This window comes from Dama dama, chromosome 30 (assembly GCF_033118175.1).
Source record: "Dama dama isolate Ldn47 chromosome 30, ASM3311817v1, whole genome shotgun sequence".
Classification (NCBI taxonomy): Eukaryota; Metazoa; Chordata; class Mammalia; order Artiodactyla; family Cervidae; genus Dama; species Dama dama.
The window spans coordinates 24,124,991-24,239,777 of NC_083710.1; the positions used below are offsets into that span (position 1 = coordinate 24,124,991).

General features: G+C 41.8%; 1 protein-coding gene across 2 annotated transcripts; it reads left to right on the forward strand.

Annotated features, from left to right (window-relative positions):
• The first annotated feature begins 25,985 nt into the window (after positions 1-25,985).
• RNASEH2B (ribonuclease H2 subunit B) lies at positions 25,986-87,141 on the forward strand. 2 transcript variants are annotated; one of them, XM_061133005.1, is made up of 11 exons: positions 25,986-26,308; positions 48,718-48,789; positions 50,699-50,806; positions 53,647-53,723; positions 57,847-57,970; positions 66,398-66,462; positions 68,262-68,367; positions 70,860-70,941; positions 72,473-72,515; positions 84,219-84,299; positions 86,705-87,141. In XM_061133005.1, the coding sequence occupies exons 1-11, from the start codon at positions 26,245-26,247 to the stop codon at positions 86,822-86,824; spliced, it is 942 nt and encodes a 313-aa protein (XP_060988988.1). In that variant the 5' UTR covers positions 25,986-26,244; the 3' UTR covers positions 86,825-87,141. The 2 variants fall into 2 exon arrangements, with proteins under 2 accessions (XP_060988988.1, XP_060988987.1); XM_061133004.1 differs by having other exon boundaries at positions 26,113-26,308; positions 57,856-57,970.
• The last annotated feature ends 27,646 nt before the right edge of the window (positions 87,142-114,787 follow it).

Sequence of the window (114,787 nt, forward strand, 5' to 3'; positions counted from 1 at the left end):
TCTGTTATTCCCCTCTCTTTTTTTTTTAAATTTAAATTTTAATTTTTTTTTCCATTTATTTTTATTAGTTGGAGGCTAATTACTTTACAATATTGTAGTGGTTTTTGCCATACATTTCTTTAAGAATTTTCCAGTTTGTTGTGATCCAAACAGTCAAAGGCTTTAGTGTAGTCAATGAAGCAGAAGTAGATGTTTTTCTGGAATTCTCTTGCTTTTTCTGTGATCCAACGGCTATTGGCAGTTTGATCTCTGGTTCCTCTGCCTTTTCTAAATCCAGCTTGTACATCTGGAAGTTCTCAGTTCATGTACTGTTGAAGCCTAGCTTGAATTTCAATGATTAGCACAGCCAAAACTGTGATAATAGAAGTCAGAAAATAGTTATTCTGTGTGAAAGGAGAGAATTAATTGAAAGGGGTACAAGGGAAATTTCTGAGAATAGAAATGTTTTATATGTTGTTATACATGGTGATTACATTATTTATAAAATCATCACAATTCATTACACTTTATATCACCATCAACACAAACAAACACAACAAACACAGTGAGACACCCTATACGCCCACTAGTCTGGCAAAAATGAAAAGGACTGACAGTAAGTGTTGCTACAATGTGAAGCAACGAGAACTCTCATGCACTTCTGGTGTGGGTATAAAATGGCATAACCAGCTTGGAGACGTGTTTGGAAACTTCTTATAAAGTTAAACTTATATTTTCACCATAACCCAGCAATTCCACTTGTAGAAAAGTGAAATGCTACAAGTGAAATTCCACTTGTAGAAAAGAAAAATGAAAACTAAGTTTACAAAAAGACTTGTGCAATAATGTTCATAGCAGCCTTATCCATAAGGGCCCCAAGTTGAAAAAATAACCTAATGTCTATCAAGGAGGAGAATGGAAAAACAAGTTGCAGTATATCCCTACAGTAATACAGTGTATTGTTGTTGTTTAGTTGCTAAATTGTGTCTGATTCTTTTTGTGACCCCATGGGCTATAGCCCACTAGGTACCTCTGTCCATGGGATTTCCCAAGCAAGAATACTGGAGTGGGTTGCCATTTCCTTCTTCAGGGAATCTTCCCAAGCCAGGGATCGAATCTGTGTCTCCTGTTTGGCTGACAGATTCTTTGCCACTGAGCCACAGAGATGCCCAATACAATGTATACTCAGCAAAAAAAAAAAAAGGAATGAATGATACTAATAGAAACATGAGTGAATCTTAAAAATATTATATTGAACAAAATAATTTCTGTACAAAAGACTGCACACTGTTGATTCCATTTATATGAAGCTGGTGAACAGTAAATAAATAGATAAATAAGTAACTATGGTGATCAGAACCAGGAATTGGTTGCCTCTGGGATTTGGGATGAATGATTAATTGGAAAGGGTCAGGAAAAAACTCTCTGGGGTGATGGTAGTATTCTATAATTTGTTTCGGATGGTGATGACACAGGAGTAAGTAATTGTCAGAACTTATTCAACTGAATATTGGAATCCTGTGCATTATGTCATATGTAAATCTGTCTCTTTGTAAATGAAAAAGAAATCCTAAGAAAGTGGGAATAGTATTTATTTGGTCAGCATTTACTCTTGAATGTAATGAATTAAGTGTCTTATCTACTGCACGCCTGACCCTGTGCTGAGCCCTCATGCTAGAAGACCATTTTGTTTTGATTTTATCTGTTTATTATCTTGACAGATGTGCCTCAGATGCTTCCTTAATGACAAATTCACAAGTTCAAACAGGTCTTTATTACCTTAACAGTGAAAAGTTACCTGTAGTTGTCCACAGATGCTCCATGTACAGTGGTGTGGTATTTGCATATAACCTACACACACCCTCTCATATATCTTAAATCATCTCTAGATTATGTAAAATACCTACTACCATGTAAATGCTATATAAATAACTGTAAATACAAGGTAGATGCTATGTGAATAGTTGCCAGAGTGTGGCAAATTCAAGTTTTGCTTTTTGGAACTTTCTGGAATTTTTTTTCTAGATATTTTTGACCTAGCGTTGGTTGAATCTGTAGATGAAGAACCCACAGATAAGGAGCATTGACGGTATCATAATTGCACCCCATCCCCAAAACCAGCAGTTTTAAGGGTTCCCTCTTACTCGTCTTGCTGCTGCTGCTACATCACTTCAGTTACGTCTGACTCTGCAACCCCATGGACTGTACCCCACCAGGCTCCTCTGTCCATGGGATTCTCCAGGCATGAATACTGGAGTGTGTTGCCATTTCCTCCTCCAGGGGATCTTCTCAGCCCAGGGTTCAAACCACGACCCCCACTCCTCACCCCAAACCCCGTCTCCTGCATTGACAGGCTGGTTCTTTATCACTAGCACCACCAAGAAAGGAGGACTGACTATATAATAGTTACACTATTAGCCTAAAACATGTGTTTCCAACAACTATAGCATGAAACACAGTGTAGCTTATTTTCATAGGAAATGGAAAATTATGTCTAAGGAATAGTTTGATTTAGAATTCTGAGTCCACCCAAACATGATGGAGTTGAAAGCTTTGAGATTAAACTGAACAAAGATATTGAGATTTACATTTCTTTTTCTCTTATTTCTATTTTGGCAGTATTTGTTTGCTATGGATTATTTAGTCACTGCTTTAATTCTTATTGATACCATACACGATATGTTTTTAATATTATGCTGTGGTGAGTATGAAGATTTGAAGGTTTTATAGAGAGTAGAGGGATTATTATGGAGATATAAAGTTTATTTTAAAATTTCATTTTGCCCTTGCAGAGCATTTTGCTTCAAAATTTAAAGCAGTTCACAAAAGGAGAAATGCAAATGATTAATAAGCATATGACAGAAGTTAAGCCATTCCAATAATAAAAGAAAAATAAATTACAAATTAGATACTACGCTTTTGCCTCTCAAATTACCAAAGATTTTTATAAGTGATGTTATCAAGGTTTGCCTGGGTTGTAACATGGGTTGATGGTAGAAATGTAAACTGGTACAATTTTTGGAAAAGCAATGTGGCTTTGTACATGAGCACCCCTACAAGTATAGGCAGCTCTCTCCTTGTGTGGTGCCATGTTTAGCTGAAACTCATTCATATCAGAACTATGCAAAGTAAGGAGTGTCTTTATTGCTTTAGATATAATAACTCTACCTTCGGGAATCTATTTTGAGACAATAAATAGAGATGCCTAAAAGATTAACATATATTTATGGGGCATAATTTATAATAAAATGGGAAATAATCCACATATCCAACAATAAGGAATTGGTTAAATAAATTATGGTGCTTCCATATAGTGGAACACTCTGCTTCCATAAAGATCATGTTTTCAAACAATAGCTAAAGACATTTGGAAATGCTTATGATATAATATTCAATAAAAAAAGGAGAATGCAAAAATTACATACAGAATGAGCTCAATTTTATGTGCATCTGTGCAGCCATGCTCCCAAGAATATACACATGATTCTAGTTTAAATTGAACCAAAATGTTAAGAAGGCTCTTTCTGAGTGATGAGATTATGGATAATCTGTAATTTTTTTTTAAGTTTTCTGTACTTCCCCCAATTTTTCTTATAAAGCTATTCATTCTTATTTTATATTTTAATACCTACAATAAATGTATTTTATAGTACATTTTTAAAGTCTGAAACTGTATAGAGTAAAAAGGTAAAGTGCCCAGTCTGTTTTCCTGTACAAATGTCCAAACCATTTTCTATGTACTTGCATAATGATAAAGGCATTATCCAAATTAAAAATGACTTCATTGAAAATTAAGTTACTGCCTACAATAAACCACATCCATTTGAAGTGTACAGTTTAATGAATTTGACAGATGTACCTCTCTGTTAAACTGGCACCATAATCAGAACATGAGACATTCCCATCACCCACAAAAGTTTGTTCATGTCACTTTACAGTTCAACACTCCCTCCATTAATCAATTTTTGTTATCTTTTTGAGAACTTTATATAAATGGAATTATATAGTAGTTAGTCTTTAGCTTATTTGGCTCATCATTATGGTTTTGAGATTCATCCATGTGGTGTGTATAGAAAGAGTTCCTTTCTTATTGCTATAGTATTTAATTGTATATATATAAGAAATGCCGTTTATTTATTCACCTGAAAATATTTGACTTATTTCTAGTTTTTTTATTATTACAGATAAATCTGCTTTTATCATTTGTACATAGTATTTGTGTAGACATAACATTTTCATTTTTCTTGGCTAAACACCTAGGAGTGTGTATTAGTCTGGGTTCTCTGGAGAAAAGGAACCAAGAGAATATATGTAATAAATATCAATATAGATGTTACATAGATAGATATATAGAGAGGTAGATAGAAAGACAGAAAGGATTTACTATAAGGAATTGGCTCCCTTGACTGTGGGGGCTGAGAATTCCTGAAATCTGCAGTTAGTCAGCTGGAGACCCAAAAGAACTATTGGTATAGTTCCAATGTGAGTTCAAAAGTCTGAGAACCAGAAGAGCCAATGGTGTAAATTCCAGTCTGAGTCCAAGTCTGAGGGCAGGAGAAGACTAGTGTTCTAGCTCAAAGACAGCCAGACAGAGAGAGTGAATTCATCCTTCCTCAGTCGTTTAGTTCTATTCAGGTCCTCAACAGATTGGGTGAGGCCCACCCTCAATGCAGAGGGCAATCTGCTTTACTCTACTGATTCAAACATTTATCTCATCCAGAAACACCTTCACCGACACACCCAGAATAGTATTTGAGCAAATGTCTGGGCTCCCAGTGACCCTATCAAGTTGATACATAAAATTAACCATCACGGAGTAGAATGAATGAGTCATAAGGTAAATGTATGTTTTACATTTTTAAGAAACCACGAGAAGTTTTCCGAAGTGATTGGGCCATTTTCCTTTCCTACCAGCAATATATGAGTAGTTGCACTTTTTCCACATCCTTTCCAACACTGGTACAATCAGTCTTTTTAATTTTAGTCGTTCTGATAATTGTTACTTCACTATGGTTTTAATTTGTGTTTCCAGAAGATGTAAAAACATCTTTTCATGTGCTTATTTGCCATATGTGTATGTTCCTTGGTAAAGTGTTCAAATTTTTTGCCCAGTTTTTAATTGGATTGTTTCTGCCTTTACCATTGTGTTTTGAAATTTCTTTCTATATTCTGGATACAAGTCCTTTATCAGATACACACTTTATATTTTTTCCTAGTCTGTGGCTTAACAGTGTCTCTCCAGGAGCAGAAGTTTTTTGGTTTGATGTAGTGCAGTTTACAATTTTTTTCTTTTTTGCGTTATGCTTTTGGTATTGCAGCTAAGATCTTTGTAAATGCTAGGTAATAGGTAACAAAGATTTTCTCCTATTTTTTCCCAGAAGATATATAATTTTACATTTATGTATGTGATTCATTTTGAGTTAATTTGTATATATGATGTGAGATGTGAATCAAAGTTCTTTTTTAAAAAATACAGATGTCTGATTGTTCCAGCCCTGTTCCACTACTGCTGCAGATACTATCCTTTCTCCACTGAATTGCTTTTGCACCTCTGCTAAAACTCAGTTGTTCATCTGTGTGAGAATCTATTATTGGAGTATCTAATCTGTGTTATTATCTCTTTGCCTATCTTTATGCCAAAACTGTATCGTCTTGATTAATGGAGCTTTATACTCGGTTTTGAAATTAGGTAGTGTTAATCTTCCCACTTTGTTTGTATATATCACATTTAGTTTGATTATTTTAGATTCTCTGTATTTCCATACACACTTTTAAAATTAACATTTCATTTCCTACAGAAAGTCCTTTTGAGGTTTCTACTGAGTTTGTGATGAATCTATAGATCAGTTTGGAGACAGCTGACATCTTAATATTGAATCTTTCATCTATCAACATGGTTTCAGTATCTATCTATATCTATATTAATCTATCTATCCTAAACATTGCTGAAGCTATCAGACATTATTAATATGTATATCAGCAGTGCACACACTCACACACACAATATTGTTAAAACCATTAAACACTGCTGAGATATATATCAGGGCCTCGTGATACAGGGATGAAAGTCCCAAGACATTTAAGATTCTAGTGGACTTTGGGAACAATAGAAGGATCATAATTTAGATGTGAGCACTCCCATGATATTCAAGTTCACATAGTCTAACATTTGAAACAGCTATTTCAGGAGCCAAATTATTAAGGATAATTTATTCCAGATCTCTGCTGGAATAAACAATGCTTCTGAGTTCTGTACAGATGTGTAGCCAACAGCGAACCGCCTGACTGCATCAGTTTCTAGACATCTTTCAGCAGAGTCAGGGCTGCATGAGGAGAGCCAAGTATTCAGGACCTCTGTGCGTTTTCAGGCTCACCCCGGGGCCTCGGGCTAATAAGGGGTTACACGCTTCTCTGTGTTGATTGTTTCACTGGTGACAGATTTAATGTGGATAATAATGCTCACTTAATATAGCAGTACAGTATAATTTAACTGTTAGTAAAGAAGTTAGTAATTTAAGTTAAAATGAATTTTCATCTACAATTTTCAGAGCATCGTGTGTGTATGATAGAGAAGAGCAGTGAGTGAAGAGCTAACCTAAAAATAGAACCATCCTGAATTGTGTGTTAGTGCATTCATTTCTTTTACTTAAACAGCTGAGACTATGAAACGTGGAAAAATGTATGGCATGGTAGAGACAATTTGCGTAAATAATAAGAGCTTAAGCCAAAAGATTGTACCAGTCACCTAACATAAGACATGAAATCATGTTTACTTACAGTTTTAGCCCATCAACTAAACTAGTGTTGACAAATGTTTTCTGTAAAAGTCCAGATTGTGAATGTTTTAGACTAAGCAGACTATCCAGTTTCTGCTGCAACTACCCAACAACTCTGCCTTTGCAGCCTGAAAATAGCCATAAACAATAGGTAAATAATTGAGCATGGCTGTGTTTTAGTAAAACTTTATTTACAAGAACAGGTAGCAGGCTGGGTTTGGCTTGAATGAAAAGGTGGGAGCAGTGGAGCTGAAATTAGACTCTCTACAAGATAAGTTATGCACAAAATGTGTTGATCTATGGCTGGCTCCGGGCAGAATTAGTTGATCTACAGCTGGCTACAGGCTGTGTGTTATGCATTAATTATGACTATCATGAAAATACAAGATGAAATTTATGAGTGGGTATTATATCAATACATCATGACCATTTTCCTCAGGGTGGTCAGGGAGATAGATTCTCAGTGGCTTTCCACTGAGTGGGAGAACTATTAATTAGATTAAGATCACTTAAGTTATAGATGTTTTCAACACCACTCATTCATTCATCCAGCGCTATGTTGTTCATATCTTGCTAGGATCTGGGAATACAAAGATAAATAGAAAATAATATGTATTCCCAAGGGCTCAGTCTAGTTACAGGAAGTGATGAAAAAATAATTAAAAAGATTTAATAAATCTCATACCCGGTAGCTCAGTGATAAAGAATCTGCCTGCCATGCAAGAGATGCGGGTTTGATCTCTGGGTCGGGAAGATCCCCTGTGAAAGAAAATGGTTACCCTCTCCAGTATTCTTGCCTGGAAATTTTCATAGCCAGAGGAGCCTGGCTAAACCTGTGAGGGTCACAGAGCGCTGGACACGACTGAATGACTAAGCATAGCCCAACACATAGAAAAAGCATGGACAAGGGACTCTGATATGGGGAAGAGAAACTTTCAACTTTTCCTGAAGCTATTAAGGAAGGCTTTGCAGAAAAGATGTCGTTTATTTGGTCTTCAAAGACTGAATGTTTGCCAGGCAGACAGATGAGAGAGAATTCTAGGCAGACAGGCAATTTCATTGTACTTTCTTCATTTTATTCTTAACCTCTGGTCATCAGGCTTCTGTCTCCACAACTTAAACTATTCTCTCCTCTCAGCTCTTTCTCAGGCTGTATATTCTCCTTGATTTTTCTGCCTTATGTCACATTGTTTAACCACTGTCTTCTCCTCATTCATTATTTTTTTTCCCCTCCTTCTTCTTTTTTTAAACAGATACATACTTTTGGAAAATCCCTCAGCTTGAAATGTGGAAAATAGATGGTAACAGGGAGACTGGTTACAATTTTATTGTGTTAATTTAAGTAAGAAATAATAGGTCCTGACCTGAGTCTTGGAGTGCTAATTGAGAAAGGGGGAAAGATTCTAGAGGTGTTAGGAAAATTGATTCCAGTGAGTAGGGACTGATCAGATTCGGCACTGTGAGAGGTAAAGGTATGGCCCATGACCCCACCACACTGAACTTGGTGTCTTAGAACCTTGAAAAAAGCAATTGACTCCTGTCTCAGAAATACTATCACCCCTGAACACATATAAAACAGACATAATTTTACTTGTTTCTTTGAATTATTTTTTAATTGTCTTAAAATACACATATAAATGTTACCATCGTCACCAGTTTTAAGTGTACATTTCAGTGGCATTAAGTACATTCACATTGTTGAGCAATCATCATTACCACCCATTTCCAGAACTATTTCATCTTTTGTGAAACTAGAAGTCTGTATTTATTAAACAAAACTCCCATTTCCTCCCCCTGCATCGCTGACAAGCACCACTTACATTCTGTCTCTGTGGATTTGATTACTCTAGGTACCTTGCACAAGCGGAATTACACAGTATTTTTCTATTAAGGAGTGGTTTATTTTACTTGGCATAATGTCCTCAAAGTTTATCCATGTTGTAACATATGTCAGAATTTCCTTTTTAAAAACTGAAAAATATTCTACTATGTGTATATACCATATTTTGTTTATCCATTCACCCATTGATGGATACTGTGTTTCTCCTAGCTTTTAGATATTTACTTACTTTCTAATGCTTAAAATAACATTGTAAGATGCTTTTCAAACTAAGTACTATTTGAGTACTATTGTAACTACTATTTCAAACTAAAAAATCTACAAATTATCAATATTTTCAAAAATGCATGATTTTTTTCACAAATTAACCTAGTGTAAAAAAGAGAAAGAGGAAAGCACAAAGCTGTTCTTAACCGCACAGATATCTCAAAAATCTTCCATCTTCTATACACTCTTTTTGTGATTTTTCTCTACTTTGTCCTTCCTTCCCTTTTATGACACACTTAAGAAGAAATTGGCTGTTAAATAACCCTTAGAATAGCCAACATGTGTAATTATTACTGTTTGATAGTCAGAGCTTGTTTTGTTTTATTTGCACCTTTGCCAAAGAAAGCAAAGATGTATTGCTTCTTACCTCCCAATTCTCTCATCTGGTTTCAATATTCTTCTTCCTGAAGAACATAATTCAGTAGCTCTTACAACAAGGACCTAGTCGATTTCTCAGGCTTTGTTGCTCTGAAAGTCTATTTTGTCCTCACTCTTGAGTGAAAGTCAGAGGACCATAGTTAGACACATCAGCATGAAACCTCAGGATACCAAGGAAAGAGAAGCCTACTAACTTAACTTAGATGTAGACATTTGGCATATGACAGAAGCAGCACTATAATTAGTAGTCTTGGGAAATTTGGCAGCTCAGATAGATGAAAAAACTAAATAAAAAAAAAATGCAATATTGTAAAAGTTTGGAAAAAAATAGAAAATAATATCTTTATGGTATTGTAGTTATTATTATACAAGATTCAAGAACATAAATGATAAAAAAATAATAAACTTAAATATCTTAAGCTTTAAAAAAAATCCTCACACAATACCTTATACAAAGTAGAAAAGCAACACATGTGGTAGGATATTTGCATAGCACACAGCAGACAACTACTATTATGTAAAGAATTCCAAGAAATCAATAAGAAAAAGTGATAATAGAAAAACTGGGCAAAGAATGTGAATAGGCAATTTATAGAAGAATAAACTTGAATAACCAGTAAGCATTTGAAAAGATAATTAGTCTCACCAGTAATGAGAGAACTTAAAAATAAAGAAACATTGAGACGGTCCCTTACACTCACTGGCTTGGCAAGAAAAATATTTTATTTTTATTTATTTATTTTTTTAAGGAAAATATTTTAATCTGACTACACAGGATGTTGTTAAGGACACAAGAGAAAAAGAACTCTAAAAAGTCACTGATTAGAGAGTGAATTGCTATAATCACTTTGAAAAATTTAGTAGTGCCAGTGGCTCAGTAACTAAACATTGCCCTGCCGTTCCAGGAGACACGGGTTCAATCCCTGGAGGAGGAACTGGCAACCCACTCTATACTCTTGCCTAGAGAATCCCATGGACAGAGGAGCCCCGTAGGCCACAGTCCATGGGGTCACAAAGAGTCAGACATGACTTAGAGACTAAACAACAACTACAATGATAAATTTGAAGGGACACACAACCTACAACCCGGCAGTTCCACATCTGAGTGTCAATTATCCATTTAATAAAATACTGTAAAACAGATATTCCCTTTCTAAAATAAGATGTAGGGATACTCTTAATGTTATGTTCTACCTTATGAATAAATACACTTTATAAAATCATTTTAGGATAAGAGTACTTAGGGTAACCCTACGGCCAAATACTCATCAAGGTAATGCTTTCCACATAAGTTTTAAAGTCCTTAATCATTAGACAGGCAGATACACCTGACTGTAATGTATAAATTGAAATATTATAGCCTATCATCATTAAGCTTAAATCAAAAATAAGTAAAGATTAGCATTTTGGTACAACCGCTCCTCACTCAATGAATGACAGTCATTTTCAAATTATTTTCCTGCAGTCTTTGGCATCTGTGCTGCCCTACACAGCACCTACCCCCGCCAACCATTGGATAAGCCAGGAGTGTCGCTGGACGGTGGAAGAGGTGCTGGGGATGTGCTCACAGTCTCCTGCTCATCCTGATGGTAAGTGGATGCTCAGCTGCAGTTCATGGAATACATATTCCCCTTCTTAGTATCTCTTATTCTATAAAAGGAGAAAAAGTAGAGGAGGGTAGAGGAAGTCTAGGAGATGAAAGAGAAAAGCAAGAACAGAAGGATGAATTAGAAGGGCTGTGGTTTTGAAACACAAAGCCTGAATAACAGAAAATGCAAACAGAAGAAGAGAAGAAAAAACTTAAAGCTATGGAACAAAGGAATATGAGAAATGAAATCTTTAATCTGAAAAAAAAAATGTTTGATGATAACAAGCAACAGGACTCTTAAGAACATCCTGAAATGTCCTTGATTGTACTAAAGTATTTCTCATGGTCATTTTATGTCTGTAAGAATGGTAGGTGTACAAATGTAAATGATGAAAAGCAACCTTGTAGGAGAAATCAAAGCGCTAGTTCGGTTTAATATGGCCCGAACAAGCTAAATACACCCACTTTATTCAAGTGCTTTGCAGCAATCCATGGACTTTTTCGATTCTATGAGACCCTTGGGATTCCAGCCATACTTAGGATTCACTCGCCTTGTAGTTTTGGTACCAAAGCCTTACAAACGCTGTTTGTGTAGAGAAATCAGTGATGTTAAAGAAAGCCATCATTCATAAGGAAAATTCCAAAGGGAGCAGTAACACAAAATGATGAAAATGCCAAAGATATGAAAAATAAAGACAATTGTTACAAGACACAATAGCTCTGAATGTTTGCTTTTATGTGACAGATGTTTTTAACCAAAGCTCAACGTTGGCAGTTTAAGTACACTTATGATTTTAATTTGTATTCTATCCCCTTTTCATATTGATGTCTACTTACAACATCTGTGAAGGCTCTGTAACCTGAATTTGACAGGGGAAAGTGAACAGACTGCCTTTGGAGTGTTTCCATTAAGTCCACGTAATAGACTGTTAACAAAAAATCTTAAATAGCTATTCTAATCATCGACAGCAATCCTACACAAATTAAATTAGACCCAAAGAGCCTGATTAACTTTAAAATGCCTTACAGGCATGTAGCATAAGTTTAACTCTTTTTTCCTTTGGAATAGAATAGGATTGTTCGGTGTGTGTCTGATGTACAGTTTAAAAAAGAAGTTAGCATGCATTTGGATTCGTAAGGACTCAAGACAGAGTTTCGTTTTCTTTATCAGGAAACCACACTTCTGTGCCTAGAAATTCAGTTACACCACAGCCAAGCTCCTTGTTTACATGCAAAGTAGATGCTTTGAAAGAGGTAGGGAACACAGCTCCTCTATTAAGCTCAAGGAGGTCTTGCTGGTAAAGAAAGGAGGCATATAACAATAGGCATTAACATTAAAATGATGCCATCAGCAGAGGTTGAAGCTGAGTTAGAATTTCTGTAATTTAAATCCACCTATCAAGAAATAAGCTTGATTCATGACCTGAAGTATAATTATACTATGAATCAAGGAAGAACCATTGCTATAAATATCTTCCTTTCTTTCCTTTAGCCAGTTCCCCAGAGGCCTGTCCAAATGTACTTCTTGAATTTTCACTCATCTCAAATTCCAGCCATCATTTGTACATTTTGGTATAGTCTCCAGTCTTCATGGATAGTTGATAACTTTGTGTAGGCACCTTCCTTCCAGCTGCATGGAACATGTAATTTCTGCCCAAATCAATAGCAGTGAATGAGAAAGTTGATTCATATAAAAGAATATTAACCACCAAAAATTCCCAAAACTACATATGGACATTTGAGGAAGATTTGGCCTTTCAAATCTTACAAAGCTTTCACAGACACCCATACTTGTCAACACCCCTGTGTTCTGGGACCCTAACAGTAAGTTTTTTCACCCACTTAGGAGTTGTTGTTCTCTGCTCCCCATCTCCCCAGACACTGGATCAGGGTCATGCAAAATGTCCACTGCCTACAGAATATTCAGTAGTACCTTATAGAACCAAAACACTTTTTAGAAACCCACTCTCCCTTTCACACATCTCGGGATTTAACTACCACCTAGATCACCAAGGATAGAACCAGATTCATTCAAGTCAATGGCAGTCCCCCAGCCACTGTCAGTCTAAACCAGGAGGTGTATAGCTCCATTGCCACTGGCAGCCAAATTGTGAGCACGAAGAGAACCAGTCCTAGGATTAAAGTGATGCTGCCTGCTTTACCTTTGTGAAAGTGAAAGTGTTGGTCGCTCAGTCATATTGACTCTTTTGTGACCCCATGGACTGTAACCTGCCTCTGTCCATGGAATTCTCCAAGCAAGAATACTGGAAGTGGGTTGCCATTCCCTTCTCCAGGGGATCTTCCTGACCCAGGGATAGAACCTGGGTCTCCTGCATTGCAGGCAGATTCTTTACTGTCTGAGCCACCAGGGAAGTCCTGCCTTTGGGATCTAGTTGTATAATAAAATTTTCTTAGTGTTTATGCCAACCTGAGTCAGGGATTTTAATTCCCTGTAGTTGAAAATACTTAACTGATTTAAGGGGTCTTCTGAGCAATTTGTACTCCAGTGTCTCTGAATTTTTCCTAGAATTCAACCAGCAGTTCATGAAGGCTAGGCCAAGATGCTCTGAACGGTAGAGTGTACTCAATGCTGTCTGTATTCTCCAGGGCTAGAGATCTGGTTGTGAACCAAGCATGTGCTTGGCTTTCTAAAAATGGGTTTATCTCCCAAGAGAGTTCTATCCTCATCCAACTAGACTCTTCCTACCCACCCGCCAAGTATGTTCAAGTATGCCATAAAATATATCAGGCCAGACTCAAACTAGAACCTTAGTTACATAAATACATGTATTTTTTATTCAGTTCAGTTCAGTCGCTCAGTCGTGTCTGACTCTTTGCGACTCGTGAACTACAGCACGCCAGGCTTCCCTGTCCATCACCAACTCCCAGAGTTTACTTAAACTCATGTCCATTGAGTCAGTGATGCCATCCAACCATCTCATCCTCTGTCGTCCCCTTTTCCTCACGCCTTCAATCTTTCCCAGCCTCAGGGTCTTTTCAAATGAGTCAGTTCTTTATATCAGGTGGCCAGAGTATTGGAGTTTCAGCTTCAACATCCGTCCTTCCAATGAATGTTCAGGACTGATTTCCTTTAGGATGGACTGATTTGATCTCCTTGCTAAAACCCACTTTCTTAGTTTATCTTCACACCTCTCAATTTTAGATGAAACCTGGAGTGAGGAAGGGGTGGCTCAGACAGTAAAGAATCCTCCTGCAATGCCATAAACTTGGGTTCAATCCTTAGGTCGAGAAGATCCCCTGGAAGAGGGCATGGCAACCCACTCCAGTGTTCTTGCCTAGAGAATTCCCTGGACAGAGGAGCCTGGAGGGCGACAGTCCATAAGATTGCAAAGAGTCGGACACGACTGAGCGGCTAAGCACAGCACACAGGCTCAAACTAGGACACTTGTTACATAAATAAATGTATTTTTTATTCATTTGTGCTAAAGCGCACTTTCTCAGTTTGTCTATCTCCACATCCCTCAATTTTAGAAGAAACCTGGACTGAGGAAGGGGCCAGACTCAGGAGAACAACTGAGGAAAACCTGAGCTGGGACTGACCTCACATCCCTGCCCTCAGTTCAGGGCTCTGCCTGAGGCAGACACGCAGCCTTGCAGGGTAACCCCAGGGCCCTTCCCCAGTGGCCTGGGAGTGTAACGCATGCATTATGCTGGGGATTGAGAATAAAACTGTCGAAATTCTGTATTTAAAAAGTCCAAATTTTTCGTATCGGCCAAATTAGCTGTTTACATGATTTTTGCTATTTTTCTTGAAATAGGGCTCAGGTGCAGTGAAAATCTAAAGAAGAACCAACCACTCAGAACGGCTCTAAGTCCCAGGTCAAAGCTCCGCAGATGTCGTCTGACTGATGATAAGTTTCGTCCAATTACGCTTGCCCTTCTTTCCATAGGTGTGTTTTAAATTAATTGAGTGGTCATTTAACAACAAAATTTTATATTTTAACAGAAAAAAAGAAGTAGACTTTTGATTTCATGCATGTGGACCTTTCATCTTATACCTTGCATTCACGCTCAGTTTGCTTCTGTCGGGTCCGACTCTTTGCGACCCTTTGGGCTCGCCAGGCTCTGTCCATGGGATTCTCCAGGCAAGAATGCTGGAGCAGGTTCCCATGCCCTCCTCCAGGGGATCTTCCTGATCCAGGAATCGAACCAGTGTCCCCTGTGTCTCCTGCACTGCAGGCAAATTCTTTACTGCTGAGCCACCCGGGAATCCCATTTTATACCTAATCCATATGAAATACTTGATTGTAAAAAATTGCTACCAAATAAATCTGGAAACGTGGTTTACAATATATCTCTGACCTACTCAAGAACACACACTGCTTCTTTCCTTCTTTCCCTCCCTCCTCAAGTCTAGAATTCTCTGGCTGATTTTCAAAGCATTCTGTGACCACACACCACTAATCAATTATTCCACTTCACCACCTCCCTTACTCTCCAAAATATCTGCACTATAGACAGATTCAGCAACATTCTCTGATACTCAGGAACAGTTCTCAATCCAGTTTTAGCCCCCATTTAGCAAACATCTGAAATGCCCTCCACCCTTCTACAACAGTTCAAGTTCCATCCATCCCCCAAGAATCCTTATAACCCCCTCTTCATTGCTGGTGAGCCCACACGCTTTGCTGTGGCTCAGCCTCATCCATTGCTGTGTTCAGTTCAGTTCAGTCGCTCAGTCGTGTCCGGCTCTTTGCGACCCCATGAATCGCAGCACACCAGACCTCCCTGTCCATTACAAACTCCTGGAGTTTACTCAAACTGTTATTTGAGACTGGTTTCCTTTAGGATGGACTGGTTGGATCTCCTTGCAGTCCAAGGGACTCTCAAGAGTCTTCTCCAACACCACAGTTCAAAAGCATCAATTTTTCGATGCTCAGCTTTCTTCACAGTCCAACTCTCGCATCCATACATGACCACTGGAAAAACCATAGCCTTGACTAGATGGACCTTTGTTGGCAATGTAATGTCTCTGCTTTTTAATATGCTATCTAGGTTGGTGTGTTATGCTTTTCTAATTATTTCTTATGTGTGGGACTTTTCAAATTTGATTGTACACATTTTAAGAATAAGCAATGATGGTATTCTTTCCTATATTCATTCTGCAGAGCACCTTACACGGTGTGGAATGTGAGTGATCCTCTATAAATGCTTATTGATGATGGAAAGAAATAATCTGGAAACAGGTGAAGAAGCACCTTCCCCTGCATCATTGGCCCCGAGAGCCTTGGCCGCCTTGGTCCTGCTCAGGTACCACTAGCATCTCTTATGTTATAAGCTCTTATGAGGACTGATGGCCAAGCTTTCTTGTTCTCTTCCTCAGTGTCCTTTCCTTGTTGCAGATTCTGAGTAGATCAGTGAAGATCAGTAAAGAATAGATCATAAAGATCAGGTCTATAGAGTTGGCAGACAGAATCTCAAATTTCCAAGGACATCTGTGACATTGCTAATCCCTTCTAGTTCCAAGTAGGCTAGGATCTAAGCTGTTTCAGCAAAGCTCTTATTCTCAAAATCCCCAGGCAGTCCTGAAAGTCTTACAGAGATCTGAAATTATTTCTTATGTCTAATCTAAATCTCTCTGACTGCAACTTAGTCTGTTTCCTTTATCACAACCCTAAGGATTGATAGAAATAGAGACTAGGGCTTTCTTTGCTGAAAACCATGTCCACACCTTAAAACTGATTTTTTTTAAAATGTATTTATCAGGCTATCTTCTTTACAACATGAGCTGTTACCTTTTCAGTCTTTACATCATCTCTATAAATGCTATCTGTTTGGAATAGTGTAGGTGGAGACTTGAAGTGTGAACCCAGCGTGCAGTGTGCCCTGACTCGCTCCTTGTTGGAATAGCCAAGAGGGGATCTGGAGGACGAATGAGAGGCATGGCCTCAGTGAGGCTTAATTTAGTAAATAATTTAATAACTAGCAGGAATTTGGGCACAGAAGATGAAAATCAATGAGTGGTCACTTCACCAAGACATTCTAAGAATTCATGGAGTATCAACGAATTCTTGATTCTTGAGGAATTATTATTTGGACTCAATAAGTTGTCCTTGAAAGGTGTAAAACCTTTAGATAAAACTATCTTAATAAGCCAAGGGAAATCATAAGTAATATTCACTGATGAATTTTCCTTTCATAATTATTCTATAGCAATTATTCTAATTTTTAGACTTCAAAAAATTTGCTTATTCATCTGCTAACGAGAACTTACTGGGCATTGATTATGCCCCAGACTCTGTGCTGTGAGGAAATGGGACAAGATAGATGGGTCCCTGCCCTCATGGACCTCACACACCTCAAGGAAATATGCCATCACAGGAACAAGTTAATTCGTGCTGTTACAAGGGCTCTCCAGCACCCTCTGCCTCGTCTTCACACGTGTGGCTCCTTTCTTCCTTCAGGGTCTCAGTGAAACTCGCTTTCTCCAAGAATCCTCTCCCCACCAGCGATTATTCTCTGGTCCAGCTCAGACCCCTGACTTAAGATGCTATCACAACTTACTCTCACTGGGGTGTTTTTAGACAGTCTGTCATCCTAACTAGACTAAGAGCTCCACAAGGACACAGAGCCTGTCTCTTGTCCTGTCATCTTTGCTGACCCTCGCCAGCATCTAGCACAATGCCTGGCTCATCGATGGAACTCAACAAACTTGCTAAGTGAGTGAATGAACATGTGAGCCAAGAAGAGGAGGAGACCTAAGAAATGAGTTGGCTTTGTTCAGGAAAGGAGGACATGAGAGGAGTATTGGATGGGGAGTGGAAACAATTTCCTGGCAGAGGAAACACCCTGTGTCTGATTTTTGAGGCTGGAAGGAGCATGGCATGCTGCAGAGGCAGAAAGAAGACCAGGAGACTGGAGTTGCAGGGACCTAGTGGTGGGCAGTGGCTTCCCTCGTGGCTCAGATGGTAAAGAGTCTGCCTGCAGTGCAGGAGACCTGGGTTCAGTCTCTGGGCTGGGAAGATCCCCTGGAGAGGGCATGGCGACTCTCTCCAGTATTCTTGCCTGGAGAAGTCCATGGACAGAGGAGTCTGGCGGGCTACAGTCCATGGGGTTGCAAAGAGTCATACATGACTGAGCTACTAACACACACACACACACACACACACACACACACACATGCACGCACGCACATGCACACGCACACACACATACACACAGTGGTGGGCTGGGGTCGGTTCATCTTGGTTTTGAATGCCAAGCTGAGGATTTTAAATTTTGAAACGTTGTTAGAAACCACTGAAGGGATTTAGGCAAGACAGTGATTTGTTCAGGTTTTCACACCATCCACATCAGTGCTCAAAAGCACAAGTGGCTCGTGGCTACCCTAACATAGAAGAACAGCTATAGAGCATTCCCATCATTGCAGAAAAATCCACTGGGTAACACTGTGGAAAAAATTGGCCACTCTTGCTGTGTGGTCAGTGGATTGGAGGGGACATTTCCAGTGTATGATAAAACTTGAACCTATCCAATGGCAAATTTAAGAACTTTTTGCACTGGCAAATATATCTATATCTATATCTATATATCTATATCTATATATATTTAAAAGTACAACATTGTTGAAAATGAATTCTAAGTTTTGAAAGGGCAATTTAACAGTTCAGAAAAGTACCAGTGCTTATATATTCATAAAACCAAGCTGTTCTCAAACATTTTGAAAAACTTTAAAAAGATTTTTGAGATCCAGTTCTAAAATTTGCACTGGTTTCTAAAACAACTATATCTAAACATTGGTCTGGAGATAACGAACAGAAATCTATTAGCAAATTTATTAATTAGGGTCATGTCTACACTTTTTTTTTTAATTTATTTTTATTAGTTGGAGGCTAATTACTTTACAATATTGTAGTGGTTTTTGCCATACATTGACATGAATCAGCCATGGATTTACATGTGTTCCCCATCCCAATCCCCCGTCCCGCTTCCCTCCCCATCCCATCCCTCTGGGTCATCCCAGTGTACCAGGCCTGAGCACTTGTCTCATGTCTACACTTTTATGGAAACATTAAACATTTGTTTATTTGAAGTAAAGTCTCTTTAGTCAGCTACCATAAATATTGGCTGCCCGTCAGAAATGATGTACCTGAATTTCACATGTTTTACATTTCCTAATAGTGACCCAGTCCACACAACATTTGTATATGACTACAACTGTCATGAAAGCAGAATATCTTATATATACATTGGCTTTTCATTAATGAGCTAATGGTGGTTCCCTGTTGAAAGTCATTAGGCCTTATATGTGTTTAGCCAAAGCTCACTCAGAGTTGACAAAGATGTTGATTATGTCATCCACATGTTAGGGTGTAGCCAGAATAATCACATTACCGATTAGCCATGCTCTCTTAACTGTACATCACAACTAGGTTGTAAAATCAACTTAGTCGATGTTATCAGCATTGAATAAGGAAAAGAAACCTAATAGCCTAGATTTAGAGTCCACTGAACATTGATGTGTGTAAATTTTGGTTTGTGTAACTTTTATTTGTATGTGAGCCTTTTGTGTGATGGTTGGGTCATGCTTTAAAATATATTTCTTATTTAAAATATATTTCTTATTGTGGAATGACAGTGGAAATATTTTGAGCAACACTGGGCTTTTCTGTCATGTTTTTAGTTGCAACTATTCTTGATTGTTCTCCCTTTTTCCCTTTTCTTATCCTTTATCACACTCTTAGCTTTCCTTGGTCAGCCCTCTGGAGAATCCCATTTTACCTCTTCCCATGGCATATAAGGGCTTCCCTGGTGGCTCAGATGGTAAAGCGTCTCCCTGACCCAGATTCGATCCCTGGGTCGGGAAGATCCCCTGGAGGAGGAAATGGCAACCCACTCCAGTACTCTTGCCTGGAAAATCCCATGGATGGAGGAGCCTGGTAGGCTACAGTCCATGGGCATGCAAAGAGTTAGACATGACTAAAGCGACTTCACTTTCTTTCTTTCTTTATGGCATATAAGGTCCTCACTTCTCCATACTTGTCTCCTGCTTCTCTTCCCCTTGCTCATTTCAGTCAAGCCACACGGGCTTCTTTGCTATCCTTTAATGTGCCGTAAAAGCTGTAGTCTGGAGGTTTTGCACTGGTTGTTCCCTGTGCCTCCCCTTCCCTCAGATACATACACTTCCTTTTCTCCTCAGGTCTTTACTCAAAGGTTACCTTCTTAATGAGGCTGACACTGACTGCTTTATTTAAAACTGCAACCCTCCTCGTCCTCATGAGCCCTTTGCACTGCTGTACTTCTTTCCTACAGAGGACTAGCCCCCTTCTATTGCACTACAGAATCTATTTATTATGTGCGTTCACATTACTAAGAAAAATGTTAATCTTTTGCAACAGATCAGCCATATTTAGCAATTGCATTTCCTATTTTTTGCTAGTTTGACAGAATGAATTAATAAAATATCACATTACTATTTGAAGAGTATTTTATTTGTAGGCAGAGAACAGCAGAAATGTACAGCTTAGATGTTATAAATGAATGTGTATCTTTTTGTTGTTCAGTCGCTCAGTCATGTCTGACTCTTTGTGACCCCATGGACTGCAGCATGCCAGGCTTCCCTGTTCTTCACCATCTCCCAGAGCTTAAACTCATGTGCATTGAGTCTGTGATGCCATCCACCCATCTCATTCTCTTTCGTCCCCTTCTCCTCCTCCTGCCTTCATTTTTCCCAACACCAGGGTTTTTTTCTATTGAGTAAGTAAGCTCTTCACATCCTGGGGCCAAAGTATTGGAGCTTCAGCTTCAGCATCAGTCCTTCTAATGAATATTCAGGATTGACTTCCATTAAGCCTCTTAATTATGAGATCTTCAGTAAAAGTTATCAGAACTAACCACATGAGAACCAGAATGTTACTGTTTTAGTAGCTAGGAGGAAGCACGGAGTTTAAAAAAAAAAAAACAACTAGAAATGAATAATATTGCTATTATCAAATTAAAAATATTAACTGAACAATTTTAAAAAATATATCAAAGTAGAAAAAATTGATTAAAGGACAACTATGGTTAGATGTTAGTCACCAATCTTTCATTTTTATCATTCTTCTCAGTTGTAATCATGCCCTCTATACAAGTTTGTATCCTGCTTTTGAAAATTAGTATTTAACTGAAAAATAGCCAACATTTGGCATTTATCCATTTCTCCTTGTCAGATAACTCAAAAGATACATCTCAAAAACTCTGCACTATATGAAATAGTAAAAGCACATGTAAAAGCATAGTGGGAGTAAATTGAACATCAAGTTACTGAAATTTTCTGAATGATTGCTTATGCTGTGAGGAAGCAAAATATGTAATTATTCGACTGTCTGCTTCACTTGAGGAGTAGGAAATGGCAACCCACTCCGGTGTTCTTGCCTGGAGAATCCCATAGATGGAAGAGCCTGGCGGACTACAGTCCAAGGGGTCACAACGAGTCAGACACGACTGTGCAACTGACCTACTGCTTTATTTGAGCATGGCAGCCTAGCTCTATAGTTTGCAAAAGTACATTTTGGAGCTTAAATTGCCTGAATTTTCATACTACCTTAATTTTACATAAATATACGTAAGGTTTATGACTGTACGCACACACGGAGAGGAAATGTGTAAACACGGTGTCAAGCCCAAGTTTAGCTCAAGAACAACTTGCGGTTGATCAAGCAGATCCAATACTCAATTGCCGGAGGCAGAGCACAGGCCGTGGGAAGTCAGGGGTGTTGAGCAGGAGGGGGCTGGGAGGAAGCGGGGGAGGGTTGGGCTCTGGTTGGGTGACCTGGGGAGGGTCTAAGGACCCAGGGATCCACCCTGGCTCTGGTGCTATGAGAAAGCCGGGCAGTTCTACCATTGGTGTCTCCTCTACAAGGAGGGGAAGCCGGGGGAGGATGAAGCTGTAATTGCGAAGAAGTAGCAGTCACTCATTTCAGCTAGGAGAGGAGGTGTTCCGTATTTTGCAGGTCACCCAGTGACCTGTTTTTGTCTTTGCTTCACCCAGATCGTGAAGCAGCCTTACTCTCATTTTATTGTGGTCTCAGGGCAGCCTTGTCTGAGGCTGGTATGGTCCTGGGAGAGTCACGGGATCCAGGGGGGCCAGCTTCTGAATGTCTGAGGCTGCTATTCTTTCTCTCTCAATAGCTTCAGTCATTCTTGTTCTATAACTGGCAGATCTCAGTTTTATATGTGGGTATTTGCATATAAGATATGCAGCCTTTTGCAACAAGTACGATCCTATTGGGTTGGATAAGAGAGTGAATATAAGAGGATATATTATCCCCAGAAAGAACAGCTCAGTACTACTCCTTGGTCTCCCATCTAAACAGCTGGCCCTTTCGAGAACTGGTGCTCTTCTCCTCCCCATCTTTTGCTTGGGTACCATGTTGCCTTCCTTGTTATCCCTAGATGAGTGCTTGGCACCAGGACAAAAACACAGCAGCAACCCTTTCTCAGGATAAAGTGATGATAAACTAGGATTTTCATTCTCATTTTGTTTTGAAAGAAGAATTCTCATAAGTGTTTAATAATTTATAAGAGGAAAAGAATTTTATTTCATTATCAGTGCAGACTCTCTGTTCTGATCACCACTAACCATTGCTAGAGGTCACTGGGCTCTGAACTGTCTTTAAAATTTTTTTCCCCAGTTCTTTTTTTTCTTCCACTAGAAAACAAACATGTCTTATTTCTGGTATTTAGAAGAGTCTTTTTTTGTTTCCTTACTCAGAGGTATTAATGTTGCTGTTCCCTTCTTACTCCTTGGAGAATGACTGTTGGTCCCTTTGTATGTCAGTATAACTAGTACAAAAACTAATTTATGGAATATTTTATGATACACTAAATATAATCACTTTGTTCTTGCTTATAAAACTTAGGAATGCCACACTGACTTTTACCATAACTGCCTATCTATCCACATGCATGTTTACTCAAAAAATATTTGTGGGGCATCTGCCATGTGCCTCAGCTTTGCTCCAGGCATCAGGACACTAAGGAAGGAGGGAAGGGAGGCCAAGAGTCCAATGTCTGGGTTGGAATTCCTGCTCTGCCACTGCTGGGTAATTCGTTGATCTCGTTAAAGTTTACATTCTTTCTCTGTAAAATGTGGGGATCACACTGCTACTTCCCCTTAAGACTGCTGGGAGGACTAAAAGAATCAGTTACATGTTCACTGCCATGCTTGTCACAGTTAGTAAGCAGTGAAAGTCATCTCTCTCTCTTTTTTTTTTTTTTTTGAGGATAAATTGTTGAATTATTAGATGCTGTCCTTCCTCAAGGAACTGACTGAAAATTAGGCTCACTCCCTAGTAAGGAGGCATTCTGCTCATTCATGGGGAGGGTGTTGGAAAGAGGAAGAGGAGTCCTAATGAGAAGTGAGCCTGATGGGTGAGGGTCCAGGCTAAGTGGAGAGTGAGAGAAAAGGCAGAGGGGAGCTTAGTCCATAGTCGTGTGTGCGTGTGTGTGTGTGTGTGTGTGTGTTAGTCACTCAGTCGTGTCTGACTCTTTGTGACCCCATGGACTGTAGCCTGCTAGGCTCCCCTGTCCATGGGATTCTCCAGGCAAGAATACTGGAGTGGGTTGCCATGCCCTCCTCCAGGGAATCTTCCCAACCCAGGGATCGAACCTGGGTCTCCCGCATTGCAGACAGACTCTTTGCCATCTGAGCCACCAGGGAAGATTTAGTCCATAGCTGAGAGCAGTGCAGTTCCAACATTAGGGACATAGTGTCAAGTGCTAACAGAGAGCAGTTTCTTAGGACCTGCCAGACTGTGGTCAAGGTGGGGAGGGAGGGAGGCAGTGGAAACTGACGGGAGGGGCACGTGAGGACCAGATCTCATGGGCCATGTGTTCCAAGCTTAGGACCTTAGACTTTACCCTGAGGACAGTAGGAATCTGGAGCCTGTTTGGAACATCACCACTGGTCCCCCTTCCAAGAAGGTTATTCACCCAGTTGTGTCAGACTCTTCAACACCCCATGGATTGCAGCACACCAGGCCTCCCTGGTGTCCCTCACCATCTCCCGAGTTTGCCAAGTTCACGTCCTTTGCATCCAACCATCTCATCTTCTGACGCCCTCTTCTTCTCCTGCCCTCAGTCTTTCCCAGCATCAGGGTCTTCACATCAGGTGGCCAAAGGAGTGGAGCTTCAGCTTCAGCATCAGTCCTTCCAATGATTATTCAGGGTTTATTTCCTTTAGGATTGACTGGTTTGATCTCCTTGCTGTCCAAGACAGCAAGGGTTCCAAGAAAGTACTTAACTAATTTTTTAATGAATAAATGAAATTGCATAGAGATGTTTGTTTCAGCACATTAAAAAAAGAAAGTTTTCATACTTGGACCTACAATGAATTATATTCTCATTCACAGGACATAGTGACAGTCATCCACGTGCCCCTCCAATCTCTCTTTTATTTGATATTTCTTGCCTTCTCATTCCTTATCCCATTCTTTTCCCGTTTAAAGGCACCCATTTCTTATGTGTTTGATATATAGCCTTAAATGTGCATGTATCCTTCTAAAAGATATGTTGTTTTATGTGTTTTTAATTTACCAATTTTTTTTCTGCTCTAAATCTTTCCCTCCTTTTTTTCCCCTCTTGATATAAAGCATCCACGTTGCCATGTGTACATTAGTTCACTATGTATACCTCTAGTTCATTGCTTGGCTCAGTGGGTAAAGAATCCGCTTGCAGTGCAGGAGACTCAGGTTTTGTCCCTGGGTCAGGAAGATCTCCTGGAGGAGGGCATAGCAACCCACTCCAGTATCCTTGCCTGGAGAATCCCATGGATAGAGGAGCCTGGGGGACTATAGTCTATGGGGTCGCACGACTGAAGTGACTGAGCACACACTCCCACTGCATAGTCCATATATAGTATACATTATAGCATTGTTTAGAGTAACAGTTTGAAATAACCTAAATATTGCAGGTTAAGAAATGGGTGAGTAACCATGGTACGTTAGCAGTGTGAAATAGCCTGTCTCCAATGACGGTTCTGGATGCCATGGGAAAAGTGTTTATGGCAATGTTAAGGGAGAAAAGCAGACAAAATAGTCTTTGCACTGTGAAAACAACCACATAAAAACACATATTCAAACAGTCAACGGCTGGAAGGGATCAGAGAAAGATGAAAATAGCTCTAGAGCAATACCCCTCTGCTGCCTGCCCCAGAGCTGGCCTCTGGGTACCCCTCCTCTACCAGAAAGGCTTCCTCTCTGACAGGTGTGTCCTGCAAGTCACCTTCAGTTGCATTTGTCTGCCCTGATGGGAAATAGGATTGAAACAGAGAATCTTTTCGGAAGGCTACATGATCTAGTGCTGCAGCATTTAACTATCTTCAAGATTAAACAAGAAACGTTAAGTGCCTTAAGAGTTATGCATATTACACTTTCATTTGTGCAAAATAAGAGTAAGACACAGGAACTTGTTTGTGAATGGGAAAATTCTGGAAGAACAGATACGAGACGGTTAACACTAATTAGCCCTGGGGAGGGGGGTTGGGGATCTAGGGTAGCAGGGTGTCAAACTTATTCTTAAGTATGAGACACACACTTGGTGCCTTTTCTAAAACCGTGTACGATTAAAATTTTATTTTTGAGAAGTTTAAATACGTAAACATCATGACTCTGACTTTGTAAACATCGCTTTTTAAAAGTCTTGACTTTTAACTCGTTACAGATCAACGTCTTCCAAAACAACAAATGTACATTTGGGGCCTCAAACTGTGCCCCTCTTTGGAGTAATGAGGACTAAATCCAACTTGAGGTCTGCTTTGCATGCATTTTGTCATGAATCACAGAGCACACCAGATTCTGGCATTAATTCCAACGCAGAATGCAAGCGCTATCCAGAAACGTTGACGAGGAACAGCGGCGTGAGGATTCGGGTGTGACGGTTCTTGTCCTCAGGATGGATTTGCACCAGGCTTTGCCTCCTGCCAGGTGTGCGCGCGTCCGCCAGCCTTCTGGGGCGGCGAGCGTCAAGCCTCCGGGCGCCCCACGGCCCAGGGACCCGGCCTCGCTGCGATTTCCCCGAGGCCGCGCCCCCGCCGCGCGCGCGGAAGACCGCAGGGAGCGCGGACCCGGAGCCCCGGGGCCCAGGCGACCCCGCCCCCGGGCCGCGTCACGGGGCGCCGCGGGTGAGCAACTACCATTGGCCGAGCCGCGGAGGGGGGAGAGGCCGCGACCCTTCCCCGCCGGCGGGCGACGAGCCAGGGGGCCGGCAGCCTGGGCCCGGCGCTCAATTTAAACTCTGAAATTCGGGCCGCTGGCGGACTCCGGAAACGAAACGACGTTCGCCCGGCAGACCGCGCGCCCCGGTCCCCGCCGCATCCCCGGAATCGACGCTTCTCCCGCCATTTGCCACCCGCCTCTCGCCGAGCCCGCGCTCCGAGGGCTGAGGCCCGCGGCCGCCGGGAGCGGACGAGCGGCATGGCGCGCGGCGCGGACGGCGGGGACGGCGCTCGCGTCTGGCAGCACGTGTTCCTGCTCCCAGGTAACCACGCCGGCCCCGGGGAGGCGGCGCGCGCGCGCGCGGCCCGACCTCCTGCCCTGGGCGGCCCGGCCCGAGAGCGCGCTGGGCGGGTTCTCGGCGACGGGGCGCGCCCCCTCTGGCCCGCGGTCCCCCGCGCGCGCACCCTGACTGTTCCGACTCAACGCCGAGCCTAGGGGCCGCCGACCCCGGCCCTGCGCGCCCCGCGGCCGCGCGTGGGAGACCCGAGTGTGACCCGGAACACGTGGCTCCTCATCTTGGTCACAGTGCCCTCGGTTGCGCTTTTTTTTTTTTTTTAAACCTGAGCCGGAAGCGCAGAAGCAGACCGAGTGGATTTTCCTGGTTCGGGTTCTTTGTGGATCGGGTGGCCTGGCGGCGCAGGCTTGAGGAGGGCGGCGCGGTTTCAGGACCTGGGGGCCAGCGGCGAGGCCTGGGGCTGTCTGCTCTTGGGGTGTAATTTGGTATCTTCTAGTCGACAGTTGGCTTAGCGTATGAGCCCTACTGGATCGGAACCTAGAATCTAGTAGGTCCGCATTGACCTGAAGGCTCTGCTGCCTTAACACTTTCCCTGCGCTGGGACATGCCTTAATTTGTGAGGCTGCATGGTGGCGGGGGTTAGGACAAGGGTGAGTCGAAGAGATTCAGGCAGGTAGCTAAGGGCTGCAGCCAGCCTTGTCAGCTTCCCCAGGATGGTGACCACATCCAGGCCTGCAGGGGCTAGGGATGATGGACATCAATTGCCACCTATGATGGCATGAAGGGGCAGAATAAATGGAGTTTGGGACCAGGGAGTGCAAGCTAGAAAGTTTTGGCCTTTTGATAGGAGGATACATTGATTTGATGGCATAATTGAATATAGGAAAATCCATTGTTCTCTGTATCTAATTTTGGGATGTAGCTCAGCAAATGCAGTATTTTTTGCAGTAAATGATACTCTGATGTCAGATGTAGTTGCCCAGTAGTTTAGATTTTTATGTGTGCTTAGTTGCTCAGTCGTGTCTGACTCACTGATCCCTTGGACTATAGCCGGCTGGGCTCCTCTGTCCATGGGGTTTTTCAGGCAAGAATACTAGAGTGGTAGTCATTTCCTTCTCCAGGGGATCTTCCTGACCCAGGGATGAAACGTGACTCTCTTGTGTCTCCTACATTGGAGGCTGATTCTTTACCCTCTGAGCCATCAGGGAAGATTTTTATGATTGATATTGAAAATTATTACAGGATAGTCTGTCAAGGATATTTTGTATGTGTTTAACTTTTCTTCTCTTTGTAAAGAAGTATAACATACATATTGTTGTCCCTTTATAAAGAAATATAAATATTGTTGTTATTTAATCACTTAGTCATGGCTGGTCCGACTATTTGTGACCCCATGAACTGTAGCCAGGCTCCTCTGTCCATGGGATTTCCCAGGCGAGAATGCTGGAGTGGGTTGCCATTTCTTCCTCCAGGGGATCTTCTGGATCCAGACCCAGATCATACCTGCCTCTCCTGCACTGGCAGGCAGATTCTTCACTGCTGAGCCACCTGGGAAGCCCATATACATACAGTAAAGTGTAGAAGTTTTAAGTGTGCAAGTCAATGAACTTTTCACATGTATACACCACTGTCACCATTCCACACGTCAAGACCTTGAACTTATCCTGTGAGCTCCTCTTGCCTGTTCTAGATGGCCTCAGTAACCTCTATGCTGAACTCTGTCACCAGATATTTGTTCTGACTGTTTGGTCAAGCATGTGATTCTTTATCCCTTGCATCTTTCACTCAGCGTTACATCTGGGAGGCTCATCTGTAGTCTGTAACTGTGGTCAGGTTTGTTGGTTCATTTGCATTTTCCTTGCTGTGTCTTATTTTATTGTGTGCGTAGTCATACTATTTTTTTCCACTACTGAAGATGGATATTTGGATTATTTTTTCCTGGTTGTAACTATTACGAGTTACACTTCTAAAAACACTTTTATGAGGCTTTAAGTAGCTGGACGTGGTCATTTCTCTGTGGTGCAAACCCAGGAGTGGAATTGCTGGCCCTGGATATTGTGTTTAGCTTTGGTAGACACTGCTCAACAGTTTTCCAAAGTGGTTGTACCGATTTATTCCCCCAGCTGTGTGAGAGTTCCCGTTGCTCCACATCCTCACTGGAGATGTTTGTAGTTTGTGTAAGGCAAATTAATGAAGGGCTACCTGATACATGCTTTACAGTAGAAAATTTCTCTTCTCACTGTTACTATGTTATCTCAATGAGATTTTAATGGTGGGAACGCTAATCATTAAGAGTGCATAAAAATAATTCAGATACACATAATGGCTGAGAATAATTTGAGTTTCTTGTTCTATTTAATCAGTATTGAAATTTTCATTCTTAAAGTATGTTTGTATCCTCATAGTATTAAACACAAAATCTTTAAGGTAATTATATATCGATTGCATCCCTGAAATTCGTAGGTTCAATATGTCTTCTTTTGGACCACAAGAAGAATTTCAGTCCAGTTCCTGTTCAAAGCTGGGATGTACTGTGACCTTCGAACTCATTGGAGGAGGCTGAGCCAGCTGTTAAGAAACTGTTGAACAGTGTGGTCAGGCAGGCTGGCTCTGTAACACTTGGAACTTGAGCTTCTAGTGCCTGTAATTCTTCTAACTGGCCTTTACTGCCACCTGCAGGCTCTGGGAGTTACAGGTGCCGGTGGTTTGATAGTTATGTCTGTGCAACTGTACTTCTCAAACTTGGGGGCCTCAGTCACCTGGGGAACTGAGCCCCGGAGAGTCTGTAACTCAGTAGGTCTGGGGACAGAACACGCATTTCTAACAAGTTACCCAGTGATGCCGATGCTGCTGGTCAGAGGTTCCACTAAGAACCACTGCCGCAGGCCAGCCCTAGGGAGCTGGATTGGGAGATAGAAACAGCCAGCCTCAGGTTTAGCTGTCTTTATCTTTATGGTGGGTCAGAATTTCCACAGTCATGGGAGTATGTGTAAGTACAGCGTATGAGGCCCATCTTCACAGACTTGTTTTTTTTCCCAGTAGATGGAAAGTCCGCCCCAGTAAGTTATGCATTTGAGCGGAGGAGAACCATACCCTACCACTGTCGGTTTTTGGTCGCTAAGTCATGTTCGACTCTTTGTGACCCCACGGACTGTAGCCTGCCAGGCTCCTCTGTCCATAGGGTTTTCCAGGCAAGAATACTGGAGCGGGTTGCCTTTCCCTTCTCCAGGGGATTTTCCTGACCCAGGGATCAAACCCATGGCTCCTACCGCATCTCCTGCATTGCAGGTGGATTCTTTACCACCGAGTCAGCAGGGAAGCCCATACCCTGCCATCCGGCTGTATTATATCTTAAAGGATACAGTAAGAGACATATTAAAAAGTACTAGTTAGGTCTCTCTGCTGCTAGTATTCAGTTTGTCTGAGAAGTCCAATATCCCAGAAAAACAAGAGCTGAAACTTGGAAGGGATACTTGCGAGGTAGTCAGACGTGGGGCCTTGATTTTTTATAGGCCAGTGGAGACAGAACGGCCTCCTGTTTCAGCAAGGTAAGCATTTCTTGCAGTTTGGGTTGGTCTTCAACATTTCTCCCACACTGCCTGGAACACTGGCTGGTTTGCACTTTTAGTTGCTATAAGAGACTGTGAATATCTCTAATTTTTGGAATAAGGTAGTAGTTTCCATCTCTCTTTGCTGCCCTAAAAGTAAATGTTTTAAGTTATATTTTTAATATTTTTCTCTACTCCAAGTTTTGTATGCTTGTCGGTCCTAATAAGTTGGAGTGGATGCCAGCAGGACGGATTCACGGAATGCAGGAGGGAGGACTGGGTGGACTGCTCCTATGGCTGAACTCTGTTATTTAGCCATCCCCAAGGAAACATGAAAGGGTTGGGAAAACCTAATGTTACATGAGGGAAAAAGAAAGGACAAAAAATGATCTCAGGGTCCACTTACGCTGAAATCATGCCTTAGTCAGCCACTGCCTGATTGGAGAGTCTCTAGGTCAAACTAGGGCTTCCCTGGTAGTTCAGATGGTGAAGAATCTGCCTATAATGCTGGAGACCTGGGTTTGATCTTTGGGCCAGGAAAATCCCCTGGAGAAGGGAATGGCAACCCACTCCAGTATTCTTACCTGGAAAATCCTATGGACAGAGGAGCCTAGCAGGCTACAGTCCATGAGGTTATAAAGAGTCAGACATGACTGAGCGACTAACACTTTCACTTTCAGGTCAGACTGGACTTTAGATCACATCTTCAGTTGGAGACAAATTTTGCAATAAAGTTATTTCCCTTTACTTTATGAAAGTACACATTTTAAAGTATTTTAGGTATTTGGTATTTCCCCCCCACAGATCGCATTAGCAATGCCAGCTTTTGGAGGGTAGAGGACAGAGTGCTGTCTGGGAGATTATTCCAGGCCTGCCTTAGACATTCCAAGTACAGAAACAACCCTTATGTGTGAGGTGCCATGTTAATCACACATAGTAATATCAGATTTGTCTCTCCAGAAGAAACACAAAAATAGATTTGTATGACTGCAAGCTTTAGAGCTATATTCTAATTAATGGATTAAAAAAATTAAAAGGAAAAATGAATTTCCTATTTAATAATGGAGAAAATTTATATTAATATTACGTTTGATTGGGACTCATAGCTTTTTTTAAATAGGCCCACAAGAAACACCTCTTGTTTGAAAAGTAGAAGTTTAATGTGGCAAAGAAAGAATTACTATAGACCCAAATGACTTTTCAATGACCCTAAAAAAAATAAAACTTTTTTCCTCTTTTTACCTAAAGGCATATGGTTAGCCTCAGAAGAATGTAAGCAGGTTATTTTGTTCTTTGTCAACACAGTTTGCTTGTATGTATGTCTGTGCTTAGAATTACACCTTGTGGGCTGAGAGTTTCTCTACTTCCAGAAGAGCTTGATCACCTGGGGGAAACCTGCGTTAAGTTGGCCAGAGACAACTGGTTCATGTGCTGACTTTCGACAACTCCGAATCATTCAGCTCAGCTTCCTGGAAGATGTGTCATTTACTGAATAGTAAGGCCGATGGCCATGAGGAAGTCTCTGAGTTTTCCAGCAGAGTGTGTTTAACATTTTCCACACAAATCCTCAATCTGGCTTTGTCTTTATGAAACGTTTTTGGAGGGAACCCGGCTGACCTTTCTCAGATGACCGCTCACTGGACACGCTCCCCTTGCACTCTGAGCACGTTCTGGAGTGAATGGACTCAATCAGTTGCCAGTCAGTATAATCCGGCGGTTTCCAGAGCTTGATCCGGTCCTGCTAGCAATTGTTCCAAAAGGCCTGGGATGTTTGTAAGTCAGGACTCAAGACTCCCACATATTTATCCTCCAGGGTAGAAAAGAATTCATAAAAGGAAAGTAAGACATGCTCATGATTTTTTTTTTTTTTTCACTTGAATAGCAGAATAGGGACTGCTTGGTTTCCCCCCATGCTCTGAGTGTTAACCATGATGTTTTAAGAAACAAACAGCTCATCAACGTTCTTGAAAGCCTGGCTATAATAAATACACACCTAAAAGTAGACATATACTATTTATGAGCTCTGTGTCCTTGGAAAAACTGCTCGTTGTAAAGCCTCCATTTCCTGATCTCTGCAGTGGGGAGAATAGTACTGGTCTCACGGGGTGGTTGTCTGTTGGTTTGAATTAAATGTCAGCTCCCTCTTGCACCCCAAGCTTTTAATCCCCAGACCGAGGATAGAGGAGGCATGCAGTCAGTGAACGTTCTTGGAAAGAACAAATGTCTTTCATTCTGTTTCTCCCCACGGCCTTTGTCTTTGCTCATACTGTCCTTTTTCTTCCCTTTCCACTTTCATCCAAATTCTACCCTTTCTTCAAGGCTTGGTTCACCTGTGTTTTCCCTGAAGCTAAGCTATCTGTATGTATCACAAAATGAATTCCAGTATTCTTTTTTCTATCTCTGTCTTGATTTCACTGTTTACTCTTACTATCTCTTTACTGGATTCCTCTGTGAAATACTTAGCACTGTTTTGGAGTTACACAGCTTCTGTTTCTTTGAGTGCCCGGGATTTGTGCCTGCCTGGACCCCTGCGCACTCTTTTTCACATTCGTTGCTTGGCAAAGAAATGTTTAAGAAATCTCTCTTTAACCCAGTGCAAGTGTCACCTCCTCCAGGAAGCCTTCCTGGGCCTCTCCCACTATTAGTGTGCAACTTAATAGTACTTCTCCCACCACCTACACATTTCATCGTGGTTATGCAGTTCATTATCATTTATATATGAGTGTGTGTTGGATGCCCAGTGCGTGCCTGTAGCTGGGGAGGATCCAGGCACTTTCTCCCCAGTGGCCCCGTTAGTTCCTCAGCTGTAGGCTCGCCTCTGAAGGCACACAGGCCACCAGACCCTTCCAGCCTTTTTGTTCTGAGGTCCTTTATATGTACTTTTAAAATACCTTTAAAGGAAGGGCCTTTCTGTTCTAGGTGTGACTGTTTGCTGAAGTGGAGTGAGCCCTCTGGTGACAGGATCTGACCCGCTCTGAGCCCATTTTCTACCTCCTGAGCCTGTGAGGATCCGGCCCCTGAGGCTCTCCAGCCAGAGTGATCCCCCTGTGAGGGCTGAGGTCCTCGCAGATTTTGACAGGGCTCTCTGCCGTCTCCAGCTGCTCACTTAACCTTGGTTTTGACCATTTAACTCTTCAGTTAACACATTGTTCTCCAGTGTTTTTTTTCAATAACATTTTTTAAGTTAGGACGGTACATAGCCAGTGTAGAAATTTTAGTAATGTATAAAAATATACAGAAAAAAAGGGATGTGTCCATCATCCAGCCACTCAAAAATAACAATTTTAAGAATATTTTTTCAAACCTTTTTGTGTTGTTGGTGTCATAGAATAAATCCCAGTAGTAGTAATTTTTTTTCCCTCATTTTTCTATTCCTGCTTTTATTTCTCTGTTAACTCTTATTTGCTAGAACAGTGACTGATACACTCAGGGACATTGAGGTTACACAAGAGTACTGTGTGGCTCTGTGTACTATACTTCTACATAGAATTAGAGAAAGCTGGTTAGACTGATTTAATGCAGAGCTGTGTGTGTGTGTTCTGCGTCACTTCAGTCGTGTCCGACTCTGCGACCCTGTGGACTGTAGCCCCCCAGGCTCCTCTATCCATGGGATTCTCCAGGAAAGAATACTGGAGTGGGTTGCCATTCTCTTCTCCACAGCATCTTCTAGGGGGCCAAAATTTTTTTCTCCTTGTTTTGAGAAAGGTGGAGACTCAGTGACATGAATAAACTGAGAAAGAGAATCTGTAGGTCCTACTTTGAGCATTGAAGAGGCTTATGATGAGTTTATTTATACTGTAAGAAATCAACCAAAGAAGAAATGTCGCTTCGCTGGGTAGGCAATACATATTAGGGATGGATTATCTTTATGAGTGGACAAAGACAGAAAATTCAGTCAGATGCCAGAAAGGTGAAGATAAATTCATAGTCCCATAGTGAACATACAGCCAGGCTAGGATGTTTTGGAAGCCGTTTGAGCTTGAATTTTTGAAGACAAGTGTGGTTTCCTGCAAATGACCCTGGTGTGTTTGCCATAGTAGGATGCTTGTTTGAATGGACCATGGGTCTACCTTAGTCTGGAAATTACTCTTTGTTTAGTGTGGGACCAATGCAGCCTGATGGTGTGTTAGAAAACCTGACTTGCGCGTCTTCAGGACTTCCTTAGTAGGGCCACATGTGCTTGGCAAGGGCCGGCTGTGTGGGGCAGGGTGGTGGGGTGGTGGAGAGCTCCAAGACCTCGGGAATAGGGCGTCCCAGCACCAGGAGGTCCAGGGTGTCTGCCTCTCTCAGCATTCACTTCGTCTTTTTAAACCAACTTCCTCCAGTCCGTATAAAACAGGCTGTACACACCCTGCACCCAAACCTCAAACCTCCCAGTGTCTACTGGGAGAAGCTGCCCCCTTCTCTTAGTTGTCTGTCTTCAAGACGACCTCCTGACCCTGTGACTGCTTGTAACCCAGCCTCCACCCCCCATGAGTTGTAATTGAGGAGCTGTGAGCTCCACAAGCAGCGCAGATGGGAGAGGAGGACCACAGGGGGTGCTGAGGGTGTTCCCCTTTGTCCGGAAGAAGGAAAAAGTGCAGGGCGGATGGCCCAAGGGCCAGCCCCTGCCTTCACTCAGCAGTGAGACCCAGCTCCAGCCAGGAGCCTCAGCCGCATGTGCCCGGCCTGCCCTGGTCATCGACGGTCTTTGAATGGCGTAGAGACGCGGCAGTACCCGCATGCCCGGTCACTTTCGTCGTGTCCGACTCTCCTTGCTTTCCCAAGGTTTATATCATTTTTAGGAAACCCATCTCCTAGGCCTGTATCTTCCATCTCTTACACCATTGTAATGCACACTGGTATATGTTATTGTATTTGACCCTCACAGCAACCATGGGAAGTAGTCCACAGAGGTTTTCCCTATTTTAAAAACTTCAAGAAGTCAAATAATCCACCCAGCACTCAACAGGAGTTAAGGGGCAGAGACCGCCAGCTCTCCCAAGTCCTCCAGGCCCCCCGCCCTGTGTGCAAGGCCGCTCTGCCTGCCGCTGATGGGCCTCGCCTCTATGGGGGCGGTGGGAGGGCCAGGCCGAGTGCCCTCCGTTGTCAGTGTGATGGCCGGGAGCCAGACTCAGCTCCTCTCCATGAGCCAGCGCTGTGGCTGGACATCCCAGTCAGGTCTGTCCTTTCTACCTCTCCAGGATTCTCCTGCGTCCCACGTGATTCAAGGCCTCGGTTCCATCTCTTCGTGGTGCTGACCTCTGTGGCTTTGAGTGGCTCCAAACCTGGAGTTCTGCATCGGTGTCTTGAGTGCACAAGCCATTCCTGGAAATATGGCCACTGATAGGTCAGCCTTAAAAGAAAGGAGATTTTATCCCCTATGGTCTTGGCACAGGAGGTCTTGGCACTTTTCTATTTTCTTCAAAACTTCAAAATGAAAAGATATTCTTAGAGGAACCCATTACTGGGAAATTGTTTCCCTAGTCCATGCCGCTCCAACTTTTCTTGGTTTGCCTCCTGTAGTGTTTGAGCAAGCTGAGCGCTTCAAAGCCAGGAAAATGACCCAGATCTCTTTCATAGTAGTGCTGACATCTTGGGAAGGGAAGGCGTATAGTTGTTACTGAAATTAGCATTCCTGGAAGCGGGCAAGTAGCTTGAAAATTGTACTGATTTGTCTTGCATGCCTTGTACTGGTGTCCTAGCAAAGCCTTCCCGAGGAGATATCGCTGGCTATCAGGCAGAAGGAACCAGCGGCTCTGAGTGTATTCTGATGGCTGGAGTCTAAAGAAAATGAACTGGGACCTGTTCTAGAGTGCAGCATTACATGAGCATGAGAGTGATTATCTTTTTTTTTTTTTTTCCCCTGCTGGATCTTCTTAAGAAACCTGAATAGCCTTGATATGGTATCTAAAAATAAAATGAGTGGTGCTTTGATGTCTGTTCCTCCTTCTCCGTGTAACAGTGGGAGTGTGTTTCTCAGCGCTTATCTGCTATGTGCCAAAAATCAGACAGGGTCAGGAACAAATGCCTATGGCTTCCAAGTCCTGAAAACACTTGGCAAAAAGGGGGCCCTTCTCTTTTCCCCTGTTTCGTGTCTTTGAACGGTATGAAGAAACTTGTCTTAACCAAGAGAGGGATAAGAAAAAGCTGCCAGGTTTAAAAGCTAGTTGATAAATATCTGCAGATGAAAAATAATGTTCCATTTTGGCCTGTGTAATACTTTACAAGTAACCTTTCAAAATTACTGAATGGTTTTATTATAGATTAAATATTTAGAGAGGAACATAGTAATGTAACTGAAAAATACCTTGATTTAATACATTGAATTATTTAATATTTTGTATTTACTGTTATCTACTGAATTTGCTTTCAAATGTCAGTTACCTCTTATAAATATTGAACTTTGTTTTCTTGCTAATGAACATGTTTTGTCATGTACTGTTCTTTTCTTACCCTCTAAAATCACTATTTACACATATTCATTAAAAATTACTGAATGATTAAATCTGTGCATTGATTATGGGCTGTACACTAATATTTAAAATGTCATAGATGATTGGGGGCAGGGCTGTATACAGCTGTGCATAGGATATTGTAATAGGAAGATCAGTTTCTTTTTTTTGGTTGAACTTCACTTAACTGTTTTTATCACCAGGTGTTTCTTGCATCCCACAACAGATTTCTCTCATCCTTCTTTTATATATTTTTTGATCCTGTCTTTTTCTCTTTCTCCTTTTCCTTAGCTCCCCCTCCTTCCTCTTCCTTTTGCTTCACCCCTGGCATTATGGGGTACAGGCTGGCTTGGAGTGAGGGCAGCTGATTCAGCAAGAATACTCTGAGGAGGATAGGATAGGGATTTGAGGTGTTAGTGTCACAGGAGAGCAGTTATACCAAGATAATTATTGTCCTTCAGAGCTGCCATCTCTTTTCCTGTGTTAAGAAGGATGGGTCTTCAGATTAAGAGTTTCTCTAAAGCATCGTAGTTTAAAAATTTTGTTGCCTGATTTAAATATTGGATCTCTGTATAGCTGAATCGCTCTGTGACCTTGGACAGGTTGCTTAAGTTCAGTCAAATTTTTCATCTAAAAAATTGGAAGTTAAAATGGTACCTACCTCATGGAGGTATTATGTATATGTATATGTGCGTGCTTAGTCACTTCAGTCGTGTCTGAGTCTTTGTGACCCTATGGATTGTAGTTCTCCAGGCAAGAATACTGGAGTGGGTTGCCATGCCCTCCTCCAGGGGATCTTCCCGACCCAGGGATTGAACCCGCATCTCCTGCAGCTCCTGCATTGCGGGCAGATTCTTTACTGCTGAGCCGCCAGGAAAGCCCATGTTTATGTGTGTATATATATATAAAGGATGTTGTTTGGTATGAATTCTGCATACAAATGAGCTATGATTTGTTATTTTACATTCACTGTACACAGTTGTCTCTGTGTCACTGTATGTTTTCTTTAAAGTTCACATGTCAGGAAAGTAGCAATCAGAGTTCCATTTTTGTTGAGGTGTTTAGATCTGGATGGTAAACAGATGGAAGGTTTGCTGGTTGAGTTAATGGTGACCAGTGAGACATAAAATTGGATCTTTACAGAGAAGGCAGAGACCATAAAGAAACTATATGGAATTGGTTAGACATAAGAAACTCAAGTGGCAGGGCTTGAGATAATGGAGAGGTTTAAGATATTATTGAATCTGAAGTGGCACAAAAGACTCAGTACCTGCTTCTGATTTGTCTGAAGTTTTTCTGTTTTTGTGAGAACAGTTTCAGCCAGCATGGCTTATTATGTCATCTCTTATGTAAGAGAAAACAGTCAAAAAAAGAGTAAAGCTTACTCTTTAAAAAATATAATGTGAAGTCTTATTTTACTCAGCATAGTTTTAGAAGGTGTTTCACGTGAGTAAATATTCCATATAATTGAAGTTTGGCTCATTAAGTATAAAAAGCTTCTTTTATCATTTCTTACTGAGGAATTTTTCTAAAAATCAAACAACACATTCAAATAACATTTATCAAGCACATTGCATGTGCCAGAAACTGCTGGGTATTTAATATATGTTATCCTAGTTTTTGCACATAAAATGCTTTGCATTCTGGTTTCTTAAAAAGAATATGTTTTTGTTGTTTAGTTGCTAAGTTGTGTCCAACTCTCTTGCGACCCCGTGTACTGTAGTCCGCCAGGCTCCTCCGTCCGTGGAATTCTCCAGGCAAGAATACTGGAGTGGGTTGCCATTTCCTTCTCTAGGGGATCATCCCCACCCAGGGATTGAACCCGCATCTCCTGTGTCTCCTGCATTTGCAGGCAGATTCTTTACCACTGAGCCAGCAGCGAAGAATATACAGGTGTAATTTTATTGCGCTTTCTTTCTGTGCTTTGCACTTTTTTTTTTTAATTAACAGTTTGTGGCAGCTCTGCTTTGGGTAAGTCTGTTGGCACCATTTTTCCAACAGCATTTGTTCAGTTCATGTCTCTGTGTCACATTTGGTAATTCTTAGAGTATTTCAAATTTTTTCATTATTGTTGTATTTGTTAATGTTGATCAGTGATCTTTGATGTTACTATTGCAAAAAGATTATGACTGAAAGAGCAAACGATAGCTCTTTTAGCAATAAAATATTTTTAAATTATACTTTTTTTAGTCATAATGCTATTATGCACTTAATAGACATAACTTCTATGTGCACTGGGAAACCAAAAAATTTGTGTGACTCACTTAATTTCAATATTCACTTTATTACAGTGGTCTAGAACTGAACCCACAATATCTAAGATATGTCTGTACTGGTACTAATTTAGCCTCCTCTTGGAAAGCTCATTGTTAAGCCTCTTGGTCAGTTCTGTGCTTGGCTTCTTGACTTTTATATTTTGACCTGAATATTTCTAGCACACTCTTAATGTTTCCACAGAGTTAAGAGCAAGGAAACTGATTCTTAATTGAGTGCTGATTGCATGTTCTAGGCACTTTCATGTTTAGTTAAGCCTAACAAAAACCTATAAAATAATTATTGTGCCCATTTTGTAAATGAAATAAGTGAGGTACAAGAGATTGAATATCTTGCCCAAGGCTGCACTGCTGAGTAAGAAGAGGAGCTGGGAATGGATTATGGATCTGTCTGACTTAAGACCTTGTGTTTTTTCTGTGCTGACATGATTAAAGAAATAGATGTCAATTAAAAATAGTTTATAGAGGAATACCCTTCTTTTCACTCCTACTACTTTTCTGATTCTTTCCGACTATTCTAAAAGCAGATTTTTTTCTTCCTTAATTAATTTATCTGTCTTTCAGCTGTGCTGAAGGTAGACACAAAAGTTAAAGAAAAAAACGGAGATTTCAAGCTTGATAGGTGAGGGACTAGCCCATGGGATGACCCAGGATTTTCCTAATTTAAATGAAAAATTTTAAACTCTATCTTTGACAGAGCCTTTAGCTTATAGTCAGAAGTAACTTTGTGTGCTTAAGGCACACACACAAAATTATCAACTAAGCATTATCGCAATATGAGTTGTTTTTTCATACCAAGCCTTCACAATCTGATGGTGGTAGATCCACCCCTCCTTAAAAGCAGTGAAAACATTGGCAGAGATGGCCAAAATCAGCTATTTCAGAACTCTTGAAATTAGCCAAAGGCTTCCAACAATCTGAGGAGTGTTTATTCAAGAAAAACTGCTGAGTCTCACTGAGCAAGGTTTGTGGCATTGCAGCTTGAACTGCTCCCATCTCTCTTTGCTCAGGTCTGCAGCAACCTTGAAAAGCAGCAGGCTTGCAACCACCGGGTGGGCAGGGCTTGTGGGGCACCTAAAAAAAGGGCCATTCCCAAAACATTGTCCCTATTTGGCCTGTTGTCCAGCTCCCTGGAAGAGCCCTGTTCATTGTTATCATTTGACCTAAGTGGAGCTCAGAACTTGATCTCCTGGAAAACCCTGGCCTCAGGGCCTTTTGAGGGGTCAGTAGCCGTTGTGGAAATAAGAACCTGACCAAAAAACTTAAAAGGAAGATATGAGAATAAAATCTCCATAAAAGGCTTTGAAAAGCTGTTAGCATAGCCACTTCAACTGTCCTTGCCCATCAGCAGAGACTCTTGAGGGTGGTAAATGTATTAAACATGGTGGAGACTATTAAATATAGGTGGAGACCACCTATTAAAAAGGTGGAGACTAACGGAATGGAGAGGGGAGGAACATGATCCAACTGTGTGCTATCTACAGGTCACACACTTGAGAGTCAAAGACACAAACAGGGTGAAAGTAAATGGATAAAAAAGATATACCATGTAAATGGTAACCAACGGAGAGCTGAACGGCTGTACTAATGTCAGATGATATAGATTTTAAAGCGTTGTTATTGGACAGAAAGAGGGATGCATTACAATGATAATTAGGAAACTATAACAGTTATAAATGTATGACCTAATGACAGAGCCCCAAAATGCATGAACCAAAAACTGACAGAATTGAAGGGGAAATTTGAACAGTAATAGTGGGAGATTGCAATCACCCATTTCAATATAGGCAAAACAACTAGGAGGAAGATCATTGAGGAAATAGAAGACTTGGGCAGCTCTATAAACCAGTAAGACCTAAGAGACATCTATAGAATGCTCATTCAGCAACATTCTCCGAAACAGACCATATCGGAGACCATAAAACAAACCTCAATAAATTTCAAAGGACTGAAATTGTACAACATGTGCTCTCTAAAGATAGTGAAGTGACAAAGGCAATTAATAGACGAAGATTTGGGGAATTCACAAATATGTGGAAATTTTAAGTCTCAGTTCAGTTCAGTCACTCAGTCGTGTCCGACTCTTTGCGACCCCATGAATCGCAGCACGCCAGACCTCCCTGTCCATCACCAACTCCCGGAGTTTACCCAAACTCATGTCCATCGAGTCGGTGATGCCATCCAGCCATCTCATCCTCTGTCATTCCTTTCTCCTCCTGCCCCCAATCCCTCCCAGCATCAGGGTCTTTTCCAACGAGTCAGCTCTTCGCATGAGGTGGCCAAAGTATTGGAATTTCAGCTTCAGCATCAATCCTTCCAATGAACACCCAGGACTGATCTTTAGGATGGACTGGTTGGATCTCCTTGCAGTCCAAGGATCTCTCAAGAGTCTTCTCCAACACCACTGCTTCTAAATAATCAGTGAATCAAGGGAGAAATTACAAAGGAAACTAGAAAGTACTTGAAATGAAAGGAAATGAAGCACAGTGACATAGGAATGCAAGTAAAGCAGTGTTCAGAGCAAAATACTTAGCTGTACATGCCTATAGTAAAAAAGAAGAAAGATCTCAAGTCAGTAACCTAATCTTTCATCCCAAGAAACTAGAAAAAGAAGAACAAACTGACACCCAAGCAATAGAGAAGAAATAAGGATTAGAGAAAAGCAACACAGAAAAAAAAAAAAAATCAATGAAAACAAAAGTGGCCCTTTTGAAAAGACCGGCAAAATTTTGCAAATCTTTAGCTAGGCTGACCAAGAAAAAGAAAATTAAAATTACTGTGTATCAGTAAAATCAGGAATGAAAGACAGTGCAACATTACTGATCTTATAGAAATAAAAAAAAAGAACATAAGGGAATATTGTGAACACCCAACAAAGTAGATAATTTAGATGAAGTAGATAAATTCCTAGAAAAGCATAAACTACAAAAATGGACTCAAGAAGAAATAGACAATTTGAACAGACCTATAGCAGATAAAGGGCTTCCCAGGCAGCACTAGTGATAAAGGATCACTGGCCAATGCAGAAGATGCAAGTGACGTGGGCTCGATCCATGGGTCGGGAACATCCCCTGGAATAAGAAATGGCAACCCACTCCACTGTTCTTGCCTGGAGAATCCCACAGACAGAGAAGCCTGGCAGGCTACAGTACATGGGGTCACAAAGAGTCGGACACGACTGCGCGGCTGAACACACAGCAGGTAAACGGGCTTCCCAGGTGGCGCTAATGGTAGAGAACCCACCCTCCAGTGCAGACCTGGCAAAGAGACGCGGACCTAATCCCTGGGTCGGGAAGAGCCGCCAGAGGAGGGCATGGCAGCCCACTCCTGTGTTCTTGCCTGGAGAATCCCACAGACAGAGGAGCCTCGTGGGCTGTGGTCCATAAGGTCGCCAAAAGTTGGTCATGACTGAAGTGATACTACACACACACACAGAGCAGGTAAAGAGATTAGATTAGTAAATTAAAACCACTCCATCAAAAAAAACCCAGCCCCAGAGTGTTTCACTGGTAAAACCTAAACACTGAACAAATGAGTACCAACTCTTTACAAGCTTTTCTCCAAAAACGGATAGAGACTACTTCTCAATTCACTCTGTGAGGCCAATATTACCCTCATACCAAAACCAGACAAGGACATCATAAGGAAACTACAGACCATCCCTTATGAACATAGATGCAAAAATTCTCAAAAAGTAACAAATCAAATCCAGGAGTGTGTAAAAAGGATTATACGTCATGACCAAGTAGGATTTGTCCTAGGAATATAAGGTTGGTTAACATACCAAAATCACTTAATGTAATATGCTATTACAGAAAAAAAAAAAGGCCCCAAACCACATAATCATCTCAGTAGCCATAGGAAAAATATTCAAGGAAATACTCTTTTCATGATTATAAACACTCATGATTATATAACACTCAAAAAATTAGAAATAGGAAACTTTCTTGGTTTGTTAAAGGGCATCCATAAAAAAATCCCCACAGCTAACATAGTTCATATTTTTTATGTATTGAAATAAAGATATTTTAGATACATTGGGTTAAATATATCACTGAAAATTTATTTTACGTATTTTTAATGTGGCTCCTAGAGAATTTTTAATTGCATTTGTGGCTCATGTTTATGGGATGCATTTTATTTGTGTTTGACAGTGCAGTTCTGGACACGGGGCCTCTCAGACCTGAGTCCTACTCCCTGCCCTGTAGGACTGGATTATGAGACCCAGGGCAGAGGATCGAGGGGCTGGGGTGAAGAAGCAGCAGACGGGAAGATGAAGACGTGTCTTAGATGCTGTTTTTCTCTGAGCACAGGGGTTTGTTTTGTTCACGGCTCTATCCTCAGTGCCTTGGATAGTCAAATGGGTAATAGAATTGGTTTCAGTAAGAGGATAGTATTTATTACTGAATGGTTATTTATTCAGCATCTGATCTTTGCTCTGCTGCTGCTGCTAAGTCGCTTCAGTTGTGTCCGACTCTGGGTGACCCCATAGACGGCAGCCCACCAGGCTCCCCCGTCCCTGGGATTCTCCAGGCAAGAACACTGGAGTGGGTTGCCGTTTCCTTCTCCGATCTTTGCTCTAGGTACCTAAAATCTAGAAAATGAGAATAGTGCAGTTCAGTGAGCACAGACGTGGCGTTTGGTAAGCATCCAGCCATGAGATGAGCGTATAGATGCCTGGAGGACTAAAGGGGGCTGGACAGTGGTGGCTGCCGTTTAACAGAACGTTTGTTGCTGCCAGGTGTTTTGACAGTACAAGTAAAACCTTTGCCTAGTAATTTTTTTTTCATATTTAGGCAGACTATATCTGATGTAAAATTAACTGATTTCCAAATATTGGCACCTAATTCAAATTTTTTTTTAAAATGTGTATATCAAACAAAACCTGCCTATACACTGGATTTGGCCTAGAAGCCAACGGAATATCTGACTGGTAAAGCGAATATATACTTCCTTTGAACTCTTAGGCATCAGAGCAAAGGACTCAACCAGTGCTACACACAGGAAGCCTTCCTTCCCAGACCTCCTTATCTGTGTTATATCCTGTCATAAGATCTCATAGTCCATGTATTTCTTCTTCTCAGCAGTTGTTAGGTTTGCAGTCTACATTTGTGTGATTATTTGATTCAAGATATGTCTCTTCCATAGGACATCCAAACACTCCCCATGGGTAGGACCTGGGTCTGTTTTTACTAACCAATAATTAACAAATGAATAAATTGAGCAGGAGAGGTGAATTTTGAAATGCATTCTGTATTTTAGTTAAAGAGTATAGCATCTTACTTGGAATTCTGGGCTGAAAGATTATGTCCAATAACAAGTTGGTTTGTTGGCTCTGTATGAGAAAAGATGACTTTTTTCCCCATTACATAGACATTTCACTATTATCTACACTAATATATCTTAAAGGATATTTCAGAGAACTCTGGCATTTGCAGCAGAGCACATTAATGTCAGTATTTATTTGTACTTAGTAATTCCAGAGTTCTTATAGTCTGACATGTTAGACTATTGCTAATCCTCTGGATTTACTGCTCTTCCTGGGAAAGATAGAAACACTGCTTCCCTTGAATGGTTATTAAAAATATCTTTTTTAGATTTGGGATATTTGTAAAGTTTGATTATTTTAGGCTCTGGGAGGGAAAGGTGGAGAACTGGCAGGCATCACTAGAAGCAAAGTTTTCAGTTGAAAAACAGAAAGAAACACGAATCAATAATAATCTGCCAAGTTAAAGTTGAAATATTTACTGTCATACCAAAATAAAATAAAGTCTGTCTTGCTGAAAAAAGAGAGGTCACCTTTTCTCTGCCTTAAGACAGAATGAAGAAACGCGACGCTGGGGAAGTGAGAAACAGCAGGCAGGAGGGGGACGGAGAGAAGATCGGGACCTGCTGTGGTCTCCTGGAAACGTCGTTAGCAGTGCTAACCCTTGTCCTTCACGTTTTTGTAGCTGCAGAAAAGAAAGCCTGGAAAGATTTCCTAAAATTGAATCTGTATGGTTCCGTTTACATAGCATTCTCAAAATGACAGCATTTTCGAGATGGAGAATGGATTAGCGGTTGCCCAGGATTAGAGGTAGGGCAAACGGTTCTATCAGTTTTTGCTCTGTGTATCTTAAAGCTCTCTGTGTGTGTAACTGTAAACATTTAGGGTATCCTCCTGATCCTTCTATCATTATGAAATGGCCTTCTTTATCCCAGGCCATATCTTTTGTCTGTTATTAACAGAGCCATTGTATCTCTTCTTTAATTAGTTTAGCATGATAACCACACTCATTCTTCCTTTTAATCAACATGTGTCTTTATATATAAAATGTGTTTCTTATAGGGAGCATATAATTTTATCTTACTTGTTTATCTAGTCAGACAATTTCTGCCTTTTCAATGGAATGTTCACTCCATTTACCTTGAATGTGATTATCGATGTGGTTAGATTTGAGTCTGTCATTTTGCTATTTGTTTTCATTTGTTTCATCTGTTCTTTGTACTGCTTTAACTCCCTTTCTGCCTTCTTTTGAATTCAGTGCTTTTTATGATTCTGTTTCATCTCCATTGTTGTCTTTTTAGTGATAGCATTTTTTTGTTTTATAATTTTTACTGGCGCTCTTGGGTTTACTGTCCACATATTAAATGATTACATCTACCTTCAAGTGATGTAGCACCACCCAACATATTGTACAAGAAACATACAATGGTGTGTTTTTATTTCTCCCTTCCTGGTCTTTATACTATTATTGTCATTTATTTAATTTATGCATAGATTATAAACCCTGCTGCACTAAATTGTTACTTTTGTTTAGCCAGTGATCTTTAAAGAGATTTAAATAATAAAAAAAGTTTTTTACCCCTGCAGTCACCATTACCAGTGTTCCTCATTCCTTTGTTTAGATTCATATTTTCCTGGGGTTTCCTATTCCTTCTTGCAGAACTTCCCTTAGCATTCCTTGTTGTGTGGGTCCGTTGATTATTTTTTCCAGCCTTTGTATGTCTGAAAGAATCTATTGACCACCTCCACTTTTCTAGGGTATTTCCTGTGGTTTCATCTTGAGTTCTCTTAGTATTTTAAAGACTTGTTTCTCCATTATCTTCTGCCTTACAGTGTTTCCAATAAGAAATTTGCTCATTTTGAACCTTGTGCTTCAGTACATAGTGTCATTGTTTTCTCTCTGCTTTTAAGATGTTTTCTTTATTACTGGTTTTGAACTGTTGATTCTGATGCATAGTTTTGTTCCCGTTTCTTGTGCTTTGGGTTTATTGAACTTCTTGAATGTTTAGGTTTATAGTTTTCATCAAATTCAAAAATATTCTGCCGTACTTTCTCCAGGTTTCTTCTGTTTCTCCCCTCTTCTCTTTCAGGAGCTCCAATCACATATATATTATTAGGATGCTTGAACTTGTCCCACAGTTTGCTAATATTTTATTTTTAGTTCTTTAGTGTGTGTGTGTGTGTGTTTTCATTTTAGATAGTTTCTATTGCTGTGTCTTCAAGTTCATTAACCTTTTCTTCTGCCATTAATTGCATCTAGTATATTTTTCATCTCAACTTGGGTCTCAAAAAAAATCTTCTATGTCTGTACTTTTTTAGTACATGAGGAATACTATTTTTAATTCTTTTATCTCTACATTTTAACATCTATATCTAACATCAGTACCCTCTCTCAGTAATTGATTTCTTTATTTTTTTTCACATTGTGGGTCATATTTTTTGCTTCTTTGAATGCCTAGTAATACTTGATTAGACACCAGACATTGTGAATTTTACCTTTTTTCCAGAAGAATGTATTTGTATTCCTATAAATAACCTAGAGCTTCATTCTGGGACGTAGTGGAGATACTTGAAACAGTTGATTCTCTTAGGTCCTGCTTTCAGAATTTGTTCAGTGGGACTGGCAGCATTTCGTCAAGGGCTGTTGGTCCCTTACCACTGAGGCAAGACCCTTTGGAGCGCTGTACCCAGTGTCTTCTGAACTGGAAGGTTCTCTAGTCTGCCTGGGAGTAGGCCCACGGCAGGGCCCCGTGTGGACCTGGGGCGCTGTTCCCTCTGATCTGCCCGGCCTGTTTTTCTCCTGCCCTCGGCAGATCCGTGCGTGCCCCGAGCAATGCTCTGTTGAATGTTCGAGCTGTGTCCCCTTTGCAGGTCTCCGGGGTTTTCTCTGCTTGTAGCCCGCTCCTCTCCTGACTTGGGAACTCGGGCCGTGGTGTCCTGAGAACTCCCCACTCCGTCTCTTCAGCTCAGGGAGTCCGCCAGGCTTCAGCCGGGAGCTCACATCCTGCACCGTGGCCTGGAAGCTCTCTCATGGCAGTAAGCTGGGGCGACAGGGCTCCCCGCATTTGTTTCTCATCTCTCAGAGATCACTCTCCTGTATTGCCTCACCCTCAGTGTATTGGAAATAGTTGTTTTGCCTATTTTTGTCCTTTTCATTTTTGTTTTTGGTTGTTAAATTGGGTTTCTTTAATTCCTTTTGATTGCAAGTGAAAATCTCAAAATTAGGAGTTTTTTGTTGTTGTTTGTATATTTAATGTCACTATTGAGAAAAATGTTGTACTTAGACCATTTATGCGTAAGCCAGTTTCTAAACATGTTTGCTGTGTTTAAGTTTATGAAGATCTGAAGTGGAATAGAGAGGGGCTGTAGAAAGTCAACGTGACCGCGAGTCCCTCTCCTCACAGCTCTCTGATTTACTCTTTGGCAGGTTATTGCTCCCTTGTTAATCAGGGTCCCTTGGTTCCTTCTGGAGGGAAATTCTTTCAATGGATTTAAATACACCGCTGAAAATATGTGAGGATGCTATAAATAAAATTATCATGGTTTTTATGTTTTAATCTACGTGATTTAAACTTTGACATTAAAATATTGTAGAGAAAGCAATGAGAGGATTTAGCTCAGCAGATGTTAAAATGTCTTTTAAAGCTACAGTAATTAAGATATTGAAATCCTAATGCTAACACAGCCACAGACTTGTGGGTCAAAGTACAGTGTCCACAAACAGACTTATAAATGTATCTTAAACATTTAGCTTAGGTTATTGAGTGGATTTGGAGGAGGGCATGGCAACCCGCCCCGGCATTCTCGCCTGGAAAATCGCATGGAAGAGGACCCCTGGTGGGCTACAGTCCATGAGGGTCCCAAAGAGTCGGACACAACGGAAGCAATTGAGCATGTACGCACTCAGTAGATGATGTGGAAACAACCGGACAACTCACTGCAAAAATTAAAATTGGATATCTCCTCTTATTTTATAGGGGATGTATTCCAAATAGGTTAAATATAATTTAAAAGTGTTAGAAGAAAATAAGGGCAATTCAGATAGTCTTGAGGAAGAGAAGGACTTTCTAAGTATGACACAAAAGGTGTAACCATGAAGGAGAATATTGATGAGATTACACAAAGATTTTTTTATCTCCTCAGTGGCAAAATAATCATTAAAAACAGGGAGCTCCCTGGTGGCCTACTGGTTAGGATTGGAGGCTTTCGCTGCTCTGGTCCGGGTCAAATCCCTGGTCAGGAAGAGATCCTGCAAGCCGCACCACGCAGCCCCTTCCCCTGCCCCCCAAAAAAGTCACTAAAAACTGAGTTTATATCCTTACTGTATAAAGACTCCTAATAAGATAGTAAAAGAAATATAAATGTCCTACTCAAAAAATGGGCAGAGAACGTGAGTTAGGTAATCATAATTAGGGGCAAAAAACATAAATGTCTAGGAAATATTTATCTTTTAAATGTTCTATTTCGTAATAGTAACAATAAAGTAATAAAAGCTATCATTTATTATGGGTTTCTGTTTGTCTGAATATGTTAAGAACTTTCAACAAATTAGCTTATTTAAGGCTTTGCAAGGCAGGTATGTGTCCATCATCATCATTTTATAAATGTGGCCCCTGAGATAGGACCTGAGGAGCCATGCCTGAGGTGACAGAGCTGTCAGATGGTTGAGCCAAGGTTTTCGCCGGCCATCTGAGTCCTGCTCCTCGTCACTTCTCCAAGAAACAAATTAAAACTACCTTAGATTCCACTGCACTTCACAGAGAAACTGGTAATTTGCACAAGATCACACAGTTTATAAGCAATAGAACAGAGCTAAGATTTTTAGAAAGAAAAATCATATAAAGAGAAGAAGGGAAAAGAGCAAAGTGAGCAACAAAGCAGCTGTCTTCTAATCTTACAATGTGTTTCTTTCCAGAATATTTAAAGGATGCTTCAAAGAAGACGAAAAGCGGGCTTGTGTTTGTAAAACTGGCTAACCCATGTTCAGGCAAGTGCCCCTCTCCTCCGTTCTCCTCTGATAACTTGAACATTTTAAAACGTTGTGGCTGAAAAGTATGTACATTTATTTGTCTTCTCATATTTTTTCTTCCTGTCTAGCCATTAAAGGTAAAACAATATTACATGATGACAAAAGCAAGCTAATGACATAACCAGTCTTCTAAGATAATTCACTTGACCTAAACATTTTTTAAAACTTCTTCGTAATTTTAATCCATAGAACTGTTTATTCATCAGAAATGCTGGCAAAACAAAAAACATAGAATGTTTGATTTCTCTCTGAAAACAGATGAGTTTTCCTTGGCCTTTTAAAGCCAGCTTTTCTTTAAGTAGTTATCCAATATAAGATTCCATTTATACTCATGTTATAAAGTAAAATAAATAACCCGAGTTTAAAAAAGAGGCAGGGGGAGGCTTTTACTGGACATGCCAAGGTTTTGAATACTTTCATTTTTAGCTGTACGTCCCTTATTTTGTTCAGACCAAAAAGTAGTATATATATATTTTCCTGTCAGGGGGTGATTTTTTTGGCATTAAAAAGCATTGTATTTTGAGGAAATACACATTTTATCAGGAATAATGTTAACTCTACACTCAGTGTATTTTCCTTTGTCTTATCATTTTTAGGCAAAAAGTATTAAAATACACTAATTATATACTGATATTGAGGACATTATTTATCTTTGTGAAATTGTTTTTCCATCAGTTTATTTTACAAGATTTATAAGGTTAGTCTTAATTTTACAAGGTTTTAAATAGCTGTCTGATATTTAGCAGATGAGATCGTCCTCTTGGGGACTGTCATACTGAATAGTGAAAGCAAGAGACCTCAGCGGGTGGTGCCGTGTTGCTGTTGTTGGAAGGACATGTAAATAGAAGTGGCAAGAGAGGCAGATATCCCAGTTTCCTTTTCCTCAAAACGAAATTGGATGTAGTCAGTCAGCTGTATTATCTGGAATTCCTTAGTATGCATAAATGTAAAATGAGGTGTGAAGTGTTTTTGCAAGAGAAGTCTTAGCCAGTAAAGCATTTAACAAAGGTAAAATACAAATAAAAGCCAGGCTTCCTGAAAAATTCTGAATGTCCATGGACAACACTTTACTGACTATGGAAAGATAAAGGCTAACCTTTGACTAATGTGCTGTGCTAGGAGCTTTACTTGTCCATATTCTCTTTTTAATCCTTAAAAAAGCCCTGGTGAGGCCGTTCAGTATTGCTCCCACGTTACAGGTGTGGAAACAGGTACAGAAGGGGTGGTGCCCTTCCCCAAGGGCACACGCCCAGATGTAGTTGAGATAGTTTCGAATTCAGGGCCCTGACTGTGCTGTGTTTGGAAGGAAAATCCTGCATTGAAGGGATTCATTCGGATGCATGCAAATGTGTGCAGTCCTCACCCCTTCTAATGGTCCTTTTCTTGGGGAATCTGAGGAAAGGGAGATTTGCATCTAGTCGGGCCTGGCCCTCCTCACTCCTCACGGCTGAAAGTGTGCGGCTGTCGTGGGCCCTGGCCTTCCTCCGGGGGGCCTCCCCTCTAGGGTGTGTGGACCCCGTCTCGTCCCTCCGTGTGGGAGGCTGCAACCCCCCCACAGGCCAACTCAGTTCATCTGGCTGGGTTTGGGTGGCTTAGGAGTGATGGAGGACTCAACGAGAGGCTTTGGAGCAGTTAAGATAAATGATTTGCCCTTTTGTATTTATTGGTCTAAGTTCAGTGAGGATTACAGAGTTGGGAAGCAAGCATTTGTGTGTAATAGCTACAAGCTTTCCTTGGAGTAACTTTGTATAGACTGTATATGTATGTTTATGTTCATATTAGGAACATTCCTCAGAACTATTGGTCTTCTGTGTGTGTGTGTGTGTGTGTGAAAACTTACAAATAAAAAGCAGATTTGTCTTAACAGGGGAAGGAGCCATTTACTTGTTCAACATGTGTCTACCACAGCTGTTTGAAATAAAAGTTTTCAAGGAAAAAAACCGTTCTTGGTTTATAAATGAATCAGTTCAATCAGGTAAGTGACTAGTGTATATATTTTCATTAACTAAACACATACACTGACTTTGTCATCCTTCACGCATGGAAGTCTGAGTCAGTCTGCCTGGTTTGGAGTCTAGTCCATAGTTGTTTTTTTGTTGCTGGCATCAGAGCAGGGTTTAATCAAGGAGAAAGGAAAGATGGTTGGAAGAAGTCTAGATCAACAACTTTGTGTCTTAGGTGGCAGGAAATTTTTAGCTATTAATAACAACTCTGATTTTTTTCTCCTAAAACACTGTCGCACTCTGAGTCAGAAGTAAGATGAATTTTGTACTATGGAGTACACGCTGTGTTGACTGAAACTCTTTGCTCTTCTTTTAGCCACTTTTGAGATTCTTCAAGTTTTTTTAACATCTTATTTCCATCGCAAATGGATACTGGTAGAATAGAATAGAACAAAGATATTTTTGAATGCTTTGTCATATAAATTACCATTGCAACCCCCCCACCCTCCCTATCCCCTGAGCTTCCCGTGTGGCTCAGCTGATAAAGAATCCGCCTGCAATGCAGGAGACCTGGGTTCGATCCCTGGTTTGGGAAGATCCCTGGAGAAAGGAAAGGCTACCCACTTCAGTATTCTGGCCTGGAGAATTCCATGGACTGTATAGTCCGTGGGGTCACGAAGAGTCGGACAAGACTGAGTGACTCTCACTTTCACCCTACCGCCCAACACACACACTCAACTCCCAGTTTCTCTCAGTTTTCCTTTGTTTTGGGTCATTGTGGGCTCTGAAGGAGACAGGATACCAAATGTAGCCCCGACAGTTCTGGGGTGCCGGGGTGGGGGGGGTCCTGGGGTGGTTGAGGCCATCTCAGTTCCCGCTATCTCATTTTTTCTGATGCTTGGGCTGGGGGCGGGCAGTGCATCCCGGAGTGGTTGAGGCCATCTCAGTTCCCGCTGTCTCATTTTTTCTGTTGCTTGGGCTGGGGGCGGGCGGTGCATCCTGGGGTGGTTGAGGCCATCTCAGTCCCCACTATCTCATTTTTTCTGATGCTTGGGCTGGGGGCGGGCGGTGCATCCCGGGGTGGTTGAGGCCATCTCAGTCCCCGCTGTCTCATTTTTTCTGTTGCTTGGGCTGGGGGCGGGCGGTGCATCCCGGGGTGGTTGAGGCCATCTCAGTCCCCGCTGTCTCATTTTTTCTGTTGCTTGGGCTGGGGGCGGGCGGTGCATCCCGGGGTGGTTGAGACCATCTCAGTTCCCTGGGTTCCTCTGTCTTGTGTCTGTTGCTTCCTAAGCCTCTGCTTTCTGTCAAGTGTCTAAGCCGCCACCTAGCGCTAAGGTTGAAAGGCCTCTTGACCTTTCTTGTAAGGTATCCAGAAGAAGGGTTTATTGCTGGCGGTGAATTTCATATACCTGTGTGCATGAGAACATCTGAAGTGGTTTTCAGTTGCAAAAAGGCAATGGTAGACTGTGGTAGGTGCCAAGTATACATTCCTTTTTATTGTTCCCTTTTATTATTTTTCATTTGATAATATATGAGAGTTCCAACTTCTAGTGTAATATAGTTGCCTTTGGGTTTTGCTGCATAGACACAGTAATATCCAGATGAAACTGGAAAATATTCAGAGGCAGTGACTGATCAGCTCTTCTGAACTGTCTGAGTTGGTGCCTGCTTTTTTTTTTAATAGAGTTTTTTTTTTTTTTTTCCGTTTTTGGTTCTCAGTAAAGGTACCTGTTTTTTTTCATAGTCTTCTTTTTAAATGTAACCTTGAAGAAGGAGCTCTTTTTAAGAATGGCCACTAGGATATTGTTTTCAGATTGAGAAACCTGTTTCTAATTTCTGAATATAATAGATGTCTCATATAAACTGGGCTTAGAGCTTCTGATGGATTGTTTTCATGAACTTCCTTCTACTTTAAAAAAAATCATTAAGGTCATCATAAAAAATTATGTCCTTAATTTTTTTTTTTAAAACATACTATGAAATGTATTCATGTATATAACTTAGGGTTAGAATTTCTTGGCTGTATAGTTGGGTTGCAGTGTTAGAGAATAAAAATCAGTAGATGTTTCCTGAAACCAAATTGGTAAGTATGGAGATAAATGAACTGTTTATTGCTGTTCTCTGTCACTTCCATGGAAGGGTTCTGGGATGTTTGGAGGGGGTGTGACGGGCTAAAGAAAAGTAAGGTTCAGGAGGCCTAGTTGGTTTGATTTGTCTTTTTTCCTTTCAGCCTGGTGAGCATCACTCATCTAACTGCAGAGATCCCAGTTTCCTATACTCAATCTTGTTAAGATACCTACCCGCCTGCATTTTTTTCTTTGGGGGATGGTCAGGATCTGGGGTGGGTAACAACCTCTGAGCTTTGAGTCATTGACCGTGAGCCCAGAGCACATAGAAGGAGCCATGTACAGAGGGAATAATATCGCTTTCCCATGGCTTCGTCCTCAAAAGCACAGGAAATTACATCTTACTGCAGCTCTGTAGATGAACTTACACTGGTTTCCTAATATTTGCCTGGTTCACATTCTGTCTCTACCCCCAACCCTGCTATTTTGGGCTGGGCGGCGGGGGGGAAGGAATGGGAGGTGGGGAGAGGAGGGGCTCTGTTAAAAATGATTTCTGAAGAAGAAATGGAAAGTTGAAGGTCCAGTTCAGTGTCTTGGCTCCCCTCTCTATATCAGGGTTTGAAGCTCTTTGGAGTAGAACCTCAGGGACCACATTCTGCCTTTGAGAAATTCTTGGGCCAAAATAGGGGGAGCTTCTGAATATGGAATTTCACATCTATTTTTCAGTGGATGGTTTCCACATTAGGATTAAGATGAAATGACTCAGTTGTCTTTCCAGAGCATTCAATTCTCTTTTTAATCTATAGGAGGTCTTCTTCACTTTGCCACACCTATGGACCCTCTGTTTCTGCTTCTCCACTACCTTATAAAGGCTGATAAAGAGGTGAGTTTCCCAGGTTGAGATATTGACAGTGGGAAAATAGAACAGATTGGGTTTTTTGTTTAACTTCCTCCCTCTCCTTACAATGGTCCAAATGTAGATTCCCCACAGTTGAGATATAGCTTGGTTGGCGTGGTACGCCTGCATCTTGTGTGCCAGACAGATTGGAGCACTGGTCGGCAGACCTGAGACCCTGCACCTTGACCTTGGACTGGTTCACCAGAGACTTCTGAGAATCACCTAACCCTCTGTGTTACCTCCCTTCCTTCTTTGACAAAGCCTAACAACAAAAAGCTCATTCGTTTTGAAATACAGTACAGATGTTAAGACCTCAATCTTTAAGAGCAGAAAGTAGATTTATTGTCTTTCATTTTCTTCTTTGTGAGAGACTGAAATAGGTACACTGGAGTGTGTGTCCAGCGAAAAGCTCATTAACTGGGAAGCTGTAGCTGAGACTTAAGGAATCCCAGACAGTAAAATTTACCTTTGTAATATAAAGACAGAGTTTGTTAATAATAATAGTTCCAAACAGAGATTCTGAAATACTTTGGTCCCAGGATACCTTTACACTTGATAATTATTAAGGATCTCAAAGAGCTTTTTGTTCCTGTGTGTTTTACCTGTGAATATTGACTACATTGGGCTTCCCAGGGGGCTCAGATGGTAAAGAATCTGCCTGCAGTGCCAGAGACCCAGGTTCAATCCCTGGGTCAGGAAGACCCCCTGGAGAAGGATTAGCAACCCACTACAGTATTCTTGCCTGGAGAATTCCATGGACAGAGGAGACTGGTGGGCTATAGTTCATGGGGTCGCAAAGAGTCAGACACAACTGAGTGACTAACAGTACAGTTTCATTGACTATATCAGAAATTAAAACTGAGAAATTTAAAAATTTCTTATTTATTTATTTTGAAAATAAAAATCATAAGCCCATTTGGAAAATATGCCTCACTGAATTTTCCAGGTCTTCCAAATGTCAACAGAATACATGCATGCATGCACACGCACACACCTTTGTTAATTTAATATTACTGGAGGAACTGAAGAGCCTCTTCATGAAAGTGAAAAAGGAAAGTGAAAAAACTGACTTAAAACTCAACATTCAGAAAACTAAGATCATGGCAACTGTTCCCATTGCTTCTTGGCAAATAAATGGGGAAATAATGGAAACAGTGACAGACTTTTATTTTCTTGGGATCCAAAATCACTGCAGATGGTGATTGCAGCCATGAAGTTAAAAGACATTTGCTCCTTGGAAGAAAAGCTATGACTAACCTAGACAGCGTATTAAAAAGCAGAGACATTACTTTAGTCAAAGCTATGGTTTTTCTAGTAGTCATGTATGGATGTGAGAGTTCGACTATAAAGAAAGCAGAGCACCGAAGAATTGATGCTTTTGAAACGTGGTGTTGGAGAAGACTCTTGAGAGTCCCTTGGATAGCAAGGAGATCCAACCAGTCAATCCTAAATTAAATCAATCCTGAATATTGATTGGAAGGACTGATGTTGAAGCTGAAGCTCCAATCCTTTGGTCACCTGATACAAAGAACTGACTTATTAGAAAAGACCCTGATGCTGGAAAGATTGAAGGCAGGAAGACAAGGGGATGACAGAGGATGAGATGGTTGGATGGCATCACTGACTTGATGGACATGAGTTTGAGTAAGCTCCGGGAGTTGGTGATGGACAGGGAAGCCTGGCGTCCTCCAGTCCACGGGGCCACAAAGAGTTGGGCACGACTGAGAGACTGAACTGAACTGAACTGAGTGATCTCTTTAGAAAACTCTTTGAATGCTGGGAAGCATGTCATAGTGACAGATACAAATTTTGTGCAATTCTAATTTTTGTTTTAAAGTTCAAATTTTTTCATTTGCTACAATACTGTCAGTCTTTCTCTTTAAGTGACAGATTCACTGCATTTACGTTCTGCCAAATATTCAAGTCTGAATAACCATAGTCCATGGTGATGTTTTCAGGTGAAAACCTGAGTGAAGGGCAGCAGGCTGTGCTGACAACTCAGACAGTTACACAGTGCGTTTCCTGGAGCCTCAGCAACAGCAGAAGTGCTTTAGCCACGCTTCACTTTCATCACACAGAACACTGAACCGACTTGCACTCAGGGTCAAGATTTAAATAAAAGTAATTGTTTTGCTCCTTGGTCCAGGAAATCCTTAAGTAAACTGACATTTTTATAACTGCTTGTCCGTGGCAGTGGAGGACGCAGTGACTGCTGGACAGGTCGCCGGCACCACCTTGACTGATGCTGAAAAACCAGCAGTTGTGCCCACCTTTGCGCTGGAGTCCTCAGTGCAGATGTCAACACAGTGAAAATGCAGACAGCGTCATAGCATTGTTATGAAAGTAGCTCGAAGTTTGTGGACCCCCTGCAAGGGTCCTGGGGACTCCCAGGGGCCACCAGCCACAGCTTGAAAACCTTCGAAATAACAACATCAAGGAATAGTGTTATTTAAACACTTAGACGCATCTTATTTTTGCACTCAACATGTTTGCCAGTAGTTTAAGAGCTGATGGGTTCTCATTGAGTACTTAGACCCATTTTTCAAAACTCCTATTTTGGATTTATATCAATTTAACTTGTGATAAATACTGAGTAATAAAACTGACTTAAAATGTGAACTTGTGCTTTCTCCTGATGTACTTTGCTTCCTCTTACTCTCCTCCTCTCCTGAATCCTTACTCTTTTCTTTAGTGTGGTTTAGTGAAGTTTTCTTCCTTAGTTTAATCATGTTTCCCCTTATCTGGAAGCTGCTGTGATACCCAGTATATGGGGGCATGAGAGCAGTGAGGCTCGTAAGCCATGTATATCTGAGGAGCAGAAATGGTTCTAGTCACCACCAGGAAGGCCCTGGAAGTGCTGCGGGAAGAAGATGGCAACTCCCGTGGCGTCCACTCCTGGTGCTTCCTGGGGCATACTAGCAGGGAGGAGGCACCAGCCAGCCTTGTGCCTGTGCTGATGCACCTTTAGAGGCCTTCCCTCCATCTAGGGGGCCCGTTCCCCTGTTTCCCATTAAGAACCTGGCTTGGCTCTGGTGAATTAATCCTCACCCTGGCCCTCTGGGAGGCTCTGGGGGTGCTGTGACTGGCTCAGGTTGGCAGATACAGAATGAAGCTCATGGTGGTGGTTGGCTTTCATTCATTGTAAACTATTTTGCTGTCTCTCTCAAATACTTTAAAAGCCCCTTAAAATAGCCCATGAGGCACTCAGATATTCCTCCCCTACATTTTAGATGTGATCTTTCTCTATTTAATTAAGAAAAATACTACTGAGCAACACTTTCACTTGGGACTTGCCTGGTGGCTTAGATGGTAAAGATACTGCCTGCAGTGCAAGAGACCCAGGTTCAATCCCTGGGGCAGGAAGATCCACTGGAGAAGGAAATGGCAACCCACTCCAGTATTCTTGCCTGGAGAATTCTGTGGACAGAGAAGCCCAGTGGGTGGCAGTCATGTGGTCACAATGAGTCAGACACAACTGAGTGACTAGCACTTTCACTTTCATTCACTTTTGAAATGGTTACCTATTTTTTTTAATATACAATTTATTTTAAGATAAGTAAAAAATAATTCTTCTGTCTAGCTCTCCCAGCTGTTACTGACTTTATGTTCAAACAAACTTCTTATTTCAGAACCTTTTTGTGTATACATGGTAAAGAAAAGGAGAACGAAACGTTAGTTTATTATGAAATGATTATGTCATGACTGCATAGTTCATTATGTATAAGTAAAACATTGTTTTAAAGTAGTTAAATATTTAACACATCGGTGATCGCAGAAAAAAATAGACTAAGCTAGAAATCTAAAGACAGTGAGACTTGGAAAGCCTGTGGATTATTCTTACTATCTAGGAAAAAGAGAATATTTAAATTGAACCCTTTCTTGCCACTTGTCAATAGATCCCCAGTGCTTTCAAGACCTTTCTAAAGGGAACTGAGAGTCAGTTCTGGAGCTTGTCCCCATAGAGGGAGTTCTTACATGGAACAAATGGCTTGGAATTTAGTTTAAAGTTCCAGCTATGAAATTATGTATCTTTTTCTCTTTTATTTATTTATTTTTTTTAATGTATGAGTCTGTTGACTGTAGTGCTTGCCTCCTGACTGATTTACAGTCTTTTCAGGGGAAGTTTCAACCTCTGGATCAAGTTGTGATGGATGACATGTTCCCGGATTGCATCTTGTTGCTGAAACTTCCTGAACTTGAGAAGTTACTTCGACACGTGACAGAGGAGAAAGGTATAGCATGTGGCCTTTGAAGTCAGGCTTATGGCTGCTGGGAAAGCTGGCCGGTCTGTCTGAGAACACAGCAGCTGGAAGTCCTGCGGAATGTGATGCTTATTTGTGTGGGTTATAGGAAAAGTTCTGGTTCAGATTTCCTTTCATTTGTCAGTATTCTTCCTCTAACTGCACTGCTTGTTCAGTCTGCGAAATTTGGACCAGTGAAATATGATGGCCTGTCTCCTGCAGGACCAGGGTTCATGAGGCTTGGGCTTTAGTTCAGTTCTTTGAATGAGGCTGTGACTTTGGCTAAGTCCCTCAACTGCTTTTTGCCTTGGACTTCCATTTGTAAAACTTGCATAAAATCTATGCCTTTATTGACTCAGGAAACATTTATTGAGTATCTACTAAGAAGCATATATTAAGCACTAGATCCAGGCTCTAGGGATAGTCATAAGTAAAATACTGGCCTTTATCTCATTTTGCTTTGACTCTGATGGAGACAAATGACAAGTTAGGGCAACAGCAGTAGAGAGTAAGGGAAGTGAAAACTGGGTTTTGTGGGGATGCACAGTATAAAGGTTGTTGATATATCTGCTTTGAAAATGAAAATACATGGTCAGGTGAAGCAGTTTTTTTAATCGAAAATTTTAAAAATACTGGAAAACTCAGAGGAAAAAACTACAAATATTGTTTGTCCCTAACCCCAATAATCAACCACTCTTAATATTTTGATATATTTGCTTTAAATCTCAGGGAAAGAATTTCTTTAGGAATAACTTGGTAATCTGTAGGATCTGATGTCCTACAAGAAAAATTAAAAATGTATTTGCTACATAGTTTTGAGCAAATCATTCAAACTTTTCAGCGTCTGTGATGTGCCAGATGAAGGGTTTGAAGGGTTAAGAGTACTTTTCATATTCTGCTATACGTTATAATTAGTACCCTGAAAACTTGTTCTAAGTCATAAAATAAAGCTTTCCTTCTTTTAGCTTTAGAGTGTTGAGATCTCTAAATGACCAGCATATGAACATTATTTAAGTATTGCAATTAATAGTGTCTACCACAAAGAGATGCTTCAGGAATTTAATGAAATAATACAAGTAAATCAGTGCCCGGAGAGTGCTGGGTGCATGGTAAATGTTAATATCTTAAGGCTTCTAACTAGAGATTTTTAATTCTTTCCTAATGTTTAAGTACTAGATATACAGTAAGTGGGGCTTCCCAGGTGGTTCAGATGGTAAAGAATCTGTCTGCAATGCAGGAGACCTGGGTTCAATCCCTGGGTTGGGCAGATCTGTTAGAGAAGGACATGGCAACCCATTCCAGTATTCTTGCCTGGAGAATTCTGTGTACAGAGGAGCTTGGCAGGCTACTGTCCATGGGATGACAAAGAGTCTGACACAACTGAGCAACTGAGCATGCACGCACACTTATAGTAAGTGACCAGTACACACTTGTTTGATGGTCCATTGATTAATATATAGTCAAGTGGTTTAAGTAGGAGAATGGGGATAATCAGACAATAATAAAAATATCTGAAAATGAAGGTGTTAGTGGCTCAGTTGTGTCTGACTTGCCTGGTGGCTCAGACAGTAAAAAATCTGCCTGCAATGCAGGAAGCCTGGGTTCAGTCCCTGAGTTGGGAAGATTCCCCTGGAGGAGAGAATGGCAATCCACTCCAGCATTCTTGCCTGGAGAGTTCTGCGGACAGAGGAGCCTGGTGAGCAGCAGTTGTGAATTGCAAAAAGTCAGACATGAACTGAGCAGCTAACACTTAAGCCTGCTAGGTTTACGAGAACCTTCACCCCTTGTCTTTTCCCCACTAGATAAACCCAGCCACAGTTGCTTGTATCCTGAATGGTAATGGTGGTGGCTTTAGTTAGCACTGTTCGCTTTATTAGTGAAGGAAACGATGTGTCTCTGCTAGCTCTGGGGCTCAACATGTTTCTTGCCAAAACTCCCATTCAGTGGAGAGTTGACAGGGGAAAGGACTAATAAAGGGTTATGAACTTCGTCTTGAGTGTAATGCTCTGTTTCATATTGCAAGCAAAAGCTGCTCTGCATTGTCAGATATGATTAACAGGAAGAGCCAGGAAAACTTACCTGATTAAAATACCCCAAGCATTGTTGCCAAGTTTCTATCCCCAGGAGGCAAGAGAGTAAAAAAGAGACCATATGAGTTTCTCAGTTGTGGAAAACATTCAGAAAGTAGATGTGAAAATGTGCTCCAGGCAGTTTGTTCAACAATACATCAGGGAAATTCAAGTTTGCGAACAGATTACCCAATTGCTGAACATGTTATTTGATTGTGGACTCCTTTTTATTCCATCTTTATTTTGTAAACCCAGTCTTTCCAGATGTTCAAGACCAGTTTTACAGGCACCAGACACATTAGGGAAAGAAACCTTTCCAGCATATGTACATGTTATCTAACTCACAAACTCTTCCAAGTATTAAGTTTAGGACACAATAGAAAAGAAGCAAAGATAATAAGAAGAGGTGACAAGAATACACAGAAGAACTATACAAAAAACATCTTCATGACCCAGATAACCATGATGGTGTGATCACTCACCTAGAGCCAGACATCCTGGAATGCGAAGTCAAGTGGGCCTTAGAAGCATCACTGCGAACAAAGCTAGTAGAGGTGATAAAATTCCAGTTGAGCTATTTCAAATCCTGAAAGATGATGCTGTCAAAGTGCTGCACTCAATATGTCAGCAAATTTGGAAAACTCAGCAGTGGCCACAGGACTGGAAAAGATCAGTTTTCATTCCAATCCCAAAGAAAGGCAATGCCAAAGAATGCTCAAACTACCGCACAATTGCACTCATCTCACACGCTAGCAAAGTAATGCTCAAAATTCTCCAAGCCAGGCTTCAACAGTACATGAATCGTGAACTTCCAGATGTTCAAGCTTGCTTTAGAAAAGGCAGAGGCACCAGAGATCAAATTGCCAACATCCGTTGGATCATCAAAAAAGCAAGGGAATTCAAGAAAAACATCTACTTCTGCTATATTGACTACACCAAAGCCTTTGACTGTGTGGATCACAATAAACTGTGGAAAATCCTGAAAGAGATGGGAATACCAGACCACTTGACCTGCCTCCTGAGAAATCTGTATGCAGCTCAGGAAGCAACAGTTAGAACTGGACACGGAACAACAAATTGGTTCCATATTGGGAAAGGAATACCTCAAGGCTGCATATTGTCACCCTGCTTATTTAACTTATATGCAGAGTAGATCATGCGAAATGCCAGGCTGGATGAAGTACAAGCTGGAATCAAGATTGCCGGGAGAAATATCCATAATCTCAGATAGGCAGAAGACACCACCCTTATGGCAGAAAGGAAAGTGAAGAGCCTCTTGATGAAGGTGTAAGAGGAGAGTGAAAAAGTTGGCTTAAAACTCAACATTGAGAAAACTAAGATCATGGCATCCAGTCCCATCACTTCATGATAAATAGATGGGGAAACAATGGAAACAGTGGCAGACTTTATTTTTTTGGTCTCCAAAATCACTGCTGATGTTGACTGAAGCCATGAAATTAAAAGACCCTTGCTCCTTGGAAGGCAAGCTATGATGAACCTAGAGAGCATATTAAAAAGCAGAGACATTACTTTGCCAACAAATGTCCATCTAGTCAAAGCTATGGTTTTTCCAGTAGTTAATGTATGGATGTGGGAGTTGGACTATAAAGAAATCTGGAAGAGTTGAGGCTTTTGAACTGTGGTGTTGGAGAAGACTCTCGAGAGTCGCTTGGACTGCAAGGAGATCCAACCAGTCCATCCTAAAGGAGATCAGTCCTGAATATTCATTGGAAGGACTGATGCTGAAGCTGAAGCTCCAATACTTTGGTCACCTGATGTGAAGAACTGACTCACTAGAAAAGACGCTGATGCTGGGAAGGATTAAAGGCAGGAGGAGAAGGGGATGACAGAGGATGAGATGGTTGGATGACATCACTGACTTGATGGACATGAGTTTGAGTAAGCTCCAGGTGTTGGTGATGGACAGGGAGGCCTGGTGTGCTGCAGTCCACAGGGTCCCAAAGAGTCGGACATGACTGAATGACTGAACTGAAGTGATAGAACATGTTGTGGTATTTTTCATAATCATGGGTAATCTGTGGCCTTCATGAATATTTTAAGCCACTTTGCTTATCAAAATAGGTAAATTTTAAAATTAAGTGGTAGTTTATGCACTTGGTCCTTGTATAGCATTTTGGGATATTCAAGTTGGATATTTCTTGTGATCATCTTGTCCAGGGAATGTTTAATTCAAAATCAATTTGCAGTTTAAAAACTTTGTAGGAAAAAACTCTAGGCCCAGCAGGCTTCATTAGTTGAATTCTATGATACTTGAAGGAAAAAATAACACTCAAAGAAATAATGATACTTAGATTATTTTAGAAATTAAATGAGAAAGACATATTTCCCAACTAATTTTATGAAACCAGAGTAGCAAAAAGAAAACTGTAATTTAATATTCTTTATGATCATAGACTGAAAAATACTTTAAAAATATAGCAGATTAACCATGTAAAAAGGACAGTATGTTATAACCAAGTGAGTTTATCATAGGAATGGAGTTGGTTGAACGTTAGAAAATCAATCAGTATGATTCACCGTATTTATGCATAACAAAAGAAAAACTGTATGACCATCTCAATAGATGTAGAAAAACCCTTGACAAAATTTAGTCATTATATAAGTTCTCAGCATATTAGAGATAGAAGGGAACCTCCTCATGCTTTTAAAGGACATCCATGACAAACCTAAGCTAATATCATACTTTACTGTGAAGGACTGAATGCACTTTTTCTCTAAGATTAGTACAAGATAAGGATGTCAATCTTCTCCACGTCTACTCACAGTGTAGTGGTTGTCCTAGCAGTTTCGATAAGATAAGAACAAAATCAAAGGTATACAGCTTAGAAAGTAAATAGTGAATTGTCTTTTTACATCAACAATATGGTCACATATATAAAAAGCTCAAAAGAATTTACCAAAAAAAAAAAATCACTAGAACTAATAAACAAGTTCTCAGGATATAGGGTCAATATACAAAAATCAATTCTGTTTCTGTATATTAGCAGTGAACAATTGAACAGTGGAATAAAAACATGCGATTTGTAATATTAAAAAATCATGAGGTTGTAGCGATAGAGGTAGTGTAATATATGCAAGACCAGTACTCTGAACATTGTAGAACATTTCAGAGAGAAATTAAAGAATTAAATAAACAGATATACCATGTTCATGAGTTGGACGACTCAATATTGTTAAGATGTCCATCTCCTCCAAAGTCATCTATAGATTTAATGCAATGCCTCTCAGGCCTTTTTTTTTTTTTTAATCAATAAGCTGATTCTAGAATTTAGAAAACTATGCAGAGTATCTAGAAGTCAAAACAATTTTGAAAAAGAAGAACAGGTTGGAAAGCTTATACAACCTGATTTCAAGACTTACTGTAAAACTACAACGGATGAGAAAGTATGGCATTGGTACAAAGATAAAGAGATAGTTAAATGGAACCAAATAGAACCGAAGTGGACCAACATTTATGTAGCCAATTGTTTTTTCAGTGGTGTCAAGACAATTCAATGGGAGAAAGGATTATCTTTTCAACATATGACCTGGAAAAATTGGATATCCATGCGAAAAACAACATTGACTGTTACTCAGAATCATACAGAAAAATTAACTTGAAATGGATTAATAACTTAAATGCAAAAAATGAAAACTACTGAATTTCTAGGAAAAGCCACAGAAGAAAACCTTTGTGACCTTGAGGATAGGCAAAGATTTCATAGAACACGAAAGCCACTAGCCATTAAAAAAATTATAGATTACACTTTATTAAAATTAATATCTTCTGTTTTCTGAAGAAAAAAAAGACAAACCACAGTTGAAATAAAATATTTACATGACATATATCTGATTGTGTGTGTGTGTGTATCCCAAATGTATAAAGAACTCTTAGCACGCTAATTAAATGATATCCACTCTTCCCACATGGTGCTAGAGGTAAAGAACCTGCCTGCCAACGCAGGAGATGTAAGAGACATGGGTTCGATCCCTGGGTCGGGAATATCCCCTGGAGGAGAGCATGGCACCCTACTCCAGTACTTACCTGGAGAATCCCATGGACGGAAGAGCCTGGCGGGCTACAGTCCGTAGGGTCACAGTGAACACCAAATCTGTGACTTTGAAGTCAGGTTGAGAAGGAATCCAGTGCTCCTGTTTACCAGCTCAGTGGCTTTGGACAATTTATTTTAACTTCACTCAAACCTAGTTTTTCAAGATGGAGACGAATAGTTTTCACCTGAGATTCGTTCTGAGCATTTGGAGAGAAAACATGTATGAAGAACTTAGCCCAGGCCTGAATATACACTAGATGTCATGTTGTTATCATTAATGAGTTATTTCATTTTTTCGTAAATACTATGAAGTACTTGCTGTGTGCCAGATGTTGTGGGATAGGTGACTTCCCAAGGTGACATCACGCGCAGGGGGTGTAGGAGCCGAGCAGTACAGCTCCGAGCCTGGTCTCTCCTGAACCAGCATTTCCAGAGGGACGGGGCCTGCAAGGGGCTCAGACAGTGAGCAGGAGGGAGGAACGCTGTGGCAGGCTGTAGAGCATCCTTTCACGAAATTTGGAGGCAGAGGCAAGAGACAAGTGAGCGGCAGAGTCAAGGTGGGGTTCTTGGATGGGAGCCTCTAGGGAGACTGTCTCCGGCAACGGTCGGAAGGTCTGAGGCTCGGTCAGCAGCACGCGTGTTCAGAGTGGTGGCCGTGTGCTCTTAGAAGCAGCCCTCCTTTTGTACAAAGAAATACTGCATCAGCTCCAGGGAGGCTGAGTCTAGTCTTACCTGCCTTTGTTCCCCAGCAGGCCGTTTGCAGCCCCTCCTTTTCATTATTCCAGTGACACGTCCTGAGGACATGGGTGCAGAGGGCTAGCCCCGATCTGTCCGCCCCCTAGTTAGTGCCCGCAGTGTTGACGACCACAGGCTGAGATGGGGAGGACACAGCGGGAGCTGGCTGCGGCCAGCCCCTCCCGTGCAAGCCGTCTTACTGAAACTCAAGCAGTTTAACCGTCTGCAGAAAACCACCCCTGAGTAAGCAGTTTCCGTTACCCACCATGATTACGGAGGAAAGAGAAAGTGTCATTACAGAGGAAAGGAAAAGGCGAGTTTGCATCTGGCCTTAGGAGTCCCAGGAGGGAGGGAAGAGCTGCCCCTGCTGATTGCACAGAAAGCAAGAAACCCCGTGAATGAGGTGTTACCGAGGAAATAACGGCTTAATGTCATATACCATATATATGCTATATGTGACATTAAGCCGTTAGATTACATAAAGCTAGCTGGATTGTGAGAAGAGGAAGTATAATTTATAGGAGATGAAACTTTTATCCCCATAAAGGGCCAAATTGAGCCTATCATAAATCTAAATTCCCCTGAAATAGCTATGGCTATATTGTTAATACATTAAAAGATAAATCTTTTCTTCTTTCTCCACCAGTCCTACCAGAACAGTTCTAAGTAGTTAACACAATTCTTTTCCTGAATGTATGCAATGAACTTCTTGGGCACCTGCATTTAGCTTCAATTTTCTTTCTTGGGATTTCCATTTTTATTTCAGAAAAGAAGTCTTTCATTGAAAACATTGGGGTGATCTTAAAATTATTCAGAAAAATGAAGATGGCTTGGTGTGTTAATTTGCTGAATTTTAAAAATGACCTTTTCAGACATTAGATTTACTAGATTTACTGTGGTGACCATTTCAGAGTGTGTGTAAATATCAAATCACTATACCTGAAACAAATATGATATTGTATGTCAATTATATTCAGTTAAAAAATTACCTTTCCTCCAGATTTATCTGTACAGTTGTTTTCTGTTTTATTGAGAAATAATTGACATACATCACTGTGTAGGTTTATATTGTACAGAATGATAGTTCAATTTACATATATTTTGAAATGTTATCACAGTAGCTTTAGTTAACATCCACCATCTCATATAGATACAATGAAGAGAAAAAAATTTCTCCTTCTGATGAGAACTATTTGTATAAATTTGATCATTTTCCTAATTCTCATTCATTTAATATTTGGTGAAGCCTGAGGTGTCCCAGTTCTGTTGGGGAATTTTTTTTTTCAGTGTCTCAAGAATGCTCTCAGGGTTATTAATTGAGTTTTTCAAGAATATAAAATATTATTTATTTTTTTGGCTGCACCTTGCAACTTGTGGAATCTTACTTCGCCAACCGGGGATTGAACCAGGGCCCTCACAATGAAAGCATGGAGTCCTCACCACTGGACCATCAGGGAACTCCTTGAAATTTTTAAACTGTTATCTTGTATATGAAATAGCCTTATGAGTTTATTTTTTGCTTAACCTACTGCACTCTTTTTTTTTCTTTTAATTTAATACAGAAATAGACAAGAAGAAATATTACAAGTACAGCAAAGAGAAGACATTAAAATGGCTAGAAAAAAAGGTACAGTACCTCTCAGTGCCTTGTGGCAGAAAGAACTTAATGTTCCTTTTTAAAAATGTTTAGAGAGAAGGTAGTAAGCCTGACCCCAAAAACCATCTTGAAAGTCCAGCTACAAGAGAGAAGCTATACAAAAATCTCCCAAGTGCGAGAAGTCTTTGACTTTCCACTTTTCCTAACTCATGTAGCTCTGGACTTAGCTTGATGTGCTTGTTCCTTTGACCTGCATTCCCATTTCCCCGTGATCCTCACCACTGAATAAAGAAGTTCTTGCTAGTTGCCAGTATAGACTTGAGTCTTGCAAGCCAGGTAATAGCAGGGCCACGTGCACTGTCTGTCCGTCCTGCAGGCATCTCAGAAGTTGACATTGCTCACACACGACCTGCAGGGGACCAGGCAGACGGGATTTCGGTTTAGTGTCTAGATGCTGAAGACGGGTCTTATTCTAGGCAAGCCCTTTATCTTGGTGATCCTAACAATTAAACTTAATATATTAAGATCTCTTGCAATGCTTTTCCAATCAATTTAGTGGATCACACCCAGTATTTCTCTTGGAATGGAATGAATAGAATGGGCTAGGATAGACCAGGATGAATTAAAAGGAAAGTTGGATTGAGAGTTTGGGATTACCAGATGCAAAGTGGTATATATAGAATGGATAAGCAATAAGGTCCCACTGTATAGTGCAGGAAACTATTCAATATCCTGTGATAAACTATAATGGAAAAGAATTTGCAAAAGAAAAAACTGAAATTGTTCTGTATAATCAAATATATATCCTTATATTGTTTAAAGAAAAAAAGCACAAGGTAAGGGCAAGTGTTAAGTATGACACTATAACATATTTATATATGTTTTCGGGTATTTGGTTGCTGAGTATTTCTTACTGTGCATACAGTGAAGAAACAAAAAAGCCACTGGTCTAAGGATATCTCTTACTTTCACAGTGATAAAGAATCTCACCAGACCAGATCTGTGGATGACAAAGTTTTTGCAAGTTTTGTGGATATCAGTTCTAGCACTGATTCCTAAGATTCTCTTCTGTCTTGTATATGAAAACACATGTTTGTCACATCATGTTAATGGGCACATTGGGAGCCTGGGAACATGGAAATGAACCTTGCAGTATTAATCAGGCTCCTTTGTGCGAAGTAGGAGAAAGGTTTAAATTTGCATTACCAGTAGTCTTTGCATTTGTGGGATTCTGTGTAGATGAAGAATGAGAAGTGCTGAGCAGAAACTGGGCATTTAGTTTTTGCTCTTAGCAAATGATAATGACATGAAATAGCAAAGTGAAGTTTATATTTATTGTGTTTCCTTTCTTAAATTCCTAGAAAGTGAGAAATTTATATTATTTATTCTCCCTAGAAAATCATAAAATACAAGTTTTGTGCCATGTTCTGTCCTAAGGACTTAACATACATTAACTCATTTAGTCCTCACAGTAGTACTGTGCGATCGGCACATCTTTATTTCCCTTTCACAGTAGAGGCCCAGAGAGGTTAAGTAAGCAGTCCATGGTCACAGAGCAAACCCAAGCAGCCTGCCTCCAGAGTCAGTGCTCTCACATGGTGTAGGCCTTAGGAAGTCCAGGTACCGAGCTCATCCCGCAGTGTAGTCACTACCCCTCACCTTTCTCCAAATATGCAGCCATCTCTCATCTTTTGAAGGTATATCTATCCTGTACTACTTCTTCCTGGACCTTCAATGGATTGAAATCATGGGTTTAGAAAGTCTGGAAAGTCAGGGCTTCTAGAGTTAGTTGAAAATATCCTGATATTCCCCCTTTGGTTATTTCATAGGTTAATCAGACTATGGCAGCATTAAAAACCAATAAGGTAAATGTCAGTGCCCGGGTACAGTCTACTGCATTTTTCTCTGGTGGCCAGGTTTCCAGTGACAAGGACGGTAAGTGAATCATTTTTTGTTTTGTTTTGTTTGTTTTGCCTGGAGTAAGTCGCCAATGTGTAAATGCCCATTTTAGGATTTAAAAACCTTAATGTCTCAGAAACTTCACATTCTTGCCAATGTGATCTCATGGCAGGTGTGCATTTTATTTCAAAACCAAGTAGTACTTCTGCTGTAGATCACTTCTATCACTAATTGATACTTAAGTCATTTAAGTGAACTACTAATGGAGCTCGCCTGGCACTTAAGCCCACACTGGTGGTAACCTTTTTGTTGTACTGTTCTTGGGGGCAAGGATTTCCAGAGCTGTATCTGTTTGCATCTTATTCTCCAGAAACGTAAGTCCTACTGTAGGTCTCAATATTTTGATTTTAGATGAAAATTTATTCACTGGACAGTTTATTCTTTAAGATACACTCTTTTGCTTTTCTCATTGTAGTGTCCTCTTACCTTTATATGTATCATTGAATAACAGCAACTATCTGATACAATTTACTTTCTGAAATGGTAGGACAGTAATTATCCTGACTTTAAACTCTAATTCAGTGTTCCCCTGTTCTAAATATACAATTCCAAAACATTGGAGTTTCGTCATTTAAAAAACAGAACAGCCAAGCAGCCTGTTGGTGATTGGCAGTCTTTGATGTGCAGATCTCCACCTCACAGTACCTTGCACAGACAGATGATGGCTGGCTCCTGCCGTTCTGGGAGTGGTGGACTGCCCTTGACGTCTGAATTAACTAGCTGTCAGTGTCTCTGATAGGCTTTAACAGAAGGAGAGAGAGACTGAATCAAATGGCTGGCTGGCTGGATAGATGGATAGATCCATGGATGATGGATGGATAAAACCATAGATTTTCAGTAAAGCAGTAGAAGAGGCGTTAGTGGTTATTTAGACAGATGTTCTCATCTTAAAAATGAAAAACTGGTCTCCAAGAAGTAGATGACTTACTCAGGGTCACCAATCCTAGCTAGCAGACCAGGTCGTCTACTCTGAGTCTGGTGTTTTTACCAAACCAATATCTAAATCTAAGTCTGGGCTTCGCTATATTGCCATTTAGTGTTGCAGTCATAAAGTAAGGTTTATACTCGTTACATTCTTGCCTTTTTTAGACCTTTAGCTTGATATGTGCCAAAGGAAGCAAACAGATATGTTGGCTTTCTTATTTGCTGTTTGACTCAGGAAACTCAAACAGGGGCTCTGTAGCAACCTGGAGGGGTGGGATGGGGAGGGAGATGGGAGGGAGGGTCAACAGGGAGGGAATATGTGTATACCTATGGCTGATTCATGTTGAGGTTTGACAGAAAACAGCAAAAGTCTGTAAAGCAATTATCCTTCAATAAAAAAAAAATAATTAAAAAAAAAAAAGAAGGGTCCAGTGATAACTTTCAGTTCGCAGTGTTGGCAGTGAAAGTCTTTTACTAAAGACTTAGAGATCAGGTCATCCAGGCAGCAGTCCCTTTCTGCCTGTTGGTAATACTGAGGCAGACTGTTATTCTGATGTCAAATGTAGCAAAGGGAAGAAAGATGGAAATGAATATCCCAGCAGCAAGCCTGGGATAGTGCTTTTGGTAGTTTATATCCCCTTGTGATTATCCCATCTATTGAGTTTGGTTATCCCCTAGTATTCTACAAAAAAAAAGACTGAATTGAGGAAGAGGGCTTTAAAACAGATTTTCTCTTTTGTAACTGTATTTAATTGATACCAGAGCCTCATTTTAGTATGGAAAATCCAGGTACTGTAGAAGTCATGATTATACACTCTGCTGAGTTTTGTTTTTTACATTTTTAAGGCGTTTTATTAGTTTGGAATTCCCTGGTGGCTCAGACGGTAAAGCGTCTTCCTGCAATGTGGGAAACCTGGGTTCGATCCCTGGGTCTGGAAGATCCCCTGGAGAAGGAAATGGCAACCCACTCCAGTACTCTTGCCTGGAAAATCCCATGGACAGAAGAGCCTGGTAGGCTACAGTCCATGTAGTTTCAAAGAGACGGACACGACTGAGCAACTTCATCCCATTAGTTTGGGGTTATATGTAATTTTCAGCAAGTGCTTAATAGAGACACATTGTATATTATTTCTCTTAAATGAGCAACTCATTACTGTTCAGTAATTAGATTTATTTTATGTTGAAACCAACCTAGAAAAGATGACTATTTTATATTGTTACATCTGATGTTTGAACTTTATTTGTATTCAAGGGCCTCAACTAAGAGAAGAACCCTGAATTTTTATCTGTTATTTAGTGGGCATCTATTGTATTATACTTTATTATCTCATCATATCTTCAGTGTCATCCTTATGCTATCTCATACATCATATCCCCCCACCACTCTGACAGATAGATATGAGCATCCCCATTTCACACACACACACAAAATGCTTAAGTGACTCTCCAAAGCTAAATAGTGCCAGAATTTGAACTCCAGTCAATTTGACTATAAAGCAGTCATAATTATTACTAAATTTTTTTCTCCATTCTGTTTCTTTCAGAGGATTATGTTCGTTACGCCCATGGTCTGATATCTGATTACATCCCTAAACAATTAAGTGATGACTTATCTAAATATTTAAAGTAAGTATGGCCCATCTTTAGTTGTAATTAAGCATAATTGTGCTTGGTTTCCTAGAAATAGGGTTTCATTATGGCTTATATAAGGTTTTCCAGACAACTCGAGTGGTAAAGACTCTGCCTGCCAATGCAGGAGCCACAGGAGACATGGGTTCGATCCGAGGGAAGATCCCCTGAGGAGGAAATAGCAGCCCCCCCCAGTACTGTTGCCTGGAGAGTCCCGCGGACAGAGGGGCCTGGCGGGCTCCAGTCCATGGGGTCACAAGGGTCGGACACGACTGGGCTCACAAGCAAGTATGGCTTGTCATATCCCTTTTTCTGATAAGAGGTTATTCTTGAGTTGCGTCACAGACTCTATGGTTTGGAGGTGATTTTTAATGGACAGTTTTTTGATTGGAACAAATTAATTTAATGGATACTGGTTGCAAGAACCCCAGAGTGTTACGATTAGAATTATGAGTTGTTATAATGTTAGAGGATAAATTGTGTTAAAATTTTATCCCCAGCCAGACTTAACTAATTTGGTTCATGGGATGGAAAGAGTAGATGACAGAGTAAAATATTTTTGAAAGTTACATTTAAAGGTTGTGTACCATTTTTATTATTTTATTATTATAATCATTAGCTGTTCACTAGGTATTTTTATTATGCCCAGCACTTGAAACTCTATCTTAGGCTGAAAAAGATGTGTTTCTTTTCTGTATTTTAGCAACTACTATTAAAATTTCATATATGTGATGATCTAATAGCTTTTCCTGATTCTTAGAATAATTTTCTCCTCTGATACATGGAAATAAAATGACTTTTTAATAGCTATAGTTGCATTTTTAGCAAATTATATTTTTGGTCCTACTTAAAGAACAATTAGTAGAAACTGGTTTCTGTAGCATAATATAGTATCTTGAGAGCTTGCTCTGAATTAAAGGTACCCTTCTGTTTATTATTTTCCTGAGTTTCTTTGTACCTGCTTATCTTGTTAGAGACTTTATATCTTTGTATTCCATTATTTTTTTGGATTCTTTTCTGCTGAAATTTTTTTTTTTCTGCTGAAATTTTAAAGTTTCAGTTAAAGACTTGAGAGAAGGATGTGTCAGTTAAACTTTTCTTTAATAGAAAAGTAAAGTTCCTGTGACTTTTTTGTCAACAGAATGATTTTCACTTTTAAATATATGCTCGATTCATCATTTATGGTGAAAAAATACATACCAAAATACATATTTATAGAGACTAAAGGAAAGCAATTCCATTGCAACCAGTGACTTCTAATTTTGTTTTTTAGCTCAGAATTCCAGTACAGAGAATTAAGTAGCTAAATGAACATTTTTTCACTTAGAAAAATTTCACTCTTTATACTGAGGTGATTGAACAGTAAGATATATGGAGGTGAAACTATTAGATGAAATAGGACTTACTGTTATTATTAGATGAAATAGGAATTACAACTCAGGACTTACTAAGTCTTAAGTTGGCCGAGTCATTCTGTTTGCTTGTCTATGAAAGACCATGACTCTGATTTTTATTTTTCACTCCTCAGGCTTCCAGAACCTCCAGCTTCAGTGCAAAACCCTCCATCAAAGGTAAGAAACTATGTCTAAGATATCTTTGGAGCACCTGGAAAAATAGTATACTCTTGCCGTATACATTTAGTTGACTCTAGTATATGTTAATGGAGAAGGAAATTGCAACCCACTCCAGTACTCTTGCCTGGAAAATCCCATGGATGGAGGAGCCTGGTAGGCTATAGTCATGGGGTCGCAAAGAGTCGGACACGACTGAGCGAGTTCACTTCACTTCAATATATGTTAAAGCATCTTAATCTACCTTATGTGGAATAAAGATTATACTGCTCTCCATCATTATTTTTATTTTGGTTGATTTTAGGTGAATCATAAATAAGGTGCTATGAAAATAAAGGAAGAGTTGGTTCTAGCTCAATATCTGCATTGACGTATTAGAGAATCATAATTAAAATTAAGTCTTCTTGTGTGAGCTAGATCCTATAATTAACTTTATTAATCATTAGGAAAACTCTATAACTAAAACTCACTTTGCCAAATATAATTGTCGTGGGCACAGAGGTGCATAGAGCATGATTTTTGCAACACGGAATTCTTTGAGCAAGGATGACCACACTTTACTGTCTATACTCGAAATGATCAACGCAGTTTGTGTGTAATCATTGTGAATCAGTGAAAAACCTTTCCTCTGCCAGATGTTCTCAAATTCCACCCACAGCTCCTCCGCGCTGTGGACTCAGATACAGGGAGTAGAGAAGCCATTCACACACGACACCCGAGAGCTAAGAGTAGCATCCCTAAGTCCGGCCTGATTGCAGACTAGTAAGTGCTGCTCAGACACAGGGAAATAAACATGCACCAGCTTGTCCGTGAGGCCATCATTCTCCAGCGGCAAGATAATGAGTACCTTGTGAATGAATGTAACATGGATGCTAAAGAAATTTCCTTCTTCCCTGCCTTCTAGGTGGCCAACATTCTCAGGATTTTTTTTTTTTTTTTTCATTTGTATCCTGTTTGAAGGTGGTGATGGTTCTAAAAACATTCAGCACTTTGACTTTTAGGAAAGGGCATAAAATTTAAAGTGCATCATTGTTAGTTGGGGACCTTTTTTAGCAAATTGTCCAAGGAGGTTCATCTTTTCCTCACTGGAGGAAGCAGTTGGTGTAAGATCTAAAGTTATCTTTAGATCTGGGACAGACCCACAGCAGCACCAGGGGACATAAATATAGCTGTCGTGCTCTAACTAAAGTAATAGGCATATTTCTTTCTTTCTTATTTTTCTCCTTCCAAAAGCGAGGCATATTTCTTTCTCTCAAATATCTGTCTTCCTTAGTAACATAGAGATCTAAACCTGCCCTTGAAGGATTTAGCCTTTGATGTGGTTGCTGGAGGGTAGGTTCTTTTTTTGTTGCACAAAGAATTCACAGATGAGATTCGGAGGCGAAGTGAAGCAGAGGGTTTATTGAGTGACAGTATAGTCTCAGGAGGGCTTGTGGGCAGGCTCAGAGGAGGAGCAATCAGGTCCTTTTGGCAAGCTGGTTATATGGGCTGTGAAGGATTAGGTGGAATAATTCATCCAGGGGGGAGGGGTTGAGGGGGTGATTTCCTGGTTTTCGTCCCAGCTCCACCTTCCAGAGATGAGGAGGAGTTTCTGTCCTTATGTGGTCTTGCTCAGATCTGTCGTGGCACAGGGGCATGGTGGGTAGCGCTCTGGTGCAGTGCTAGTTCTGTTGTAATGTGGGCATAGTGAGCAAAAGGTAACATTCGGACCAGAGGTTCTCACATTTCTTTGTTTGCTGCTAGATCCCTTGTCATCACAAGACTTATGATCTCCTGCCAGCCCAGAGGTTCCCACTTCTCTGTTTGGCCCTTGGACCCCTGTCATTGTAAGATGTATGTCGTCACCTGACCCATGCCTGCTCCTTTGCTCATGTCCGGCTAACGGCCTGCTCTGACATTCTTCTCAAGGAGTCTGCACCCTTCAAATCTTTTAAGGGTCAGAGGGTCCATGATCTGTCTTCTGGAGCTGCCTCAAGCTGAGCGGGGGCCTTGTGCCTGCCTGTGAGGCCCAGATCACCTTGCCCTCTGTCAGAGATGAGGTCTCGGGTCCTCAACAGTGGCAGAGATAGAGAGCGGGGAGTAGACGGAGGCTGCAGACCTGTCCCACAGATGGTGGTGGTTCCCATTGTCCTGAAAAGAAAAGAAAGTGAAGTCGCTCAGTCATGTCCAACTCTTTGTGACCCCATGGACTCTAGCCTCCCAGGTTCCTCCATCCATGGGGTTTTCTAGGCAAGAATACTGGAGTGGGTTGCCATGGGTTGAAATTCCTGGTGTATCATCATCTGTAGGTGACACTGTTGTAACCTGAAGAAACAAACTTAATAAGCAGGTTAAAAGGGACAGGGCCAAAAGTCAGTAAAGGTATGATTGTGATCAGAGGTCCAAGCAGGGGCAGGAACCAGGTTATGTTTGATAACACCCCTCTGACTGCAGGCCAGAAGCGGGTGGCACTGGGGTTACCCTTCCTGAAAGTGTGTAGCTTTGGGGCCTATTTGTATGTGCTTTGGGTACCTTCTTCCACTTGGCCAGTGGTGTTGAGGTAGGTGCAGCACAATTTATTGATAACTGCACAGACCGTCCCTGTTCAGCTGGGAGATAGTCCAGGTCCATTCTGTTCTCCATCACTACGTCTGCTAGGAAATAAAGGGATCCCCTGTAATCCTGGTCAGAGTAGATAGAACATCTGACAGGTTGCAGAGCATTGCCTCAAGGGAGGCAAAGGCCGCCCCCCACCCCCGCCCCCTGCCATGGGGACACACCAAACCAATAGCGGCTCCAGGGCCTTCCAGCATGTGGCCCGTATGGATGGTTATACCTGGGTTCCTTTGATTATTTGGTTGGCCGAGTGTGCCATGAGCAAGGCAATATCTATACAAGGAAAGTGAAAGTTGCTCAGTCGTGTCTGACTCTTTGCAACCCCATGGACTGTGGAATTCTCCAGGCCAGAATACTGGAGTGGGTGGCCTGTTCCTTCTCCAGGGGATCTTCCCAACCCAGGGATCAAACCCAGGTCTCCCGCATTACGGGTGGATTCTTTACCAGCTGAGCCCCCAGGGAAGCCCCATACAAGGAAAAGTCACAGCTGCTCCCAGGGAGAGGCAGAGGTGTCGGGGTTGTTCTGAGGAGGGAAGTGGCTTATGTTTCAGCCACAAAGGGACCAATATCTGGAGGAAGCGCATGCCTGGCGCACTTCAGAGGAGGTGAGAAACTCCTTAAGTGGTTTGTCCGAGAGGGGTGCCTGTGAAGCTTGGAGAGAGAGGCCCACCATTATGAGAGCGGTTATGAGGTGGGAGGACACGGCAGGACACAGGTCCCGGGACTCTGAGACTGGCAGGGTTGCTGTGTGGCTTGCTACCCCCACATGGGCCAGAGTTGGCAGGATTAGGCGCCTGTAGCCAGTCCTGACAGAGGGAACCCCTCCAGGGTCCCCTCATGGTAGTGCTCCTCTCTTTCACAGGAGCCCTCTCCCTGAAGGTTCACGGGAAGCCTCCTCTCCATCCCCAAGGACTCACCCCTGGGGTGCATTCTCAAGTCACGGGACAAGTTTAAAACAGGAAAAGCTCGTCTCCTTTTGTAATACAGCCGGGCCCCGGTGTAAACTTGAGGACAAGGAAGCCTGACCGAAAAATGGAAGCCTCAACTATAATACCATCCTACAATTAGGTTTTGCGAAAGGCAGGGAAATTAGTTTCCTTACATTCAGGCCTTTATGACCCTAAGAGAGAATCCAGAGCCATGCACGTCCTGTGTTGGGGAAGCTTGTCAGTTGGGACCGGTTCAGACTATACAAAACCCTCTTGGTAGTGTCTCTGGAGGAAAATAAGTCTTAGACAGAAGACCCAAGTCCTGATACTCCTTCGCCATCTTTAGCCCCTCCAGCTCCGTGTAATCCTCTTTACTCTTCTATGCCAGAAGTGCAGCAGAGTGCCCTCGCCCCCTCACCCCCCACCCCCTGAAGCAGTAGGCAGACCTCAGGGAAATACCAGAGTCCGTGCCCCCTTGCCTTTGTCTGACCTCAGCCAGCACCACCCTCACTTAGGCTGCTTCTCAGGGGCCCCCTGGCCAGTTCACTGGATTCTGGGGGCTAACTCTTTCCTTGGACCTTACCTGAAAGGACCCTGAATGTTGTCATTTCCCACTGTTGGCACCCCTGAGGAAAAGACCCGTATCTGGGCACAGCCTCAAGCATTTGCTGATGAATTATACATCGTCCAACCCAGTTACTACCCTGAGGGCATGACGGCAGGGCCACTGATTGATCCCAAGTGGGACTATGAGCCAGGGCAACCCGGTGACCCTAGAAGAACTCGCACGACCCTTTGCCTCATTGAAGGGACAAGATGGTGCACAGTTAAACCTGTCAGCTGTGACAGGGTTAAAGAGGTCACCCAAGGTCAGAACAAACCCTGCCCCCGCCCGGTCGGTAGATGCCTCAGAAAGTATACGAACGTGGACCCAACACTTTCGAGGGATGTGTTGTGCTTGCAACCTACTTCATTTACCAGTTGGTCCCCGACATCCATTGGAAACTTCAAAAGCTCGTCCTGGGGTCCCAAACCCCTCTCAACCTTTTTGTTGATGCGGCCTCCAGAGTCTTTAACAGTAGAGTCCAGGCTGAGGAAGAAAGGAAGAAGCAGCATGACTTAAGAAGGGCCCATTGGCAGGCCAGACTTCCAGCAGCTGTCATGGCGGGACTTAACTCTCCTCCTGATTACCACAGAGGTGCTCCCAGAGGACCCCCACCAGATAAAGGAGCCTGTTTTAGCAGTGGGAACCCAGACACTGGAGCACGGAATTCCTAGGAAATAGGTCCCGGCCTCTACCCAACGCTCACCCTGTAGGAAGGTGGGCCATCGGACAAGAGAATGGCTCATGAGAACGGCTCCCTCAGCTCTGAAGGGAGCGCGGAACTCCCCCACGCCAGTCAGGGCTGTGGTTGACTGATGAGATCCAGGACTTCCCAGGGCCCCTCAGATACAGCCGCCATCACACGGGAGGGGCGTGGTGGACCATTGGTGGGGCAGGTAGTCTTGTCCAGTTTCCAGTGGACACAGAAGCCACTTACTCCGTCCTCACTTCTCAAGCTGGGCATCTTGTCCCTGAAACCTGCTCTATTGTTGGGGTAGAAGGAAGGCCAAAACACAAACGTTTGACCACCCCTCTAACTTGTACCTGGGGAAAGACCCTCATAACTCACAAGTCTTTTGTCATGCCTGAGTGCCCTAGCCCATTATTGGGAAAAGATTTTCTGTCAGCCTTGGGGGCAACTTTTGCTCTCCCTGAAAATGAAAACAAGGCCTATTTTTGGCTGAACTATGTGTTATACAAGACTCAAACAGTCCAGCCCATATTTTCCCCAGTAATTGGAAAACTTACAGATCCATAGATCTCAGATCAAAGACCCAGGATGGGCAAAATTTGCCACTCCATTAAAAATCACCATTAAGGAAGCTAGTATCTTCTTGCCATCTATGTGTCAGTTCCCCATAAAACCAGAGGCTCAACAGGGCCTTAAACCCTGATCTCAAAATTCATCAAATGTGGGCATTTGGTATTATGCCAGTCTTCTTGTAATACTCCAGCCCTGCCTGTCCTCAAACGAAATGGGGCATATAGAATGGTGTAAGGTCTTCAGCTCATCAGTGGAGTTGTGATTCCTCTCCATCTAATCATCCCAATCTATACTCCATCTTTTCTCAGATCCCAGGGGATATGACCTGGTTTATAGTCCTTGATTTTAAAGATACCTCCTTCTCTATACCTGTTCAGTCTGATTCCCAGTACCTCTCTCCCTTTGAATGGACCAATCCATTCACCAATGACCAATCCAGACACCAATGTGACCTGACAGTATACCTGAACTGTCCTTCCCCAGGGATTCCAGGATAGCTGACACCTACTTGGCAGTGCCCTAGCAAAGAAACTGAAGGCATTTAATTTAGAGATGGGGGCATTATTACAATACATAGATGGCCTCCTTATTTGCAGTCCCTTGAAGGAAGCCTCAGACCAAACCACTGCACAGATCCTCAGTTTCCTGGCTCCAGAGGATATCCCCATAGAAGGCCCAGATTTCCTCCCAGAGAGTCACCTTCCTGGGACATGTTCTAAGCACAGGAGAGCGCAGCTTTAACAGCAGTCCTCCACCTACAACCACCATATTCAAAGAGACAGCTCAGAACCTTTTTAGAAGTGGCTGGATTTTGAAGGATTTGGGTCCCTGGGTTTTGTCTCACACCATGCAGTGCTGGAGACCCCGATTCGATTCCTGGGTCAGGAAGATCTGCTGGAGAAGGGGTTAAAATACTGGAGAAGCTCCAGTATTCTTGGGCTTCCCTGGGGGCTCAGCTGGTAAAGAATCCGCCTGCAATGTGGGAGATCCCTAGGTTCGATCCCTGTGTTGGGAAGATCCCCTGGAGAAGGGAAAAACGACCCACTCCAGTATTCTGGCCTGGAGATTTCCATGGACTGTACAGTCCATATGGTCGCAAAGAGTCAGACGTGACTGAGCAATTTTCACTTTCTTTAGGGGCTTCCCTAGTGGCCCTGGTAAAGTGTCTGCCTGCAATGCGGGAGACCTGGGTTCAATTCCTGGGTCGGGAAGATCCCCTGGATAAGGAAATGGCAACCCACTCCAGTACTCTTGCCTGGAAAATTCCATGGACAGAGGAGCCTGGTAGGCTACAGTCCATGGGATCTCACAGACTTGCACACAACTGAGCGACTTCACTTAAGCCATTATATGAAGACCTGAAGGGACTAGACACAGAACCTGTAGACTGGATGGTCAGTTTACAGGAGCATTTGATCAGATTAGTTAACCTTAAAAATGCCTGCCAATATACTCTCAGTTCAATCACTCAGTCGTGTCCGACACTGTGACCCCATGGACTGCAGCATGCCAGGCCTCCCTGTCCATCACCAACTCCCAGAGCTTACTCAAACTCATCTCCATTGAGTCGGTAATGTCATCCAACCATCTTATCCTCTGTCATCCCCTTCTCCTCCTGCCATCAATCTTTGCCAGCATCAGGGTCTTTTCCAATGAGTCAGTTCTTTGTATCAGGTGACCAAAGTATTAGAGCTTCAGCTTTAGCATCAATCCTTCCAATGAACATTCAGGACTGATTTCCTTTAGGATTGACTAGTTGGATCTCCTTGCAATTCAAGGGACTCTCAGGAGTCTTCTCCAACACCACAGTTCAAAAGCATCAGTTCTTCAGCACTCAGCTTTCTTTATAGTCCAACTTTCACATCCATACATGACTACTGAAAAACCATTGCTTTGACTAGATGGACCTTTGTTGGCAAAGTAATGTCTCTGCTTTTTAATATGCACCAATATACTTTAGGTGCAGACAAATGCTGTTGATTCCATTTACATGAGGTACCTAGAATAGTCGAATTCATAAAGTCAGAAAGTACACTGGTAGATGCCGGGGGGGTGGGGTAGGGAAGGGGAATGGTGAGTTGGTGTTTAATGGAGACCGAGTTTTCCTTTAGAGAGATAAGTTTGGGAGTTGGATAATGGAGATAATGTGAATGTACTTAGTGTCACTGAGCTGTACAGAGATAAAATATGGTTAAAATAGTATGTTCTGTATTATGTGACTTGTACCACAAAAAAAAAAAAATTTTTTTTAATGTTTTTAATGGCCCTGACTAGTGCCCCAGCCCTAGAGATTCCAGATCTAAACAAGCTCTTTACTGTTTTCCCCGGAAAAACAGGGATTAGCCCTGGGAATTCTTGCCCCAAAGGTGGGACCAGTCCCATGGCTGATGGCATATCTCTCCAAGCAGTTGGACCCAGTGGCCTCCAGCTGCCTCACATTTTGTGAGGGGGGCCTCCAGTCAGCTGTTGGTGTCCCCTAATTTCCCCCGGTTGGGTAGAAGCCTTTCCAATTAAGACCGAGGGAGCCCCAGAAGTAATAAAGGCATCATTTAAGGAAATAATTCCTCAGCTGAGACTTCCATGGTCTTTACAGAGTAGCCACAGTCCCTTTTTTGTGGCTCGGGTCACCCAACTAGTCTCTCCAGCCCTGGGCATTTGCCCCCACCTCCACACTGCCTGGAGACCTCAGTCGTCAGGGAAAGTGGAAAAGGCAAATCAAGCTTTGAAAAGAACCCTGGCTAAACTTTGTCAAGAGACACCAGAACCGTGGACATAGCTTTTACCCACAGCCCTCCTGAGAATCAGGGCAGCACCCAAAACAGGGCTAAGGCTCAGCCCCTTTGAAATGACTGGTGGTAGGTAGGCCCTTTGTTCCTTCAGATACTTTGGTGGACACTAGAACTGGTGAGCTCACTAAGTAACTAAGTAAGTGAAGTTGCTCAGTTGAGTCCAACTCTTTGTGACCCTGTGGACTATAGCCCACCAGGCTCCTCTGTCCATGGGATTCTCCAGGCAAGAATACTGGAGTGGGTTGCCATTTCCTTCTCCAGGGATCAAACACAGGTCTCCCACATTGCAGGCAGACGCTTTAACCTCTGAGGCACCAGGGAAGCCCATAGTTACTGAGTAACCAATCAGGGACAAATCCAACAGGTGATTTCATGGGGGGGGAGGGGGGGGGTGGTTCCCTACCTTGAGGCAGCACTTTGTAACTTGTCAGATATTCTGTCCCCTCTGGCCAGGATCACAGGGGATCCCTTAATTCCATAGCAGATGTAGTGATGGGGAACTGATAGCCCTGGACTGTCTCCCAGCTGAACAGAGAGGGTCTGTGCAGTTATCAATAAATTGTGCTGCACCTGCCTCAACACCACTGGCCAGGTGGACGAAGGTACCCAAAAGGCATATGAACAGGCCCAAAGGCTACACACTTTCAGGAAGGGTAACCCCAGTGCCAACCCCATGTGGCCTGTAGTCAGAGGGGTGTTATCAAATACAACCTGGTTCCTGCCCCTGCTTGGATCTCTGATCACAATAATGGGTTTGCTGATTTTTGGCCCCATCCCTTTTTAACCTGCTTGTTAAGTTCGTTTCTTCAGGTTACAACAGTGTCACCTACAGATGATGATACACCAGGGATTTCAACCCATCCTTCACGACAGTGGGCACCACCAACATCCACAGGCCGGGCCTGCAGCCTCCATCTACTCCCCGCTCTCTATCTCTGCCACTGTCGAGGACCCGAGACCTCATCTCTGACAGAGGGCAAGGTGATCTGGGCCCCACAGGCAGGCACAAGGCCCCCGCTCAGCTTGAGGCAGCTCCAGAAGACAGATCATGGACCCTCTGACCCTTAAAAATATCTGAAGGGCGCAGACTCCTTGAGAAGGGAAATGTTAGAGCAGACCATTAGCCAGACATGAGCAGAGAAGGAGGCATGGGTCAGGTGACCATAATACGTCTTGCAATGACAGGGGTCCTGGAGCAAACACAGAAAAGTGGGAACCTCCGGGCCAACAGGAGACCATACATCTTGTGAGAACAAGGACCCAGAGGCAGAGAAAGAAATGCGGGAACCTCTGATCCGAATGTAACCTTTTTCTCACTATGCCCACATTACAACAGAATTAGCATTGCACAGAGCACTACCCACCATGCACCTGTGCCATGACAGATCCGAGCAAGACCACATAAGGACAGAAACTCGCCGTCCTTTTGGGAAGGTGGAGCTGGGACAATAACCCAGAAATTACTCCCCAAGCCCCTTCCTCCTGGATAAATATTCCACCCAGTCCTTCACACCCCATATAACCAGCTTGCCAGAAGGACCTCACTGTGTCCCTTGAGCCTGCCCACACTCCCTCCTGAGAGTGTACTGTCACTCAATACATCTTGGCTTACTTGGCCTCCGAGTCTCATCTCCCAAATGCTTTCTGCAAGAAAACAAGGACCTACCGTCTGGCCACACAAAGACGGCCACAAACAATTCATAACTGAATCAGTACAGCTGTATTCCAGTAAATCTTCATTTGTAAAAACAGACGGATGGCCTGTGGGCAGTACTTTGCTAAGCCAGGATTTCTCCTACATCTCAGCTTCATCTTCTGGATTATTTTAGTGGCTTTCTAAGGTTTCCTGCTCTATTGTGTCTTCCTGGGGCTCTAGCGTGTACATCGCAAACCGCACTGGATGATGTACCGTAGTTTAAACAAGAGCAGGATAATGTCTATTAACTTTCCCATCTGTGTCCAGGACTTGCTCAATTCTTACAGAAATATAGTTGATCATTTGCAGAAAATAACATTCCAGTGGCCTTTAGGTATCTTTGCATCTCTTTTGCCTTAATATGTTTCACATTATTTTATAACTCTTAAGTTTGCCTATGTTGAGGCCAGCTTCCAAACCTCACCCCCTTCTGTCTTTTGACTTTGCCAGTGTCAGCTCACAGAGCTGAATACAATCAGTGGATGTGGGGATGTGGCTGAGTTTTCTTTGCAAATTACTTGTAGGAATGATAAGACCAATCTTAGCATTAATTCCTGTATTGTCTATTGTCTGCCCTTCTCTTTCCAGAGCTGTACCCATTTAGTCAGATGCGTTGTTACTGTCTTTCTGAACCACTTTTCTATTTCTTCTGAAGCATTCCCCTAAATCTGCAGTGATCCAGTCTTTTAAATAACAGAAATTTAAGTAGATGTTACAGTTAATATGTTTTCCCAGCACATTCAATGGTATGCTGGTGGTGAATTTCAAGATGTGTCATTTTACCCACTTGTGTTATACATGTGCTGTGGCATCTTTTAGCTCCAACTTTACAGTTCTTTGTTTAGTGAAAGCTTGGTGAGAAGAGTGAAGCTGGGAACGAACCTGCATTTCCTAGTGTGGGTCCATGTTGGGTCATGTCAGCGTCTCCACAGAGAGCTTGAAAATCTGTAAAGAGTCCAAGTTGTGATCCCAGCGCAGTCAGTTCCCCATGTGAAACATCAAGACTCACCTGCCTGCCATGTGCCTTCTATGAAATAAGCATGTCACGATTCCTAGTATACCATGAACATAAAGGCCACAGTCTAGCTCTTGACCTGATTCTCACATTTGTTGATTGCAAACTGCTCATGTAAAAGGTGAAAGCAGGAGGTAACAGCTGACTTAGTTGCGTTGGGTCCCATGCAAAGAGCCCCTGTACAAAAGGTGAGATCTCCCCTCGTCCTCTGCTGGGCGACCTTAAGCCTGTTCACGTAACCTCTGTGCTTCCCTCCACTGCCTGCTTGCTTTGCAAGGTTGTTCTTGTGTGGATAAAATGAGATAAACTGAAAGGGCACGAAGATGGTAATAATAAGAACACTGTTCCCATACTCCTAGATGGACATCACACTGGTCCTCCAGGTGAATAAAGGGGGTTCTGGCTGGACCCCTGGCCACCATAAAGGAAGTTCTCTTCTTTATGTGTCTGCATGCACCCCCTTACACTGTCCTGGAAGTCAGCGTTCATCTAGATGCCCCCCGTCCGTGTTACATGTAGTATGTGATCATACTGCTAGACAACGTCAGGACTGGGTCATGGGCTTGCCTGCTCACACCCTCTCACCACCAAAGCTGCTTCTCAGAAGGGATGTCTGGCTTAGAACGTTCCTAGAGAAGTGGCAAAAAGTGAAGGGACTTGTAAAGAATAAGCCCTCTGCAGAGTCTGCAGCTCCATTCAGCTGCCACAGGGGTCCAAACTGTTCATGTTTGGTGTTTTTTTTTTTTTTTTTTTTTTTAATGGATTGATGTGTCAAGGTGACATTTGACAGTTCACTGCTCTAACATTACAGAAAGCAAAGTTATCAGATGAGCCCGTAAAGGCAAAAGAAGATTATACTAAGTTTAACTCCAAAGATTTCAAGACTGTGAAGGTACGTGTCCGGGTGTTAGCGGCATACTCCTGAATCCCATGGCTGATGCTGCTGCGTGGGGACTTCGAGGAACGATTGCATGCTTGACTGTGATTTTATTGTTTTAACCATTAAGAATTATTAACTTGAGTTTTAGTGACTTTAGAACTATTTCAAAATTGTGAGTGACAATGAAAGTATCAAGCAAGGAAGACCTTTTTACAGATAAAGAAAGGCAGAGTTATTAGCAAGAGTGTGCCTAAGCTTCGTAGTATAGTATATCCAGAGTGGTAGGGTGGGGCAGAGGAAGGGGCTTCAAAGATAATGTTTTGTCAACTCAACTGCCTAGTAGCGTCCCAGATATTATGATGATAACAATTATTAACAACCCCATAATTCAGCAGTCACCTCAGCAGATAATTTCATAACATTCCTTACTAAGCTTTATCCTTCACATCATTATAAATACATATGTAGCTTTCAGAATTGGCATACATATGTATTGGAGTTGTGCCCTTTTCATTTAGCTCTGTATTGTAAAAATATTGATGTCATTAAGCTTTCTTTGAAAAACTATAAATGGTCTCATGGTATTCAGTCACTGTTATTTTGTTTCACCATGTAGAATATAATCTATGTAATTCCCCTATTTTTGGACACATGTTATTCTGCTTCTTTTGTCTTAATGGAGTGATAAAACATTCTTACTTACAGTCTGCATCTCTGTTTCATTAGACACAATTTAAAACTAAGAGCAAAGGCTTAGAAAACATGAGCTGTCTCCATCATTACTGAGACACATACATAGCTAAGAAGCTTTCCAAAAAGGTAGCAGAAAGTTATCCCCCCAGCCAATACTGCTGCTGAGTGTTCATCTCACAGTCTTGACAGCATTGAGTATTGGTTTTATTCTTGAGAATTTTGCCTCTCTAATTAGGTTACATTTCTTTGGGTAGAAAGGTTGTTTTTCCAAATGCTTATTACTGCAGTTTTACTGGTTGTCAGTTTATGTCTCTTGCCTGATTTTACATTAGGATAGTGATGTTTTTCTTGTTGATTTGTAAGCGCTCAATCTAAATTAAGGCTATTAACACTTTTCATGACATATAAAGTACAAATCATTTTCCAATTGTGTTAGCCTTTTCATTCAACTTTTGAACTGTTTTTTAAGCTTTTCTGAAGATTAAATATGGAATTTTTTAATATGATTTTCTCATTATTTTTAGGCTTAGGCCTTGCCTGCCCCAAGATAAATTAATTCCACTTAGATTTTAGCAACACTTACTCTCCCTTAGGTTTCATGGTTTCTAGAAATTGTATTCTTTACACGTAATTCATCTAGGCATGGCATATCAGGGAATAATCCAACTTGAGATCTGGCTCAATAGCTGGTTATGTCAGGGCCTTCTGTGAGCAGGGATGTTCTTGAGTTTCTCCGTGAGGAATATTTCCACCCCACCCTTCTAAGTGCTGCTTGCCAGCGTGTCGCCTTGGGCACAGCACCAGTGAGCTGCGAGGTTGAACCAGGATGTGAGTTAAGTGCAGGGGACAGAGGATCACTTGTCTCAGACTGTCCCTCTTCCCCATCCAGCCAAAACATAAGTCTAGTAAATTATAAGTGACAGAATGTAAGAAGCATGTTTCCAGGGATCGTATACTGACTGTGCCCTTAAAAGATACTTTGGCAGTGACTTTGTCTCACAGCTCGCCGGGAGACAGACGATTTCTTCTTTGCTGAATCCCATCACTTATGCTTCTGCTGAACACTGAAGTACAATCAGCTGCTGTTTCCCTTCTGCCATTGCTTTGTTATAGGACATGCATGGCAAAACAAAAACAAACAAAAACAGTGACCAGGAAGAGGTAGAGTTTTAAAAGACAGAGTTATTTGGAGTCAGCTTTTTGGAAGGTGTTTTTCGTGGTTGGAGGAAAGGGGACAGCCATCCTGCCGGTCCTGGGCGCCGTGCGGCACAGGTTATCCTGTGAATGTGACCGCCCTGCCCTCGGTATCCCAGAGAGCCTCCGAATAGAGTCAGATGGTAGCAGGCTGTGAATTATTCATCACGTAATACAAGGCTCTGATTCCTCCCTCTGACAGTTTGCTACCTGTGTCAGTTCCATTGTTTATGTTATTGCACTTAATACACCCTCCAGAATTTTCTCCCCACAAGTAAACCATCAGTTGTAACATTCCACACCTTAGAAGGCAGCAGTTTTATCTCCTGCCTGTTGACATACTTTGTCTCAGGTATGAATTCTGAGCAGAAATCAGAACTTTTATAAAGAATCACTCATGAGGCATGTTTTTAGCAGCATGCTTACCTCCCTGAATGAACCTTGAGACATGCATGGTCTTGTCTGATTTGCATGTGCGATTTATAAGTGTTACATTTGTAATGATTTTTCTCTCTTATTTTCATTAACAGAAAAATAGCAAAATGACCGCAGCTCAGAAGGCTTTGGCTAAAGTTGACAAGAGTGGAATGAAAAGTATTGATTCCTTTTTTGGTGCAAAACATGTTAAAAAAAAAATAGGAAAGATTTGAACCTTTGAAAGTGAAATTGAGCAAAAACACCTGCCTTCTTCATGTCCCACTTTCCTCCTTCTTCCTTGCTGCTATGCTTCCAAACCCTTAATTACCACCTTCTGAAAAAAGGTAGGATGAGGGCAATTTTCAGATTCACTCAAACATTTCTTTGTATTTGAATTTTGTGTTTCCTGAACAAAATATGGGAAAGTAATTGTGAAACATTATGGCTTATATAGCCTTTGGAGTTTTATTTGACATCATGAAAAGTAATCAAGTGAGTAGAATTAACCTTTAGCATCACAAATTCCTTAATAAACTGACATGTGACAATGTTTGAGTGTGTGCTTGTTATTTTATGCCACTTTGCACATGGTAGCTTTGGCAATATGGTTTTCAGTATACAGACAAATCAGATTACACAACTATCAGATTAACTACTAATTTTTAAAAGTCTTTAATTTTTGGTAAGTCTTTTGTTTAATATATTTTTCTGTTTTATGAATATATGTTCTTTGTAGAAAACAGATAAAAGTATACAATAGAAATTATAATCTCCTGACTATTACCTGAAGATAATATGATGCATTTTCTTCTATAATAATTTTTAAATGAATTATAGTAGTAATTTTATAATCTTTTTTCTTGATTGTCATTTGATGAGCATTTTCCTAGGCTACTATTCTTCATAAATATACTTTTTAATGACATTAATTTTTAATTATTTGAATGTTTCATTATTTAATAATCATGGCCCTATTTTTTTTAGAAGTGGGCTTACTGATTCATAACTAGGTTTTTCAAGTATATACTTGTGGGAATATATTTCACAGCAAGGTTACAGGATCTTGCACTCTGACAAATGATGGTATGTATCTTTGAGCAGTATCTTTGAAGTTAGTGGGGAAAAAAGGCAGATTAGTGTGACTTTAACTTATATTTTCCTGATTAGTAATGTTAATTGAAGAAAAACCCCCACAACCTACAAGTTGAGAGTTATGTTTTATTCGAAGCCCTCCATACAGTTTACCTTGAATATCCTTGATTAGATTACCTTTTGAGCACCCACAGAAGTAATGCTGTGTGTTTCTTAATGCACTGTGTCAAGTCAAGAGTCACATGACCCAATACTAGAGATGTTAACTTTAGTCACTTAATTAAGGTGATGTCCACCAGGTTCATTCACCATAATGTTATTTTTCTCTTTGCAGTTAATAAGTAATTTGTGGGCAAATACTCTGGGACTTAGAAGTACTCTATTCCTCATCCAGCACTCACCTACGTGTTTTAAAATAAACCTACTAACAGTTTTTCCAACTCCATCATTACTTCTGTATTCCATATTTATTCCTTTTACATTTGGTTGACACTCCATTTATTTATTCATTTATGACTTTATATCAATATGGACTTGCAGGTTATTTTATCCAGTGAGTTAAATTACAATATTCTGTTCCTCATATTGTCCCAGAAGGGTCAGCAAGAGTCCCTTCAAGCTGGCCACTGTATCTTTTTGCTGCGTTTCCCTCATTTTTAAATACTTCCATTATTTCTTTTGCAAGAGGGTATCCCAGGCTGTTGATGTATTTTCCCTATCCAAGCCCTGGAATCAGCCTTTTTCCTAAGGAGTCAGGGTTCCTTTTAGAAAAGAATGGTATTTAGAAACCAAGATCTAGGCAAGAGGTGTGCTCGTTGCTACTCTTGATCTGTGTGTGTGATTTTTTTGTAGATTTCCTTTATCATGCTAAAGAAGCTCTCTTCTGTTCACTGAGAACAGAATCATGAACGGGTATTGAATTTTGTCAGATAATTTTTCATCATCTATTGATGATCACACAGTGTTCCTTTAGTAAAGGAATATCTTTCAGTAGGGCTTCCCAGGTGGAAAAGAACCCGTGTGCCGATGCAGGAGACACAGGAGAACGTGGGTTCCATACCTGAGTCAAGGAAGACCTCCTGGAGGAAGAAATGGCAATCCATTCCAGTATTCTTGCCTGGGAAATCCCAAGAACAGAGGAGCTTGCCCATGGTGAAGAGGAACTAAAGAGCCTCTTGATGAGGGTAAAAGAGGAGAGTGAAAAAGCTGGCTTAAAACTCAACATTCAAAAAACTAAGATCCCATTACTTCATGGCAAACAGAAGGGGGGAAAGTGGAAACAGTGACAGACTTTATTTTCTTGTGCTCCAAAATCACTGTGTGTAGTGACTGCAGCCAAGAAATTAAAAGACGCTTGCTCCTTGGAAGAAAAGCTATGACAAACCTAGACAGCCTATTAAAAAGCAGAGACATCACTTTGCCAACAAAGGTCCACTTAGTCAAAGCTATAGTTTTCCCAGTGGTCATTTATAGATGCGAGAGTTGGATCATGAAGACTGTGTGCTATAGAATTGACGCTTTCAAATTGTGCTGGAGAAAACTCTTGAGAGTCCCTTGGACAGCAAGGAGATCAAACCAGTCAATCCTAAAGGAAATCAACCCCGGATATTCATTGGGTGGACTGATGCTAAAAGCTGAAGCTCCAATACTTTGGCCCCCTGATGAGAAGGGCCAACTCATTGGAAAAGACCCGGATACTGGGAAAGATTGAAGGCAGGAGAAGGGGGCCAAAGGATGAGATGGTTGGATGCCATCACCAACTCAGTGGACATGTATTTGAGCAAAATCCAGGAGATAGTGAAGGACAGGGAAGTCTGGTGTGCTGTAGTCCATGGGATCACAAAGAGTCAGACACGACTGAACAACTGAACAACATCTTTCAATATGTGAAATATAATGATTGATTTTTGAATGTTGAACTTCACGTTCCTGGGATAAACTCTACTTGGTCTTTTCATATTTAGTATTGTGTTTTACTGCCTAATATTTTGTTAAGGGTTTTTGTATCTCTGTTCATCAGGGATATTGATCTAGTTTTCCTTATTTGTAATGATTTTGTCTAGTTTTGGTATCAGAGTAACACTGGCTTTATTAAATGAGTTGGGGAATATTATCTCATCACCTGTTTTCTGAAAACGTTGTGAGATTAGTATTGTTTTTATGTTGGACGTAATTCACCAGCAAAGCCATTTGGCCTGTGATTTTTATATTTTCTGAGAAATTTTTTAACTACTAGTTCAATTTCTATACTAGACGTAGAACTGTTCTGATTTTCTCGTTTTTCACGTGCCAGTTTTAGTTTTTAAAGCAAGGTATCTATTTCATCTAGTGTCAGATTCATTGGCAGAAGTTGCTTCTTATATTTTTATGTCTGTGAACCTATAGTGATAGTCCTTCTTTCGTACCTGCTTTGGTTATTTGTGTCTCTGTTTTCTTGATTATTCTCATCACATTGGGAACATTTCTGGCCAGTATTTCTTCAAATACTATTCTTTTCTTCACCTGTCCCCCTTTTTCTCTTCACCCCCTTGGTTTTTGAGACTCCAGTCACAGGTATGCTAAACCACTTGATGTCCCATAGATCCTTTCATTGATTTCTGTTCTTCTTCATGTTCAGTTTTACCTTGTCTTTAGCGTTTCATTTTCTATTAACCTCAGTTAGTGAATTTTTATTTCATATATTGGAGTTTCTTCTCTAGATGTTCCATTATTTTTTTTTTTTTTGTATCTTCCCATTTCTCTCCTCATTGTGTTTTCCTGCAGATAGTTTGTTATAGTTACAATGCATGTGTGCTAAGTCACTTCAGTCATGTCCAACTATTTGTGACCCCTGTGGACTGTAACCCGCCAGGATCCTCTGTCCATGGAATTCTCTAGGCAAAAATGCTGGAGTGGGTTGCCATGCCCTCCTCCAGGGGATCTTCGCCACCCAGGGATCAAACCCCTGTCTCTTATATCTCCTACATTGGCAATAGCTGCTTAAATCGATGACATTCCTGTGCTTATTTATTTCTTCTCTTTTGTCTTTATATTCTGAAATAATTCTAGACTTACAGAAAAGTTGCAAAAAAGTAGAGTTTACATATACCCTTTATCCAGCTTCCTCTAACCATAACATCCTATGTAACCAGTACAGTTAAAACCAGGATCCTTACAGTAATACAGTTCAATTCAGTTCATTTCGGTCACTTAGTCGTGTCCGACTCTTTGTGACCCCATGGACCGCAGCACGCCAGGCCTCCCTGTCCATCACCAACTCCTGGACTTTATCCAAAATCATGTCCATTGAGTCAGTGATGCCATCCAACCATCTCATCCTCTGTCATCCCCTTCTCCTCCTGCCTTCAATCTTTCCCAGCATCAGGGTCTTTTCAAATGAGTCAGCTCTTCACATCAGGTGGCCAAAGTATTGGAGTTTCAGCTTCAACATCAGTCCTTCCAATGAACACTCAGGACTGATCTCCTTTAGGATGGACTGGTTAGATCTCCTTGCAGTCCAAGGGATTCTCAAGAGTCTTCTTCAACACCACAGTTCAAAAGCATCAGTTCTTCAACACTCAACTTTCTTTATAGTCCAACTCTCACATCCATACATGACCACTGGAAAAACCATAGCTTTGATTAGAAGGACCGTTGTTGCAAAGTAATGTCTCTGCTTTTTAATATGTTGTCTAAGTTGGTCATAACTTTCCTTCCAAGGAGTTTTGTTTTAATTTCATGACTGCAATCACAATCTGCAGTGATTTTGGAGCCCAAAAAAATAAAGTCTCTCACTATTTCCACTGTTTCTCCATCTATTTGCCATGAAGTAATGGGACCAGATGCCATGATCTTAGTTTTCTGAATGTTGAGCTTTAAGCCAACATTTTCACTCTCCTCTTTGACTTTCATCAAGAGGCTCTTTAGTTCTTCACTTTCTGCCATAAGGGTGGTGTCATCTGCGTATCTGAGGGTATTGATATTTCTCCCGGCAGTCTTGATTCCGGCTTGTGCTTTATCCAGCCCAGCATTTCACATGCTCTACTCTGCATATAAGTTAAATAAGCAGGGTGACAATATGCAGCCTTGACGTACTCCTTTTCCTATTTGGAACCAGTCTGTTGTTCCATGTCCTGTTGTAACTGTTGCTTCCTGAGCTGCATACATATTTCTCAAGAGGTAAGTCAGGTGGTCTGATATTCTCATCTCTTGAAGAATTTTCCACAGTTTATTGTGATCCACACAGTCAAAGGCTTTGGTGTAGTCAATGAAGCAGAAATAGATGTTCTTCTGGAACTCTCTTGCTTTTTCAGTGATCCATCAGATGTTGGCAATTTGATCTCTGGTTCCTCTGCCTTTTCAAATCCAGCTTGAACATCTGGAAGTTCACAGTTCACGTATTGCTGAAGCCTGGCTTGCAGAATTTTGAGCATTATTCTACTAGCATGTGAGATGAGTGCAGTTGTGCGGTAGTTTGAGCATTCTTTGGCATTGCCTTTCTTTGGGATTGGAATGAAAACTGACCTTTTTCAGTCCTGTGGCCACTACTGACTTTTCCAAATTTGCTGGCATATTGAGTGCAGCACCTTCACAGCATCATCTTTTAGGATTTGAAATAGCTCAACTGGAATTTTATCACCTCCACTAGCTTTGTTCATAGTGATGCTTCCTAAGGCCCACTGACTTCACATTCCAGGATGTCTGGGTCTAGGTGAGTGATCACACCATCCTGATTATCTGGGTTGTGAAGATATTTTTTGTATAGTTCTTCTGTGTATTCTTGCCACCTCTTCTTAATATCTTCTACTTCTGTTAGGTCCCTACCATTTCTATCCTTTATTGAGCCCATCTTTGCATGAAATGTTCCCTTGGTATCTCTAATTTTCTTGAAGAGATCTCTAGTCTTTCCCATAGTATTGCTTTCCTCTATTTCTTTGCACTGATCACTGAGGAAGGCTTTCTTATCTCTCCTTACTGTTCTTTGGAACTCTGCATTCAAATGGAATATCTTTCCTTTTCTCCTTTGCTTTTTGCTTCTCTTTTCACAGCTATTTGTAAGGCCTCCTCAGACAGCCATTTTGCTTTTTTGCATTTCTTTTTCTTGGGGATGGTCTTGATCCCTGCCTCCTGTACAATGTCATGAACCTCCGTCCATAGTTTATCAGGCACTCTATCAGATCTAGTCCCTTAAATCTATTTGTCACTTCCACTGTATAAGCATACGGGATTTGATTTAGATCGTACCTGAATGGTCTAGTGGTTTTCCCTACTTTCTTCAATTTAAGTCTGAATTTGGCAATAAGGAGTTCATGATCTAAGCCACAGTCAGTTCCTGGTCTTGTTTTTGCTGACTGTATAGAGCTTCTCCATCTTTGGCTGCAAAGAATATAATCAGTCTGATTTCGGTGTTGGCCATCTGGTGATGTCCATGTGTAGAGTCTTCTCTTACGTTGTTGGAAGAGGGTGTTTGCTATGGTGAGTCCGTTCTCTTGGCAAAACTCTATTAGTAATACAGTATTATTAACTAATCTCCTACCTTATTTGAGTTTCACCTGTTTTTACACTAATCTTGTTTTTCTATTCCAGAATCCAATCCATCCTTCCACATTGCATTTAGTGAGCATATCCCCTCTTTTTTTGGTAATGTGTCTCTCAGTCTTTGTCTTTCAGTGACCTTAACACTTTGATAGTACTAGTCTGTTGTTTTCTGACATGCCTCTTAATTTTTGAGATACCTTGAAATTGTCCTATTTCTCATGTGATCATTTGATAATACTAGTAATTAATGATACTAGTAACAACAAATACTTTGTAGCTTTTATGTGTTTGCTACTATTCTGAGCACTTTTCAAATAACATTTAATCCCCACAGCGGCACTTTACAAATAATAACATTTAATCCCCACAGCAGCTGTAGTTGTAAGGCAGGGTGCCATAGGAGCCAAACGGCAAAGGTTAAGGGAAAGGCTACTTAAACTCCTGGATTATCAGCCCTGCTGTAGGTAAGCTCCTTAAGAGCAGGAACTCTGCATTATTCACATTTGGGTTTTTCCATAACATTTTATGGAAAAATCCAAACTTTTGGGCCAACCCAGTACATGATAGGTGGACAGGTTGACTAATCTACCAGTGTCCTCCCTAATTGACAGTTAACTTTTTTCCCCAAAGGGTCAAAGTCATGATCTTGGTCTGTCTTGGTCTTTTAAAATGTCTAAGCTATTATATGACCTTCTTTTCAGTCCTTGAACATGCCACACTGTTCCCACATCAGTGCCTTTGTGTGACCAGTTTATCTTGTATACCCTTCCTCCAGATCTTCACATGATTGCTTCCATCATGTCATTACTTCTTATCTCAAACATCATTTCTTCAGAGACCCAGTTTCTGACCTTCCTCCCTTGCTGCCAACCTTCCTACTTGTCACTCTCCATCCCATCTTCCTCCTCACCCTCCACAGAGCCTTGCCTGACTAGGTCGCAGTTAATGACCAAAGCACCTCACGTGGGGCAGCAGAGAGCAGGCCTTCTATAAAGGCGTGAGGTAGCCAGTTGATCAATTAATCAGTGTGAACTGAACACCTCCGAAAATGATCTACAGTACAACATTGGGTTCCTTGACATGTTATGGCTGAACTTTGAAATTTAAGTTTGATTCTGATTCATTTTCAGTGGCGTGCTTAAATTTGAAGTCTAAGGACATATTCATAAACTCCTTGTGTAGGCTTAATAGAAATGTGCGTGCTTGCTCAGTTGTGTCTGCCTCCTTGTGACCCCAAGGACTGTAGCCCTCCAGGCTCCCCTGTCCATGGAATTCTTCAGGCAAGAATACTGGAGTGGGTAGCCAATCCCTTCTCCAGGGTGTAATAAAAATAAATAGGTATAATCTTTATCTCTGGATAAAGGGCTGTGAATTTTCTTCTGTCAGTTGATTAAACTGCTCTTACTGTAATAATTTTATCTGTGTCAGAACAGCCACAGTTAGAATACACTGTTTATATCTGTGCTAGTGTTAATAAATTTGCCTTTACATGACATTTAGAGATTATTCATATAAAGCCCATAACCCAAGTTATTGAAGTTTGAAAATTTATGTGGTCTGTATACTCCTGTCTCAGAAGTTTTTATTTTTTTTCAGCTTTATTGAGGTATAATTGACAGATTTATGTTATATATTTAAAGTGTACAATGTGATACTCTAATACACATGTACATTGTGAAATGATAACCACAACCAAGCTAAGTAACGTATTTATTACATCACATTTATTGCATCATACAGTTACCTGTGTGATGAGAACCCTAAAGGTCTGTTTTCTCAGCAGATTTCAAGTATATAATACAGTGTTATTAACTGTAGTCACTAAGCTGTGCATTAGATTCCAGGAGCTTTAAATAAACACTCACATCATGACTTAGCTATAGATTAAATGGGAATTTGTGAAATCATCAATTTTGTCTTCCATATTTGAATTTACCTTTCATGTCAGGATGAAGATTCTTACTTGCAGTGTTGACTAGGAGTTGACTAGTAATTGAAAAGTGAAATACTAAAGGTGTTACCCATGCCAGATGCTCTTTGGGGGAATAATATGAGGAACAAATCAATGTGGGCTTATGTATGCATGCCAATATACACAAATAGACACACTTATGCACACACCAGACTTACATAAAAAAAGACACATGCACATACACATATATATCCTATATTTCTTTTGAGTGTAAAGAATTTCAAACTAGAGACTTTTTAGACTTTATTACTCAAACATTGAGGTTCCATACCTTCCTCAAGTCCTTTGGCACTTTACTTCTCTTACCTACCTCATTTATCTTTTTTATGAATGTGCCGAGTTTGGAGAAGGCTTCAAAAAATTTCTGCCAACTGTAAAACCGCTTGTGTACACACACAAGAGCCTCCATCATTTTCATCTACCATATGCATTTCTGAAACTGATCTCAGATTAGCAACACTCTCTCCTTTTTTGTGCCTGATTTATCTTCAGTTTAAATTTTCCTTGTGCTCTGGCTCTCAGGCTCTCTCATCTTCCAGGTTTGTGCTTCTCTGGTTCTGACTCCCAAGGAGATTCCCCTCCATCAGGTTTAACGTAGATGTCAAGTGGGACTCTCTTTCATCAGTTCCGGTCTGTTTTTACTCTGCCACTGTCCATTCCCAGGATCCTATTTCTCTTTTCGGGGGCCTTAGCTAGACACCAAGGCAATTTGGAAATGAGAAACTAAAATGTACCCATTTACTTACTAAATGCACAGTGTCTATACTGCATGCAAACTTACAACAATAACAGTGAACAGATGGAAGTGAGTGAAGTGAAAAATGACCAGCCATGTTTCAAATTAAGAAGTTTACTTTTAAAAAAGTAAAATAATTGGTCTGAAAAGACCAGTTAATATAAAAGAACTGGATTTATATTCCTCATCCTGCCTTAACTCTGACCTGTGGACAAGCTACTAGCAGGCCTGGCCCTCTGTGGTGTCTTCCATGTGAGATGAGACTAGGTCACTTGGGTGGTTTGATGTTCTGCCTTGCGGTCGCCAGCTGCTTCGGAAGCCTCTTCTCCACACTGTGAGGAGGATGCTCTTAGATGAGCATCCCTCTCAGGCTCCCCGAGCATCAGGCCCTCCTCCGAGCTCCTTAGCTGGATTATCTCACCTGTTTTGTTGGAAGGAAATACACCAGCATGCTTGTCTGGCTGTTGTGTTCCTGGTATAGATTTGTTTCTTGTCTTCATTTTCCATAGATTACATTACTTTGCGGTGGAAAGAAATAAAGCAAATTCTTGGCAAGTAATAATAAAGATCGACAATGTGTTTTGCCCTTTTTAAGCACTTTTCACATGCATTTATTTGTTTAAAATCCTTCTAGAAACCATGTGGCACAATTGGTATTATTTCCCCTGTTTTGCAGTTGAGAAAGTAAGGTCATCTTATTTGGCCAAAGTCGCGTGGCTAATAAATGAGCCAGAAGCTAAACTTAGGACCTCTGGCTCCCAAACTCTCCACACCAAATTAATTCCCTTTCCCCTAACTTCGACTTTTGTTATATCCTGAGAAGTCACCCCTTCACCAGATTTGAAAGACAACCTCTTCACACAGGTTAAGGTTGACTTTCTTGGTTCTTGCAGCTGGTTGAACATAACTGACTGCCTTGTTTCACGTTTTTTTGTTTTTTGGTGTTTTGTTTCTTTTTCCCCAAACAATCCTTTCTCCAGGACTAACCCAAAATTTGGAGCTCTCCAGATATCGCATTATACAGTTGAACCTCTTGGTGAAAAACAAGCAGCTCTGAGTCTAGGAAGGCAGGTGAAAGGCTATTTTCTAGTATCCTTGGAAGATGTCCACAGGCTTTGACATCATCTTAATAAGGAAGAAGCAATTAGATTCATACACCTTTTTATACACAGATTTATATACTCCTTGGGGTCATTAGACTGATGAAAAGTATCTTATGTTTAATAGTTTTACATGTTTTACAGCAATCCTGCATCAGTAGTTAAATTAATCTTTACCACAACCTTCTAAGGCAGACCAGAGAGGTGGTGCATCCCTGTTTTATAGATGGTCAAAATGAAGTCACCCAGACTGAGTGGCCTCGCCAGACACTGTTCTTTTACCCTCAAGCCCAGCCCTCTCTCTTTTTGGCCTCCCCAAGGTTCTTACATTGTGTGTACAGCTTTATGGCCGTTTATCCTTCAGTACCTGAAGTAGGAAATGGCAACCCACTCCAGTATTCTTGCCTGGAGAATCCCATGGACAGAGGAGCCTGGTGGGCTGTAATCTTTGGGGTCACAAAGAGTCGGACATGACTGAGCACAGATCCCTCAGGAGTGTGTTTTAATTGTGAATTTTACCCTAAGGAAGGAAAATCAGATTTAATCCTGCTTCTGTTCATAATGAATTCAGCAGGTCACTCATCCTCAGCAGTGCTGAGCCAGAATGCAAGTAAAGCTTCCACTTATCCCATGCATTTGCATGTCAAGTCTCTTAATTCAGCTGTCAGCTTTTTAGCAGTTACTGTACTTTGGTTAATAAATGTTTTTGATGGTCTCACACTAATCAAGGCTATTGGAGGCAAGGAGGGGGCGGAGGGAAGCACCAAATTTACAGATAATCGGAGCCTCTTCACGATGTGAAGAGAACTGTTGCCTTACACATGTGTTTTGATCAGAATGTGTAGAATTAAAGTTAGTCAAGTTCTTGGTTCTTTCAAAAGAAAAAAGGAGCCAAGGAATAGGGCTTAGATTCATGTCTTCTTTTAAGAGCACCCGCTTTGTGCCAGTGTTGTCTGGGCACTAGGAATGCAGCTGTCCACGTGGGAGACAAAAACACCTGCCTTCAAGAAGTTTCTGCTCACGGGAGGTGGAGGGAGGGGCCGTCAGATGGTGCCGGGGGCTGTGGAAGAAGCCGGACGGGGAGGTGGCCAGAGTCCTGGTGAGGTCGGTGGTCAGGAAAGGTCTCACCTCTGCCCCATCTTATCCACATTATGGCATAGAAACCTGGCTTCCATCAACATCTTTTTTGATAACATAGCTCCACAATAATTATGTTTGACTTTTAGTCCTCAGAAACCAACTTTCAATAGTCACGCTTGTTTCGTGGCATTCTTCAGGGGGATATTAAGGACTACTACTTCCACCAGCAAGTCTGTATTCATTCTTTTATACATTGGATCTGCATGAGGAAAAGAGAAAAAATATTTAAGAATTATCCGTCTTAGAACCTTTTTGCATGTGTTTCTTGCATTTTTTTTCCCTAAAATGAGGGTGTCCATTCCCTGACTATGGGCAACCTGAACGTTATTTTGTATTTCTTTCCCTTTGAACACTAGAAGGAAACTGGGTCTAACCCACCTCCTGCAGTCTAACATCGACCCTAGAATGAGGTTGCTAAATGGAACCCCCTTCCTTTGTCTGAAGTCTTCTGTCTCTTTATTTACTGTCTGAGCCACCAGGGCAGCCCATTTATATGCATATATATATATACACGTGTGTGTGTGTGTGTGTGTGTGTGTGTGTGTGTGGACAGAGGAGCCTGGTGGGCCGTGTGTGTGTGTGTGTGTGTGTGTGTGTGTGTGTGTGTGTGTGAGAGAGAGAGAGAGAGGAGGAAATGGCAACACTCCTGTACTCTTGCCTGGAGAACCCCATGGACAGAGGAGCCTGGTGGGCCACAGTCCGTGAGGCCGCGAAGGGTCGGACACGACTGAGCAGCTGTCACTCCCTCATATTTCACTTGTTTTTGGCTGTGCTGGGTCTTAGTTGCCGCGCGGCTCTCTCTAGTTGCAGCGAGTGGCGGCTACTCTTCATTGCAGTGCGCTGGCTTCTCACTGCGGTGGCATCTCTTGCGAGGCACACAGGCTCAGTAGCTGGGGCTCCCGGGCTCTAGAGCACAGGCCCAGTAGTTGGGGCGCACAGGCTTAGTTGCCCCGCAGCATGTGGGATCTTCCCAGATCGGAGGACGAGCCCACCTCTCCTTCATTGGCAGACAGATTCTTTACCATTGAGCCACCGGGAAGCCCTGAGGGCTTCTCTGGGAAGCCCAAGCGCACAGCTGCTGGTCTCAGGACTAAACCCACCAGCCTTGCTTTCCTGTTGTGAAGGTGCGGACGGGCCTCGGGGTTGCAGGTGGCTGCGTCTCCTTACCAGGATGCAACGTCTGCTTTCCTTTTCTCCCTAGGTGGCAGCACGAAGACAGAAAAGGGACAAGTGACAGCAGATCCACGCAAGGCTCTTCTGCTTCTCCTGTGATTTAAGACACTCCCAAAGGGCTACATACAACTTCTTCCGCACTTGCTAGAAAATCACCAAATGCCAAAAGCAGCGTTTTCAAGGACTAACCAGGAAGGCTTTATTTCTGTGAGCAATACCACTAGTCCCTTCGAGCAGTGGCAACTCCCCGTGGAGGCAACTGTCATGGAACTAGAAAGCCCCCTGATTGTGAACCTGCCCTGAGAAATTCAGGCCACATCAGCGCTCTGCTAATCTACCCGCCATAAAGCTGTGGATTTTTACAGCCTAGTGCTTCAGATTGCAATACATCTGGAGGAGACGGCTCATTGTGAGTTTCGGGTCGTTTCTTATGCCCGACCCCATTGACCTGCTCTGCTTTCCTGGGGTTAAGAGAGCACTTTTAGGTCGGCATGTGGTGACTGTAAGTACTAGGTTCCACACCAGAAGCTTTAACAAACCAAGTTTCTAGACTTATTTACGAAAAGAAAAAAAAGGGATTTTCCTGGCAGTCCAGGGGTTAAAACGTGGAGTTTTCATTGCTATTCCCTGGGCTCAATCACTGGTCAGGAAACTAGGATCCTACAAGCCCCTCAGTGTGGTTAAAAAAAAAAGCCTGACCTTTCTTTACTCCTTATCAATTTTGGCAGCTTCTAGTTCATAACAATACCTGAAAATGTGCATTTTATGATCTGCTGGGGTTGTAAACTTTGCTTCATTTTTAAAAGACTTGTCCAATATGTGCATTATTATTATTATTTACAATGAGGGCATAAGATATGGGGGAAAGTTAAAGTAGATGCCAAAAAGTAATTTGGCGGAGAATTCTGTGCATAGTGAGTATGGTTAGGGGGCGGTGGGAGGTTTTGTGCAAACAGGTCAGGGAGTTCATGAACCTGTGAGCTTGCTCTGCAAGAGGTGGAAGCCACGTGGGTGATCTTCGTGCCTCAGACAGGACCCCAAACTACTTCTTCAAGAAATAATTTTGCTTCTGATTGTCTTCCTCCATCAGGTAAGTAGGTTCTGGAAAGGACGCTGTAATTTTTTATATACTTCTTTCACACAGGGACCTTCAACACTCCCAGGCTTCTGGAGCTGATGCTGTGTTGTATTTGTAGGGAATCCTCACCTGTAAGAGCTTCCCTCGTAGCTCAGTCGGTAAGGCGTCTGCCTGCAATGTAGGAGACCTAGGTCCGATTCCTGGGTCAGGAAGATCCCCTGGAGAAGGAAATGGCAACCCACTCCAATATTTTTGCCTGGGGAATCCCGTGGACAGAGGAGCCTGGCAGGCTACAGCCTACGGGGTCGCAAGGCTCGGACATGACCGAGCGACTAAGCACCCAACACACACTCGTCTCTAAAAACACAGTTCTAGAAGTCCGTTGTGGAATTCAGGATGTGCGTACCACAGGCTTCCAAGAGGGGGTGCTCCATAGAACTCGTCTATTTGATAAGCCAGACCAAGTGGATAAGTCAAGAGCCTAACATATATAGTTTAATACACTGTTGTGGAGTTAAAATCCAGCTTTTCTGCCCTCCTTGCACAATCCGGAACTCTGTGCTTGGAGGTCAGTGGCCATATATTTTGGCCCCAAGTTTCCTCCTCTAGCAGACGGTAACCAAATGACTCAACTCTCTGGTGGGAACGGAAGTCCCCCGCCCCGGCTCCCCCACACCCACACCCTGGCCTCACTTCCGGTCTCTCAGCCATTCCTCGCTTGCGGCGAAGCGCCCTGTCCTCCCGGGGCCTCAAGGCCTTGCCTGCCGGACCTCCAGCTCTGTGGTGTGTGCAAAGCACCTGCTTTCCTTCCGGGGCTCGGAACTTGGGAACGTGCTGGCCAGGGGGTGCCCACGTGCCCAGCCCCCCAATAAAGACCTGAGCCCAGAGTCTCCGGTGGGCTCCCAAGTGGTCACCGCGCGCCTGTGGCCGCACTTGGCTGTGGGGTGCACTCTCAGGGGAGAGAGTGACCCCGCTCCGTGGGGGTCAGGCCTGAGGAAGCCTGCACCCGATTCCTCCCACTCCGCCTGTTCTTTCCGCTTGTGACTGGGCTCGGTGTCCTCACACCACTGCAGTACATCTCGTCTGTGAGGACAATTGTTCAACTCCTCTGAGTCCCCACAGCAAATATGCGAATGTCAGAGTGGTCTTGCTCAACACACCATGGTAACCCAGAACCCTGTACAGTATCTGACACCTGATAAATGATGTACTGGGCTTTCCCGGTGGCTCAGACAGTAAAGAATCTGCCTGCAATGCCGGAGACCCAGGTTCAATCCCTGAGTCGGGAAGAGCCCCTGGAGAAGGAAATGGCAACCCACTGCAGTATTCTTGCCTGGAGAATCCCATGGACAGAGCAGCCTGACGGGCTCTGGGGGGAAAGCTAAGTCCATGGGGTCTCAAAGAGTCGGACACGACTGAGCAACTAAATACTTTAACTTTTTCAAATGATTTACTACCTATTTTTTGAAACAGAAATGACCTCAGAAGCCAAGTGCTAAGTCTGTCCTAAGAAAATTCTCAAAAGAACTAAGAAATATAGGTTATCGACTACATTCTAATGACCCAAATAAAAAATGTACATACTTCTGAAAAAGGAAGAATAAAAAATGGTTCAGGAAATTTAGCAGCGTCAAAGTCTCTCAGAATGTCTTTCTCATGAAGATGAATATTCTTTATTTGTGATGGGGGTGGAGGAGCCCAAGGCCAGGACCTGCGCCCCCAGCCCCCCAGGCAGTTTGCAGCTTCCCTGTCCCCTCCCTCACTCACCACGTCTGTACATTGTTAGCCAACTGGATCAGGCGGAGTGAAACTCGGTATTGGGCGCAGTACAACTCTGGAATCATCTGGAAGCTTTAAAAAAGACTGATGCTGGGCCGCAGCCCTAGAGATTTGGGTATAATTAGTGGGCAGCCCCTCCTTATACCTCCATTCCCCTTCCTTTCCTCTCTGCCCCCATCTCCACCTTGACAATCGTATTTCCCAAGGTCCAGGCTCACACTCAGGGCCAACCGATTCTTATTTTTGGAAGGTTTCTTATAATTTCTGTTTTGTGGTCTTCTAGCTCACAGCCAACAGACAGGCACAGTGATCAGAGGGAGAAATAAGTCCTTTTCTCTCAATAGCACCTGGGGGGAGCCACTAGGGCAAGCAGGCGAACTCAAAACTGTAAAAATCAGTGCCACTTCAGAGTGTGTCACAACTAAGAACATCTTGACAGTGCAGAACAAAGTCATTCCTGAGAGTGTTGTTTCTAACAGTTCATGGCTGTCCCCTCTCCCCCATGCATGCTTCACTGAGCTATGAAGTTAATTAATTTTATTTTGAATTTTTGATAAGAGCTTATTGTCCATGATGAGGATGTACATGTCATTTACTGTCTCAGGAAAGTGCTGTCGTCCAGTGAATGTAAACCCATCCCTTGCCAGTCCTCCACTCTTCTCTGTGAAAGACAGCCAACCCTGAGATGCATCAGTGCTAATCGGCAAAGCTGTGACTTCTCTCTTCTTTGTAACATCCAGCAGGGCTGCCTAGGGAGCCCAGTGGGGAATAAACTGGGTGAGGAAGGTTGTCCAGGTCTTGAAAGTCAGCCAAAGAGTTTGGCTTGTCGGTGGATGGAAATGTAGGTTCTTGAACAGAAGAGAGGAGCTATGAAAAGATGGAGGGCTCCATGGAGAAGCTGGACCTGGGCCGGAATGATTGGATTTAGGCAGGCATGGCATAAGGCCAGGCTCACAGGAGCAGTGAGAATTAACAGTGAATGCACCTACTGTGTGGGCTTCCAGTAGGTGGCGCTATATGGTAAAGAACCTGCCTGCCAATGCAGGAAACCTGAGACAGGTTCGATCCCTGGGTTGGGAAGATCCCCTGAAAAAGGAATGGCAACCCACTCTGGTATTCTTGCCTGGAGAATCCCCATGGACAGAGGAGCCTGGCGGGCTACAGTCCATAGGGTTGCACAGAGTTGGACATGACTGAAGCGACTTAGCACACACACACCCGTACTGTGCGCCCACCTGCCCTTTGCTCAGACGGAAAAGTGGAAATCCCTTCAGAATATGATTTCACTTTTCTTCTGCTGGATTCTGTGGCCTAAAGGTGGAAATGCCAAGGTAGGTTGTGGTCATAACCTCTGCCCTGGAAGAGTCCCCAAAGTCTACTGAGGAGGCCTGGGAGGACATGGCCTGTCCAGGGGCCCTGGGGTCTGGCAGCCCAGGTGGGCCAGAAGCAAAGTCAGGAGACCTCATTTACTCAAGTGCTAAGAAAGGCTCACCTTTCAAAGCCCTCCAGTCGCTTTTACATTTTAACAAGGAGGGCAGAGGTGACGAATCATTGAACAGGCACTAATCATTTTGTGGCTCATTTATCTCCCCAGCGAATACTTTTCAACACAAGCATTTACATTTCCAGAGAATAAAGACTTGTAAAAAGACTGTTGGAGTTTATGGCAGCAGGAAACTGGCTCCTAGTTTGCTCTGCTGACAAGTTTATAAGGCCAAGGAAGTTCATAAGGTAAAATGAATTTCTAAGTAAATGTGTTTTTAGGAAATGAATTTTTTACCTTTAAAAAAAATACCAAAGTTATTTGCATTGATTTCATCAGTGAACAAATGAAAAGTGGTCACAATGCAGTGTCTTATTTCTTTTAACAAGTACAAAAGCACCAGTGGGTTTTTGTCTTCTTTTTAAGAAATGATCTGGGTAAAATATACCTTGGGTCTTTAAAGGTATCTATTTGACCTGTTTTTTAAACAGAGATGATTTGTCTAAATAATTTGGTAAAGTGTTTGTATATGAATACTCTGTTTCTTATCTTTTTAACTTTTTATTTGGTGTTGGGACATAGCCAGTTAACAGCACTGTGATGGTCTCAGGTAGACAGCGAAGGGACTCAGCCATACACATACATGTGTCCATTCTTCCCCAAACTGCCCTCCATCCAAGCTGCCACATAACACCGAGCAGAGTTCCATGTGTCCTACAGTAGGTCCTTGTTTTTTATCCATTTCAAATACAGCCGTGTGTACATGTCCCTCCCAAACTCCCTAACCATCCCTTCCCTCCGTCCTTCCCCTCTGGCAACCATAAGTTGGTTCTCTAAGCCTATGAGTCTGTATCTATTTTGTAAATAAGTTCATTTCTACCACTTCCTTTTAGAGTCCACATATTAAGGGATGTCATACGATATTTCTCCTTCTCTGCCTGACTTCACTCGATTACCCTGTTGTTTAGAGCATAGTTTCCAGAGCACCAGCCTAAACAAGCAGAACCCATTCACCTTAACACAGTCTGGATCTATTCATCAGGGAACCAAGAGCAGAGGGGATCCTGTTATTTTGGTTGCATTCGGGATTAGAAGCTAAGTCAATACATATTAAAAGTATGAAAAGGCGTGGTTTTTAAATAACTGCCATGGAAATGGGAAGGAAGGCAAGAAGCAAGGGTCCTGGAGGCTGGGAATGTCCCCACAGCCCATGCGTGTCTTTACAGGACATGTTTACACACCTGTGAGAGTAGCTCTGGGAAGAACATTTGGCCCCCAAACCAGGAAAGCCAGGATTTCAATCCTGGCTCTGCCATTCTGAATAAGTTCTCTAACCCCTTGAGCCCCTCTTACCATGCCTCTAAAATGGAGCTGGAAAGACTATGTACTCCCAGGAACATATGTAAAACTCCTAGCCCAGAGCTAGGTCCTAGTAAATTCTCTCCACAAGTTAAGTTCTCTGCTTTCCACTTCAGAGCCCCAAACTGCTCCCCCATCTAAGTAGTCTGGAGCCTAGATTCCATCACTCAAAGATTCATGTCTTGCTATTAAACCTTAGGTTGTCCATCCTGTCTGAAGGCTTTAGAGAGCCCTTCCCCTCATTGGAAAAATGATGTCCAAAGAGATGAGATGGCTTGCTCAAAGGATAAGTTAAGAAAATACCCTGAATATTTTAACTCTGAAACCATGTAATCATCAGTTAATCCATTTCACCTATAACCCATCTCCACGCATCAAGGTGGTTTTAATTGTTGCTACAAGACCTGCATGTCCTCCAAGAAGTGTGGAGCCTAAACAAGGTTTGCCCAAGAGTTGTCTCCCAGAAACTTGGCATCACCTGTGTCTAGTTGGAGCCAAGCCAGCTGGGACCACCAACCCTCCAAAGGGTATATGCGAGTGTCCTCTAGGTGACCCTTTGGACGTCAGAGGGCCAAGAACCCCACGCTCAGATCAGTCTAAGTGCCTACATTTTTGAACTTGTGGAATGTGTAGCTTAGTTGCAGTTGCCCACCTTTTCCCAATCACCTTGTGGTGAGCTCCCCACGCCCCAGACCGCCCAGCTTCTTTAAGATTTATCCCGTAAGTCTCTGCGCCCCGAGCCTCTGACAGCCAAATTGGAGACCTCTTTGCTTGGCTGCCTCTCTGCTACAGGCCTCGGCATCTCGGCGTTTTGGTTTGCTGGGCGACAGGGAAATGAACCTGGCTCAGCAACAAATCTACCTAAGGCTTCAAGATGTGTATATACTCTGGACAAATGAATCCTCTGTCCTTTTCTTTTTCTTTAAAAGATGTTGAGAATTAGCTGCTTCAAACCTTTAGGCTTTTCATGCCAGAGTTTGCAAGATTAAGGTCTATGTAGTTTTCTGGCTTAAGATAAAGGTGGGTAGGGGGACTGTCTTTCTTCTTTGAAGTTGTAAAAAGCAAAAGGAAAACAAAAAATGAAGATTATTTCCATTTTCAGGAAAAAGTAGGAGGGAGTTAAAAACAACAAAGCAGGTGGTTGGGCTAGAAAAAGCGGGAGCAGTTAGGAGGGAGAGGAGAGGCGAGTGCCTGATTGCTGGTGTCAGAAGAAGTCAGCAAAACGCCTTTGTGAAAGGGGTGAGGAGCAGAAGCTAAGCCTCCTGTTTACAGCGGAGGGACGATGTAAAGCAGGGCAGCAAAAACTCCCCTAGACTCAGTTTAGTTGTGTAAAGTGTAGAGGTGATGGGGTTTTAAAAATCACACATTTGCAGGGAACGCCCTACTTACATGCAGCAGGGGAAAAGATGGATGCTTTCTGACATAGGGAACAGACTTGCGGGCACAGCAGGTGAAGAAGAGAGTGGGACTAACAGTAGCATTGCCGTATATACACTGCCACGTGAGAGACGGCAGTGAGAAGCTGCTACATAGAACAGGGAGCTCAGCCTGGTGCTCTGTGACCGAGGGGTGGGGGGAGGCAGGTGGAGGAAAATTGGGGTGTGGGGGCATTGGAAGGGAAGGGGGATGTGGGTGGGAGGTTCAAGAGGGAGGGAATATATGTGAACTTATAGCTGGTTCATGTTGCTATAAACCAACATAACATTGCAAAGCAATTATCCTCCAATTTGAAATACATTTTTTTTTAAAAGAAACCAAAAAAGATGCTTTTTGAAAAACCCCATAGCTGCTTATCTTCACTGGCTGGGGAGAAGACATTAGTATCTATAGCCAGCATAAAACCTTTGTTCATAACGACAATTCCTACTAGGCTAGGATGTGGTCTGCAAATTTCTGGTCCAAGAAAAACTCACCTGCCTCAAAGGTGAGACACCAAAAAGAAGAAACCCAGCTTTTTCAAAGACATCAAACCAGAAAAGGTCAGGGAGTCAACGGCAGATGAGACACTGCCAGAGAGCAGGTGAGAAACAGTAAGATATTTTACTACAAATGTGAAACGTTTAATGAGGCAGTTACAACTACAAAGGCCGGGCACAGCACAGAGACACAAATCTATTAGCAGTGATAACAAGAAGAGATGGTGTGTGAACTGGCCGGGTCCAGGGTAGAAATGGGAGGAAAAGAAAGAAACAAGGGTGAATGGGAAGGAAAGAGACAAAAATAAAAATAAGGAACTTAGAGAATCAAAATGAGAAAAACCAAGCAAAATGAAATGGATATGAGTATAGAAAAGTTATTAAACAGGACACAAAAGGTGGGCATAATAGTGATATAAACACCTGGTAATGTGTACAATTGAAGAAAAAAACTTACGCAAAAATATGATCAAAACATTACCAAATGTGAGAATTCCCTGGCGGTCCAATGGTTAAGATTCCATGCTCCTAATGCAGGGGCCTAAGTTCAATCTCTGGTTGGGGAACTAGGATCCCACATGCCTTGGGTGCCCTGCCTGCCAAACGATAAAAAAAAATTTTTTTTAAGTTACCAAATAGACTCCAGCAACTCAAAAGAATTAACTCAATGTGACAAAGTGGGGCTTTTTTCGGTGCAAAGGTAGCTCTGTTACCAAAAGTGGGGTCAGGCTGCTCGCCACTCAAAAGCTAAAAAACAGGCAAGTTTAGTGGAAAGGAAAGTTTGCTTTATTTCAGAGGCTGGTGACCAGCCTCCTGGTCTGGCCAAAGGCCGACTCCCCAACTCCCCACCCCGCCCTGACAACCAGCGGGCAAGAGCTTTCATAGACAGAACAAAGGGAGGGGGCTCCATGCAGAAGCAGCAGTCAGCTCTGACAGTCATCTTGAAATTGGTCATCAGTGGTCTGACCAGCATCGCCTTGATTGTTTTAAGTACAGTTAGTCCTCAGTTGCAGGGTTGGTTGGTTCCCATTTCCTTGAGGCCAGTTCTTAGAATTGTGAAGCTTGCGTCTTGGCTCCAGCCTGGTCATCCGTGTCGTTAACTTCTTCCACCTGGTGGGGGTTTCAGTCTCCACGAGACAGCTCACAGGATGTGGCTCAGAATATTCTCTCTAGCCCTTGAGAAGGAAGGCCCTTGACTTCTCTTACTGACTAAACTATTATTTTTTTGTCCTCTTTGGCCGCTTCTCCTTATTTCTGCATTTTCTTCTCTGATTAAACTTTATTCTTTGGCTAAAGTTTTTCCACAGACAAAAGGTAGGCTGAGGACATAACGGAGGTAGCGGGGAGGGCCACAGGGCCCTGCTCTGTCTCAGTTCAGTATTAGGAAGTCTAGTTATATGAATTCACCATATTAATGATCAAAGAAAAATATGTACTAATCTCTCTAGATGCCTAAAAGTAAAATTCAGTGTCCATTATTGATGTAAATTCAGCAATTAGGAGCAGATGTGTTCTTCCTTAACACAAACCAAATTGAAAGTCTGCGTGTTTAAAGGAGAAATGCCAATAGCATTCCTATTAAAGTCAGGAATAAGATGTAAATGTTATAAACAGCAAAGAGAAATTAGACATATAAAAATTGAAAAGTAATCATAATTTTTGTACTTGGATAACACAAAGGGATCATCTGAAGAAAATTCTAAAAAGATTTCAGCAGGGTGGCTTAATAGAAAATCAATATACAATTTTCAAAAGCTTTCATGCATTTAAACAACTTGTTAGAAGATGTAACCCAAGAAAAGACTTTTTTATACTTACTTTAACTTTTTTTTGGTACTTACGGTAACTGAGAATAAACCTAAGAAATGTTCCAGTGTGTGTGCTGTTGTGTCCAACTCTGCGACCCCATGGACTGTAGCCCACCAGGCTCCTCTGTCCATGGAATTTTCCAGGCAAGAATACTGGCATAGATTGCCAAAACATTCCAGATCTATATGAAAAAAGCTTTTTAAATTGATCCTGAAAGATATAAAAGCAGACTTAAACAAATGCAGAGGTACACCATATTCTTGAATAAAAGGAGTGAATTTCATAAAGATGTCAAATCTCCCTAAATTAAATGTCCCTGTGTATAATAGTACCAAGAAAATTTTGTAACTAGTAACTACATGTATGCATAAGAACAAATTCCAAGTGGATCAAAGATTAAATACTAAAAGTAACATTTGGAAGACAATTCTTTATTGCAAAAATCAACATAAGCAAAGTTCAAAGACAAGTGGGAAAAAATACGTGCCTCATATCACACAGAAGTGATTTTCTAGAAACTGAGATGTAAAAGAACAAGCTGATAGAAAAATGGGCAAGGAAATGGACACTAAACGAATAGAAATAAAGCAGATTGCAAATGCATTTTTTGACTCAGTTTCAGTTCTGGGAAATTATATACTTGCAACAACATAAAAAGATATACAGGCAACAAGATTAACCATTACATCTTTGGTTGAAATAAAAGACTGGCAACAACCTGAATGTTCATCTATGAGGGGTTAATAAAATAAATCCCATGTACCTGCATATTAGTGTGTCCAGTTTATCAACTGCTATGTGACAAAGGACCTCAAAATATAGAAGTTAGAACAACAATGTCTTCTCTCAGGGTTCCATGGGTTGATGGGGCTCAGCTGAGAATTCTCACTGAGGAATTCTCATGGAGAACAGCTGGTAGTTGAGCTGTAATCATGAGGTGTCCAGTTTCCCCTGCCCTGTCTGGGGTGTGAGCCAGCATGGCTGAAATGGCTGGGGACCAGCTGAGCATCTCTGTTCAAGGTCCCTCCACATGGTGAACTTGGGCTGCCTCACAGCATGCAGGTTTCAGAGGCATCAGACTTCTCCCCGGGGACTCCTGACTCAAGTGATGGGAGGCAAGAACAAACAGCTTCACTCCTGACCTACAAACAGCCTCACTTGCACTGTATTCTGTTGGCCAAAGAAGTCACTAAGGCTACCACATATTCAAGAATTTACCTCTCAATGAGAGGAAGAATTGGGGGCCATCTTTAATGTGCCATGATGAAATCATGCATGCATGCTAAGTCACTTCAGTCGTGTCCGACTCTTTGTGACCGCAGGACTGTAGCCCTCGGGCTCCTTTGTCCATGGAATTCTGCAGGCAAGAATACTGGAGTGGGTAGCCATGCCCTCCTCCAGGGGATCTTCCAGACCCAGGGATCAAACCCTCATCTTCTGCATCTCCTGTATTGCAAATGGATTCTTTACTCACTGAGCCGCCTAGGAAAGCATATGCAGTTATAAATCGTCTATATACCAACATGGAAAAACTCTGGGTTTTGTTGTTGAGTGAAAAAGCTGAGTGGAGAACAGTGTAAATAGTATCTTTTGAGTAACAGGAAGTGGTGGGGAATGCAAATGCCTCTGTGTGTTTACTTCTGTTTTCTTAAAATAGAAACAAAGCAATAAAATAATGAGAACAATAAATGCACAGGTGAGGAGATAGAAGAGGGGCCTCATAATGTACGCCCTCTATATTATTTCGACTTTTGAAGTGAATTGACAAATAAAATACTTGGAACTTAAATCCAAAGCTGCTCAACCTTGCTCCTTAGAGTGCTGGAGCTACATCAGAAAGTAACATCGGGTCCTACTTGTTTTATATTCCTAGATATTTTCAAAGAATCTTCTCTTTTAGTTACCTCCACAATAATTAAAATCAACTCAGAAAATGGTCCATCAGTTATGGCTAGTTACAGCTGGTAATATTGCCTACAAACTGTCATACTTGCACTGGCCTGAGGTTATGGCCATTGTCCTTCATCGTCAACCCCAAACAACCCTTTAAAGTGCAATTTAAAATGTTAAAGTTGTCAAAGTGGAAGATAGCCAGCGGTGTGCTGGCTTATGAAAGCCATTTGCTAAATATCCACGGTTTCACAAGCCACTTGTTAAAAACAATTGGTAGCTTAACATCAACATGATGGCTGATTCCAGTATATAAAGAAATGAGTTTCGGGTTGCATTTAGTGTTATGAATGAAAAACACAGGGAAGCATATCAGAGAAGGAACTGGAGGGCATGCTCACTCATACCTGGCAATCAGGCAATGTGGCACAGGAAAAGAAGACAGTCCTCATCAGTGAGGCAAGAGTTCCACTTTCTTCCTGTTTTTTAAGAAACCATACAGACATGGGCTGGACAATGATTTTTTTTTTTTTTAAGTTAACTTTTATGGCATAGTTAATGTGCATGGCACTGTGTGCTTTGCTAGCATTATCCTGCTAATGATCATAACTTTTTGATGTAGGCGGTGTGATGGTTGCCATTCTTCAGAGAGCAAACAGCATCCGGAGGCGGGAGGTGACAATGAGCAGCAGAGCCAGAATCCAAACCTGGTGGCTTGGCTCCATTCCCCCTCACTTCAGTATCTCACTTGAAAGCCCATTACATTATAATTTGGAAAACTCAAACACATAAAGGAGAAAAATAGTCACCTATAATTCTTGTTCCTAACGATGACCACTATTAACATTTGATCTAAATCAAGAGGCTTCCAACCATTTCTCCACCCTGGTCCATCTGAGAACTGTGACACTTCCATGAGTAACCATGGCTCGGTCTAAATAGATTTTCTCCAGGGTATGAAGACTGAAATCTGAAAAATCCCACATGTGGTTTTTATATGGTCTGCCCCATCTCATTGTATTTCTTTCAATAAAGAGCATGGTTTTTCAAAGTTCACATTGCCCATGATCATGTGTGAAGAAGTTTGATATGTTTTTATTAGGATGGTTAATGGAAAGCTCTCCTGCACTGTTGCAGGCAAGTACTGATTTATCGGTACTTTCATTGGCCAACAATTTGCTTTACCTCTCCTAAGATGCTAAGGTGGGGACTTCCTCGTGGTCTGGTGGCTAAGACTCCATGCTCCCAAAGCAGGGAGCCTGGGTTCAATCCCTGGTCAGGGAACTAGATCCCACATGCTGCAGTCAAGACCCAACGTGGTCAAAAAGATGCTATAATAGAGTATGCACATACATACAGAGTCACAATACATACATTACCTGAGAATTTGGTTAATATATAAATACACACACAGATTTTTTGAAAGAGCTGGGTCAAAACCAATTCTGATTTTGCCAGTCACAATCACTTTGAAATAGTCACGATCACAGATTATAATATTTTCAAATGTGTTAAAGAGAAGGAAGGGTAAAACCAATTCCTTTTTAATCGAGGATTTTAAATTGTTTTCTGTCATAAGTTGATAGCCACAAATTTTGAATGGTTTTCTAAATGTGTTTCGATATTTGGGAAGCTAAACTGACTAATGATTTTATGTGTGTGTGTAAATTTCTGATGCTTATTAATCACAGGCAAATTCATAGACTTCAGGTTCAATTAATTATCCCTGGAAATTTGGGCATCTTGACCTTTCAAAATGGCGCTTGTTGAACCTGAGAAAGTGTTAGAGGCTGCTCTGTAAACTGATAGTTCTTTTGGTCAAATGCTTAATTTAAAAAAAAAAACTTCTTGATGTGTGAAAAACGTATAATAACAGTTTTCTTTGTGGAAAGATATACTAATATTAATCACAGACGTTAACCAGTTGAATCACATTAGTTATGACATATTTTGAGGCAACCTCTAGATTTATTTCTTGATTTAAAATTTTTTAAGTTTCTGATTTTTAATTGGTTTTCCCATTTTCTTTGCTCTGATTTTTTTCCTTTTAGTTTGTTAGTGCTCATCAGGCCTTCCTGTGATGGGAGTGGCTCAGTCTGGCCGGTTCCACCCATGAGTTGATATTCTCCTTGCTTTGTTGAGCTCCTGTGAGCGATCCATTTCTTGAATGATTTGTGACTTTGGTCTCCTTTTTGCTTGTCAGTAGTGTTTTCAACCCTTTTGAATTCAGGCCTTGAATTGAAGAAGATACTTTAATGATGTTTTTCATTCCTGCAATGCAAGTTTATAAGAGTATTTCCTAACAAATGTGTTCAATAGAGATGAAGAAAGTCAAACTAGCTTTTCTGTAAGCGGAAATTTTTTCCTGACAAAGCTAATGCTCTAAATGATTTCGGATCTCCTTAAAAGTTTTTCTACCCTTGAATAAGATAAAACAAGTCACTATTGGACTGGTGTTTATTAGTCGCTGGCAAACTAGTGGACGTTTCTGGACAACGCCTGCTTTGTTTGATTGATATATTCTCTCTTGGGATCTCATTAGCATTTGTTGATCTGAGAAAGCATTAGAGATTCCCACATAAACCTATTTTGTTTATTTTATCCTATGCTTAGTTTATAAAATGCCTTTTACAGAAGATAAAATGTCTTTCCTTTTTCTCAGTTCCAGTTGGCATCAGCCTAGCCTAGTCTAAGGCCATGACGTAGTGGGGGAACTCACAGGCTATGAAGTCCAGAGCCTCAGTCCAAAGCCTGCTCTGAGTTTTTTCCTCCAGGACACTGAAGAACAATGGCCAGGATTTGGGGACACCTGACTTTTTGGTAATATGGTTCAATCCAATCCGGTTTGGGACACGTTGAGCAGTAAATCTCACAGCATGTTTCAGGCTCCAAACTAACCATTTGTTTAAACAGCTGGATATTTTAGGGGGAAAATTCCACTTCAATTTGTATTTTAGGTCTCTCCTGTGTGTGTGTGTATGTCTTAGTCACTCTGTCGTGTCCGACTCTTTGCAACCCCATGGACTGTAGTCCGCCAGGCTCCTCTGTCCCTAGGATTCTCCAAGAAAGAATACTGGAGTGAGTCACTCCAACTCTGCATGTGACTTAGGCGCTTTCTAAGGGTGCACGAGCTCTTGTGTGTCTGATGTGTTAGGAAGGTACAAACCACTGGCCAAGAGCTAAGACCAGAGTCGGGCAGGGCCAGACCTGAAGGCCCAGTTCTTAACTCTGTACCCATTTCCCCATCTGTAAAATGTGGGTAATCGTGGGCCAACCTCACACACACAGGATCATACTGGTGCCCAGCAAGTAACAATTACTGGCCCAGTAGCCGCCACGATGATATTACCACCATAGTTTCCCGCATAAGTGCCTGTGTTTAATGCTGACCATTGACTGGAAGCTGCTCCATCAGGTAGACACCAGGCCATGACCAGCCCCTCTTCTCCTTAAGCCCACTACAGCCCTCTGTACAGGGGAAGCCAAACAAGAGAAAATACTGCAAGGCTTTGCACTTGGAAGCTGGAAAACAGATGTGCAGAGCAGCACCTCTGTTTCAATTGCACATGTGACGGGTGGGCTGATGGCGCCTTTACAAGGATGAGTTAAGTGGTTCGCTGACATATCATTATCACGTTTTGAAGCTAAACCGCCACGGGATCCATGAACTCTCATCACACAGTTAATTATTCCTGGATTTCTCTGTGCTCTTGAAACATATTCTGTTTATTTAACCATCCCCTGGGAGTGCAGGCTGCCTTTGTCCCCATGACACAGCCAGTGGTGTAAAACCCCTGCATCTGTCAGATTTCTGTGTGTGCAGCGTAATTGCCTGATTTCCATTTGAAAGTACAGCCCTGACGTTACCACCGTACAGACCCACCAGTGATCACAATGATGTCCCGACACCTACAAGGGGACAGGGGTGCGGGGGTGAGGGTGGGGGCCTGATGCCATAACAAATGTGCACCAGATGAATGCTCGCCTTCAGATGGACCAGGTCTGAGTTTACAGCTGCAGATGAAGTGTGCCTTGGGAACAACAACAAAAAAAAGAAAAGACTAAAGAAAAAGAAACCAGCAGATTAGCATCAGCGTGAGTCTGGTGGAGCCAGATGGCTCTCTGTGGAAACGGATCTTTCCCGCCTTCTTC

Coding starts and splice junctions, on each gene's coding strand:
- RNASEH2B (XM_061133005.1), top strand. CDS start 26,245: ATGGCGCGCGGCGCGGACGGCGGGGACGGCGCTCGCGTCTGGCAGCAC. Junction 53,724..57,846: donor TTATAAAGGCTGATAAAGAG/GTGAGTTTCCCA, acceptor ACTGATTTACAG/TCTTTTCAGGGGAAGTTTCA. Junction 68,368..70,859: donor GGTTTCCAGTGACAAGGACG/GTAAGTGAATCA, acceptor TGTTTCTTTCAG/AGGATTATGTTCGTTACGCC.